A 132,635-nucleotide genomic window follows, 5' to 3' on the forward strand; every position below is an offset into this window, starting at 1 on the left:
AGTTGCTCTTCCTCAGTTGGCCCAAGGACTCCACCAGCGCCACGGAACCAACCAGAACCGCACTCCACCCTGGACCAGCCAGGAAAGCTGGCTCGGGTCCCACCGCTTCCCTCTGCCAGGAGCCGTTCCGGGGACCGTATCCTCGCTCCCCACTCCTGGGCCGGCCCCATCCTCCCGGCCTGTCTTCCCCAACGTGAGGCTGTCGGATGAACACCTCTCTTCTCTGGATAGGGAGCAACTGAGTAGAAATATTCTTTGCATATGGCCCAGGAAAGAACAGTAATAAAGCAGGTTTCTGCCCCGGGCCTGGTGAGACGCCTGACCCAGGGCAGGGGGCAGCCTGGAGAACGTGGGGAGGTGGGCGCTACAGTCCCGACAAGGGCTCGTGGCCAGAGAGGGGCTGGATGGGGCCGGGGGCACAGGAGAACTTGGCCCCATCTAGGACACATTGAGGACGAGGGCTGCGTGCTCTGGGTCTCCCTCCTGCAGCCCCAGCCACGTACTGAGCCCCTGACTCACAGGGGGGCCGTGAAATCTGCAGCTCTTACTGTTGCTAAGCAAAGTCATAGCCACTCAGCCCCTCATTTCATAGTTGTCGATTGAGCCGCACATTGCAAAGTCAAGCAGGCCCTGCTTTGACCCTGAGGACACTGGCAGTGAACAAATAGACACCGACTTTGCCCTCAAGGAGATGCTTTTCTAGTGGGGGCGTCTCAATAAACACACACACGTAGCTATATAGAATGCCGTGAGAGGTTTGATGTAAACAAGGCTGAGAGAGAGGACAGAGTGACGGAAGGGGGTGGGGTGGGCATGAGACTGGCTGGCTGGGGTACGCCTCAGGAGACTCGCATTCCTCCGAGGTGGAACAGCATGGAGGGCAGGGTGGGTAGGGTGGTGAGCAAGGGGGCAGGGCAGGGAAGGGCGGGCAGCACACGTAGGGATCAAGGCCCTGGGAAGGAGTGTGGCTTTGTTGTGAGGATAATGGGGAAAAGCTGAGGAGTTAAAAACAGAGAAGTAATATGATCTGATTTATTATTTTAAAGGATCCTTCTGGCTGCCTGGGAGGCATGAGCTGTAGGGATCAGTGGAAGCAGGCAGCCAGTTGAGAGGCCACCACAACAATCCAGGCAAGAGCCGGTGGTAGTGGTCCCAGAGGAGAAGGCAGAAGCAATCGGGCTCTGGATCTGTCTGGAAGCTAGAACTGATTGGGTTTACTGAAGGATTGGACAGGGGGTGAGAAAGAAAGGAGCCTAGATTCACATTTTTGCTTGTGAATGTCCGGTTGTCCCAACACTGTTGAAAAGACTATCCTTGGGGCGCCTGGGTGGCTCAGTCAGTTGACTTCGGCCCAGGTCATGATCTCATGGCTCATGAGTTCGAGCCCCATGTCAGGCTCTGTGCTGACAGCTTGGAGCCTGGAGCCTGGAGCCTGCTTTGGATTCTGTGTCTCCTTCTCTCTCTGCCCCTCCCCTGCTCGTGCTCTGTTTCCCTCTCTGTCAAAAATAAATAAACATTAAAAAAGAAAAAAAAAAGGAAAGACTATCCTTTCTCCGTTGGATTGCCTTTACTCCTTTGTCAAAGAGGAGTTGCCTATGTTTATATGGGTCTATTTCTGGGCTCTCCATTCTGTTCCATCGGTCTATTTGTCTAGCCTTTCACGGATACCACACTGTCTTGACTAGTGTAGCTTTATATTAGTAAGTCTTGAAGTCAGGGAGCATCAGTCCTCCAACTCCGTTCTTCAATATCGTGTTGATTATTCTGGGTCCATGGAAACTTTAGAATCAGTCTGTCAATATCAACAAAATAATTTGCTGGGATTTTGACTGACATTACATTTAACCTCTAGATCAGGTTGGTGACATCTTACCAATATTGAGTCTTCCTATCCATGGACCTGGAATATCTTCCATCGAGCATGACCTAAAAACAAATTTATTGAATATATTAGACAAATAATATTGTCTAAATTTAAGGCGAACAATGTTACTTTGGTACATTTATATACTGCATTATGAGTGTCTTTGTAACTGTCTCATTACAAACTTATAGTGTGATATTATTGTCTATATTCATTACACTGTGATTAGATAACTGTGGCTTATTTAACACTCGTTTGCCCCCAACTCCCCGTCCGCTGGTAACCACTATCTTACTGTCTTGTTTTGTTTTTTTAGGTTCTGCATTAAGTGATAATATATAGTACTTGTCTTTCTCTGACTTACCTCACTTGGCATAATGTGCTCAAAGTCCATCCATGTCTTTGCAAATGGCCGGATATCCTTCCTCCTCGTGGCTAAACTCCACTGTGTATACGTACCATAACTTTTTTATCCATTTGTCATTTGAGGCGCGCTTAGGTTGTTTCCCTGCACTAGCTACAGTGAATGTGCTGCAGTCAACATGGGAGTGTAGATCTCTCTTCAAAATGTTGTTTTCATTTCCTTTGGGTAAGTGAACTTCTGCGTGCCCCGCTCCTATTTGAAAGCTTCCAATGGCTCTCTAGTGCCTCAAATAAAATCAGGGCTTCTAATGGCTGACATTTGTACAACTGCCCAGGGAAAACTGTCTTGTGAGTTCTCAGCTGCTCTATATTCAACCTCACATCCTATTTGGGGAGGGGGGAGTCTCTTCTCTCAATTTCTTTTTTTTTTTTTTTTTAATAATTTTATTTATTTTTGAGACAGAGACAGAGCATGAGCAGGGGAGGGGCAGAGAGAGAGGGAGACAAAGAATCTGAAGCAGGCTCCAGGCTCTGAGCTATCAGCACAGAGCCCGACGCGGGGCTCGAACTCACAGACTGTGAGATCATGACCTGAGCTGAAGTCGGACGCTCAACGGAATGAGCCACTCAGGCGCCCCTCTTCTCTCAATTTCTAATGACTTATTCTCCTACGCCTAGGTCTTTGTCCAAGCCTCCCAAGTGACATGAAACCAGCTGACTTCATCTATCTATGGCACCCACCCCGCCCCTCCATCGCAGGCCATCATAAGCTCACCTCCTGCAGCCAGAGTCCAAGGATGACCCAGTGGCATCCTCCTCGAGGCCTCACCCCACTTCCAGTCCCCGTTTCGGTACCACTACATTTTGCAATGGATTACCTGTCTTCATTGCTTTGTTGGACAGTAAATCCCCCGAGACTGACTCTTCTGTGAGATGTATCCCCAAGTGCCTTGTCCAGCACTTTGTACCCGGTGAGCCCTTATTGTGAACATGTGAACTAACCAACCGTGGACGGGATGCATATGCCCAGGTTCCACCAGGAGTTTGCTGGGGATAAAGGAAAAAACATGCACAAGAACTTTGTTCCACAAGTCATTTACTGGATGGGGGCAAGCGATTTTGCAACAGATTACGGGGTAAGGCCGGGAGGGCAGAGTTCTTTCTTCCCCTCCCAGGAGCCAGATGTGTCATAGATGCTTGTAAATTTTCCAAAATAGCCATCTGTTGTTGGGCGAGCTGGGTCTGAAGATGGAGATTGGCATACATACGTTCCAGAAGTCCCAGGCATTCCTTGGGCTTGGGGTCGACTCCTGAAGGGAGAGCAACAGAGGTGCAAGGGGCACAGAAGAGATCCTGTAATTGTACGAGGTAGGAAGGGCTCTAGCAGGATGACCATCTAATCTTTCCAGGCACAACTCGACCCACACACACCTTTGCTTGGCTGTCACCTTCTCAGGGCTGGGGGTGGGGGGGGGTGTGTGGCTACCTGGCTACCCTATTTTAATTTGCAGACAATCACAGGACTTTGTTAACCTCCTCCCTTGCCTTATTTTTTCCATAATATTTAGGATCATACAGCATATTTGGTAATTACTTATTTAATTGCTAAGTTCCCCTCTAGAACGTAAGCTCCGGGAAGGCAGGGGTTTTTGTCCTGATTTGCTCACTATTGTATCCCCAGCACCTGGTGCATAAGTATGAAAAAATATTTGATGGGTGAATGAAATGACCTGAGAGTGAGGCCTAACTCCCCTTTCAGCCTCCTTCTCTTGCCTGACACAGCATCTCATCAGCAGTGACCTGCGGTCCTCCGGTGGTATCATTTCCTCCAGCCTTGCTGCATTGGCCCAGTTTTTTCTAATGTTTTCAACTATGTTACATGCAGTCGGCTCCTAGGTAACCTTGGTGGTTATTTACCTATTGTTCATGTATTTATTGGTCTTGACTTCTTTGCTAAACTCTGAGGTCCTCAAAAATTGGTGTCATGACTGTCTAGTGCCCGGGTAGGCTCCCCACAGGCACCCTAAGTACCCACCAATCTCCCCCATGGGAGGATGAATATAACTGAAATTCAAGAAATGGGCGCCTGGGTGGTTCAGTCGGTTGAGTGTCTGACTTTGGCTCAGGTCATGATCTCATGGTTTGTGGGTTCGAGCCCCATGTCAGGCTCTGTGCTGACAGCCTGGATCCTGCATCGGATTCCGTGTCTCCCTCTCTCTCAGCCCCTCCCCTTCTTGTGTATGTGCTCTCTCTCTCTCTCTCTCTCTCACTGTCTCTCAAAAATAAACATTTAAAAAGAGAGAGAGAAAGAAACTGAGCTAATAACTACCATTTCCTTCCCTGGCCCCTTTTGAACGAACATTCCTAGCAAGCAATAACATTTTCCTCTCGGTCCTCCCTAGCCCTAGTAAAGGTGCCCGTATGCAAGGAAACCACACAACTTGTAGAATCGGGAAGAAAATGACACCAGTAGACAAGCTACGGGCGAAAAACCTAGAAGTGGCTTGAGCCAGAGCTGGCACCAGATCCAGGGGAGAAGGCTGGGGCCCCTTCCTCCGTGCAACCCCTCCCGCACTGAGCCCACTTGGGAAGCCTGGCCTGTAGCCTTACCTGAGGGCAGCTTTGCTGTCCGGACGTTCAGGAATGTGGCCAGTGGGGAACTTGCTTGAAGATTAATAAAGCTAGGGGAGGGTTTGGCTCGACAAAGAGGCACAGCATTACTTTCCTCTTTGGCTGAAACAAAATCAGAGGGAACTAATCAGAGCTATTTCCAACAAGGGATGGCCTTTCTAGCTAGATCCCTGCAGTTGGTCTGTGAACACAAGTGCCGAGGCCCTGCCCTGAATAGCTCTGGAGAAAGTCAGGTGAGACAAACAAAAAAGAAACCACAGTGGACTAAGGGAAAGCAAGCAGGGATGGGTTCAGCTAAAATCTAGTTTGCTTCCATTTGACAAGTTCTCATGGCCCCGTGCCGCACGCTTACTAATGTGCTAGGCGACAGGGCATCACGAGATACCTAACACACGGTTTCTCGGGTACTTACTACCTCGTTGGGAGACAACTGGGGCACTGATGAAATGTGACATAACAACCGAAGGACGTAAACAATGCGTCAGACAGTCTGGGTGAAAATGAGGCCTTTCACCTCGTGGCTATACCGAGTGTGTGATTAATGTCGAAATGGATGTTTCTGGAAAAGTGCAAGAGCTCAGTAGGAGCACTGTAGTCAGAGAAAACTCCAGGCAGGTAGAGGATGCTTATTGGACCTTGAACACAGGATGCTTTCGGTGAGTGGAAAAGATGCTTCGAATGGGAAAAAAGAGGGCAGGAGCGCAGGAGCACACGGTGGGCCACAGAAGACCCTTCACAATAGCGAATCTGAGACTTTAGGCTTTCTCTTGAATAGGACAACGCCATTGAGCCTTTTAGGATTAGAAAATTGTATAAAAACTGTATCTTATTTTTTTTTTAAATTTTTTTTTTAACGTTTATTTATTTTTGAGACAGAGACAGAGCATGAACAGGGGACAGGCAGAGAGAGAGGGAGACACAGAATCTGAAACAGGCTCCAGGCTCTGAGCAGTCAGCACAGAGCCCGACGCGGGGCTCGAACTCACAGACCGTGAGATCATGACCTGAGCCGAAGTCGGACGCTTAACCAACCAAGCCACCCAGGCGCCCCAAAACTGTATCTTATTAATGCATAGGTATTAAAATGGGCTGGACGTGAAAGAAGTTTCTGAATGGGAAAATAAATAAATAAGCTTTGGCAAAAACAGTTAAGTTAGAAGGAAAAATTGATTTGTAGGGAGAAGGTAATGAGTCCTATACGGACGGACGTTATCTTTGTCTAGTGAGCAACGCTTCCTCTGGGAAACTATTCCTTCCCCAGACCCCAGGCCACACAGGTGGGACCACATCAGGCCCTGTTGCCCAATGGAAAACGGTGTGACCCAATCCAGGCCAACCACGGTATCTCATCCTCCGTGGCAACTGTGATTGATCCCGGGGGTAAGTGCAATGGGCAAGTTGGGCCAGGCTCATTCTCTGGGGTCGACATATGCATTCTGTAGTCAAAGAAGCTTGCTTTCTTGTGATTTGCTACGCTGGGAAAATGCAACCTGGGGCAGGTGAGAGCTACTGAATTCGGCCAGCATGCCGTAAGGAGCAGACACAAGCAAGACAGGAGAAAAGAGTACAGGAGGGAGGTGGATGGACGGACACCGCTCGGCACAGAATTCCGCAGTTCGGTCCCTGAGGCTCTGGCTTTTACAGGCCGTCTTCCTATTCTGTGACCATCTCGACACCCCTCCCAACTGCACGAGCCTCTGAATTTCCTTTTTTACTCAAGGGAGTCTGAGTTGGGTCCCATCCGACTAACACAACCCACACTGTGGACACACAGTCCAGACAGAAACGCCTGGAGAAACAGTCGGAGGTGGCACCGAGCCCAGGTGAAAGGTGAAACTGCCAAGCTAGCCACAAAGCGGCGATAAAGCAGCTGCAAAACTAAATTAGCTCTCCAAAGTAAAAGACTGAGAGGGAAAACTGGACGCTGGGGAGCCCCTCCTCGGCAGTTTGGGAGATGAGAAGGAAATGGCAAAGCAGAGAAGCCACAGGCGGAGGCGAGCAGCCAGCCCTCCAAAGGAGCCCAGGATTCACCGCCAGACTGAGGTCAAAAAGGACAGAGAAAGTTCACCCACTCGCTCATTTATACTTACGAGACAGCCGAGTGCCTGTGAAGCGCCCACCGCTGACCCCACAGCAAGCTAAACACACACGTGCTCGCGACCCTCACGCAACTGACGGTATTGCAGTGTAGACAGTCACTAAGTGATCGAGCACGCACCTTATCGCATCCCGTAAGGGCTAGAAGGGCGCCTAACCTATAACCTCGTCTGTGCAGCTGGGGAACGTGTTCCCCAGAGGCGATCCTGTCTAGGCTGGGATCCGAAGGAGGAGGGTACGGGACCTCTTCATGGACAACAGGCCTGGGGGCAGAGGTGTGGCAAGCAGGTCGTATGAAGGAAGATGTATTCTTGTCCTGAACTCTGACTGCAACAGAGCAATGGCCTGCTAAGGGGAAGAGGTAGTCACACATGTGGGGGCCGGGCCGAAGCTTTCTATTTGGAAGCTCACTGAGCCTATCGAAATTGAAATCTGTTTTATTCCCGATTACTCCTGGCGAGGGAAATCGGGGTTTGTTTTTGTTTTTGATGCTGGGTTTGTGGATTTTCCAAGCCCCACTGAAGGTCCTCCTTCTCCTTTTTTTTAAGAGAAGTAAAAATATGCAACAATGAATTCATGTGTCATCTCATGCAGGGGCCATGCTAGTCTGTATCATTCCAGCTGTAGTGTATGTGCTGCCTGAGGAGCACGACCCTCCACTTCCTTTTCCCTTGGTCTCCTCAGCCCTTTGACGGCTCATGCAGAACGGTAAGGAGACAGAAGCTGAAATTCAGGTCTCAAAATTATTCTCACCACGGGGCACCTGGTGGCTCAGTCGGGTTAAACGTCTGACTTTGGCTCAGGTCACGATCTCACGGTTCTGAGTTAGAGCCCCGCGTCGGGCTTGTCAGCACAGTGCTCATTTCCGATCCTTTGTCCTCCTCTCTCTCTGCCTGCCCCCTGCTCATGCCCTCAAAAATGAGTAAACATTAAAAAAAAATAGTTTAGGGGTGCCTGGGTGGCTCAGTCGGTTAAGCATCTGACTCTTGACTTTGGCTCAGGTGTTGATTTCACAGTTCACGGGTTTGAGCCCCACATCGGGCTCTGCATTGACAGTGCAGAGCCTGCTTGGGATTCTCTCTCCTCTCTCTCTCTCTCTCAAAATAAATAAATAAAAACTAAAAAAAAAAAAGTTAAAAAAAAGATTATTCTCACCATTGGAAAAATATAACTTCAGCTTCCATGCAAATACACTTCCCAATAATTCAGGCCCTTCCTAGGTACATGAGGACAAATTTTCTACCAGGCTGTGAGGTTTGGAGAGCACTTACAATCCATACCACAGGAACCAGATTTCTGACTACACAGTAACGGAGAATGAGGTTGGGGAGCAGTAAAAGGAAGCAGAACATAGAAAATCATAGTAAAAAGTGTTACCTACATTGTGTCGTTCTCACAATGACCCTAAGAAGTAGGTAGCGTTAGCCACATTTTATTTGAGAAAACCTAAGTTAGGAAATTTGCTTAACATCCCACAACTAGCCGTGTGGCAGTGCTGGGGTTAAATCCAGGCCTGTGGGCTCAAAGTCGTGCTCTTCACCAATGCACAACATACCCTGTGAAAAGAGCTGGTCCGTTACATGTAAGCTATGACGTAGTAGGCCTCTCGGATAGGGTCATCTACTCCACTCACAGCCAAGTGGATGGGCTCTGGAGTCAGATGGCCCCAGGCCATTTCCCTGGCCACTAGTTGGACCGTCCCACTTAAACAGAGTATCTGTTTACTCTAGTTAACACGATGTCTCCTGAGATCCCTGCACTTCAAGTCCTGTTCTAAGTATTAAGAGGGGAAACAAAGGAAGAATAATATATTCATTCAGCATACAGTCACTGACCATCTATTATCTAACAGACCCGGTTCTCGGCACTGGGAACACAGCAATGTTCCCATTTATTTTTTATGCAAGCTCAACCCTGAACATGGGGCTCGAACTCACGACCCTGAGATGGAGAGTCACATGCTCCACCGACTGAGCCAGCCGGGCACCGTCCCAGCAATGTTTCCATTTGATGGGCAAGTGCAGGGCAGATACAAATCTTTTCCAATTAACCGAGAAAAAGGAAAAAAACAAAACAAAACCATACATACAACTAGAATCACTTCCCAAATTTCTGAGTAATTTAGGAGGTCTGCTGTTTAAGGGAAGGGGAGCAAGGGTCCGACACACACCTTTTCTGTTAGGGTGACTAGCACGCTTCTCCATCTGAACAGGTGTGGCGCCTGGGGAAGAATCATAGCGTTACATGATCAACAACCCATGCTATTATGTTACTATTGACGGCACGTCTCCGGCTGTTCCAGTTTGGGGAGGAAAAAGTGTGAAAAAATGTATGGTTCCAGTTCACGGCCCAACATAAGCGCTTGGGTTACAGGTCCCTTCAGTAGTGTGGAAATCAGTTCTATTATTATCACTGCTTTTTTTTTTTTCTGGACAAAATAGTAATTTAACCAAACCCAGACCTTAAAAGAGTCCCGCACTAACGGGCGACTCCTGTCTGCGTCCTCTCCACGGTCTCCTTCGGCAGCATCAGCCCCTATCCTGTCCTACGAGGCAGGTTGGAAACCTGACTCCCGTCACGTCTAAAGGGCCACCGTGGCCTAGACGGAGGGCGGGGACAGAAGTCGCAAGGCTCCACGGGGAGCCCCTGGGACCACGCTTTGGGTGGGAGACCCGGAAGCCGCAGCCTGCCTCAGCAGAAAGCACCTGCGTGAGAAGGGAGAGGGCACGCTCGGCCAGGAGCCCAGGGGCAGCTAAGCACGACTCGCAGTGCGCCCCAAGGAGGGCTCGGCCAGCCGGCCAGCTCCTGGGACCAAGCTCCCGAGTCGGCCCGCGCCGCTATTCCTCCCGCAGCTCAGGCTGGAAAGGGTGGAGACGGTCACGCTTCTCCTGACCTTCGCGGCCCCAGAAGACCCGAGGCGCCGGCCAGCTCAGCGACCTCACCCTCTCTGTTACTCGAACGCCTCCTGGCCGGCACCCACCCGTCTAGTCGATACACATGCGCAGTGGCGGGCCGGCCAACCGCCCCAGCCTCCGCGCTTGCGCCGACGTGCGCGCCGCACGCGGCCGGGAGCGGCCTCTCTACTGCGCAAGCGCCGGCGCCCTCCCATTGCCAACATCGCGCGCTCTCTATCTAGCTTGCCCTGCCGTTCCTGCGTAGGGAGCGGGGCTAAGAATGTCGATTGGCCAGTTTTGGTGCCGGTCACTGAGCTGGGTGCGGTGATTGGCGGCGACCCGGAGGGTAGCGGGTTAAGGTGTCAGCCCTGAGGGGGCAGCGTTTTCTGGGCTTCTCTCTGGTTCTCTCTCTCCAGAAGGTTCTGCCGGTTCCCGCAGCTGTGGGTACCCGGCTCCTCATCGCGCCGCCATGATGGGCCATCGTCCGGTGCTCGTGCTCAGTGAGTTGGGGGGAAGCCGAGGCAGGGGCCCCCTTCTCGCCCCTTCCCTCCACACTTGGCCGTGTTGCCCCAGCCCAGCCCCGTCCTGGTCGGCCGCGGAGGCTTCCAGTCCTCGTCCCTTTCGGAAGCCCCTTCTGCCCCTTTTCTCTGTGCGCCTGAGCCCTTCCCTTGCCCCCGCCGAGCCCCTGGTGTGCGGGGACGCGGCGCCGCCCCGCCCCCTCCTCGCGTGGCTTCAGGGTGCGGAGGAGCAGCTTTTCCGTTTGGCCCGTCGCGGAGCGGTGTGTCCCCGGCCGACGGGGTGGATCGTGGCGCTTCCGTCTTTAGTACCGGGGTTGACAGTGTTCCCCGGAGGATTGGGAGGGTTCAGTGGCCCAAGTAGGTAAGCTGCTGAGACGGGGGCCTGGCGGACAGCCAGTGGGGTCCTTGGTCGCTTTTCAGAAGCAGCCCTCCAGGATTTCCCTTGAGCGACCCCGGTTGGTGAAGCAGCCCCGTTCCCTCGCTGGCCTGGCTTAGATGTAGCGAGCCCCTCCGTGTCCCCCGCGTGGTGGTCTTTCCCACGGAGTTGCCCCTGGTTTCTGGCTAAGGAGTACCACCTCCCGTGTCCTCCCCTGGCTTGTTTCCGTTTTAACTTCTGGACCGCATGTGCGAGCCCGCCCTGGGCGCCTTTCTCCCTCCCTTACCGTTTTCTGTATACGAAATGCAGTGAAGCGATTTGATCCATTTTCTTCATACCTGGGAAATAACTATTACCAAAAAAAAAAAAAAAAAAAAATGCACTTAAGGGAGAAAAGGCGCCGTTCCTTCCGGTGCAGGATTTGAGTTACCACTGCCCGACACAGGAATCTAAATTCCGAGGGTTGTGAGTGTAGACTTGGTGGGACTGCATTGAAAACTTTGCCGATTTAAGTTGTACGGAGTGTGTGATTCAGAGAGAGGAGCGGAATAAGCATCGTGTCGCTTTGGTTATAGCCACTGGCCGGTCTCACCAAGAGGCCCCCAGGGGTGAGTTGTGCACTGTGAAACCCTTTTTAGGTCTGCATTAATCCCTGGCACTGATTGGATGTAACCCATTAGGCCGCGTGTTAAAATACGTGGTCGGCTCTGACCGAGCATTGTTATGATGTCCAAGCATGGAGTGACCGTATCTGGAGAACGGAGACCCTCTGAGAGGATCTTCTCACTGCACAGCACGCTGTGGGGGCGCTGGCAGTAATTCCGCTGGGACTGCCTCCTGTGATTCCCCCTGTCCGAGTAGGAAAATAGGAGCCCAAACTCCTTCCTCGGGTATTTTTTTTGAGGGTCACCAGCCCTCTGAGCATCTGTAGATCCTCTTTCTGGACAGAACTGCAGTATCTCCCATTTTCTCATATAATCTCTGCGAGTTCACCATTCCACCGAGGCCCATTCATGGATCTCAGGTTATGAGTCCCTCTGTAAATACGTGAATGTTTGATTAGTGGGAAAGTGATGACCAGGGATCGTCATGGGTCGTATGTGTATCAAGTTGACGTAAAGAAATAGCTGTAAGTACGTGTACTTTTTTGTGTTAACAGTTTTTTAAGGCATATTGGTATATAATAAGCTACACGTATTTGGAGTGTACAATTTGATGAGGTTTGAAGGTATGTTACATCTGTGAGGTGTGTGTGTGTGTGTGTGTGTGTGTGTGTGTGTGTGTGTGTGGTTTGCTTTCAAAGGTCAGGGGATAAATAGTATCTATACAACGGGCCACTCCTGGTCAATTGCATTTTATTTTCTCTCTTCCAGGCCAGAACACAAAGCGTGAATCTGGAAGAAAAGTTCAATCTGGAAACATCAATGCCGCCAAGGTAGGATATCTTTGTTTAAAATCTCTACACCCAGGGGCGCCTGGGTGGCTTAGTTGGTTAAGCGGACAACTTCAGCTCAGGTCATGATCTCGCGGTTCGTGAGTTCACGCCCCGAGTCAGGCTCTGTGCTAACAGCTCAGAGCCTGGAACCTGCTTCAGATTCTGTGTCTCCCTCTTTCTCTGCCCCTCTGCTGCTCACGCTGTCTTTCAAAAATAAATAAATGTTACAAATTTAAAGAAAAAAAAATCTCCACACCCAATGTGGGGCTCAAACTCATGACCCCAAGATCAAGTGTCTCATGCTCTTCTGACTGAGCCAGCCAGGCGCCCCTAAAGTAGCTTGTCTTTTAAGTAGCTTAGAGTATTATCTTGTCTCTAGCTGCCTTCCTTAGGATTTCTGTATCTATTCGCAAATACGCAGAGGAAATGTTGACTTCCCTTTCAGTACATGTCTCTGATGGTGGTAGGTGGAAGGAAGCCCTCCCTCAATGAGGCAGACCTAACAGTCTTCCCATATTCACTTGTGCATAATTCTGTTATCGTGTATAAGTTTTAGAGTCTTTTTGTGTTTGTCTTGCATGCTAGACTGAGTTACTTGAGGGGAAGGACCGTGTTCCCGTTTGTATTCCTAGTGCCCACTGTAGAGCCTGGTTAGGTAGTCAGTAAATATCTTGGGATGAAGGAACGCAACAGCCCTAGACCTGAGTCAGTGGCGTGGAGGCCAACATCATGGAAAGAAGTATTCACGGGTAGATTTCCAGTTACCTGAGCTACTGAGAAACTGAAATTCTGGAAGGCATGTCCCCCTCTTTTCCTGGGAAAAATTATTTCTGTATACACCATGCTGAAGTCATTTCTTAAGGGGAGAGACAGCAGAATGGAGCCACACGGTGCCCTGTGTCTAATGTGGTTATCAGCCTGGCTTTAGAGGGTTAAACACTGGCTCTGCAGGTTCCTCGTGTCCCTTCTCACACACGTGTTTGCACCATCTCCTGATTGGTGGTTGCATGTTTTATGTTTTCCTGTCGACAGACCATTGCAGATATCATCCGAACATGTCTGGGACCCAAATCCATGATGAAGGTAGGCCTCTCATTGAAACTTTGTGACTACAGATTTTCCTTTTCCGTAATCTGGAACAATTAGGTAAAACTTTTGCTTTTCTCCTAGATGCTTTTGGACCCAATGGGAGGCATTGTGATGACCAACGATGGCAATGCCATCCTTCGAGAGGTTTGACTTTTCGTTTTGCTTTCTGATAATTTTATAAGGGGCCCGTAAGTCATATATACACGATGATTAGTTTCTTAGGGCTGGTATAAGTTACCACAAAGCGGGTGTCCGTGAAGAACAGAAATTTGTTCTCTCGTAAACTGGAGACTAGAAGTCCAAAATCAACTCGTCATCGGGGCCCTACTCCTTCTGAAGGCTCTCGGGAAGAATCTTTGCTGCTCCTGGCATCTGGTGGTTGACCACAACCCCTGGCATTCCTTGGCTCGCTAGACTCTTGTCTCCTCAGTTGTTACATGCCATTGTCCTCTGTGTCTCTTGTTATAAGGACATGGTGGTCAGATATAGGACCTATTTTCATATCCTGTATGATCTAATCTTAACTTGATTATATTTGCAAAGACCCAGTTTCAAAAACATCCATGTTCACAGTTTCAGAGGGTAGGACCAACACATCCTTTTGGAAAACAATCCAGCCACAACAGTGGTGCTCCCGGTAAATAAGCTGAAAGAATACCACTCCGTGTCTTCAAGAAACTTTAATAGTCAAGCTGGCAAATGCGTTTTTCCCCAAAAAGAAAGGGACTTGGGAAGAGGATTTACTTAGATATTTTGGGGGCCACTTGTACTCTTTCAAGCTGTAGTAGATAAAAGATAAGGGAGGAGGTATGGGAGTAAGAAGCCCGAGAGGACCAAGCAAGTGGGTTAAGAGGTCTTTGAATAGTGTTGATTCAGTGGCAACCTACATTTTTATTTTAAGATTCAAGTCCAGCATCCAGCAGCCAAATCCATGATTGAAATCAGCCGGACACAGGATGAAGAGGTTGGAGATGGGACCACATCAGTGATTATTCTTGGTAAGAGGAGAACAGAAGGTTCATAAGGAAAGCTGGAGTGAAACATGAAGATTTTTGCCCAGAATAGTATTTGTGTCCTATTTTAAGGAAACTGGTACCAATCCACTGGTTATAAATATTTAAATAATTTGTTGCTGATTTTCTATGTGTTTTCTCCAATTGAGTGTAAAACACTCATCATAGTATAGGGTGAACTGTAAAGATCTGCTTGAACAAGATACAGAGCAGGTTCTTGTCATTCGCGGTAGGTTGTATTCCATAAAGTCACCACAGACACTGAATTAGCAAATGCCATTACTCCTGGGGGAAACAGGTTAGGCTGCTGTGAGCCTCTGTTCAGATACTCTTCAGTTGATGAATATATCTTGTTATATGAGGTTTTTTGTGTTATTCATTTGTCTTTTTTTAATATATATATTTTTTAACGTTCGTTATTTACTTTTGGGAGAGGGAGACAGCACAAGCAGCGTAGGGGCAGAGAGAGGGAGACACAGAATCCGAAGCAGGCTCCGGGCTCTGAGCTATCAGCACAGAGCCCCATGTGGGACTCAAACCCACGAGCCATGACATCGTGACTTGAGCCAAAGTCGGATGCTTAACCGACTGAGCCGCCCAGGAGCCCCTGTTTTATTCGTTTATTTTTCAAGTAATCTCCACCCCCAGCATGGGGCTGGAATTCATGACCCCGAGATCAGCACTTGCATGCACAATCAGCTGAGCTGTCCAGGTGCCTCTTTTCTGTTTGTTTTAAAGACACCTTATGTGGTACGTGTTGCTGATTCCTTACCGTTGAATTCACAGCAAGTAGCATTATTAACTCCGGCCAGAATGGAGCTTGTCTAATGTGTTTTCTCTGTAAGGCCCATCACAGCCTTCCTGCGCTTAGGAAAACTAGGCTGTACTTCAGTGCCATACCTAGGGGTCATTTTAAACAGTGAAGTCACCAACAAAATGTGTAAAAATGTGAAATTAAATGTACCACATGAAGTATGAGAGCTGAAACAAGGCAGAGCGTTGCCTTGGTTGACCTTAATCTGAAAATTAATGAGTCAGGTGACAAAAATTTTTCACCTGTGCACCTGTGTGTGAGTGACCAGGAAAGTGCCCCAAGTGAGTGCTGATTTGCAGCTTGCAGGTAACATTGTAGCCAGTGGTTAGGTTGACAAATGCAGAACTTTGACAACACGTCTTGACCATACAAGTTGGTAATGGTCAATCTTCACCTTTCTATAGGATTGTAAAAGATCACTTCTGAAAACTTGATATGCTGCCTTTATTTGCCGTGAACACTTTATGTTGATGGTAGAAGTTTCTGATAGAGGTGTTCGGGGCTGCCTGGGTGGCTCAGTCAGTTCAAGCATCCAACTCTTGATTGTGGCCCAGGTCATGGTCTCAAGGTTCATGCATTTGAGCATGGTCTCCCAGTTGGGCTGTGTGCTGACAGCTTGGGATTCTCTTTCTCCCTCTCTCTCTCCCCCTTTCTCTCTCTCTCCCCCTTTCTCTCTCTCTCCCCAAACAAACTTCAAGAAATTTTATAATACAGGCATTTGTTGTGTAAAATCTGATTGCAGCAACACATTGTCAGGAAATGAGAGCTATGTTAAGGGGTGCCAGTTTATACTGTTGGCCCACATGCCTAAAGATGGAGTCCATACAACAAAATTATTATAGGGACTTTTTAAAAAGTGACACTTTGAATTAGTTTTGGAATGTGTTGATGGAGATGGACTTGAGTCATCACCAGCTAAGCACTTCAGACCCGATTCTTTTGAGGATTGAAAAGTACATGTGGCTGGTTCTGTGCTTTGAAGAAAAACTTGGAGGATGAAAGAGAGAGGACAGACGTGGTGGGATTCTGGGATTCTTTGGGTTGTTGAGGAGCACTAGATATCAGGCCAGATTTTCTAGCTAATAATCTTAGTTGAATCTCCTGGTGAGATTAGGCAGGTTAGGTATGTATTAATTTGTGTGTGTACGAAAAAGGAAAGACAAATTTTTAAGTAGGGGGACATTCCACGAATAATCTCTCATCCAGAGGATAAATTTTGTACAGTTTTATGGCTGTGTTTCTAGGTATAAGGAAACGTGTGTTTTTGTTTTTAGTACCAGCAGTTGGACTGTATCCTAGGTGTTTAGATGATGGTAAACAAGTCTGTTTTCCTTTATACGTTTTTCCTTGTTTAGAGACTTTGAAACACAAGTGTTTCCTTTTGTTTAGAAAACTGGTGACAAATATTAGTTAGATCAAGAGAATAAAATAGCTTCAATCTTCGATCATTTGAAATGTGTCTGGCAAGGGTACTTTATGAATCACCTTGTAGAAAGTGTGAAGTTCGGCATGGTTATCAAGAGCCAAATGGCATGGCTTTTGGGAGAGTCTATTTAGGAAAAAAGGTATTTTTAGAAGCTTGACGAAGTTGCCTTGAAGTCTAGGTATTTGTAAGTAACCTCACGGCATCTGTGTCTTTTTCAGCGGGGGAGATGCTGTCTGTGGCCGAGCACTTCCTGGAGCAGCAGATGCACCCGACGGTGGTGATCAGCGCTTACCGCAAGGCCCTGGACGACATGATCAGCACCCTCAAGAAAATCAGGTACTGAGGACACCAGCAGTGGACCATCAGACGTGGGAGGCCTGGAAGAGCCATCTCTTCTGAGGTGACGAAGGCAGGCCAGGCACGTCCCACGGTGGTTTGTTTGTGAGGGAGACACAGAGGAGAGCAAAACGAAGAGAGGGTAAGGGAAGTAAATGTTTTAGAAAATGACACAGGGGACAGGGCAGACAGAAGGAGCTAGTTCAGTGCTTCAGGGTATCTTGTGGCTCCACGCCGTTTGCTTATTTCCGTGTTAGGCACTGCCACGGAAAATGTGTAGCAAAACCTACCCTTCCAGAATTTTAGCTGCTGGTGTGGGGAATAAACTGAAGAGTTAGATGAGTGTAATTATTCAGGACCGAATGTAAAAATGTCCCACCATCAAGTATGATTATAACTAATACCATAACTAGAGATCGCAGTCCGATCTGATAAAGTGCCGCCCTGGTGGCAGCCAGCAGTTTTCCATTCAGATCACAAGGAGTGGGACTGGAGATGCTGTGAGAACCCCGTGTGGGAATCCAGGCACTTGCTGTCCGTGCAGAGCGCCGACAGGGTCTCGAATGCGGTATAGAAACTCAGGCCTTCTAATGTCAGAGGATGTTAGGTCATGACCGTGCAGAATGCAAAATGTCTTCCACGAAAATTTTTTGTTTAAAAAGGAAAAGCTGTGATCGACTCTCCTGTGGTTGGGTCGTTGGGTACGTAGGGATCAAGTAGTTCGGTGAGCTTTGTCCCGTACTGCCTGTCGTCAGGATAAAAAAGCAGCGTGTGTGGCAGTCCGAGGGAATGCCATGTTTGCCTTGAATTGTTTTTACGAAAGAAGCTGTGTAAGAATGTAGGGATAACCAAAGGGTGTATTGAGTTTGTGGAGCTGAATTGCTAGAAAAGTTTGCCTTCTCATCAAGCAGTAATGGTCTAAATCCCTTAGATAATACTTGGGGAGCCCTTGCTTCTCCTCTAAAACCCATAATGCAACTGTGCAACGATTGCAATGTGTGAAAATTTGGGCAAGATGGCATCCAAGGCCTCTTACAACTTCATTTTAGGGTTCTAAGTAGACTTCTGTACAAATTTACGATCTGGTGAGGGAAAACTAAACACACGAACACGGCACTATGGCACAGCATGAAGTAAGATGCTGGATAGAAGAGAATGCGGATGTTCAGGTGGATAGTACAGACTGATGGTGAGTGTCAGATGAGCTCTCAGAATTTGCTGGTTGTGGGATAAGGCTTCAAAGACCAAATGTGTCTTGACCCAAGTTAGACAAGTTGAGTATATTTGGTTGAAGCAGAAGGTAAAGAACAAATTATTTTCTGTAAACTCTGCAGGGTGGTCAGCCGTGGGAACCCATGACACAGGGATTTGAGACAGCTTCCAGGGATGGGTTAGTTATGATCTTGCTGAAAGGCAGAGGGATGGACGGTTCTGACTCGTGGCCCACTATGGTCCCCGAGCTGTAGATCAGGCACTTCCTTAAATATCCAAGGTCTCTGCTGAGCATAGCACCTGTTTTCTTTTCTCCAGTACCCCTGTTGACACCAATAACCGAGATATGATGCTGAACATCATCAACAGTTCTATCACTACCAAAGCAATCAGTCGGTGGTCCTCTCTGGCTTGCAACATTGCCCTAGATGCTGTGAAAACTGTGCAGTTTGAGGAGAACGGTCGCAAGGAGATAGACATCAAGAAATATGCAAGGGTAGAAAAGGTAAACTCTTTCGATGTGTGTTTTTTTTAATGTTATTTTAGAGCGAGTAGGGGAGGGACAGAGGGCGAGACAGGATCTGAGCAGGCCCTGTGCTGACAGCAGAGGGACAGTTGTGGGGCTCAGACTCAACAGACCGTGAGATCGTGACCTGAGCCAAAGTTGGAGGCGTCACTGAGCCTCCCAGGCGCCCTTCGATGTGTATTTAGAAGACGTTATTCCCTAGTAGGAGCCTTCCCACTTGCGGAGGAAATGTGTTTAAATCAGCACAAGATGTCATTGTAGTTAGAACAACACTTATTTGCTGCCTTGAAAACAGAAACTTGAGAGTCCTAGGGAGGTATTCCCAAAATAGTTCTGTTCCCTTCAGTGCTGTTCTGAACGAGGTTTCCAGGGACTAGAGAAGCGCTTAGTGGTGTCTCCTTGTTTGTGCCTTTACATATGTCCGACACTTGGTGGGGATGGGACACAAAGGCTCTGCCCTGTCTAAGCTTCAGAAAGCCTTCTCTACTCCTTTAAGGTCCAAAAGTAGCATGAATAGTGTGGCCTGTAGATGGAGCCCCAAGCCTGGAAATTCTGTGGGAATCTCTTTCAGGAAGTAGGAGAGATCTGAAGCCCTTTAAATCTTCGTCAGTCACTGAATTTCTTTTGAGTCTCAGCTGATCTTGAGAGTGGCTGTCATGGTCCGAGATTGGTATGCTTCCTAGAGGGGAAAAAAATGTGATTGCAACCGTATTTGTTGTTGAGGTTCAAGGAAGAAAGCGATGTTGGAAACCTAGAATAGTGGTCATTTGGGGAAGATAAATGTCTGGGAAGGGAGTTGAGAAATCGTCTCCTCCTGGTCACGGATGGAAGTGGATCTTTTGCTCAGATACCTGGGGGCATCATTGAAGACTCGTGTGTCTTACGGGGAGTCATGATTAACAAAGATGTGACCCATCCACGAATGCGGCGTTATATCAAGAACCCTCGCATTGTGCTGCTGGATTCCTCTCTGGAATACAAGAAAGGAGAAAGCCAGGTAAGGTTCCTGGGCTTTTTCCTTAAAGTCGGTGTAAGAATCTGACTGCTGATAGGGATAAGGGAAATAAAAGATGTGTCTGTTACGTTGTAGACTCTGTCAGTTACTGACCTTTACTCGTGATCTCTGATTTTACAAGAACTTTTTGTTGTTGTTGTTGGTTTTGAGAGAATGAGAGTGCGTCCGTGTGAGCAGGGGGAGGAGCAGAGGGACAGAAAGAGGGAGAATCTTAAGCAGGTTCCATTCCCGGCACAGAGCCTGACAGGGCTCCGTCTCACAACCCTGAGGTATGACCTGAGCTGAAACCAAGAGTCGGATGCTTAGCCCGTTGAGCCACCCAGGCGCCCCTTTTATGAGAACTCTTGGACATAGTTAACGCTGACCCCAGTTTTACAGATGAGGGATCTAAAGCTCAGAGAAGTTTGGGTAATTGTTTGGGGAATACAACTGGTATCGAGCAAGTCAGTATTTGAACCCAGCTCTGTTGGCTCCAGTTCCACGCTACCACACCGCCTCTCCCAGTGCCTGAGTGGAATAGAGAGTGGGAATTAATGGAGCTGGGAAACGCCAAAGAAGAATTTCCAGAGGGCAGGAGGGTCTCGAGGCTCTATCACCCTCGGATAGAATAAAAGTGATTGGAGCTTGTTAACACGAGAATTGGGAAGAAGATTTAGTTTATTGGTGGGAAGAATTAAGACCCAGAGTTACCATGCAGGGTAGATGTGATGTCGTACTGAGCGGTCAGAGACCTTGGGCCAAAATCTCCACTGATGGCCTTTGACTTTGAATCCTAGTTGAGGAGTACTTCAGTGAAGGAGTTCAGCTGGAGTTCTTGAGCTAAACTAGCTTACAGAGGCGTGGGCTCCTGGCTTCAGCAGGACTCTGACTCGCTTCTGGGGTGCATGAGACGACTCGGTAGAGGGGCCTGGTACTGGGCACATCTGAGATTTTAAGTCCGTGACTTTCCTTCACCACGCAGACGGACATCGAGATCACACGAGAGGAAGACTTCACCCGGATCCTCCAAATGGAAGAAGAGTACATCCAGCAGCTGTGTGAGGACATCATCCATCTGAAGCCCGATGTGGTCATCACAGAAAAGGGCATCTCGGGTAGGACTCTGTTCGTTTTTCCAACCTCTTATTGAGGTAGAAGAGGGTGGGCAGGTTGGCAGAGACGGCAGGGCGAGCGTGGTAGTTAGTGTGCATTGAGGATGCAGCCAGGTCGGAGCCCAGGAGTTCTGGCCTCCCTCTTGACCCCTCTGCTCTTGGGTTTACAGATTTAGCTCAGCACTACCTCATGCGGGCCAACATCACGGCAATCCGCAGGGTTCGGAAGACAGACAACAATCGCATTGCTAGGTGAGTAGGCCACGTAAAAATAGGATTCTTCCTTCCCGTGGGTTCGCCTTGTGTAGCTTTATGATGTCGTTGCTGTCTCTGAGAAAGTTTAGCGCCGGATACGGTCAGCCGTGTCAGTTACAGGTGGAACCAACCTGGGTTTTGCTGTGTGGTCCCTGAGAAGTTCTCTAGTCTGGCAATTATCTACTGCAGGAATCTTTTTTATACTGCTGCTAACCAGTAGGGCACAGCTTATGCTTAGACACCTGTGGTCTCTACCTTGGGGTCCGTGACTGTCTTAACTAGCTCAGAATACAGCAGAAACATCAGTTTCCTTGAGGGGATTTTCAGCTGCTGTTAATGCAACTTAAGATTGTGGTTCCTACTTTTGCACTGATGTCTGTGCTCACATATCATTCATTCTTAATATTAATTTATATTTTAAAGAGAGAGGTCTACCCCAATATCACCTACCCAATCCAGATCAAGTTTTATACTTCTGCTAACTCTGAAATGGCTCTGGGCACACATAGTTGACGACGTGCCCAGGAGTGGGTACATGTCAGGTATACCTGAGAACTCCCTTGTCTAAATTTTATTATCACAAAATATACTTAAGTTAAACTGCATCTGGTTATAACAGTTGTCTTAGGTACATACGCTTTTATTTGTAAACCCTCGTTAGTTTAAGGAAACTTTGCCTACATACGTGCGAAAACCAACTTGCTAGGCAGCCAAGACCTCTCTAGTTATATAGCAGCGTTTCCAGCAATCCATGTTTGGCCTTGTCCCCAGCCACAGACCCTAGGGACTAGGAAGATGAGTAAAAAGTACCTGAAATCCCCTCCCCTTCCCATCTAATCACTAGAGCCTGCGGGGCCCGGATAGTCAGCCGGCCAGAGGAGCTGAGAGAAGAAGATGTTGGGACAGGAGCGGGCGTGTTGGAAATCAAGAAAATTGGAGATGAGTATTTTACATTCATCACTGAGTGCAAAGACCCCAAGGCCTGTACTATTCTCCTCCGTGGGGCCAGCAAAGAGATTCTCTCGGTGAGTCCGCCTTCGAGGTCATTCCGTTTCTTGAGAGATTCCTAGAAGGCCTGAAATTTTCCTGTTACCCTTTCATAGCTGTTTAATTTTTGACACGTGGCCAAAACTTTAACTTCTTTTAAAATTAAAGCAATTTTGGGGCGCCTGGGTGGCTCAGTCGGTTGAGCGGCTGACTTCAGCTCAGGTCATGATCTCGCAGTCCGTGAGTTCGAGCCCCGCGTCGGGCTCTGGGCTGACAGCTCAGAGCCTGGAGCCTGCTTCAGATTCTGTGTCTCCCTCTCTCTGACCCTCCCCTGTTCATGCTCTTTCTCTCCCTGTCTCAAAAATAAACGTTAAAAAAAAAAAATTAAAATAAAATTAAATTAAATTAAAGCAATTTTGGGGGCACCTGGCTGGCTTAGTTGGTAGAATGTGTGACTTTTTTTTTTTTTTTAACGTTTATTTACTTTTGAGACAGAGAGAGACAGAGCATGAACAGGGGAGGGGCAGAGAGAGAGAGGGAGACACAGAATCGGAAACAGGCTCCAGGCTCCGAGCTGTCAGCACAGAGCCTGACGCGGGGCTCGAACCCACGAGCCGTGAGATCATGACCTGAGCCGAAGTCGGACGCTTAACCGACTGAGCCACCCAGGTGCCCCTATCTTAACCATTTTTAGGTGTATAGTTCAGTATACATTCACATTCTTGGGCAATAGATTTTCAGAACTTTGTCGTCTTGCAAAACTGAGACATTACATCCATTGAACAATGACTCATCATTTCTCCAGCCCGCAGCAACCACTGCTTCCTTGTTTATAAAAGATTGTTTTTCAGGGTTTTTTTTTGTTTGTTTATTTTTTTTAATTTTTTTTTTAACGTTTATTTATTTTTGAGACAGAGAGACAGAGCATGAACGGGGGAGGGTCAGAGAGAGGGAGACACAGAATCTGAAACAGGCTCCAGGCTCCAAGCTGTCAGCACAGAGCCCGATGTGGGGCTCGAACTCACAGACCGCGAGATCATGACCTGAGCTGAAGTCGGCCGCTCAACCGACTGAGCCACCCAGGCGCCCCATGTTTATTTATTTTTGAGAGAGAGAGAGAGAGACAAAGAGCATGAGCAGAGGAGGGGCAGAGAGAGAGGGAGACTCAGAATCCGAAGAAGGCTTCAGTCCCCGAGCCGTCAGCACAGAGCCTGACGCGGGGCTTGAACTCACAAACTGCAAGATCATGACCCGAGCCGAAGTCAGATGCTTAACCGACTGAGCCACCCAGGCGCCCTGTAAAAGATTTTTTTAATGCTTATTTATTTTTGAGAGAGAGAGAGAGAGAGAGAGAGAGCGAGCGAGCATGGGGGTGGGGGAGGGGCAGAGAGAGGGAGACACTGAATCGGAAGCAGGCTCCAGGCTCCGAGCTGTCAGCACAGAGCCCGACGCGGGGCTCGAACTCAGGAACTGGGAAATAATGACCTGAGCCGAAGTCAGACACTTCACTGACTGAGCCACCCGGGCGCTCCTCCTTAATTTTTAAGTTAAAACGACAATTCTCGCTTTTTTTCCTCAGGTTAAGTAACTCACCCAAAGGTGCACGGCTAGTAACCGCACCACGCAGCCTCCCAGGGACACAGCTAGGGTGGCAGAACGGGCACCGCGCTGGCGAGCGTAGTGGGCGTGGCCCAACGTCGCCGTGACACGCCTACTTCTTGGCTCTCTTGCAGTTGTCATTCATGCGTTTTTCCAAACCAGTGGGTTTTTCCAAACCAGTGGCGGCTGCCCTGCCCAGCAGGGGTTCCGAGGAGCTTTCTTATCTGCCCTGTTAGTGGGAAGCCCTCCAGTGCCTCCTGCGCATTCCTGAGTCCTCGCGCTTTCTACATGCTGTGTGTTCGCTCTCCGCAGGAAGTGGAGCGCAACCTCCAGGACGCCATGCAGGTGTGCCGCAACGTCCTCCTGGATCCCCAGCTGGTCCCCGGGGGCGGGGCCTCTGAGATGGCCGTGGCCCAGGCTTTGACAGAAAAGTCCAAGGCCATGACCGGTGTGGAGCAGTGGCCGTACAGGGCTGTGGCCCAGGCCCTAGAGGTCATTCCTCGTACCCTCATCCAGAACTGTGGGGCCAGCACCATTCGTCTGCTTACCTCCCTTCGGGTGAGTCCCTCCCCTGCTTTCTCCTGACGGGGTAGGGGCACCTGCCTGGCCCGAGAGGCTGGTTCACATCTGTCCACTGGCTTCTCCTGACCTCGGGCTCGTTCCCTTAAAGTGTCCTCTCTCGGCGTTGGACTCGTTTGCCGTCATTGCCGTTTCCGTTTGTCATTTCGGTCTTTTGGGTTTAGTGTTCGGTTGGTTTCGTTTTGTTTCGTTACGTAATGTTCCCTGCCAGCTCGCTTGTTCCTGGTGTTTCCCCTTTAACTGGTGATGCTCCTTCCAACCACAGGCCAAGCACACCCAGGAGGGCTGTGAAACCTGGGGTGTGAACGGGGAGACCGGCACTCTGGTGGACATGAGGGAGCTGGGCATCTGGGAGCCCCTGGCTGTCAAGCTGCAGACCTACAAGACGGCAGTGGAGGTGAGGCGCCCTAAGACCTAGACTGCGCCGTTTCTTTGCAGAGAAGCAGAAGCCACGGTGCTTGGTGCAGTCTGGAAGGGAGGGGTATAGTATGGAAGGCAGAGTATTCTCCAGAGATCAAGGAATTCGCCCCCTGCTTCGCCCATGCGGAAAGCAAGGTGACCTAGCATAAGCCGCCTCCCCTGCCGAGGGGAGCGCATCTTGCAGGCAAGTCTCTGCAAAGGTGGATTTCAGATAAAATGCTAATTACGTAGGAGGAGCTAAGTGTTGCCTTTAGAAGAAAACAGGTGTCTGTCCGCTCTCTGCTGACCTCTGTGGCGCTGTGGTGTTTCTCCTAGACGGCAGTTCTGCTACTGCGGATTGATGACATCGTCTCCGGGCACAAGAAGAAGGGTGACGACCAGAGCCGGCAGGGCGGGGCCCCCGATGGCGGCCAGGAGTGAGTGGTGGGCAAGGCAGCCTCAACGCACAGAGCCAGCAGAGGCTCCCTCTTCCCTGAGCCAGACTGCCAGGGACACTGGATGTCTTTGTTTGGAGGGGATCAGGTTGAGGGGCGGCCCCGGCCCCTTTCTGTCCCAGCTCGGTTCGCAAAAGGCGCTGACACGTAATTCCTCTCTATTGTAAGCTTTCCACTTAGTTTGCTTCCGATGATTAAATCTAAGTCATTTGAGATGGTTGTTATGTGTTTTTCAACCTGGGTCGTATCTCTGCCTCCTGGCAAAGAGGGAGGAGGCAGAAGACTGTCCTGGGGAGGGAGGGGAGGGATGGGAATGAGGTAAGTGCCTCCTTGAAGGTATTTTTCAGACCTTCTCAGAGATGCTGGTTGGGAAGACTCTGGGAGTTCAAGGGATCGTACTTTATTTTAAATTTTTCAATGTTTATTTACTGTCGAGAGAGAGAGCATGAGCGGGGGAGGGGCAGAGAGCGAGGGAGACACGGAATCGGAACCAGGCTCCAGGCTCCGAGCTGTCGGCGCAGAGCCCGACGCGGGGCTCAGACTCACGAACCCTGAGATCACGACCCGAGCTGAAGCCGGACGCTTAACGACTGAGCCCCCCCAGGCGCCCCAGAGGGTCATACGTTAAAGCTTGAAGAAGCACCGCTTTGTGTTCACCACCCCAAGAACAGGAGGAACCTGTCCAGACCGTGGGTGTTGCCCACGTGTGGCTGCGTGTAGAGCAACACCCAGTACGTGCCAGGGCTCAGGCACTTGTCCTAGAAAACAACTTGCGTTTTTTCTATCGTGTCCTATAAGTCTTCAGAATCCCTCCTATCTTACCTGGAATTCTCCTCTGCCGCTGTTCTTTCTGGCGGCAGTCTGTTCTCTGTTCTCCTTGTGTCACAGGAGGGCCTCCGCTTCCCCTGCCGGCAGAAACAGAGGGTTTCGTCTCACTTCGTGCTTTGTTTTTATCCAGGGAAAAAGTGGTGGCCGTGGGATGCTGGAGGCTAGGTGGGGCTAGCCTTTGGTGTCTTCGCTGCCCTTCCTTTTGGCCGCTGGGCCTTCCACATCCCCTTTGTCCTTATGATTCATACAGTCAGCCTTTATCTCCTCCCTGATCGCAGGACTTAGTCACGTTGGGTTGAATACTAGGTAGAATAATGGCACATAGTCCCTCCCGCGTGATAAACGTTCTAGCCAGTTTGCACATACCGGCTGATCCTCACAAGACTAAGACTGGCAACACCCCCAGTTTACAGTGGAGAATCTGCCCGACAAAGCTGGTGAGTGGAAGACGGAATTGCTGTGCGGGGAGTCTGGCTGCAGAGCCGTGTTCTCAGCCGGCTGTGCTCCCCGCGTAGGAGGCGCGATGGGGCTCTGGAGGCCTCTTGTCTTCACACCCGGGTCTGGCTTCCTGCTCAGCCCACTAGGAGGTCGTTGGCTTTTCCTCTCCTCTGAGGGGATCTGAGATAAGCCTGTTTTTTCCTGAAATCCCTGCCTCTTTCTTATTTTTTTTTTTTTTTGAAGTTTTTGTTTAAAATTTTTTTATTTTAGAGGGACAGCCCAAGTAGAGGAGAGGGGTAGAGTGGGGGGGAGAGAGAATCAGAGCCTGCCTGACCTGGGCCTCGATCCCACCTCCCTGGGATGGTGACCCGAACTGAAATCGAGAGTCAGACGCCCAACCAGCTGAGCTACCTGGGCGCCCTCCCTGCCTCTGTACTTGCAGTGCTTGTCATTCTGTCTTAGAGAAAGACAATGGATTAATCTCAAATAAGTGAATAGAAGTTGACAAAGTAGTGCTCACAGGACCTGAGAAGTTACAGAGGAAGGTAGTCACACCGTGAGGATCCCTCCCTCCCATTTGTGATTGGCCCTGACGTCCACTCTGGTTGCAGCTCTGACTTGGGTGACTGCTGGGTAAACGGGGGCTTTCTGGCTGCTGTCGGGGCCTCTCCTCTGGGAGCAGCTGTGCGTCCTGGGCCCGTGGAAATCCCTTCTGGCAAGTTCGATCTGGCAAGTCGGTTCTCCCCTCTGGCTTTCAAAGGCCCTTAGTGCTGCCCGGGCCGAAACTGAACATTGGGATTGCGGGCTGCCCACACCGTGTTCTGTATTGCCTGGCGTGAGTCTCCATCACTAAACTGTTCCGTGAACACAGCTTTGCCGCCTCCTTGACTTTGCGCATGGTCCTTCCTACTGTCAGACTCCTAGACTCCACCAAATCCCGTTCTCCCATAAAGCAACATTTCTTTGGGTGGTGGGGAGGCTTGGATTCCAGACTACTCCGGCCCTCCGTACTCAGCCAGCACTCTTGTTTTCGCTTGCCCTTGTCAGGTCCCGGAGTTGATACTCAGAAGATACAAGTTACTTGTCTCAAAAATGAGTTTTTTGAGAAAACTTGAGTTCATCCTAGAGTAGCCATTTTGGGGGAAAATGAAATTGGATTCCTACTTCATTGTTTGCAAAATTAATTCGAGGCAGCTGAAAGATTTAAATACAAGCAAGTGAAACTAGAAGAAAACAGGAGATTTTTAAACGTATTTATCACAGGGGAAAAATAAGGGCAAAAAAATTGACGTGCTGAGAACAAAGTGTGGGGGGGTGTGATATTTGTACCAATACAAAGCTGAATTTCTTTACAGAATTTTCAGAATGTGGCAGTCAAGACGATTGGGACTACAGAAAAATAGGCAAACAACAGCTCCAGAGTGACTGTAGAACAGGAGGTGTTCCACCTAATTCAGCGGGAAATGCCAAGAAGCCTGGTAAAGACTCAGCGAGGGTGGGGGAAAACAGGCCCTCTGGTCTCAGGCAGAGGTCAGTTCCACCTGGCAGCTCGAACCCTGACTTGATCTTACAGATTTGGGTTCAAATATATATGAAATGCAGTACATACAGGGACATTCATTTCAATGTTCGCCGTAGCCAAATGTTGGAAACGCGAGGTTCTGGTCAAACATATCCATGGGACGTCCCCCTGCAGTGTCACTGAAAGACCAGTGGACAAAGGCAGTGCCAGGTGCATCGATACAGAACAGTCCTCCATGTGCAAGTGAAAATGAAAAAGCAAGCTGCAGAGCGGTGTCTGGATGCCAATGTGTGGTATCGCCTGTATGTATACACATGCAAGATGTGTATATACGTGGCAAGTAAGCTCTAGGCCCAGCCTGGCGCTTGAACTCACAACCCCGAGATCAAGAGTCCTGGCATCCCTGCATAGAATGTCTTCGGAAGGACTCAAAAGTAATAGTGGTTGTTTGAGGGAAAGACCCAAGTCACTGGGGAATAAAGATGATACCTTTTGGTACTTTATGAGTTTTGTGTCCTATGCATTTATTATTAGCCAAAATAATTAGCCAAAATAATTTTAAGCAGAAACACCAACGAACAACAAAAAGCGGGTTTGTTCAGCCAGACAGGAGCTCCTTTGCAAATACTACGTGCTGTTCTCGCATCCTATTTACTGACGTCTCTCTTCTCCACAATAAAACCGTAAGCTCTTCTAGGACAGGAACCGGCGTACCCGGGGGCTCCATAAATATTAATAATTGACAAAAAGAACTATCTGGGGTCTGCCGTCTTCGCCCCGGAAGTCCTTCAAATCCCTCTGCCTTCCTCACTGGACCCAGTTTATTGGGATCCATTCGGATCTTGGATGCAGACACCCTGGCCACTTGTAGGCAAGAGCGGGGCCAGTCGGGTAGGAGAGGCCAGTCGGGTAGGAGAGGAGTGTGGCTGTGCACCTGTGCAGGCTGGGACGCCTCGCAGCCCCAGGGGACGAGTTGCTCAAGCCGGAATCTGGGTGGAAGGAGGCGGTCTCTTTAAGAACTGCTGGCTTGGCCCCGCCCTGCAGAGAGATCAGCTGCATCTGGGAGTCACATGACTGCGGTGTGTCTTCCGCCCTCGGAGGCTGGGGCCGCATGTGCGGCTCTGAGGGGCCCCGCCGGGGCTGGGGGCGCTGTGCCCCCAGCCCCATGCTCCTCCTGAGTTTGCTTGCGTCTGCAGCCCCGCTTGGCCTGCTGGGGGAGGAGACCCGCCAGGTGAGGGGCTAGAGCAGTAGATGTTTCGGGAAACGCAGCCCTGGGAGGGAGCTTGGAATCCGGGGCACCCGAGGCGCAGGGGTGGGGTGGCTGCTTGGAGACGAGTTCTTCGGCCAGGGCTCCTGGGACAGGACTGTGGAGGAGGGCAGGCGTGAGGGTTCCCTGTCTTCCAGTGGAAGCTGGGCCCTGACTCAGCCCTGAGCGACCCAGGTCCAGGCGGGCGTTGGGCCGCTTCTCCCCCTGCCCCTGCCCTGCGCCCTCATCCGTCCGCTGGGGGCGGGCAGTTGTGGCTCTGCCCTCCTCTCCCCCAGCCCTCAACACGCCTCCTGCCTCTCCCCATCACGTCCAAGTTGCTTTGCCCTGTGTCTCTCCCCCGACCCTGTTCCCTGGACCCTCCACTGCTCCGTGTTCTAGGTGTCTCTGGAGGTCATCCCTCCCGGGCTGGACGCCCCCCAGAACCTCCTGCACATCCGGGCGGTGGGAACCAACTCCACGCTGCACTACGTGTGGAGCAGCGTGGGGCCTCCGGCAGTGCTGCTCGTGGCCACCGACACCCCCCACAGCACCCTGAGTGTCAACTGGAGCCTCCTGCTGTCCCCTGAGCCTGACGGGGGCCTGGTGGTGCTCCCCAAGGACAGCATCCAGTTCTCTTCTGCCCTTGTCTTTACCAGGGTGAGGAGGTTGGGGGAGAACCAAGGGGGAGCGTGTGCGGAGCAGAGGGTTCATCCGGATTCGAGGGAGGGACTGAAGACGGGGTACGGGAAGCAGTCAGGTACGGGAGCCTGCGGGTGGGGGCCCATGGGTGGCGGTGGTTCCGGGGACAGCTGGACTCAGGCAAGCCCTGCCCCACCTCACCCCACCCGCCAGCTCTTTGAATTTGATGGCGCCAACACATCCGAGGGGGCCAAGCCTCCGGGAGAACCGTATCCCCCGTATTCCCTGGCCAAGTTCTCCTGGAACAATATCACGGACTCATTGGAGCCTGCCACCCTGAGCGCCACGTTTCGAGGCCGCCCCACTGACGACCCCACCGGGGCTTTTGCCAATGGCAGCCTCGCCTTCAGGGTAAGGGTGTGGGGAAGCAGAGGAACTCAGAAGGCTGGTTTATGAGGGTGGGGGTGCCCTTCAAAGCCAGGCCTGCCCCCCTGCTTCCCGTCCTCCCCCACCTCCCCCATCCCAGGTGCAGGCCTTCTCTGGATCCGGCAGACCAGACCAGCCCCCGCGCCTCCTGCATTCGGCCGACACCTGCCAGCTAGAGGTGGCCCTGGTCGGGGCCTCTCCCCGGGGAAACCGCTCCCTGTTTGGGCTGGAGGTAGCCACCCTGGGCCAGGGCCCCGACTGCCCCTTGATGCAGGAGCAACATTCCATCGACGATGAATATGCACCTGCTGTCTTCCAGGTCAGGCCTTCAGCAGAGAGGCGGGTGGGTGGGGGGATGCGGAGAGAATCATGGAACCGTTTATCTTTTAGCGACATAGTTCAGCTCCTTTAAGTGACGGTCACTGTGCTGACAAATCTCTGCCTTCAGTGGAGAAGACGGAAGGCGGCCCTGGGGGCCTGGGGGTCTGGGGGCAGGAGCTGAGTGCAGGTTTGCAGAGGGTTGGGGCTGGAAAAGGACCCAGTGCCCGTGGCCCAACTCCCCTTCCGACAGAGGAGAGATGAAGGCTCTGTGCCGACAGCCTGTGAGTCCTTGAAGCAGACCCAGGACTCAGGACACCTAGTGACAGTTGGAGGCCGGGAAGGGTGGGGGAACAGAAGGGTTGGGCACAGGCTGGTCCTCCTCAGCCTGTGGCTTGTCTTTCTCCCCAGGTGAACCAGCTGCTGTGGGGCTCCCTCCCATCCGGCTTCGTGCAGTGGCGACCAGTGGCTTTCTCCCAGAGGCAGAGGGGCCGGGAATCAGCCCTGCCCTGCCAAGCTTCCCCTCTTCACCCCTCTTTGGCATACCTCCCCCAGTCACCCATAGTCAGAGCCTTCTTTGAGTCCCACAATAACTTCTGTGCCTTCAATTTGACATTTGGGGCTTCCACAGGCCCTGGCTACTGGGACGCACACTACCTCAGTTGGTGAGGGCCTGGGGCAGGGTGGGGGTGCTGAGCCGGGGCTTTGGGAGGGGACGTGGGGGAGCCTGGCCTCCCAGCGTATTCGTCTAATGTGCTCACCTCTGTTTCTCACTTGTGCTCGCCTCAGGTCGACGCTCCTGGGTGTGGGCACCCCTCCATTGGACACCTTGTCCCCACTAGTCCTAGGCATCATGGCGGTGGCCCTGGGTGCCCCGGGGCTCATGCTGCTGGCTGGAGGCGTGTTTCTGCTGCTGGGCCACAGGCAGTGCTCAGAATACCAGCGCATAAACTGAGGCCCGCTCTCTGGAGGGCTGGACGTTGATCCCCGGACTTGCCCTGCTGGTCTGCCAGACGGGGGGTCGGCTGCTCCCTTCTCCCACCTGGCTTTTCTGCAGAACATCAGGGACACCTCCACCTTTCCGGAGAACCCCCAGATGGGGCTGCCCTCATACTCTGGGGAGGGCCAGGGGCAGGGCGATGGCTGGAGGGAGGGTCCCTTGGCGATGCCTTACTGCCCCTCTTGCCCCATTTCCCTTAAATGGGACTCACAGGCCTAAACGAGAGGCCTTCTGACTGACTGGCTGCCCTGGAGGGCACGAAATAGACTCATTTTCTGCCCTGGGCTCCTCTCTCGGTGTGTGGGTGTCGCGGGCTGCTGTGCGGCCGGTGCTGGGAATGGGGGGCGGTGGGAGGGGCGTGGGAGGCACTGCTCCAGTGCGGCCCCTTCTCACCAGACGTAGCTTCCCTCCCCGCATGGGACCAGGCTGCCTCCAGCCTCACTCCGTCATGTGGGGAGAGTCTGATGCAGCTTGGGTCTGACGAGGAAGGGACGCTCGAGAGCGGGGGGCAACCACAAAGAAGAGCCGGGGAAGCTGTGGCGGCCATTTATTGTCAGACACATGGTCAGACGGCGTCGACGTCGGCCACTGTGTCTTGCAGCTGCTCCCCAGCCAGCACACACGTGGGTGCTGGCACACACATACCCCTGCCCTCTGGGGAGGCAGGCCTCCCCCTCCGCACCTCTTCCCATGGGAGGGGCGTGGCGGCTTCTGGGCAGTTTGGAGGCCGGAGGTTCGAGGGGCCTAAATAGGTTGGAAGACCGGAGGCCGCAGCTCCGGCGGGGGCAGTTTTGATCATCTCGACGGAGGCTAAAGATCCTACAAAGGCCAATCGTGGAGCCCAGGGCCCCAGGGCCCCAGGAAGGTTTTCACCAAACGTGGAAGTCCAGTTTGGTGGGATGCCCAGCCTTTATCTTGGGCACGGGCAACACTTCCAGTCTCCCCGAGGCCCTCTGCTTGGACAGTGGCACAGAAACGGTCAGTTTGGCTGTGGCTCTGCCCACTTGGTGCCTCATGGGAGGCTGGAGGCTGGAGGCCGGGGCGGGGAGGGCGGGTGGCCACTGTGGGCACGTGGGCTAGTGGCAGTGCTGGGGGCTGCTCCTGGCCCTGGGCCCTCAGCTTCCGTAAGGGGCGTAGCTGTCCACTTCGTTCCCTGCCAGAAACCAAAGTCCCTCCCTCACGATTGCCCCAGGCCCCCAAGGTGGAGGGCAATACCGTCGGAGGGCAGAGGACAGTCAGGGCAGTAGTGGGGCTCGGCCTGGGGTGGGGGCGGTGAGAGGGCGGGCACTCAGCCCCAGGGCCGGGGCCTGTGGTCCGAGGCCGAGCGGGCGTGGTCGGGGTAGTCGAGGCGGCTCTCGGCCGAGGTGAGCATGCGCTCGGGCTCCACCACGAACATGTAGTACAGGTTCCACACCAGCATGGACAGCAGGGGCAGGAACGTGAGGCCGTAGCCGAAGCCTCGGAAGGAGCGGCCCACGGCGAAGGTCAGCCAGTATATCAGCCTGGGGGGCGGGGTGGGGGGGGCAAGAGGAAGTCAGGCCCCCGGAGAGGAGTGCACGGGCTAGCTGGCGTACAGGCTGGGGGAGGGGAGCACAGGCAGGGGGGCCCACGCGGGTCGGTGCCTACAACTGACACTTCTCAACCCCTGGCGGATGCGTGCTTACTATGTACTAGGCGCTGCACTGATTCCTCCAGGGGCCTATTTAGACTTCCCCACGTGTCTGAGAGGCCGAGGCGTCATTCCCCTCCCTCTGTCTCCTTTTTAAACTTAAGTGTAAAACTTTGGCGTAGGCACCATACAGCCACATGGTTGGAAACGCCAAGGCTGCGGTGAGCGCGGTAAAATGTCTTCCTGTCCTGACTCGCAGCCACCCTGTTCTCTCCACCTCCACTCCACCCCCTCCTCGGACGTCCAGTGTCACAGTGGCTGGCACATCAAGGGCTGTTGTACGTGTAGATGAGTGAGCAAAAGATTTATGTTTTCCTTTTCTCAAGTTTGGTAGCATGCCGTGTAGACTGCTCTGCACGCTTTTCCCCATTGACCGTGTCTTGAGTGCAGCTCCATCGGTACAGAAACAGCCCCCTCATTCTTTTACGGCTGTAGTATGCTCCACTGTATTTATCTCTCCTTTTGAAGAAGAAACCCAGATTCCAAAGGGGTTGAGTAAAACTGGCCCAACGTCACACATCAGGGAAATAGTAGAACCGTCATTTGAACCCAAGCCCGTTCATCGCCCTCTCTCCCGCCATTTTAGAGGGGCGGGGGGAAAAGAGGGTAAGGAAGCCAGCTTTGAGAGGGCCTGAAGCCCAGAGGCATGGGACCTTCCCCTCTCGGAAGATGTACTCCAAATCCACACCCCTCAGCTTCCTCTCAATACGGGAAGGACCCCTTACTACAGAAGTGACGTGCCTCGCTCTTTTCCCGGAGCAGGGGCAAGTACCTGCTGCTTCTGTACTGCCCTGGGGGGCAGCAAGGCAGAATGAAGGAAAGGTTCCCCTGGTGAGCCCTTATCAGGCCAACTCTGGCAAGCACGTGAATTAACTCGCTAATCCCCACAGCTCCATTTCACAGATGGACAAGTGGAGGCCCGAGCGTGTGAGTGACTTGCCCCGTGGTAGGGAAGAAAGGGCCCTGGTGACAGACGGAAGGGCCTGTATTCCAGGCCCCACCACTGCTGAGCGGCCTGAGCAGCTCCTCTCCCCTGGTCTGCTGTGCCTTCCCCACGGTGAAGTGGGTGAGGCAGGCTGGACAGCCACGGGGGTGCTCTTTAGGCCCCTGACGATTCTTACTGCTCAAGCCGACTTCTGTCTGAGATCAGCACTCCCCAAGACGCACACGGGAGGGTGAGTCACACGGGGAGGAGAAACCAGGCTGCACGCTGGTCAGGAGGCCGGTGGGACAGACAACCACTACACTACAATCAGAAGCGGCAGAGGAGACAGATTCCAGCTCAAGAGAAAGAATGTTCTAGCAGCTAAAGTGACCGGGAATCCCGTATCAAAAGTTAACAACAGGAAATACGTTAGGGGAAAAAATGGGAAGATCTCCGTGTGCCTCCAGAAATTCAGAAGTACTTTCTGGGTCAGCAGCAGTTCACGTGAAAGCAGCCCCAAGGGTTCAGGTGACTTCCAAATGAGAGCAGAGGAGTGGGGCTGCCATGAGAGCCACTGTGGCCTCCCGTCTGTAGGAACAGGAGGCCAATGCCTGTGACAACGGACAAGCAGGAGACCCCCCTGGCCAGAGGGAAGGTCACAGGAGCCCGAGGGACCCTGGGGGAGCAGGGTGTTGCAGTGGGGGGACTGGGAGCTGTGGTCAAGTGTCTGAATGTTCTTAGGCAACTCCAGAGTCAAAGTCAGGGGCGCACTTTTTAGCACAATATAAATAAAAACTTTCTAGTGATGGGACTTGAAAAATGAAACAGACACTCTTACAAAGAACTGGACACTTGGTCACAGGGAGTGTTCAGCTAGAGGCCAGTGGCCAGCTGACCAGAGGGTCACGGAAGAGCGCTCCCAGCAACGAGCAGGAGGTTGATCGAGATGACACCGGAAAGCCCTTCCAGTGTTAGGCTGGTACCTGGGTCTCTGAACTCAACTTCCTTTGGGAAGACACACCTGCTACCAGGTGAGGCAAGGTGCAAGGGGGACAGTGGAGGCACCGATGCAGGACGCACGTGTGGGCTCCCTGCCCCCATCTCCCCAGGCCAGACGCCTGGGCCCCTCCAGCACCATCATCTCTCCCGGGCCCCACCCGCAACCCCACTCACCGGGAGACGGCAAAGAGGCCAGTGAGCAGAGGGAGCAGCTTGAGGGTCTCTTGGGGCAGGTAGGTGGCGAGCACGGCCAGGTTGAAAAAGTACAGGATGAAGAGCTGGACCGACTGGGCCACATAGCGCCGGTGGATCTCCACCTCCCGCCGCGGCTCCCCAAAGGGCCGCAGCGCCGAGAAGCACAAGAGGCTGAGCCCGTACACCAGGAGCCCTGGGGCAGGGGGGAGGGGGGAAGGGCGCACAGGGGGTCAGCGCCCAGCGGCCACGGGAGGCGGGGGAGGGTTCGCGGTGGGGCTCCCACCCCGGCACCGGCTGGGCACACCGGCTGGGCACACCGGGCGGCGCGGGGGAGGCCCAGGGAAGGGGATCTCCGCCCCCGGCCCCGCTCCCTTCTCCCCTGCCCGGCTCACCCAGTACGATGGGGAAGGTGGCAAAGACCCCGCAGCGCAGCGTGTAGATGAGGCGGGAGCTCATGGTAGGCAGCCGCGGGGCGTCGAAGGGCAGGAAGGCGTAGGCCCCGTACAGCAGGCAGGGGAAGAGAACGAGGGCGGCTCCCACCGAGGCCACGGCCCGCACCCCGTCCCGGCCCCCGCAGCCCCCGCAGGCCCCGCAGGAGCGGCCTGGCGGCCTCACCACGGCCTCGGCCCACTTGCGCTCGGGGGGCTCGGGCTGGGTGGCCCGGGCAGGCGGGCGGGTCCGGTGGCGCTCGCCCTCACCCGCCTCGCAGCGCACAACCAGGTCCTCCTGGGGCCGCCGCTCGATGCACTGCAGGTCGATGGGCACAAAGGCCCGGGCCGCCTTCTCGGGCAGCAGGTTGGCATCATCTTCGGACAACTCCTCTAGCTTGGTGGGTGGCTCTGAGCGGAGGGGCTCGGGCTCGATGTCCCGCCATCCGGGGGGGTCTGGGAACGGGGCACTGGGCTGAGGGCCAGTCCCCCAGGGCAGGGTGGCAGCTTCGCTTACCGTGCTGTCGAGAGCATCCTCAGTCCCCTCTTCGGCGGTGGGAGACCCAGCAGAAGACCCCGCCCTGGAGGACTCGGCTCCACAGGACTCAGCCCCACCTTCACCTTCCGGCTGCCGGCCATTGGGGACCAAGGCCTGGGGCGGGCTCTTCTCCGGGGCCTCAGACCCCTTCACTTCCAGCAGGGCCAGGGTCTCGGGTTCTGTCATCCTGGGGCCTCAGTTCTGGGGTGTACCATGAGGTCCTATCACCCTAGAGGGAGCAGAAGAAAGCTCTGTCAAAAGTTCCTGGCTTCTGGCCCTTGGGACAGGGGGATAGACTTGGAACTCTCTGGGGCAGCTGGTCTCACGGGCTTTAGCCCCTTCTGGGGCCTTAGGAAGAACACGGTACCGAGGAAGGTGTTGAAACAGAAGGAGGTGGGAGGGAAGGGAGCGGCTGAAATGGAGACACCCTTTCGACGTCAGACGCCATCCAGCAGGAGAGGGTGAGTCAGGGGGCACAGGCGTTGGCAGTTGTGGCCTCAGCCGGCTCCCGCCCGTGCCTTCTACCAGCCCCCTCCGAAACCCCCGGGGTCACGCCCACCCTAGTGCAGAAACCAGAGGAAGGTGGGGTGTCCAGAACTTTGCCTGGAGCTCCCTTCCCACTAGGGGCCTCTTGTGGCCAGAGGCTGCGCCTTTACCCTCAAACCTCCCCTTCTTGTAGATCCTTGTTTGAAACTCTCCCGGAAACCGATACCAGTGATTTGCTAACAAATCTGTCCCGAGGAGCCCGCAACGGCAGTGCGCCCTGTTCTTTCGTCCACAGTGTGGGTACCTGGGTGGTTTCCATGCTCTTCGCTAGTCTGTGCCCTCCGTCCTCCCTCTGCAGAGGGCCTGGGGCTGTCCATTCTGGCTTCTGGGTCTAATTATGGCCGTTCCCCATGCCTCCCCTCCTGTTTTTCTCCGTTTCCCCCATCTCACTGCTTCTGGATGGGGCAGAGTCCCCTCCCTCCACCTCCTCAAGGGCCTTCTACCCCTTGCCGTGTGAACCCACGACACCCTCTTACTTTCCATCTGCAGAGGTGGAGGGTCCCCAACGTTTGGGAAGGAGCTGCCCAGCTCCCTGCTGGCTCTGCAAGTATCCCTCTCAGTCTCTCTCCCTTTACCTGTGTCTCCAAACCTGTCTGACCAGAGCAGGTGGGGCCCAGATTAAAGGGGCAGGCCCTGCCCTGCTGAATCTGCCGACAGAAAAAGCATTGGAGGACGTCACCCTTTCCGAAAGTGGGGGTGCAGCTGGGCACAAGGGTAAGTGTGTGCTCTAGGCAGATGGGATGTGTAGGAGCTTGAAGCTCAGGAAAGCAGAGGGCACATCAAAGGGTGCTCGGAGTAGGTAGAAAAGGTGGAACTTCTACACGTACTTGTGCAGTATTTGGTGAGCACCTGTTACTGGCTAGGCACTATTCTAGGCACAGACATAGGAGAGGAGAGTGCAGGCAAGGTCCCTGCCCTCGAGTAGCCTGTTCTATTGCGGTAACAGATAATAAAGAGCCTAATCAATAGGACAGTTTGAGTAGAGAAAACTTCTTTGCCAAGACAACATTTGAGCTGAGACCTGACAGGAAATGAGGAGGGCTCCAGAGCAAGTAAAAGACCCACTTAGGCTGGTTCAGGAACAGAAGAAAGGTTGGTGGCTGGAACCAGGAGCACCGAGGTGGAAGGGAATTTATGTTCCTATCACAACTTCCCCAGACTTCCCAAGATACCTTGCTTTTTTAGCCTAGGTTCAATGCCAAGAAAGCAATAGGAATCCAAGGTAATCGTTCCAAGGCAGAAACCTGAGAGAGGGGCTTCTCATCCCTGTGGGACCTCACCCCAAAGTCACTTGAGCTTTGTGAGGGCGGGACAGGGTCTGGATCGCTCTTCGCCCGTGTCTCCAGAACCCAAGGCTGGAAGACAGCAGGCGTTCAATAAATGTTTGCTGGGCTGCTGAGAGACAGCAAGTGGAAGGCTGTGGGGTAGGGGAGCTGAGGGCGAGGCGCCTGCACGAGGGTCACGTCTTGGAGGGGCCTCACTCTTACGGTCCTCCTCTCCCCGGGAAACTCTCACATACACTTTCGTTTGTTCTTTTTTTTTTTTTTTTATTTATTTTTGGGACAGAGAGAGACAGAGCATGAACGGGGGAGGGTCAGAGAGAGAGGGAGACACAGAATCAGAAACAGGCTCCAGGCTCTGAGCCATCAGCCCAGAGCCTGACGCGGGGCTCGAACTCACGGACCGCGAGATCGTGACCTGGCTGAAGTCGGACGCTTAACCGACTGCGCCACCCAGGCGCCCCTCGTTTGTTCTTTTAAGCAACGGGGGAAAGGGAGAACTGGATCACCTGCAACCTGAGAGAGACGCGACTCAAACGGGGGGACAGGTGTAGGGTCGGCAGAGCGGACCAAATGGCCACCGCAGCACAAAACAAAGTCTCGCTCCTGGACGTGGGCCCATCCGCCGCGACCCTTAGTTGAGCCCCAGCCCCTCGCCGGGTCCACTGTCCGTTCTCTGGCAGGTTTGTCAATAAAGTTTTTCGCAAGGACTTGGAGAGGCCGGAAAGAAGCCGCGCTGCCCAGAGTTAGTTCTGGCAACTTCCCGGGAGGGAAAACGAGCCTCGCGAGACTTGGTAGCATGCCCCCCCCCCTTCCCCCCCTTCCCCCCCGCCGCCGCCGCCGCCGCCGGCCCGCCGCTGAGCCGCCACTATCGCGAGATTTGGCAGGCGGAGGAGGAGCTGTCGCGGGCAGCCGCCTCACAGCGATGGCGGCCGAGCAGGGCCGGCGGCGGTGGCGGCTGCGGCTCCGGCCGAACGCGGCAGTGGTGACGGTAGCGGCGGGCGGCGGGGGCCTGTGACCGGGAGCCGCCCCGGACCCGGGCACCATGAGCCAAGGCCCCCCCCCAGGGGAGAGCAGCGAGCCCGAGGCGAAGGTCCTCCACACCAAGCGGCTTTACCGGTGAGGGGCCGGGGCGTGCGTGCGGCCGCCGGGGGAAGTGGGCGCCGCGGGGGCGGGGCCGCGGCGGGCGGGGCCCGGGTGCGGGCCGGGGCGGGGGTGGGCGCCGGGGCCGGGCCGGGGCCGGGGCCGGGCGGCCTGGGGAAGCACGTGGGCTGGGCCCCTGGCCGGGAGCCTCGGGCTGGCCCCGGCTGTGCGGCGGGCGGGCGGCCGGGTCGGGAGGTGAGGGAGGGGCGCAGACGGAGCAAACCCGGAAGGGAGTGGCGCCCCGAACCCCGCAGGACGCGGAGGGGACAGCCCTGGGCTGCGGTCCGCGGGGCCGGGCGCTTCGCCGCTCGCCGTGTGACCTTGGGCCTCCTGAAGAGGACGGGCCGGGGTGGGATGCGCTCTGAAGCCCCTCGTGGCTCTAATTTTGGGGGGAGTTTGAATGAAGAGAGGGGGAGAGACCGAAGGCTCGTTGTGTTGGCTTGGACGGGCCGCGAAAGGCTTTGAGTCCAGAGTGTCCTTAGGTCATGGGAGCCCATCTCAGGGCACCCGGGGACTCCTGATCCTGAGTCCTCTGCTTCCTCCCAGCCTCATGACTACGGTGTCTTGCCAGACAGCTTCCATTCCTGGTTTCTGATTTCCACAGAGCCACTGGCACTGCTCAGGACACCGCCAGCCCCCGTCCCTCTGTTGGGAACAGGCCCGCATGAGGTCTTCCCACCCAGGGTCAAGGATTGGGGGGGGGAGGGGAGGCGGGGCGTTGGTGTGTGTGTTTGGGGGGGGGGGTGCAGCCGGAACATGGGCTCCAGCACTGGGTCAGAACGGGGTGAAGTTTGAGACCAAGTTGAATTTTGTGCTTTCCGCTGGGGAGTAGGGCTTGGGCTGTTGGCTGGGCTCAGGCTCTGTAGAACACGGGTGTTTGCAGAAGACCCCCCTCAGAGCAGGGGGCCCCCTCCTGGCAGTGAAAGAGGCCAGAGCACGTTGTCTTCTCCCTCGAGTGGGCATCCTGCCTGCCGGGGCTTTGTCAGGCAGAGGCACAGGGGAGTATAGGCTGCTCCAAAAATAGAAGAGTGATCCGATCCGGCAGCCCCCGGGGCTCCCACTGCGGGCTGCCCCCCGCCGTCTCAGGGCCAGCGCGGACTTGGCTGGGGCTGGCACGTGTGCCTCGTCATGCTGCCGAATGTCACGCTGCCTGTCAGAGCGTGGGCCCTGCCTGCAAGATTCCTTCCTGGTCTCCAGCTTCGGGTAATAGCTCTGGTCATCCTGATCCTTCTCAGATCTGGTTCTTTTCTCGAGCCGCCACCCTCACAGCTCGGACTGACCGGAGGTGATGCGTTTGCGCAGGCGGCCTACATCTGTGCCCCTGGGTACCCCTGCCTGGGATTGTACGCTTTTGGCTCCGAGCGGGGTGGAAATAAACGTGAGGCAGCAGGTGTCTGTTTTTGTCCTTTATTAAAGCCGCGGTGATGGTTGGAAGGAACTGGGGGAGGAAGGTCTGACTGCCGTGCCCAAGATAAATGTGTTGGTAGACTATGAAACTGTCTCTCTGAGCGTCAGTAAATTTGGGAAATTCCCACAGTCTGCTTACAGAAATGAAATTCTGAAATGCTTTAAAGCCCTTCCGAAGAAAAGGCAGCAGCAGAAGGAATGCTGGAAGGGCCACAAATACCAGTTAATTAGGCCAGTTAACGGACTTTACAAAAGATGTTTTTCGGGGCACCTGGCTGGCTCAGTCAGTAGAGCGTGCAACTCTTGATCTTGGGGTCGGGAGTTGGAGCCCCACGTTGGGCCTAGAGATTACTTTTTAAAAAAGGAATTTGCAATTAGAACTTCCTAAAGTAATGGTTATTAACCTTTTATCTGGATCAAGAATCTAAGGAGAACTCTGAAGCCTGTCCATAAAGACGTATGCGCACACTCCTTATGTTGGTGCACAGCACTGACATGAAAAAGCCCCGCCCTGGGGAACTAGGCTGGCGTAGAGTAAGTCACACCCCTGCCATCAAGGGCCAGGCTAAAAGGGCTCAGCCCCCCTCTCCAGGCCCAGAGGGTGTTTGGACAAATGCTGAGCGCTCAGGTTTGCCTGTGAGAAGGCCTAGATCACCGTGCCGCCCACTCTGGGTGCTGGCGGTCACCGTGCCCTGTACAAGGTAGCCGTGAGTGGTGAGCCACCTGAGCCCGCACAGGGTGCCATCCTGCGGTGGCCCGCTTCCCCTGCCCAGGAGCACATGTTTCAGGATTCCGAAACAACCTTGGATTGTTTGGGGGATCATCACTCTCCCCTTTTTGGTAGCTTTTGTGCCCAGAGCTGTGTCTGATTTCACCTGTTCTCACGGCAGCTGTCCGTCACCCTCTGGGTTTCGCCCTTCTAGAGATGACACCTCCCTTTGGCGCTTCTTAGCCATCCATTGTAGACTTTCCTTTGTCTTCAGGTCTGTAGTCTCCTCCTTAGCCTTATAGCAGGAAAGATGAAAACTAACACTTACTGAACACTTCCCATGTATGAGGCACTGTTCTGAGTGCTTTGTGTAGTAGCTAATTTAAGTCTCACAAAGTAGGTGATGATATTATTTCCATTTTGCAGATGGGAGAACTGGGACATGAGCTAGGTATTTTACCCAGCACCCAGAGCCTACACCCTAATATCAAAGAATTCCTTCAGCAGAATCCAGGAGACCTTACGCCTAAACAGCTCAGTCCCCACCCCCCGCTGCCATTTTCCCATATCCCACTATTTCAAAAACAGAATTTTATGCTACGAATGCATTTCTTTTATGTCAGAGATAATAAACCCTTGCATAATTAATTCATTCCATTGTTTATTGAATGCTTACCATATATCAATGTCCTATATAAATTCTTTCCTTGAATTCTGACAGCCCTCTGAGGTAGCTGCTACTGTTCTCTCCATTTTTATGGATGTGGCAACTAAGACTTAAAGAGGTTAGGTACTTTACCCAAAGTTACTGAGTTAGAAAGACACACAGCCAGGGATCAAACTCTAGATTTTCTGCCTATCACAGTGTAGGCTCTTTGCATTAAGGGGGCCTACCTCCTAGGGCGCCTGGGTGTCTCAGTTGATTAAGCGTCGGACTTCAGCTCAGGTCATGATCTCGAGGTCCATGGGTTCGAGCCCCATGTCAGGCTCTGTGCTGACAGCTGGGAGCCTGGAGCCTGCTTTGGATTCTGTGTCGTCTTCTCTCTCTGCCCCTTCCCCTGCTCACACTCTGTCTCTCTCTGCCTCTCAAAAACGAATAAATGTTAAAAAAAAAAAAAAAGAAGAAGAAGAGTCTACCTTCTTATATCACAGGATTTCTCTACTTTGACGCTGTTGATGTTTGGGGCTGGATAGTTATTGTGGTGGGCTGTCCTGTGCATTGTGGGGTGTCTCGCAGCACCCACTAAATGTCAGTAGCAACTCCTCCCACACCCTCAAACCCCTGCGGCAAGTGGAGACAATAAGAAACGTCTGTTGTTGCCAAACGTCCCCTGGGATGGAGAGCTGTTACATTCGGAGGGAGACTGTGTTCGGCTTGTTTTGCTCAGCCTGCAGCCCGCCCACTTCCCCTAATTCTGTAGCTCCTCCTCCAGGATCGGAGGCCCCCCAGCCTGCGTGAACACGTTCATGGCTCAGGGACTGCGTGCCTGTGTTTCCCTCCAGGGCTGTGGTGGAGGCCGTGCATCGACTTGACCTCATCCTTTGCAACAAAACCGCTTATCAAGAAGTGTTCAAACCAGAGAACATTAGCCTGAGGAACAAGTAAGCTGGAGACTGCAGAACCGCAGATCCTTACGGTTTCTCTACCCCCTCTCCGCCTGAAACTCTGTCGCATATAGACACCTGTTCTCTCTCACCTCCTGGCCTCGTGGTACAATAACGGGCTGTGAACGCTGGCCTTCCTGAGAGAAGAGATGGGGACCCCTCGTTCTCTCTGAAGCTCCTGCATCTAACAGACTGGAGCCATACGAATGGCATTGGAGCTGGGGGGCTGGCCATGCTGCTCCATGACAGGGAAGAAAGATGGGGTAAAGAGGCAGAAAAAAAGGAGAGAAATGTGCAGGGGAAGAAGAAGACTATTACAGTTCTTACTGTTCCTGCCTCTATCCTCTGGGGCTCCCACTGTCCCCCCAGAACTGCTCTTTGTCCTGGGTCGTGCAGACTGACCCTGGACGTCTCTTGGGAGGCACAGGGACTTCTCGGCCGGGTATTGGCAGATGCCTCCTTGCTCCGCTCAGGACGGTCAGTCTCTTGTGCTCCTCTGTACCCGCAGGCTGCGTGAGCTCTGTGTCAAGCTCATGTTCCTGCACCCGGTGGACTATGGGAGGAAGGCTGAGGAGCTGCTGTGGAGAAAGGTGTACTATGAAGTTATTCAGCTTATCAAGACTAACAAAAAGGTAAGGGGAGGTCCTGGGTCCTGAGAAGAAATGCGTCTAAAGAGGGAAGCTAAGAAAGGAGGAGACAGCTAGGAAAGTGGGCCAGGACACGGCTGGAGAAAGGGCAGCCGCGGAAAAGATGGCAGAAAGGAGGGAGGGGGTCAGGGGTACTTCGGATCCGGGCAGGAAAGGAGCCTCATCCCAGATGGGAAGACCAGAGAAGTGGATCTGCGGGTGGGGGGATAACTCGTGAGTGAGAAGAGGTGTGGATGCAGTTCAGAGCCAAGAAGATAAGTTACTTTCCTCCCGAAGGAACGGGGTTAGGGAGGGGGAACCGTCCTCTGAGCATCTTGCTTAGCCAGCCCCTTCCCTTTCCCGACGCCCAGCACATCCACAGCCGCAGCACCTTGGAATGTGCCTACAGGACACATCTGGTGGCTGGGATTGGCTTCTACCAGCACCTGCTTCTCTACATCCAGTCCCACTACCAGCTGGAGCTTCAGTGCTGCATCGACTGGACCCACGTCACCGACCCCCTCATAGGTCAGTGAAATCTGAAAGGTGGGCTTGAGGAGGAAGATTCTGTGCCTCCACATCTGGCCTTCTTATTCTTCTGGGTCGGCGTCGCTTGTGACCCGGCCGGGCCGGAGGATTCTAGCAAGACCTGCACGTGGCTCGTGGCGTATGGTTCATCCAAGCAAGCGCGTGACGTAGGGTGAAGATGTTCAGGAAAGAGAAGGGTTTCTTTTGTTCTGGGACTGTAGACTGAGGTGTAGTCGGAGGGAGGGATGGAATGATCTAGAGCGGGGCTGGCTCTGCAAGACAATATTAATAACATTTATTGGCTTCTCCCAGTTGAGTTTGGCTGGCACTGTTTCTTTTTCTTTGTTTTTTTAAAGTTTGTACTTAAGTAATTACCATGCCCAACATGGGGCTCAAACTCAGGACCCCGATATCAAGAGCTGCACGCTCTACTGACTGAGCCAGCCCGGCACCCCTGGCACTGTTTCTTTTAACTTCAGAGATTGTTTCCCAGTGTTTTTGTAAGTAGCGAAGGTCTTGGAAACGTCCAGGGATTACAGACGCTTCTGCACGGTAGCACGTGTCTCCGTGCACCTGCCCCAGGGTCGGTGGCCGTGCTGTACCTCCGTCTCTCATTGGCGGTTTTCTTTTTAGTCTGGCCACCCTCTGGCACTCCTCCCCTCCACCCCTGAGCCCCTTGCTTCTCACCTCCCTGCCCCTGCCCTGCTGCACCCTCTGGGTCCCGGTTTGTGACCCTGCCACCACATGGTAGCATTCTCCCGTCAGAAGCACAGCACTGCATTTCGTGCATTTACAAAAAATTATTTAAAAACGAAACAAGGGGCACTTGGGTGGCTCAGTTCGTTAAGCGTACAGCTGTTGATTTCAGCTCAGTTCCTGATCTCGTGGTTCATGGGTTCAAACCCTGTGTCAGGCTCCTAGCTGACAGTGTTTGGGATTCTCTCTCTCTCCCTCCTCTCTCTCTGCCCCTCCCTTGCTTGCTCTCTCTCACAGAATAAACTTTTAAAAATAAAAACAAAACAACCTAACCTAAGACCGCCCTCACAGGCCTTGTACCAGATGGCCAGCGGGGTCCACAGTCCAAAAACAGGTGAAGAACCCTTACCTCAAAGAATCAGTTCCCCAAACTCCCGTTTTCCTCCTCATCGATGTTTTCTCATGCAGCCAGCTAAGAGGTGTCTGTAGAAAACACTAGGAAGGGCTTTTCAGAGTGGGAGTCACACAGCCAGCAGAGTGGCTGCAAGGTGGCATGGACAAGGGGACGGGCTCTGGAGCCGGTCTGCCTTTTGAATCCTGGCTCTGCCGCTTACCCGCTGTGTGACAGCTCTCCATGATGAGAGCGGCCACCTCATGGGGTTGCTGGAGGGTCGGTGAAGTTGACACTGAACAGTGCTCGGACTGGTCCCTATCACGTGAGGAAACTGCCTCCCAAAGAGCTCAGGCTCTCTGGACTGAGGTTACACAGCTGCTGGGGGGAGGGGGGATGAGAGCCCGGCACATGGGGCTCTGGCCACGCCTGTCCTCATGCAAGGCAAGCTCACCCGTCTCCCTCGTGGGCGGACTGTCCAGTGGGCGGCCTTCTCGGGGGGGCCTCCGCCCCCAGGTGGAAGCCAGGAGCGCTTACCTTGGCCTCATTCAGGCCATTCTTCTGGGCGGGTCTCGTCTGTACCCAGACCTTTCAGCTTTGGTCCGCCTCACCACTCAGGCAGGACACCCAAGACTGTCCTGACACCGGAGCTTCTCCTCTTCGTCCTTTCTAGAAGCCTTCTGTGATGACCTTTCACATAGCCATTCCCCAGGGCACTGTCCTGGGTCCGGGACCCTAGCCTATCTCCTCTGGTTTGTGGAAGGACTCCTACCTGCGAGCCTCTGTCGACCTGTGTTCCTGGAGGAGTGTCTTCTGTGTCCCGTAACACAGTCTTTTCAAGACTAGCGGTGGATTTCTGATCTCCTTTCTCCACCTAGGAAAGGTGTTTCCCCTCAGGTAGGAGGCAGGGGGATGCACTTCTAGGTTTCTCTGTCTTTTTCAGGATGCAAGAAGCCAGTATCTGCCTCGGGGAAGGAGATGGACTGGGCACAGATGGCGTGCCACCGGTGTCTCATGTACCTGGGGGATTTGTGTAAGAATCTGAACTCTTTGTTTTCTGTTTGGGGCTCCGGGACAGGGGGAAAGCTGCTTCGTTTGTTGGTACCGCCCTTTAGGTGCTGGGAGAGCAGGGGGACGTTTGGCCGCTGTGACTCTTTCCTTCAGTCATTCAATGTTCCCTTCTTTTCGCTGCCTTTCCGTTAGCAGAAAGGTTCAGTGAACACAGAAGAAGGCAAATGAGCTTTGAGAAAGTCTGAGTGGTAACTCGGTTTCAGTGGTGGGTTAGGAAGGTTTTAATTCGGTGCTTTTCTCCTTTGGAGTTTTCTCTTGATGGACTCCTAGAGGAGTAGAAGTTAGACTTCGTGGAGGACCTACCTGCCCAACAGATGTTTCTCAGAGTGAAAAAGTGCTCCCTTGCTTGATGGCCCCCGGGTCTCTAGTCCTGGCAGCCAAAGGTTCCTCATTAGGCTGTTGGGGGGGGGCTGTAGGATTATCTTTTATTTCCTGAGGCTCCTCTCCTTGGCCCCAGCCCACTTCTGGACCTCTGATAAGCAGTATGCACAGGGAGAGGCAAGCTGCTTCGTGTTAGATGGACCAGGTGTCCGTAGTAAGGTCTGGACGTTACAGGACGGTAATGTCCAGTTGCGTTCTGGATCCAAACACCAGAGGTCTTTGCAAGCAGTTACATCTGCCGTGGGTCCCCTTCCTTGGGGAGAGAGAACCAAGAACCTGTTATCAACACCAAATAGTCTCTACATTTCGAAGCTACCCACAAGCAAGAGAGAGTTGAACGATTTGTTCATGGTCACGCAGAGTTAAGATTGTGCCAGAGACCCAAGCAGCCTGCCTCCTAGCTCAGCTATCTTCCTCCCAGGCTCTTACTACAGCTGCACAGAGTGGACTCCCAGACGAGGGGACGTTTTTCTGAAACGCGGCATCACGGAGTTTTCTTCCTCCTCTCTCCTGCAGCACGGTATCAGAATGAATTAGCTGGCGTAGACACCGAGCTGCTAGCTGAGAGATTTTACTATCAAGCCCTGTCAGTAGCCCCCCAGATTGGTAAGTGGCACCCCCGCTTGGGCCTCCCTCCCCAGCCGCATTTTCCAAGAGGAAGACCACGTTGAGACAGCAGGCAGGCCGCGCCGGCTCCCTAGGTCCCCCCGCACTCGGTCCCGCCACACTTCACCTCGGTTGTGCGTTGTCCCCCTCGTAACGCACGCTCGAGAGAAATGCAGTCTTGATCTAAGGAGGGAGGCAGAGGGGAAGGACGAGAAGATGGCTTCCCTGTCCCCGAGGTCTCTGTGGGAGGAGGAAACTCCACTTCAGCTGTTTTTCTCGCAGGAGGCACAGAGAGAAGAGCTAAGGCTCCATTATAGGGAGAGGTGAGGATTATTAGCCCGTAGGCAGGAGAGCTCAGAGGTGAGAAACCGAGCCGGGGTAGAGGAGAAGGCTCCGTGACGTACCATCACCCCTGCGAGAGCCACAGCCACCAGTGAGGGGGTGACACCCCCGGGGGCTGAAATCCCCGGTAGGCCAGGCCGGGCAGGACTAGACTGATAGGAAGGGAGTCTGCGATCGGCGATCCCCTGGAGACGCGGCAGAGTCCACTGCTCGTCACCCGAGGCCCCGTTGTTCTCCCCCCGGGTTCGCCGCCGCTTGGCACCCGTTGGTCCTGGCAGCTCCGGGTGCGTATCGTGTCCGCAGACCGCGTGACGTCTCTCTCTCTCCAGGAATGCCCTTCAACCAGCTGGGCACGCTCGCGGGCAGCAAGTACTACAACGTGGAAGCTATGTACTGCTACCTCCGCTGGTGAGCATTCGCCCGCCCCTTCCCCGGCCCAGCTGTCCCGTCCGTGCTGCTCCTGCTCGGGTTTCTCGCCTCCCTTTTCTAGCTCCTGGCTGAAATAGGGGAAGCGGAGACTGAGGGGTCCCTCCTGTCAGGGGCGCTCTGACACAGCCCTGCTGCTTTTCACAAGTCCACCTGGATGTGTAGGAACTGGGGCGGCCGGGAACACTGCCCACCATCTTGAAAAAAGTAAATTCGATCTAGTCAGTAAAATGTTACCGAAGTAGTGGATGACGAGAACTGCAGAACTGTAGATCTTCAGTGTTTTGAGGTGCCCTGATGACAGGGTGGGCCAGGGTTAGGGTGGCTCGCTGCCTCCCTGGTGCTGACGTTCCGCTCTCAGAATCAGGGACATCGTTTTCGGAGGCCTGGACTCGGGTGGGCAGTCTGCTGAGTCAGCATACCCGAGTGGGGCCGGGTAGGTGGGGGTGCCACCGACCGGGCCGTCGTCGGCATAAACTGGCTGGGACTCACCTGCTGCCGCCTAGTCAGGGCCACCTTAAACTTGAGCAGCCAGTCACGTGCGGGACAGGCTGATATAAACCCGGCTTCAAGGCAGAGGGAATAAGCTGGTCTTCATAACTTTGCTGATCAAATACTAAAGTATAAGGTATGGTCCCGCCTCATAATTCCATGTGCCACGTCCCTTGGTTCACCTGGTCCAGGAAAGCTCTTCCTTGTATCAACAGAGTATTTGCTCTTGAGGTGCCTGTCTCCTTTTCTGAATCCGTGCAGGACACCCCCCAACCCCCACCCCCACGGATGCCACTGTGTTCGTTCTTAAATATAGTTCTCAGGTTTGTAGCCTTCCGTTGTATCTTCTCTATGCCTCACATGCCTTCCAGGGAATGCCCTCTTGTCCTTGGTCCCTCATCACAGTCATGGTTGTGATTTAGGGTGAATCATTTCCAGAGAGCCCAGCACATCCAGGTTTGGAAGGTGCCCGCTAAGGTCCTGCCCTGCTGTGTGTGCTAAGCACATCTCGTCGTTCCTGAGTCAGGCATTTGGGTAGGGCTCAGTTGGGCGGTTCTTTTCCCCTGGTGGCCTTGTCTAGGATCAGTCGCTGGTGTTCAGCTGACCTGGGGGCTGATAGGTCTGAAGCGAGGCTCATCTGCCCCCCCCGCCCCCCAATGTGGTCTTTCTTGCGGAGAGATAGATGTGTTACACGGGAGCTCAGAGCTCCCAACAGTGAAGAATGACCCAAGAGATGTGGAAATAGAATGTCAGTCCTTTATGGCCTGAGCCTGGAAGCTGGCCGAGTCACTTCCACAGTGTTCTGTGGGTCAGAGCACTTGCATTGCGTCGTCCTCTCCCCCTGGCCCTCTATTAAAGGGGAGCAGGCAGAAAACCCACGTGTGGATGGAAGGAGGGTCAAAAAATTTGTGGCTACCTTTTACTCACAAGCAGATATCCTTTTCTGTACCTTGTTCTTTATGACGAAGAGGTTTCTTCCCCCAGGAAAGACATTAGAAACAGTACAGTGCCGGTGTCGTAGACGCCGTAGTGAGACAGGTTTGGGTTGGGGACTCCTCTCCACCATGCGTTAGCCGTGTGGCCTTGGCCGCATTCTTGTCCTTCCAGGCTCCATCTTCTCATGCGTATATGCCGACAGGGTCAGGTGCAGTGCCTGACATGTGGGGGCCACTCCGTACACACTCCTCCTATTCAGAAGAGTGTTGTAAGGACACTTAGTTGTGTGTGTAAATACCCTTGTACGTGGTCGCCCCTTGTTGACTGCTACCTGTTAAGTGCTCTATACTGTAAAAAAGACAAAGGGTATCTTAGGGACGGTGATGAACTTGAGTTTGTGAATATAGAGGAAGCGAAGGCATTAATTACATTTTGATTGATCTAGAAGTCGTGTCTGTATTTTATCTGGAAAGATGGCCTTCACTCTGAGTGTGTCCGTGGGAGGGGAGGCTGGGGGTAGCTTGTACTGCTAGAAGCATTGCTCCCTAAAACAGAGCGGAGCACCGTCCCCCTCCGCCCGCCGCCAAGAGCCCGTAGCTTCCCTCTGCGTCTCCCACAGCATCCAGTCGGAGGTGTCCTTTGAGGGGGCCTACGGGAATCTCAAGCGGTTGTATGACAAGGCTGCCAAAATGTACCACCAGCTAAAGAAGTGTGAGACTCGGAAACTCTCCCCCAGCAGGAAGCGGTGAGTAGGGCCTGTGGGGCGCAGGGGCCCTGCGGCTGCCGGCCTTTTACCTGGGGCTCCTCTCCTTCCAGATGTAAAGACATTAAGAGGTTGCTGGTGAACTTCATGTACCTGCAAAGCCTCCTGCAGCCCAGAAGCAGGTGAGCGGAAGAGGGCCGGCACACGGAGCGCGTCCTGCCAGCCCCCGGCAGGGCGGTTCTCTCCGAAGTCTCCCCTGTGTCCCCAGCTCTTGGTGCCCGCCCCAGGCCGCATCTCTGACCTCCCTGCCGCTCCTGCCCTTCCGCAGCCCGGTGGACGCGGAGCTCACGTCCCTCTGCCAGTCGGTCCTGGAGGACTTCAACCTGTGCCTCTTCTACCTGCCCTCCTCACCCACCCTCAGCCTGGCCAGCGAGGGCGAGGAGGACTACGAGGGCGGCTACGCTTTCCTCCCGGACCTTCTCATCTTCCAGATGCTCATCGTCTGTCTCATGGGTGTGCACAGCTTGAAGAGAGCAGGTGACTCCCTGTGTGCCCTGCCCTCTCCCCCCGGCATCCGGGGTCCTCGGTGCTCTTCCCGTAGCTCCTTATTCCCGAACTTCCTCCCGTGAGCAGTGCCGTCGCCACCTGTGTCACTGCTTGGCTGTGGGAGCGCGAGGGATGAGGAACCCCACCCTGAAGTTGCTCTGGTGAACGAACGAGGGCGACTGCATATCTTCACCCCTTCCAGTCCCACAGACACAGTCTTGGCCGTGACCCAGGCGGACGAGAGGGCAGGATAGTGAGCTGAGGGTGCAGACCGAGTTTAGACCTTGCTATTGGGGGCAGTCAGGCAGTTCTGCGGGCCTTCCCGGCAGAGGTGTGTGTGGGGCCGGCCTGGGAGGGCGGGAGAGGCCGGGCTGGGTGTGCAGGTGCTTGGGCTGCGAGGAGGAGCCGGTGTGAAGGCATCAGAGCCAGGGAGGACGGCGTGGCACGAGAGGGTATGCTTGCCCGAGGAGGCACAGAGCGAGCTGGCACATTCTAGATGCAGAGACCTGAGGAGTCTGTTTTCCTTAGAGGAGGCTTCGAGGGGTAGTTGGATCCTTGGAAGGGTTGAGAACATGAGATGGGATTGGAGCCGCGGGCGCCCGCTCGTCGGAGCCCTGGGCCCTAACGCCTGGCTCCCCTGGCTTTAGGATCCAAGCAGTACAGCGCGGCCATCGCCTTCACCCTGGCCCTCTTCTCCCACCTCGTCAATCACGTCAACATACGGCTACAGGCTGAGCTGGAGGAGGGCGAGAACCCCGTGCCGGCGTTCCAGAGTGATGGCACAGGTGCGGGAATGGGGGCGTGGCTGGGGAAGGGTCGCCTGGGACGCTGCGTCGAGGAGGGGGAACAAGCAGGTGTGCTTAGAGGTGGTACCAGAGAGCGCCTAGAACTTCTGGGCTCTGCTGTGTCCGCACAGATGAGCCCTTGGAGAAGGAGGAGGCGCCAGGCCCTGAGCCCCCTCCCGCAGCACCTCAAGCTGGTGAGGTCAGAAAGAGCCGGAAGTTCTCCCGCCTCTCCTGCCTCCGCCGCCGTCGCCATCCACCCAGAGCTGGGGATGACAGTGACCTGAGTGAAGGTTTTGAGTCGGACTCCAGCCATGACTCGGCCAGGGCCAGCGAGGGCTCGGACAGCGGCTCCGACAAGAGTCTGGAAGGTGGGGGAACGGCCTTTGATGCGGAGACAGACTCGGAAATGAACAGCCAAGAGTCCCGATCAGACCTGGAAGATATTGAGGATGAGGAGGGGACACGGTCCCCAGCCCTGGAGCCCCCTCGGCCCAGGTCAGAGGCTCCCGAGTCTCTCAATGGCCCACTGGGCCCCAGCGAGGCCAGCATTGCCAGCAATCTACAAGCCATGTCCACCCAGATGTTCCAGACCAAGCGCTGCTTCCGACTGGCCCCCACCTTCAGCAACCTGCTCCTCCAGCCCCCTGCCGAAGCCCCCACCGCGGCCAGCCGCAGGCCCTGTGTCAACGGAGATGCGGACAAGCCCTCGGAGCCAGGTACTTGGGCCTCTGGTCCTCGCCCTGCTCGGGTCCACACCTCCCCGCCATCTCCGCCGCAGTGCCTCCATCCCCGCGCTCGCTGCCGTACCTTCGGCCCTCTGCCCGTGGTGCTGTCCGGGAGCGTTTTCCCGGATTCCGCACTCCTGCTGGCTCCTCACTCCCAGCGCCTGTGCCGCCCCGCCTGTTTCGTGGTCTTCCCCTCCTCCCACCCCCCCGCCCTGCGGGTGTGGGGCTTTGCTCCCCGAACGACCGCTGCCATCTCCCCCTGGTGCCAGCCCATGTCCCACCGGGGCAGGTGGCTCCAGGGACCCCGCTCTCCTAGGGTCTTCCCTGCACGGGGGGCACCCATTGGCACAGCGAGTGTTTACTGAGCCTGTTGTCTGCCAGGCACTGGGCTGGACTGTTGTCGGCTGTTGTCTCGTTAAAATTTTTTTATTATTTTATTTATCATTATTATTTTTTTTTAACGTTTATTTACTTTTGAGACAGAGACAGAGCGTGAACGGGGGAGGGTCAGAGAGAGGGAGACACAGAATCCGAAGCAGGCTGTCAGCACAGAGCCCGACGCGGGGTTCAAACTCATGGACCGTGAAATCACAACCTGAGCCGAAGTCGGCTGCTTAACCGACTGAGCCACCCAGGCGCCCCTTAAAATTTTTTTTGAGAGAGAGTGAGCAAGTGTGGGGGAGGGGCAGACAGGGAGGGAGACAGAATCCTAAGCAGGCTCTGGGCTCTGAGCTGTCAGCACAGAGCCCGACGCAGGGCTCGAACCCATGAACCACGATATCACGAACTGAACTGAAGTCTGACGCTTAGCCAACTGGGCCACCCAGGTGCCCTGGGTGTTGTCTTGTTTAATTTTCACAGCAGCCCTTGTGGTGGAGGAGTTGTCCTCCCTGTGCTGTCCCTTGACCCTAGGCATCTGTGGCCCGTGCTCCTTTAGTCTGAAATGTACTTCCCCCCCCCCCCCCACTTGCCCAGAGCCTGTTGCTTGGCTAATTCTTACCTGCCCTCTGGCTTCTCCCTCGAATCGCTTGGTCTGGGATTCTTCCAAGGTTAGGTTAGATTTTCTCCCGTGGGTTCCTGTAGCCTCCGCCCCTCCACGGTTTCCAGGCCTTTAGTACTCAGGTGAGGCCGTCTGTTGACTGGGAGTCTCTGAGGGCAGGGCAGTCTGTGCTTGGACTGTTGTGTCCTCAGAACCTAACGCTGTGCCTGTGTGGTTGGGACTCAGGGAATGAATCCGAGAAGCGAGGAGGCTGATGTGCGGAGGCGAAGGGGCCTGCCCGGGGCTCTGACCTGCACAGGTGGACAGCTGGGGGCTGCGTAGTTCAGTTCTGTGTGCCTTGGCTCCCCCCCAATGGCCCCCTCCCGAGTGTCGGCCCTGCTTTCTGGCACAGAGCAGGTCCTTCATAAGTACCACTCGAGCGACCAGCTACGGACTCTTCACAGATTTGCCGGGATCAGGAAGAAGCATGTTTTAAAAGGCACCAGGGTCCTTGCTTGAAAGCAGCCCGTTAGCGGGTATAGAGAAATGAGGCAGAGCGCGTAGCGAATTCCCCGTCTGTCACATCAGAATTCTTCCAAAGAGTCCGGGCGAGCATGCCCCCACCCCTGGGGCTGAAGCCTGATGCCGCCTGCCTGCGGCTCACCCCATTCTCTGTGCCCGCCACAGCCTCTGAGGACGGCTCCGAGTCGGAGGGCAGCGAGTCCAGCGGGCGCTCCTGTCGGAACGAGCGCAGTGTCCAGGAGAAGCTGCAGGTGCTGGCGGCTGAAGGCCTGCTTCCTGCGGTCAAGGTCTTCCTGGACTGGCTGCGGGCCAACCCGGAGCTCATCGTCGTGTGTGCGCAGGTGCGGCTCCGGGGGAGTTGGGAGGTGGGGGGGAGGGGCCCCCTCACATGGTTCCGGCACGTCAGGCGCCTGCTTTGTGCTGGGCCCTTAGGCTTTTTATGGGGAAAGGGTTAGATGGGACCTCTGCTTCAAGAGCCTGTGGCCTGGGCTGAGACACAAATTCTCTGAACGGGGAAAGCAAGAGCTGCCTATTCTGCTTTGTGTCCATAGCGCTGGGCATTATGCCTGTGGTTGGGATCAGGCTTGATGAATGCGGGACGGGGGCGGGGGGTGGGGGGTGGGGGGTGGTGGCTGGTCTCTGATCCCGGGCCCAGAGTCCAGAGGGAGGAGAGCGCACCGAGTGGGGCCGCGGAGATAGGATCCAGGGGCGGAGGTGTTGGGGCGGGGAAGCAGCAGAGTCAGGTGTCAGGCTGGCGCCGTGGAGGACAGCGGGGCAGCGGCGCCTTCTCAGGTCCGGTCTGTCTTGAGCCTCGATGGCCCTGCGGCCTTGGCCCGGAGGTGTTTTATCACGGCAGCGCTCCGCTCCACCGCGAAGACCCTTGGGTCAAGGCCAGGCACGCCCTTGGGTGTGTGCTTATGTCTGCTGGCAGCTGGTTACTCACCGTCCTTGGTCATCAAGGGAGGTGTGGTAAAGGCGGGGATGCGGGGTCATGTCTCCACACGGGTGCCCCACAATGGGCACGTGGGGGCTCGGAGAGGTGCCTTCCCGGCACTCGAGCTCTTCCCGCTCCCAAGATCCAGAGGGTCCTTCCTGTGGTCTCGCCCCTGCCCACGAAAGCTGCAGCTGCTGATGAAGTTCAGCTGGGCCCATGGGCCCCCTTCATTCCTCATGGGACCAGCTCCCTATTTTGCAAGTCTTCCATGAGCCCGTCCCCGGCCTCTCTCGTAAACTTCCCCGTCAGCTCCCTCTAGGTCTGTGGCCATCGCCCCAGACCCCAGGTGTAGTACTTTCCTCTCGCTCCTGTCCGCTCCCCCCCAGAGCTCTCAGAGCCTGTGGAATCGCCTGTCTGTGTTGCTGAACCTGTTGCCAGCTGCCGGTGAACTCCAGGAGTCTGGTGAGTGAGGCCCTGGCACCACCCTCCCTTCCCCTCTCCCTCCGCAGTGGCCCCACAAAGCCCATCCCCCCTTCCTGGTAACCCAGCCTGGGGGTAAGGAGGTTAATGGGCCTCGCTGCCCAGCCACCCTGACACACAGCGGCCATTGTGGTGTCTGCGTCTCCGGTTTCCCCCGACACTGCCCTGCCGGTCGGCCAGGGAGTGTGCTCCCCGGGGAAGGCAAGGGGATGGGCGGGAGCAGCGAGGGGAGCCTGGGAGCCAGCGCCGGCTGCTGGTGCCCGTGCCTGTCCCTGAGTCAGCCTCTGCCTCCAGAGCTCATTCTCTCCTGCCGCCTTCCAGCTTTCCCCACCTCTGGCCTCGCCTGAGAGACGTGCCCTCCTCGTTTCCACCCTGCTGTCGGGGAGCCTTCCCCATCCGAGCCATTGTTGCCCCTGCCCAACCAGCTCTGGTCTTCCCGAGCCGTGCGGATGGCCCTGTGTGTCCATCTCTGTGTTCTCAAGGGGAAGAAGGGCCGTGTCCTCCGGGGGCTTCCATAGGGCAGGTGGTCTCACGTGTCTTCTTTCTCCCAGGCCTGGCCCTGTGTCCCGAGGTCCAGGACCTTCTCGAAGGTGGTGAACTGCCTGACCTGCCCTCTAGCCTGCTGCTCCCAGAGGACACGGCCCTTCGTAATCTGCCTCCCCTCCGGGCCGCCCATAGACGCTTTAACTTTGACACAGATCGGCCCCTGCTCAGCGCCTTAGAAGAGGTGAGGATGGGCTTTCTCATGCCACAGCTTCCGTTGTTAGTCTCACCTGGCAGCAAAGCAGGTAGCCCTACCGTCCAGGCAGGGAGAGTGTCCTTGGGCTGGGCTGGGCTGGGCGGGCTTCCTCCTGAGAGCCACGCAGCTCGCTTTCCTTCTTGGCAGGATGCTCGTCTACAGGCGAGTTGGTGTAGGACAGGCCTTGCTCCACTGTATCCACCTTTTATAGAGGGCGGAACAGGGACTCTCAGGGCTGGAAGAGACAGTGCTGCTCATCTAGGCCAGTTACTCTTTTTATACACACACGTATGTGTGTTTACTTAATATTAGAGAGAGCGCGCGCGTGTACAGAGGTGGGCAAGCCCGGGGGGGACAGAGAGAGGGAGGCATATAATCCTAGGCAGGCTCCGAGCTGTCCGTGCAGAGCCTGATGAGGGGTTCGAACTCATGAACCGCGAGATCATGACCTAATCTGAAGTCGCACGCTTAAGTGACAGCCACCCAGGTGCCCCAGGCCGGTCACCCGTGAATCTGCGTCACCACAGGGGCCATCTGGGGACAGCTGGGGAAAGCCAGGCGAGCCGGCCTCCCAGCACACACACGAGCCTCTTGGTTGCTTCTCTCCAGCCAGAGAAGCCTGGCTTTAGTCTTTTACGTTTTAGGATCCTAGAGAAGGGTTTTGTCTGAGGGGAAGGAGTCGTCGTGCCCACCAAAAAAATTGATGGGAAATGTCAGTGTAGTTTAATGCCCTCGTGTCACACACGAGGTCCTGAGGAGGGAGGTGGCATTAGTGCCCAGGTTTTCTCGCTCCCAGTGCAGCGCCCTGCCTCCCGTCTTCACCCGAGTTCTGGTTCTCCCAGGAGTCCCTGTTCTGGCACCAGGGGCTCTGGGCCTCGGTGCTCCCCTCTCCTACCCCGCGGAATGCAGGCCCTTCCCAGGAGCCCCTGTGGGCTGAGGGGCTGGGCTGCAGGGGCCGGGGGTGGGGTGGGGCTGGAGAGCCCTGCTCAGCCCCTCCCCCCACCACTGTGTCCCCTCAGTCGGTCGTGCGCGTCTGCTGCATCCGCAGCTTTGGCCACTTCGTCGCCCGCCTGCAAGGCAGCATCCTGCAGTTCAGCGCGGAGGCCGGCATCTTCGTCAGCATCGCCCAGTCTGAGCAGGAGGGCGTGTTGCCGCAGGCCCAGGCCCAGATCCGCATGGTGAGTCGGCCCGCCTCCCTCCCTGCCTGCTCTGCTCCCTGCCAGGCTCACTGAGAAGCCAGCCTGAGGGGCCCAGACAGATGGGGGTGCCCTGGATGGAAGAGCGTGCCGAGTGGGGTTGGGACGCCGAGCCCGGGGAGAGGGGGTGCAGGGAGGGCAGTGGCGGGCGGACCAGGGGGTGGGGAGTGAGAGGTGCCTGTGTCCAGACCGCCTGGGGGTCGAGGGCCGTGTCTGTCTGCTCCGGGTCTGAGCTGGGCACGTCACCTGACCTTGCTAAGCCTGTTTGCCTAGCAGTTACATGGCGTTGGCGGGGTTGACCTGGGGCTGTTGTGTGGACAGGATGGCCGTGTGTCTCAGGCACCCTGCCCACTGCAGGGTGTGTGCCCGGCAGGTGCTCCCAACCCTTCTTCCTCTCTAGGGGATGAAGACTGGGACCTGGGGGCAGGGGGGGGGTCTGGCTACCAGAGGCCGTGTAGGGTCACTCCCACCTCCAGCAGCCCCATAGAGTAGGACAGTCCTGGGGTTACAGCCTCCTCTGCGTTGGGTAGTTCAGTCCCCGAATTCTGACTGAGCGTCTGCGCCGTGCCAGACGTCCTGTCCCAGTCGGTCCTGTAGGCAGTGGGGCTATGGCGGCGAACAAGGTGGTCCTTTCTGTGTGAGGCTGGCTGATGCTCCGCGAGCAACCTTCGGGGTTCTACGGTCAGGCCCGCGTTGCCCCGAGCTGGAGGGGGCCAGGGCCTGGCACTGCAGCCTGGCCCACGCGTCGCGGCCAAAGCCTGGGGGCTCCTGCTTGTCCCAAGCCAGTCCCCTCCCCTGTGCCCTTCCTTTCCCCAGCCCCGGGCCTCCCCGCGTCTCTGAGCACCCCGTTCCTGCAGATGCTCTGCTTGGCTGGGAAGGGGCACAGGCTCCCGGAAACTCCCTTCGCTGTGTTCAAAGCAGGCACGTTCTGTTAAAAACAAACCTTTCGTATTGAGGCTTTTACTGTTCTGTAGAGAAAAACACAGAATTACAAAAATAATTCTGGGGAAATTACACAGCTTTAAAAAAATGTTAGTTTTTGTAGGCATTTCCTTTAGCCTGAAGCTCCCAAAGACTGTTCCGAGGGGAGAGGGCGTTCGCTCGGGTTCCGGACACCAGGTCACATCGCCTGCTGGGGCCGCGCCCGGCCCTGCCTCGGCCGCGGATGTGCGCCCTGAGGGGTGTCTCCCTCGGCACCGTGGTCTGGCCACACTGTTCTCCTCCAGCCGTGGCCAGGGCTGTGCGCAAAGCCCGCTTCGCCTGCGGCCGCTCGGTCAGCCCTTGGCGCGGCTCCGTGAGGCGCGTGCTTGCGCTCTCCTGCCCCGGACGAGGAGGCACCGTGAGCAGAGAGGGAGCGACCGCGGCAGAGCCGGGGCTGGGGGTAGACAGACTGGCTCTGCCCTGAGGCTCCAGCATCGACCCGGCTTAGGGACCCGTGTCTCCCCGAGGGACTCGGAAGCCCGCCTCTCCGAGCTGCCCGGCCCCGGGTGGACCCCCGCCCCCTGCGCTGCGCCTCGGGCGCCCCCAGCCCCCTCTGGAACGTGGCGCGTCCCGATTCCAGTTCCAGCCTGAGCGTTCATTTCCTGCGCTCGACTTCTACGGTGACCGCGTTAGCCGTTCTCGCCAGTCTGCCCACGGGGCCTGTGGGAAGGTGGCCATCACACAGGCTTGCGCGTCTCCCTCGCTTCCGCCACCGGTGTTTCTCCAGGGGGCTGTTCTTTGTTGTGCAGGACTCTGCGGGGGGGTAGGTGCGTACGCGGAACCGTAGTGTGATTGTCAGGCCAGGGTGTTGGGACCGGACAACACCGTTAACGGTAGAGTTCGTTCGTTTTCACTCGTTCTCCCGCTGATGTCTGTTTCCTTTTCTGGGCTCCCACATCACGTTGGGTTCTTACGTGTCCTTGTTCTGCTGCAGTCTGTGACAGTTCCTCAGTCTTCCTTCCAGGACCTTGGTGGTTCTGAAGAGTATCGGTCGCTTATGTTGTAGAATGTTGCTCACTTGACTTTGTCCAGATCCGTGTTAGCCGTGTATTCTGATGGTTGGAGTGGGATTGTGTGTTCCGGGTTAATGTGGTTTTTTTAAATGTTTGTTTTTGAGAGAGAGAGAGAGAGAGAGAGAGAGAGAGAGAGAGAGAGAGCGGGGAAGGGGTAGAGGATCCAAAGCAGGCTCTGCACTGACGGCCCAGTGTGGGACTCGAACTCACAACCTGTGAGATCATCACCTGAGCTGAAGTCAGATGTTTAGCCGACTGAGCCACCCAGCCGTCCCCCCACTGAGGTTAACGTCTTAAAGCACGCTGTGAGGACACCCCTTTGCTCATCAGAGAGCCTTCAGTGGCTCCCCCCACCCCGCCCCAGTATCTTTTAGGATAAGTCTCCATCCTTAACCTCATCTTCTAGACCCCAGTAAGGAATTGGGACATCCTCCGGAAGACCAAGGAAAGCCACCAGAGGGTTTTAGTCAGGACCGCGGTGGGCACCAGACGGCGTCGGCAGCATTGCTTTGGTCGCAGGCAGGGAAAGTGGATTGGGGTGGAGGCGGGGACCGGTGAGGCTGTGCTCGGCAGGGCGGGAGGAACCGGCCTAGACCGCGATCGTGCAGGGGTGACGAAGGAGGTGCGGTCACCGGACTGGAAAGCGGTGACTTCAGGAGCTGAGAGAGGGAAGGAACCGTCACGGCCAGCTCAGCCTCCTGACTTGGGCAGGCGGTGGCCTGTTACCAAGCTGGGGGGGGGGGCGGCAGGTTGTGAGGAGAGGAAGGGGCCGTCTGGGCTGGAGCTGGTGCTTTGGGGAAGTTGGCAGGTGGGCGGTGATGGAGGCAGCCCCGGAGGGGGGGGTCGGGCGGAGCAGAGATGAACAGTCCCGCGCAGCCGGCCGCCGTCCTGCTCCCTCCCGGGGTGTCTGCTCACAAGTTGCCCGTCGGAGAAACCCATTTTCTCCCAAGCCTCCCTTTCCCTCACCACCGGGAGCAAGAGCCGACTCTGTGTGCGGCCCCACCCGTTTCCGACCCTGGCGGTTCCTCTCGGATGATCTCTTAAACCTCTCGATGGCTGCGGAAAGGGTTACGGGCCCGGCTCTTGGCCCCAAGCTCAGCACGTGGTGTTTTGCCTCGTAGGCTCAGGAGGAAGCGCGTCGGAACAGGCTGATGCGGGACATGGCCCAGCTACGACTCCAGGTGAGCGGTCAGGCCTCGGGTGCTCCTGCCCCATCCTCCCGTCCCCCGCACTCCCACCCCGTCCTGCTGTCCCCCCCCACCCGGTCCTGCTGTCCCCCCACCCCGTCCTCCTGTCTCCCCCGCCCCATCCTCCTGTCCCCCGCACTCCTACCCTGTCCTTCTGTCACCCCCCACCCCATCCTTCTGTCACCCCCCACCCCGTCCTGCTGTCCCCCCACCCCGTCCTGCTGTCTCCCCCGCCCCATCCTCCCGTCCCCCGCACTCCCACCCCGTCCTGCTGTCCCCCCCACCCCGTCCTCCTGTCCTCCCCACCCCCACCCCCGCCCCATCCTCCTGTCCCCCGCACTCCCACCCCGTCCTTCTGTCACCCCCCACCCCGTCCTGCTGTCCCCCCCACCCCGTCCTGCTGTCTCCCCCGCCCCATCCTCCCGTCCCCCGCACTCCCACCCCGTCCTGCTGTCCCCCCCACCCCGTCCTCCTGTCCTCCCCACCCCCACCCCCGCCCCATCCTCCTGTCCCCCGCACTCCCACCCCGTCCTTCTGTCACCCCCCACCCCGTCCTGCTGTCCCCCCCACCCCGTCCTGCTGTCTCCCCCGCCCCATCCTCCCGTCCCCCGCACTCCCACCCCGTCCTGCTGTCCCCCCCACCCCGTCCTCCTGTCCTCCCCACCCCCACCCCCGCCCCATCCTCCTGTCCCCCGCACTCCCACCCCGTCCTTCTGTCACCCCCCACCCCGTCCTGCTGTCCCCCCCACCCTGTCCTCCTGTCTCCCCCACCCCCACCCCTGCTCTGATCCATGCCTCCCACCCCCATCCTGCTTTGTTCTGCCTCCCCATTCCGTAGTGGCCTTTACTTTGACCCAGATCACTTCTCAGACCACCTTCCCTTTCTCGTTTCCTGAGTCTTAATGCCCTTTCGGCCTTCGTTGGTCTGTTCCTTGTCTTTCTCTTTACCTTACCCTTCTTTCTGTCTCCTTTTTCTCCAAGGCCCTTGGTACAGGAGTCCCCCCCGTCCGCACAAGAACCCTCTTGGGTTCCATTTCCCCCTGCCTGCCCCAGGCTGCAGGCCCACGCAGCCCCACACTCTGCCTCTCTCCCCAGCTCGAGGTCTCTCAGCTAGAAGGGAGCCTGCAGCAGCCCAAGGCCCAGTCGGCAATGTCTCCCTACCTCGTCCCCGACACCCAGGCCCTCTGCCACCACCTCCCGGTTATCCGCCAGCTGGCCACCAGTGGCCGCTTCATTGTCATCATCCCGAGGACAGGTAGGCATACTGGGCAGGTGGTGGGACAGGGTGTGGCCACGAGAGGCTTTGGGTTTACAGTTGAGGGACCCTCATGGGGGCCCAGGTTACACACAGCGGCCTCAGTCAAGTCCTGCCACCTTTCTAAAGCTCAGTCTCTTCAGCTATGAAGTGTGTGTGACAATCTCTATTTAACTCTTGACTTATGAGACAGTTGGGAGAAACAGAAAAGTCTAAGTGAACTCACTTGGTAAATCGCTAGGTACATTGCTCGCAGGTTGTACTCTGAAAGGCCTCGGGAGCCCCATAGGAGCCACAGTCCCCGCTTTTCCTGCAGCACGTGCTAGAATGGGCTCAGATGGCCTCCTGCAGGGCCCCACGCCACCAAGGCACGGGCTCATGTGTTTTGTCCTTCCCCACCTCCACCTCCCCCACCAGTGATCGACGGCCTGGATTTGCTGAAGAAGGAACACCCAGGGGCCCGGGATGGGATCCGATACCTGGAGGCAGAGTTTAAAAAAGGAAACAGGTGAGTGGGGCCCCGGCAGGGTGACTCCTGAGCCCCGTGTCGGTCTCCCAGTCGACAGACGCATGTTTGCTCTCGCTCCCTTGGGTGAGACACACGCTTGTAATCCTGCTCACTGCGCGGGAAGGCAGGCCGGAGACTGGATGGAGGGTGGTCGGTGGGCCTGGAGCCCCGTGGGGCGTTCTGACCTGCAGTGTGTCTGCCTCTGGGGCAGCCGGGAGAGAGCATCACCAGGGAGATGGGGGCAGACCTCTGACTGCAGGCTGCGGGCTCCTCTGCAGGAGTCGCTCCTGCTCTAGGGTCGGGCCGGTGGCAGAGTTTCCCGGGCTGGGAGCGCCTCCTCTGGCCCGCGCACATCCCGCCGGAGCTGTGCAGGGACGAGCAGGTGGCGGTGGGTCGGCGCTCTGTCCAGTACAGGCCCTTCTTTCTGGGCTTTGGGGCCAGAAGAGCAGCAGGCGGCGGGTGCGGAAGAGGGAGAGGCCGGCCCCTGCTCCCCCCGCCTCTGCCTCTGCCTCTGCCTCTGCCTCTGCCTCTGCCTCTGCCTCTGCCTGCCCAGGAAGCTGCACAAAGCCCGCTTGTCTGGGCCTGGTCTCCAGAAGCCCTGACTTGAAAAGCATCCGCCCGCTTCTCCTCTTCCAGCTCCTCCCCTGGGAGGAACCAAACGCTCCGTGTTATCGGGAGGAAAAGCAAGCTGGGCTCAGCCGCCAGGAAGCCACTTTGAAATGGCTCCGAACAGAGCTGCGAAGGGAGAGAGGCGCCCCTCCCCCTCCCCGGGGCCACAATGAGGTGCTTTGTGTGAGGCGCCCGCCCGCCCTCTCCTCTGACCCCCCACCTCCCTCTGCCGCCTCCTTCCCAGGTATATTCGCTGCCAGAAAGAGGTGGGAAAGAGCTTCGAGAGGCACAAGCTGAAGAGGCAGGATGCGGATGCCTGGTAAGACGTCAGCCCGGCGCTCCTGGGCCTCAGGTCGCTGCTGCCTCGCTGCTCTCTGAGCAGGGCCAGCCCAGGGCCACCTGTTCGTGTCCCCTCAGAGGGAGTAAGAAGTTGCAGCCCCAGACCCCCTGTCGCCCTGAGAGTCTTGGTGTCCTTGCTCAGTGTACGTGGGCCCGCTGGACACCTTCCAGAAACACTGCCCCTGACTGCCTGTTGCCCTCCCTGTCCCCAGCTTCCCCCGTGCCCTGGTGATCATGGAGTCCAGGTTCTAATGCGGGGCTCGACCCTCTTCCTCCTCCTCCTACCAGGACCCTCTATAAGATCCTGGACAGCTGCAAACAGCTGACCCTGGCCCAGGGGGCAGGTGAGGAGGATCCAAGCGGCATGGTGACCATTGTCACGGGCCTCCCACTGGATGACCCCAGTGCGCTGTCAGGCCCTATGCAGGTGGGTCACAGGGGGACCTGGGGGGCGGGGGTGAACGGGGAAGGGGTGCCAGAGTAGAACCCCCCCCCCCCCCCCAGACTACTCTGTACGGGTACTTTTTCCTCCTCTGCCGCCCCTCCCCCCACCCTGCGAATGGTCCTGGAGTTCAGGAGGTCAGGCCCCCACCATCAGCCCCCCTCCCGTTCCTCAGGCAGCCCTGCAGGCCGCTGCACACGCCAGTGTGGACATCAAGAATGTTCTGGATTTCTACAAGCAGTGGAAGGAGATTGGTTGAGATGGACCCCCAGGCCCTGCAGTGGGGCTGACTCCAGATCTCTCCTGCCCTCCCTGGCAGCCAGGACCGCCACCTGTAGTCACCCCACCACACGCAGACTTCACTCACGCACGCACGCAGAAAGGAGGCCGCAGGGAGGGCCCGGGAGCCGCAGGGAGGGCCCGGAGCCGGCCGGGAGGGCGGGTCCCCTTGTTGCCAAGACGTCAGGAAAGCAAGGGAAGTGCTTGGAGCAGGAGAGGCCTGTGGGCCCCCAGCCCGCCCTTCTGCCTCGGCCCCCTGCTGTCCCTGGGGGCAGGCGGCAGGCACGGGGGCGTCTGTGTTCCACGGGAGTGGTCTGTGGACCTCCGAGGGGGAGGGGCGGCAGGGCCCCTCTTCCTCACGGTGCAGGGTGGTCGGGGCCGGGGCGGACCCTCCGGCACTGCGGGAAGAATTGGGTAACACCAGACATCTGACTGGTTCTGTGCGGACCCTTTCCTCCTCAAGGACCTCCCGTTCTCCCTCTGCGCAGGCTGGGCAGCTCTGGAGCCTTGGGGACTCTTCGAGAAGAGGGGCCTGGAGCTGCCCGCACCGTTAGCAGAGCCAGGGCTTGCGACCCTCCTGCCGCCGCAGGGGCCCGCCCACCCGGTTGCCCCGCGTCTGCCTTCTCTCCATCTGTCCGGTTCCAGGGCAGGGAGCAGGCCCGTGTGCCAGTGAGGGCTCCTGGGCCCGCCCGCCCAGTGGGCGTGTGCGGGGCCGAGTGGGATGCCAGTACGAGGAGGGGGTGCGGTGTGAGGCCGCCGGCCCCCTTGCTGTCTTGGCGAGGCCCTTAAAGCTGCCCGGCCAGGGGCCCGCTGTCCTGGAAGGGCTGAGCCGGGGCTCTCGGGGCCAGTGGCAGGTGAAGTGGGGGCTGAGGTCACGAGGAGCTCGGGGCGGCGGCTGGAGCATCGAGTGCAGGTTGTGGGGGGGCCCCGGCCGGGACCCCCTGGGGTCCCTTTCCCTGGGGCTGGCCAAGGGGGCCTGGGGGTCTTGGCTCTGTTGCCGCCTCCCCCAGCACTAGCCTCTCCTCCCAGGCTGTTCTCAGAGGAAAGCGGGTTTCTTGTCTCCTTCCTCTAAGACCGCGTGTCTGGGACAACCAGGGGGAGTGGGGTCACCCCCATTCCCAGTCCCTGGCAGAGACTGAGACTAAGGCATCACTTAATAAAGACCCCTCGAAGCCCACTCCCTGTCTCCTGGTGCCATTCTGTACACTTTCTTTTAATTTAAATACATATTTTTTATTTTTTATTTATTTTTGAGAGAGAGTGGGGGGGGGGAGGGGCAGAGAGAGAGGAGACACAGACTCCGAAGCAGGCTCCAGGCTCCGAGCTGTCAGCACAGAGCCCGATGTGACAGCCCGATGTGGGGCTTGAACTCACAAATGGCGAGATCACGACCTGAGCCGAAATCCGTGGCTTAACTGACTGAGCCACCCAGGCACCCCCGTTCTGCACGGTTGTATTGGGATGTTGGAGGTTTCTTGCTGAAGCGGCTTTTCAAGATGCCGGCACCTCAGGAGAAAGCTCCGGAGATGCTCTTGTGAAGGACGTCGTCCAGTTCGTTGGCCCCGTGAGCTGAGCTGGCGCCTTGGCTGGGGTGCTGGCTGCGTGAAAACCAGTGAGCCCCGCCCCCCCCCCCCCCCGGGGCAATTCGCTGCTCCTGCTGGCCCTTCTGAGTCAGACACATGCTCTTCCTCAAGGGGGACGTGGGGGTGAGCCTGGAGAGCGGCCTCCGGGCCCTCAGTCCCCGACCCTCTGCAGGGACAGGCACCTCAACGTGTGTCTGGGGAGTGAACACGCCGGGCAGTTCCCTTGTGCTTGAACCAGCGTTCGGTAAAGGCTTTTGCTCTGGTCTCTGCCCGGCCCTGGCCGCTGAGAGGTGCTCTCTGAAGTCACAAGTCAGGAGTGGGGTTCCGGTGCCTGGCCTCAGGCAGAGCCACCCGCTCCTGGGAGGACCTGGCACCCGGTGTAGCCTGGTCTGAGAAGATCGCGTCCCCCTGGCGGGGTCCCGGCTGGGGTCCCGGCTGGGGCTCCAGCCGGTTGTGGCCGCTCTGGTCTCAGTGGGCTTGGGTCGAGCTGGAGGGGCTGGCTGTGTGCAGGAGGCCGAGTGAGCTGCCTGCTAATGGGGCGCCCCCCCCCCCCCCCCCGAGCTGCTCCCTGGGGGCTGGACAAGGCTGGGATTGTTCCCTGGCTCCCTTTTGTTTCACTCACCGCCCAGGCCTGGCCCGCCTGCCACTCTCCCTCGCGGCAGCCTGGCTGGCGGAGCCTGGGACTCTGCCGGAGCGGCCCTGGGCCCGTGGACCCACAGGCTTGGGAGCGCCCCCTCCCCCCGAGCTCTGGGTAAGGACGCTCCCCTGAGGCTGTGACACCCGTTCTGGGGACCGGAGCTAAGGCGACTGCTCCCGCCCCTCCTCTGTCTCCACGCCTCCGGTACAAACTACTCCAGAGACCCTAGGCCCTCCCGCAAAGGGGGAAAGGGACTCAGGGGACATAGGCCCCGGCGTGTTCCGTATTCGCTGCCACCCGTCCCCCCGGGGGAGGTGGGGAGGTGGGCGGCGGGCAGGATAGGCCACACCACCCCCATCCCACTCCTGGGGGCGCGGGGGTGCCCTCGGGGGCCTCACCTAAAAGCTCGGCCAGGGCACAGGGATCGGAGACCAGGCACCCGGCTCAGGGGCAGAGGGCCTGGCAGCAGTGGAGGCTGGGCTGGGCGGGGCGGGGACCCGGCAGCGCCGGGGTCCGGCGTGCAGCGCGGCGCAGACACAGCCTGGCCCGGCTGGCGGCAGGAAGACGGGCGGGGCTGGGCCGTATTGTTGCAGGGAAGTTGGGGCCTGGGGAGGGAGGGTCTTACTCTCTCTCCCCCGGGGCGACTCCACCCGCCCGGCTGGCCCAGCCCCTCCACTGGTGCCAAGGAATGTGCCTGGGAGAGGCCGGCGGGGCGGCAGAGCCGCGGCCACCCGGAGGCGGCGCGCAGGTCTGGAGCCGAGGGGTACGGGGCTCAGGAGGGTCGGGGACCCCGGGGTACGAGCGTAGTGTTCAGAAGAGAGCCAGGCATCCCGGTTCCTCGCCCCCTCCCGCGGCCATCCGGCCTCTCCAGGAATTCTCCGCCAGCGCCATAAGTTTCCTCTGTTCAGCCAGGCTCTGCGGGCCGAGGGGCTTTCTGGTGGTGGCACGGGGGTGCCGGGGCCCTCCCGCCCTGACCTCCACGAGTCAGGGTTCTCCGGGGACAAAAAAACTGGCGGCTGGGGGCCTAGATCCAGGGTCTGGGCCCACTCACCGAGGCAGCCTTCCAAATGGGGAGGATCCTGCGCTCGCTCTGTCCTGGGCTGAGGCTGAGCAGCCCCTCTGGGCAACCGAGTGCTCCCGGCTGGGATGGAGAGTCGGGGAAGCGGGGCCGCCCCCCCTCCCCGGCCTGCGGGAAGCAGCTCAGTGGCCAGCTCCCACCCGCACGCGCGTAGGTGCCCACAGCCCACCCCGGGGCCCGGTGACCAGGCCCGGCCTGGATCTGGGTGAGAGGGGCCTGCGGACGCGGAGACCTGATCCCCCTCAACCCGCACTTTGTCTCCAGGTCAGCGTGGAGGTGCCGGGTCACCATGCTCAGTCTCAAGCTGCCCCAACTCCTTCGCATCCACCAGGTCCCTCGGGTGAGGGGCTTGACCCGTCGACTCCCCCTCCCCAGTGCCGACTGGGGCAGAGGCTCTTCTCTTTGAGCCGCTGGGGAAGTCCTTCCTGCTGGCCCGCTCGTCCCTGCCGTCCCCCTGCTGAGGACCTGGCTGGCAACCCCTCCCGGAGCCCAGGACGCTCCTCCCTCCAGAATCCCCTCCTTCCTCAGGGCGCCCAGTCTGTGCCGCCCCCTCCCGCCCCCTCCTATCTGGTCCCGTCCACCGGCTCTACTGTTTCTCATCTGCTTTCTGGGTATCCGCCCGTGGTAAGATGGGGGACGGTCGGTTTGGCTTTGAGGCCTTTGCGACCTCCAGCCCATTCTCTTGAACGCTGCTTCCGAGAGCCCTCGGCGAGAGAAAGGGTCGGACACAATGACGCCCCTCTGTCCCACCCGCCACCGCACAGGTGTTCTGGGAAGACGGCATCATGTCTGGGTACCGCCGCCCCAGCAGCTCCGCCCGGGACTGTGTCCTCAGCTCCTTCCAGATGACCAACGAGACGGTCAACATCTGGACTCACTTCCTGCCCACCTGGTGAGGGGTGGCCCGAGGGGGTGCGGGGCGGGCGGGCCGGCGGGCCGGGCGGCGGCCTGAGCACCTGCCCCGCAGGTACTTCCTGTGGCGCCTGCTGGCGCTGGCGGGGGGCCCGGGCTTCCGCGCGGAGCCCTACCACCGGCCGCTGCTCGTCTTCCTGCTGCCCGCCTGCCTCTACCCCTTCGCGTCGTGCTGCGCGCACACCTTCAGCTCTATGTCGCCGCGCGCGCGCCACATCTGCTACTTCCTGGACTACGGCGCGCTCAGCCTCTACAGCCTGGGTGAGCCCCGCGGGGCCGGGGTCGCTCCGGGGGCGGGGGCGGCGCTCCCGGGGCGCGGCGGGGGGGGGGCCCCCCTTCGGGCCTCAGCTGCCGCCCCTCCCCCTCCCCCTCCTCCCCAGGCTGCGCCTTCCCCTACGCCGCCTACTCCATGCCGGCCTCCTGGCTGCACGGCCGCCTGCACCAGCTCTTCGTGCCCGCCGCCGCGCTCAATTCCTTCCTGTGCACCGGCCTCTCCTGCTACTCCCGGTGGGTCCTCGGCCGGTGCGGAAGGGGAAGGCGGAGGGACGGGACAGGGCACCCCGAACACACCGGGGGCGAGCGACGGGGTACCCGCGCCTCGGGGTGGCCGACGTGAGTAACAGAGCCTGTGCTTGCTGAGGATGCCACGGGGGGGGGGCGGGGCGCAACCCTCGCCAGCGCCGCCCCCTCGAATTCTCGCTACCCCGCCAGAGGAGACAGGCGTCCGTCCCCCCCCGCCGCCCCCCCCACAGGTGTGGCCGGTTCCAGAGGGGTCACGTGCCCTAACAGCACTGACATTCCATCCTGTCCCTCTGTGACCGCCACCCCCGCCCCCGCCCGGAGAAAGGATGGCGACCGCCTCTCCCTCCCGCCCCCCAGGTTCCCCGAGCTGGAAAGCCCGCGGCTCAGTAAGATCCTCCGCACGGCCGCCTTCGCCTACCCCTTCCTGTTCGACAACCTGCCTCTCTTCTACCGGGTAAGCGGGCCTGGGGCCCGGACCTCCCCGGAGCCCCTCCCAAAGGCCGTCCCCACCAGCTCCGCTCTCCCTTTGCCAGCTTGGCCTGTGCTGGGACCGGGGCCACAGCTGCGGGCGGGAGGCGCTGAGCTCCAGCCACACCTACCACCTGCTCTGCGCGCTGCTCACCGGCTTCCTTTTCGCCTCGCACCTGCCCGAGCGGCTGGCCCCCGGGCGCTTCGACTACATCGGTGAGAGGGGCAGCCGCCCCCCCCCCCCCCCCCCCCCGGGAGGGGCGCGGGGACCGAGGGATCGAACCGAGGGGCGAGGGACGGAGGAGTGCTCCTGGAAGGGGCCCTGGTCCCGGCGCTCCCCTCCCCCTCAGGTGGCCCCGGTAGCAAGGACACGAGGGGCCTCGTGCAGACCAGCTCGTTCACTGCTTCCCACTTTGGGGGAGCAGCAGGCCCGGAGGACGAGGTGACGGGTCCCAGGGTGCGTCCGGGCCGCCCTGGGAATGGGCCGTGTGCCCTGACCTGCCCCACCCTCCCCGCAGGCCACAGCCACCAGCTGTTCCACATCTGCGCGGTGCTGGGCACCCACTTCCAGCTGGAGGCGGTGCTGGCGGACATGGGGTCTCGCCGCGCCTGGCTGGCCGCGCAGGAGCCCCCCTTGGGCCTGGTGGGCACGCTGGCCACGCTGGGCCTGGCGGTGGCCGGGAACCTGCTCATCATTGCCGCCTTCACGACCTCCCTATTTCGGGCCCCCAGCACGTGCCCCCTGCTGCAGGGTGGCCCGCCGGAGCGGGGAACGAAGGCCAAACAGCAATGAGCCTGCCCTGGGGAAAGGCAGAGGCCAGGCCCCCCTCCCCTCCCCATGCCGGGGAGGAGCCCGGAAGGGGCACGTCGGAGCCTGGGGCCGAGAGTGACCGAGGGGAGGGGGCGCAGGAGAGGAGGGCAGGGGGCAGGGGGTGCTGGCCGTGAGCAGGAGGGGTCAGTGACGGTGCTCTCAGGGGGCTGGGGCAAGTGCCGAGGGTCTGAGAAGGGCAGTGCAAGCGTCCGGGGCCGGAGCGCCCCGGCTGGAGGCTGGGAGGGGGAGGCGCTGGGCCCCGACACCTGGTCCCTTCCTGCCTGCGAGTCTCTGCTGAGCCCAGGGGGGTCACTAACACGACTAACCTAGGCCTGCCTCGCGTGCTTGTTGCGCCGAGGCCCGCTGGCGCCCTCGCCTCCCAAACGGGCTGTTTGCCCACAGGGATGTGGTCTGTCGGTGCTGGTCACAGCCGTGTGCTCAAGGTGTCCAGGACCTTGGGTCTAAATTTGGGCGTCGTGGCTGGTGCAGGGGCTTGTGGGGGGAGGGGTGCTGGGCTCGAGGGGGGAATCCTAATAAGACTTTTAGGAAGCTGCTTTCGACGCTTCCAGATGAGGCGAGTACAGTACAAATAAATAAGTCAACAGCGGACTTTGGGAAGCACTTTCTGGGACCAAAGAGCTCATACCGCCCCTCCACTCCCGTCCCCGCCCGCACCTTCCCTTCCCTCCCCTCCCTCCCCTCCCACGCCACGGAAGCCACGGACGGAGACTCGCAGCCCCACCAATTCCTCTTCTGGAGTTTATTTTGGAGCAGCGGGGATGCCGGGGGCCCCACACGTGCCGGGCAGGGAGGTCAGGGCGCCGGGAGGGGAGGGGTCCTGGGTGGGGAGCGCCTGCTCTAGACCGTGCCGTAGAAGCGCCTGTAAGCGTCCTGGAAGCCGATGTGGTCAGCCAGCTCGTCACAGTAGGGGTTGAGCTCACATATTTCCCTCTTGGGCTCCAGGGGGTCCGGGTAGGGGGCTGGGGCACTGACGGCCCAAGAGAGTGGCATCAGCCTCCAAGAAACATGCCCACCCCCTCCACCCACGGCCCTGGCAGACCCGGATCCCGGCCTTCGCCCCCCACCCCAGCCCGGATCCACGGCCACGGCCACGGCCACGGCCCAGCACTCACCCCAGCCCAGGGGCCAGGTAGCGCCGGAGCCTCCTCACCACCTCACTGCCCTCCTGCTTGGACACGAAGGCTGTGGAACAGAAAGGCAGAGGTCAGATGGCTCTGGGTCTGGGGGCATGGCGGGCAGCCCCGCAGGCACGGCCCCCCACCAGGCCCTGCCACATACCTGCGCCTCGGCCTGACTCTGCACGGCTGGGCTTTGCATCTGCAAAGGAGAGGGCCCAGTTCACCCCTGCTCACCCCCCCGGGCCTCCCCTCCTCCTCTCCCTGCACTGGGACTGAGCCTGCAGGAGGTGGTTAGACCGGGAGGGCGGCGGGAGGGGAGGCGGGGGCAGAGGTGGGGGCACTCACCTGCCGGGCCAGCTGGGCAGAGGCAGAGCACGGCCAGGGCCAACAGGGCGAGGATCGTCAGGGGCCTCATGGCGTGGCTGTCAGTGGCCGCCCGGGCTGCTGCTGGACTTCGGCTGGTCTGCCTCTCCCGCCAGCACCATTTTATACCCTGGGCTGCGCCATGGAGGCGAGGGTGGGTCAGGGGGAATCTGCCAGGGCTATTTGGGGGTCATCCGCCCCGGCTCTGTAGGCCAAACCCCAAAGGATGTTGTGGTTGGAGCTGAGCTGCCTGGCCAGGCCCCTGGAAGTGATGGAGGAGGGTGTGGGCCTCCAGCCTCTGGACAGGCCGGGCCCCTCCCCACGGGGGTCACCTCAAGTCCCCCAGCCTCAGTTTGAGCACCAGCTGGGTGGAGTAGGAGGGGCAGGAGGGGAGAAAGGGGGGCTCGAGGTCTAAAATAGACTCAAGTAGAGCTGGACTGTCGCTCTAAGACTGTGATTTCCACTGACGGCCTGTGGGCAGGAGCCAAACCCCAGGGAGGGAGGGGCCCAAGGCAGCGATGCCCTCGTTCACCCGGAGGCACCCTGCCCCGGCCAGACACCAGGGGGAGGCCTGGTGTGGGAGCTGCTCGGCTCTGCTCAGGCCTCGTGTGTCGGGACCGGAACCCAAAGCCAAGAGAGGTGGGCCGGGAGTGAGAGCAGGACAGCTCTTCTGTCTGGGGCGGTGGGGACCCTCTCCCCTGCGCCTCTGGCACATGGGGAGGCAGAGCCAGTGAGGAGCAGGGAGAGGGCCCCTCTGCCTGGCCGTACAGCCTCCCCAGTGTTAGCAACTGTGGGGACCTGTCTCCCAAGAGGCAGACGTCCAGCCCGCAAAGGCCCATCCCAGCACACCTGGGAGCCAAGTCCCGCTCGGCCCAGCCTGGAGAGGAGGGAGGGTGTTCTCACGCCCGGCCCACCGCAGGTGGCGACCTGACCAGGCACTCCCCGCCCACCCCACTGCCCCGTGATGTCGGAGTGTTCCCAGTGCTCCCAGACAGACTGCACCTGGCCTCTCTGGGGTGAGGCCCTCTCCGGGGCCCTGCCTTGTACCCGTCCCCTCACCGCCGGCCAGAGGAAGCACCCATCCCGCCCGTGGCCGAGCCCCTCCTGATGCCTGGCTGAGCCCTGGCCGGGGAAGGGGGCAGAGCACCAGCTACTCGGAGGGCCCACCCGCTGGCGCGCATGCTCACCGTGTGCACACCCCGGGGGAGGTGGGGGCGGCACAGAGCCTTTCTCACAATGAACCCAGACAGCAAAGAGGGGTGGAACCCAGGGGTCCAGCCTTCTGGGACAAGGTCTTCGCTGCCCTCCTGCACCTGATGGTCAGGTACGGCCTCCCCCCACCCCCACCCCAGCCAGGGCTCTGAGAGCCAAGAGGGGTCTTGGCCTGGGAGAGGCCCCGCAGAGGAAGCATCCTCACAGATTACAGTGTAGGAAGTGCAGGAAGTTTATTTACGGATGTGGGGAGAACGTGGCACGGGTCCTCAGGCTGGCCAGCAAGGGGGCAATCAGTGGAGAATGGACACAGACTCCCCGAGCGGGGGGCGGGGCGGGGGGAGGGGAGGGGCTCAGGAGCAGGCAGGGAACGACTCCTGGGATTGGAGCTGCCCAACAGTCCTAGTTACAAGAAAACAGGGAAGAATCTGAAGTGTGTGTGTGTGTGTGTGTGTGTGTGTGTGTGTGTGTTGGGGGGGACCCCAGGGGAGCCCCCAAAGCAGGACAGACAAGCCTCATCCTCCAGCTAATTCCATCCCCACTCAGGGACTGGGCACCATGCCAGCGGTTCTCGGAGGCCAGGCCCTCGACCTCGACGGCCCTCTGCTCCTGGTCCGGCCGTCGCCTCCTCACTCGGGCTCCCCCAGCACAGCCACCAGCTCCTTCTGTTCTCTGTGCAGGGCCTGGCAGCGGTAGGAGGGAACAGACAGATGAGAAAATCCAAACCCTCTGCCTCCACTGTGCTGGACTCCGGGCCTATGTCCCCCAGGACAACACAGAGGGGGTCTTGGCTCATGTCACAGGCCCAGCAGGGGCCCCCCTATTCATATTCAGCAGGTGTTCACGGCAGGCTGGGCGCCATGGCCACCGACGCTGGGCCTCCCCAGAGCAGCGCCCATCTTGAATAAGGGTCCCCAAAGTGTCCCTGTGATCCTTTGACCTCCATCAGCGATTTCTAGTGGAGGAACTTTCTTGACCTGACTGTGCTAGTGGCTGGGCCCAGGCTGAGCTCAGGCAGGGACCAGCTTCACACACGCCTCGGGCCCGCAGCGGCACCGGGTGAGGTGGGTTATGAGCAGGGCCCAGAGAGAAGAGTGACTGGCGGCCTCGTGGTGACAGAGGGGGATGGTGGGGCAGCACCTTGCCTGAGGACTCAGCAGGGTGGCCCCAAAGTGCCCCTACACAGTGCCAGGCTGTGGGCCCTGGTCACGAGCACGCTGGGGCCTGCTTCCCCAGGGACCCCGGAGCCAAAGAGGGGGTGATGACAAGAGGGAAAAGGCCAGCTTCTGGCCCTCGTCCTGCTGCGGGCCCTCCAGGGCTCAGGGTCTTGGCAGCCAGGGACCTGGGGACCCGCTGCCCTCCGCCGCAGGAAGGCCCGCCCCAGGAGGGGAGCCATCGGGTGGGAGGGAGGACACAAGGTGGACACCCGGACAGCGGAAGGAGCCCAACAGTGTGGCCACCGCTCAAGCCCTGCTGGCAACCCTTGACCAGAGCCACCTCTCGAGCCGGTAAGAAAACCCATGTTGTCTCTACGGCCGTGCCCGCTCCCTGGATCCTCAGCCAGGTCACCCACTCACCCGCTTAGCCCCAGGGGACGTGGGCCACTCTCAAAGAGTCCCTTCACCCTCAGAGAACACAGTTGTTGCACAGAGCATGTTTTATGTGTGCCGAAGGCTCTAGACGTCATCCTGATGTACATGTTTTAAAGCTACTGGGGAGCAGTTGTGTGGGGAACCCCATGTCACCCCGACTAACACGAGGTCGTGGCCCCCCGGGCCGGGAGCCTGTGCCCGAGGGTAGGGCCGGGCACTCACCTGCCAGGCCTGCTGCCGGGCCTGGCCCCGCCGCTGGAGCTCCTGCACCTGCTGGCGCCCGGCCACCACGGCCTCCGCCAGCCGCCTGTTCTCCGCCTCCTGTTTGCGCACGTGCCGCTGCAAGGCGTCCCGCTGCTGCCGGAAGTAGGGCACCAGGGCACTGCGCAGGTCCGCCTCCGGGTTCCCGCTCGGGCGCCTGCGAGGCCACAGGGGGCACAGGGATGGGGCGAGTGGTGACCCTTTCCCCGGCACGCCACGCCCCACCCCCCCCAACACCCGGCCCCACGGCCGCCTCTGTCCCCAGAACCACGTGCGCCCACTCCCCAGACACAGGGCTGGAGGGTGGCGTGGGCTGGGGCAGGATGACAGGAAAGGCCCCAGCAAGGGTTGGGTAACAGAGGAAGTTGAGGAAGATAGGCCTGGAGGCAAGAGTGAGGGGCGAGGCCTCTGAAGACCCCAAGTGGGGGGTGGGGGCGGGTCTGATGAGCAGCCGGGTGAAAGACACTGCAAGTTCCTCAAAAATGTCTTTTTCAGTTCTATAACGTCATTCTCTTAAGTATTCCGGTCACAAAGCATAAAAAAATTGGAAAGCACAAGAAAGGTGTTTTGTCGCTCTGGCCTAACGTGCTGTTCAGGCGGGGAGGGCGGGGGGAGGCAGGAGCTAAGGGCGCCTCCACCTTGCGCGGGACACCCCGGGAATGCGGCCCCAGGGGCAGGTCTCTTGGGTCCAGTTCACTGCTGATCTCGGGGCGTGTGGTGGGTACTCCCTAAACATTTAAGTGGACGAGCGAATAAAACCCGGATGCCCGGGGCCAGCCGGCCGGAAGATCGCCAATCTGCCCTTCCGCCTCCCGCCGGCTATGTGCCCCGCGGGCCAGAGGGGTCCTGAAACGAGTCCCCCCAGGAAGGCTTTCGTCAGCCCGCCCGCGCCTGCATCGGGGCTCCCCTTCCCGGAGGGCACCACACGGGTGGCTGCGCCCCGAGTCTCAGGCGTGTGAGCTCTTGGCGGAAGCGCCGTCGGGATGCTGGGGGGGCGGCCTCTTCCCGCGTGAGCCTCGCGGACCACCTTCTCACCAGGCCGGCTCCTCCTGGTCCTTGCGGTCTTCCACGATCTTGTCCAAGGCATTCAAGACGGCTTCCAGGTTCCCCTCTGCTTTGATTTCGGAGATTTCCTCCTGAAGAGAGAGCAGCAAAGGGCTGTAAGGACACCACACAAGCCCACAGTGAAAGTACAGGACTCAGTAACATTCTGGCGAATTCCTGTTCTGTGCCTTTGTACCCACACGCCCTCTTCTCTCCAGGGGACTTTAGTAACGAAGAACAGAAAGCGTAAGATGGAAAACATCTGAAAAGAGCCTGCCCATCACCCTGGGTGCCGCAGCCCCAGGCCCAGCGCACCCCGTGCCGGTGGCACAGATGCGTCTGGGTGCTTCCGGGCCCCCCTGGCGCGTGCCGGCAGGGAGACAGAGCCCTCAAGAGGGATCACGGTCACTGAAAGACCTGAATGCAGCGGGCTCTCTTGGGCTCCCTGTCGTATGCGGTTCCGTTGAATTCAACGGTTTGTTAAGTGCCCTGTCCGTGCCAGGCCCTGCACCAGGTGCTGGAGGTACGAAGACGAGACCACCCAGCAGACAGTCATGATGCAGGAGGACAAGAGCGGGGGTGTCGAGGTGCCCGTCCTTGGGAAGGAAGGGACGGCGGCCACCGTGGCCTGACCACTGGGGACCGGCAGGGGCTGAGCGTACGGCCCTTGCCTGCAGGACCCGAACCAGCACTGCCTGCCGGGCTCCCTGCCACTCACCCGGACAGACGTCTGCAACTGGGTGATAAACTTGTCGTAGATTCGTTGCGTCATCTCAGGCTGCAGCTGGTAGAGGCGCTTGTAACAGTCGGTGAATCTCTGGTAGCTGGTGGGAAGGAGAGCCAGCCCTCAGCAGCTGCCGGGGCGCCCCCACCCCCCCCCCCGCCTCCCACGGCAGGGCTCCGGGCCGGGTCAGCCTCACCGCGCTGGTTAAAGGCGGTGGGTGCAAAGCGTCTCGCCTGCACCTCCGGTCACTGCAGACGGCTCAGCCCCACCTGACCACTCACTGCCTCTCCGCAGAGCCGCAGGGGAGCCCAGGGGTTACCCTCAAGGGTGGGTCACGATGGTCCAGCCACTCAAACCACCGGGGTAGAGGGCTTGCTAAGGCTCAGCGCCAGCCGCCTCCCCGGTTTCCAACCAGCTCCCAGGTGACACTGCTGCTGGTGTGGGTAGGGGTCCCGGAGAAACTCTGGTCGCGCCAGGCCCCTTGCTGGGCTGGATTAGGACAGGACATGTGGCCTCTGGGAGAGTTTTCCTGCCTCCTCAAAGGAGCCACAGAGGAAGGACCTGATGCCCTTCCTGGAGGACGTGACCGTATCCAGGTGATGCGTCCGGCTCCCGGCCACCGCAGGGGTCTCTGGCCCGAGGGCAGAGTTTATACCCTAAGGAGGCAGAACGGAAGGAGGGAAAGAACTGGGGTCTCTGAGGACATCGTCAAGCTGCCGAAGACGCCAAGCTAGAGTCCGCGCCTCTCGGGGCTGCTCGCTAGTGACGTGATGGATGCCTCTTGTTGTTCAAGCCATTTCTAATCAGGTCTCCGGCAGCGGCGGCCGAAGCATCTCGCTGCTACAGCCCTTATAGCTGGAAAGACCGGGGTACCCGGGACACTTCTGATGGCTGGCCGTCTTGCACAAAGACATGCCAGTAAGTTAAAGAAGTCTCTTGCCTTTTCTCTCCCCACTCCTTGCTTGCTCGTCTCTCTCTACCTTCCCCCTCAGGCCCTTCCCCTTCTGCCTATGTCCATGCTGGCCACCCACGGGCTACTGGCCACTGGGCGGGAGGGAGGCCACACGGCCCTCCTGGAGCTTCTGGCAGGGAGATGGCAGCAATCACAGACACTCGTGAGAACGTGGTGATGACCACTGTGGAGGGCACTTAGAAGGAAAAGGGCCACGGGCTTCAGAGTGTCACAGGGATCGCCATTAAGCTGGGGGCGGGTGGGGTGGGGGTTCAGTGACAGCCTGTCTGATGAAGCAGTGTTCAAATGACCTGCTGGAAGTGTCCAAGCCAGCGAGCGCTCAACCACACAAAAGCCCACGTCTGTGCTCGGCTGTGGGTCCGGATGTTCCTCAGCTGTGTGGCCAGGCTGGGATCGGGTCCCTGGAAGCCCGTGCGCAGCCTGCCCCCGCCACCCCCCCTGCCACCGGGACTCACTGCTGGCCCTCGGCCGCCCCACCCCCCCGTTCCTGGCCCTGAACAGGGGCTGTGAAACAGGTGACAAGGGAGAGCACACAGAGGCTTGCGAGGGACAGCCGTTACATCTTCAGGAGACACAGCCAGCACGGAACACTAAATTATATAATCTGGCAGTAAGTTATGTTAAAAACAAGGTACTAACTATTCAAAACACACGGCTTCCTAATCCTTCCAGCACATTTTCCTTGCGCGAGGCTGTTGGCGGCGTCCCCGTGGAAGCACTCTGTGACGGTGCCCAACCACCCATCTTTCCGCAGCTCTAGTGAGTATTTACGCCTCGGAAGCTGGCAAACACAGTCAGCCGGGGCTTTGTTTTCGGAGGGCCGGCTGCAAGCCTCTGCCGCCCGGCCCCTCTGCAGGAGGGACAGTCTCTCCCTGCTGGAGGGTACACATCGGACACTGGTGCACCTGGGGGCAAGGAACGGACGACTGGCACCCTTTGCCCTCGGCGGAGCCCTGGGGATCCTGTGGTGCTGCCGGTCCCCCTCGCCACGCAGTCTGTGGCTCACGAGGGATGTGGAGGGACGCAGGACGCCTGGCCAAGCCGGGCTGGAACTGAACCGGGTAATTGTGGCTTGAAACGGGCGCGGCCTGGACACCGGAGATCCTGCTCCTCCTGCCAGCAGCCCGCTGGACGGCAGAGGGTCTGAGCTGAGCCAGAGCCCCTCTCCTGGGGGAGCCTCCAGTGCCGCCGGGGAGGCTTTCCCGAGGCCCCGCTGGGCTCAGAGCTCAGCGAGAGCAAAGCACATTCGCACACATCCCTGGACACGGAGCGCAGGCGGCCACACTGGAGGCCAGCGTCAGGGGACAGGAGGACAGGGATCCTTGCTTTGTATTTTTCCAGCTTGACTGTAGAAGTTGAAGGCTGCGGCACAACGGGGCCTGGCTCACGTGTGCAGTGAAACGATGGCCGCCAGAAGTGCACTAAACATCCATCATCGTCTGGTAGAGACACAAAGTTTTCCCCTCGTGCTGAGGACGCTCCGACCCCCTCCCCACAGAGCAGCGTGAACCGTGGGCACCACGTGGTACACCTCGGGGTACTCCCTCGTCCTCCAGCCGGACCCTCGGGCCTGTGTCCCCCTTCATCCAACCCCTCCCCGCTCTTGAGAGCAGGTGCGGGCCTGGGAATGGTGTGAATGCCCTTGTGAATTTCTGGGAAAAATACTCTCAGGGAGAAGCAGGAAAAGTGATGCATTTCCATGCGGCCCCCTACCGCAAAGTCAAGTTTTGTCTTGTCAGGTAAACTAATATCCCTGTGGGCGGGGACGCCATCTGCAACATCACTGGGATCTCCAGGCTGTCCAGAGCTGTGACCACCCTGCAGACCAGGGGCTGGGGCTGAGGGGAGGCCTGCCCCACCACTCCCAGCCATCTCTCCACCCTGGACCCCAGGCTACTGGGCCCGGGCTACTTGGGCGGAGGAGTACTCCCTCGTGAGCTTCCTCGGTGGCCTCTCTGCCAAGCCCCCCTTTGCCCTCTGCTGGAGTGGTCTCCTGGCCTTGGCCTTCCAAGGGGACACAAGGGGCCACCCAGCTATGGGCTGGGCACTGCACACTGGTTCTGAGGACTCCCGGCCTGTCCTTTTGTCTGGGTCCAAATCCTACCTCTACCACTCATCTGATGAGTGATCTCTGACAAGTTCTTCACCTTTATAAGCCTCAGTTGCTGCCTCTCTCAAATGGGAATAATAACTATATGTACCGCGCCTAGCACATTGAAAAGCTCCATGTTAGCCACAGTTATTATTTTTTTAATTTAAAAAAAATGTTTATTTATTTTTGAGAGAAAGAGAGAGGGTGCGCACGAGCAGGGGAGGGGCAGAGAGAGAGGGAGACACAGAATCCAAAACAGGCTCCAGGTTCTGAGCTGTCAGCACAGAGCCCGACGCGGGGCTCGAACTCACGAACCACGAGATCATGACCTGAGCCGAAGTCGGATGCTCAATTGACTGAGCCACCCGGGCACCCCTAGCCACAGTTGTTACTATTAATTTCAAAAGAACGGCCCCCACTTCCCCCTCAGAAGTGTCCAACAGTAAGTTGGCTTCCCGAGTCAAGACGTCTCCTCCCCCACAGAAGGCAGGCGCTTGGCAAATGCATCCTGGTGGCAACCCTGTGGCAGAACAACACACTGGCCCCACTACAGAGAAAAGGCTAAACTGTGCCCTCCCAAAGGGTTACTTTTGTTATCAATGGAGTTTCTTCTTCAAAACAAACATGACTATATTAACTGGTTTTAATCTATTTTTCTCTTATACTTAAAAAAAATTTTTTAAGCTTTTTTTTCCATTTATTTATTTTTGATAGAGAGAGACAGAGCACAAGTGGGGGAGGGGCAGAGAGAGAAGGAGACGCAGAATCCGAAGCAGGATCCAGGCTCTGAGCTGTCGGCACAGAGCCCAACGCAGGGCTCAAACCCACAAACCGTGAGATCATGACCTGAGCCGAAGTCAGACACTTAGCCGACTGAGCCACCCAGGTGCCCCTAAGTTAATTTTTAAGTAATCTCTATGCCCAACGTGGGTCTTGACCTTACAACCCGAGACCAACAGTTGCTCGTTCCACTGACTGAGCCGGCTGGGCACCCCTCTCTCTTAAATTCTTACTCTGCAACATCTGAGGCACCTTCACTGGTTTTGAAATGCTTCACGGAAAAAGCATTGCACTTACTGCACTAAAAACTCACTGCAAATTGAGTTATCACATAAGTTTAACTTTTAAAAACAATTGACTGCAAAATATTTAAGCCCAGCGTCCAGCCCTCCGTGGTGTGTTAACCTGCCCGCCAGCGCCTGTTCGCGGAGTGGCCAGCAGAGGGCGCTCTGTCCCAGCCCCGCCCCCCCCCACCCCCGCCCTCGGGAGCGCGCGATACGGAGGGAGTGCCCACCCCCTCGCCCAGGTGCTTCTCTGCGTGCTTCTGCACCGCCCTGTCCTTGGTCCCCGGGCTGCCACCCGAGAAAAGCTTCCTGGTGACAGCACCGGTCCATGATTGGTGATAACTGCGGCAGAAAATTATCCTGTAAAAATTAATCTTAAGGCTGCCGCTGGCTCAGTCGGGGGAGCATGCTTCATCTGGACCCTTCATCTCCGGGTGAGTTCGAGGCCCACCTTGGGTGTAAAGATGACTGTAAAAAAATCTTAAAAAAAAAAAAAAAATCCTAATTTTAATTAGGTCTTTAGGCTTTTAGGCCCCTTGGGCTAACCTAACTTTTTATTACTTGGATTCTTTGGCAACTGCTAGAAGCTTAATAGTGAGAATCTGAAATTGGGATACTTTTTCTGAAAAAGACTTTTTTTTCCAATATGATTTTTACTTGTTTATTTTAGACAGAGCATGCACAGAGGGGGAGAGGGGTGGGAAGGGGGGGGCGAGACAGAGAGAGAGAGAGAGAGAGAGAGAGAGAGAGAGAGAGAGAATCTTAAGCAGAATCCACACTCAGTGGGGAGCCCAACCTGGGGTTCCATCCCATGACCCTGAGATCATGACCTGAGCTGAAATCAAGAGCCAGATGCTCAACCCACCAAGTCACCCAGGTGTCCCTGAAAAAGACTTCTGATTTGATAAATATTTGCATGCAGATAAAAATGTCCATCAAGGTAACTCTACAGTAGTCCCCCTTATCCACAGGGGGACATGTTCCAAGGCCCCCAGTGAATTCCTGAGGCTGCAGAGGGTACTGAACCCTACATACACTATGTTCTCCTCCTATGCATACATACATACCTGTGATAAAGTTTAACTTATAAATTAGGCACCATAAGAGATGAACACCAGCACAAAAATAATTGTTCTATATAACATCCCTATAACAGCATACTGTAATAAAAGTTACATGAACGTAGTCTTTCTCTCTCTCTGAATACCTTATTATTATTATTATTATTATTATTATTATTATTGTTATTATTATTATTATTATTTTGGTGGGGCAGAGAGGGATTTATTGGGGTCTCCTGGATGGAGCTGGGATGGCTGGGGTCTGGAACTACTCATCGGATGCCACCCAAGGACTGCATGGACCGTGATAAAGCCAGGAGCAGCATCTGGGGCATGGGGGAGGGTGTTCCCATTGGTGAGGGCGACCTGAGCGGTAAGGCGTGGGTGGAGAGATTATGACCTACTACTGTGGCCAGGACTTTGGTCACCAGATGGAGGTGGGGGGAGTCCTAGGACACACCCGGCACACATCACTTGTCAAGGATCTCAGCCACCCAGAGCCTCAGGGAGCAGGTGCATGCCTCCCTGAGGAGAGAGGACGCTGTCAATGGTGGTGTCGGGGTCACTAGGAGGTCTGTCTCTCAATATGTGACTGTACTATATTCACTTTCCTCCTGTTGATGAGGTCCAGTGATGAAATGCCCACGTGACAGGAGAAGGAGGTGAAGGAGGTGAAGGATGGAGGCATGTGACAAGCTGCTCTCTACTCCTGACAGTGAGCAGATGTCAGAGGGAGGAGCCTCTGCTTCGGGACCGTGGCTGACAGTGAGGAACTGACACTGCGGAACGCAACTCTGGATAAGGGGACTGCTGTATTCGTTCATTCATTCGACAAACACCAAGCACTGAGCACGTGCCAGGCCCAGCCATGGTACAGACCCAAACGTGCCCCAGCGTGGTCCCCGCCCTCAGAGGGGACACTGTTTAAAAGACAGATCAATCCCAAGAAAATGAGGCTGGGGTAGCCGGCGGGTGAGGGGGAAGGGGTGGCTTGCAGGGAGCTCAGGGAAGATTCCCTGGAGGAAGCAGCATCTGAAGCCTAAGAGGGAGGCAGGAGTCGAAGACCCAGGCAGCACAGCTGAAGAGGATGTGCGACAAAGTAGCACCAGGCGACATTTGCTGGGCGTGGGCCGAGCACTCACACGCAGCCACTCTAACCGCCTCGATAACGCTCTGGGGCAGTTTCTGCTCTCACCATCCCCAGTTTTCAGATGAGGGAGGCTGAGACCTGCTGGGGCCACCCGGCTCGGGATCAGGTGCCTCGGGCCCACGGCCGGTGGGGAAGGCAGGGAAGGGCAGACACAGGAGCCAGAAAAGGGTTTAAGCGGGATGCAGTCTACGCTGTAGGCAGCTCCCGCAGGCTGCTGCGGGGCACGGCGGGGTGATGACAAGACACAGGGGGGACAGAGGGCTGTGGGAAGAGCATGGGCTGAAGCCGCAGTCAGAGTCACACGTGCTTCAGGGACAAGTCACTGCCAGCAGCACGGCACGTGCACAAAGAGGGGGAGATAGTCGGGAGGCATTTATTTTGTGGGAACGCTTGATCTGTTAAATCACACTCTTTCCCTCCAGGAGCCGGTTCCTAAGAACAACACTGGGGCCGGCTCCCGCCCAGGGGCAGGCGGTCAGCTCTGCAGAAGTCAGGATCCACAGACCCGACAGGCATAGCACACCACTGGGCCAGCCCGGGGACAGCCAGCACTCAACCACTTTGGGCCCCCGACGGACACCGCCCGTGGCATGGCACCTGCAGCAGACCCCGCTTTCTGCCAAATGGGGCCAACCGGTCTTCCCCCGGGTCCCCCACTGCCTCTAGCCGGTGGCCCCTCTCAGTGCACAGAAGGGGAACGGCCTCATCTGCCTGCTTTAGCTAAACAGGAGAAGGGTGGTTTCTCAGCAGGTCCAGGAACCTGTGAGGACAGAAGAGAACCCTTCCTTTTTGACAACCAGGCACAGGTCACAAATGGTAAGCTCCAACAGAGCCGTGTTTCTGTGTTCTGATGCCCAAGACAGGACAGGTGGGGTCTTTGCCATGGCCGGCCCAAGGAAAGGAAGACAGTGGCAGGGGGTCCGTCTGATCCGATGGCCCAGCGAGGCCCATAACCTTCCAGGCATTCTGGGGTGCATCATGTAACTTGCCTCTTTGTCAAGCTAATACGTACATGAAAAATACGCTGAGTTGTAGGGAAAATCAATCTAGGGCTTAAAATATCCTTTTGGATACCCGACATGTGAATAAACTAGCTTGCACTATGTAGAGACTCCTGTCCCGGGAGAAGTACTTGGTCTTTGAGAACGAGGACTTTTAACTTAACGGCTTGGGAGAGGGTCAAGTATTTGCATACGTGACCTTTGTCTAGCCCTTTCTGTGTGGAAAGCAGCTGCAAGTTTCTATTTAAGCACACAGAGGGATGGAGGTCCTGGCTAGGAGAAGCGGCGGGGGAGAGCGGGTCGAGGCAGAGGAGCTCCTGTGCACGTGTGCCCACAAGAGTGCACGTGCTGCCCTGACTGCGCTGGAGACACAGGGAGGGGCCGAGGGGTGCACGGCCTTGTGTGCTGAGCTAAGGAGCTTATGTTTGATTCTGGAAGCAGCCCTGAGCCAAATAACCTTTTTTTTTGTTTGTTGAATGTTTGTTTATTTTTTTTGAGAGAGAGCGTGAGCTGGGGAGGGGAGGAAAAAGAGGGAGACATAGAATCCGAAGCAGGCTCCAGGCTCTGAGCTGTCAGCACAGAGCCCGATGCGGGACTTGAACTCACTGACTGCGAGATCATGACCTGAGCTGAAGTCCTACACTTAACTGACACTTAACTGAGCCACTCAGGCGCCCCACCAATTAACCCTTTGAAGCAGAAGGACCTCCAGTCTGAGCAGTAAGGGAGGGACAGGACTGAGGCTGGAGGGCCAGGGTGGAGGCTGCCACATCAGTCTAGGCAGGTGGCCCTGAACCTAAGCACTGGTACACAGGTGGAAAAGAGGAGACTGGGGAGGGTGGTGCGAGCCCATGGGGCCGTGGCTGACGGGGACAAGGGACGGGTGAGGACCCTCAAACCTCTGGCCCAGACAATGGGCACACGGTAGTATCTTCAACCCAGTTAGGGAGCAGCCATCCTGTCTCCACCATGCTGAGCTTGATGGCTGTGTGGACACCAAGGGGCCATCTCCAGTGTAGACTGTAGAGACAGAGGTCTGGAGCTTGGCAGAGAGATGCAGCTTGGGAATCCTCGTGCATTCCAAAAGCACCTACTGAGCGTCTCCTATGGGCCAGGCACCGTGATAAGCAATGAGTGGAGAGTGGCCAGTGGAATAGACCAGAACCTGTGCTCAGGACCTTACATTTACTGTGGGGAAGACAGACCCTGGAGCTGTGTCCTGGGGTAAGTGCTGTGAAGAAATAACATCAGGTGTTGTGACCAAGAATAACCGGGGAGAAAGAAGGCTTTAGAGAAGGTCTGGGAAGAAATGGAGGAAACCATCCCCGGGGAGCCTACGTCAAATGCAAATGCCCTGACCTCACAGGGAAGGAGGAGGTCTGATTATGGGTGAGGGGGTGACAAGAGGCAGGCAAGGACCAGAGCGTGCGGGGTCTTGGGAGCGAACGTAAGGAGCAGTGGACACCGAAGCATCTGGACATCAGACGGGACGCAGAGGTGACAGGAGGAAAGTCCAATGCTCACATCTAAGGTCAAGGAGAGGAAGAGGAGCCCAGGAAGGCAGAGGGGCAGAGCCTGGTGTGGAAACCAAGGGACAAATGTCAAGGACAGGGGAGTGGTTAACGGGGTCAACTACTACAAGGAGAGCAAGGAGGATCAGGATGAGAAAATATCCACAGGACTTATCGACAAAGAATTACACACGACCTTGAAAGGAAGTTTCCAGGGAGTGGCGGCAAAGTGCTTCCGAGGGAGACAAACCTGGAGGTGGGACTAGAGCCTGGAAGGTGGATCTGCAGCTGCAGCCTTGGGTGTAAAGGGAGGGACGCTGCTGGCGGGGGCTGGGGGGACGCGCGACCGGGTCTCTGTCAGCCAGATCCACAGTCAGAGCAACTCCTTCTGCTGACCTCAGCTGTCTCTACAAACCGGGTGCCAGGGGTCATTCTCACTGCGAGGGGCCGGGGCGGGAGGGGGGGCGCAGGGGAAGGGCCTGAGGGACGTCATGGAGATTTACAACAGCTGCCCTGAGAAGGCACCAGAACTGGCCGGGGCCCAGCCTGGGCTCCTTGGAGGCTGGCAGTGAGGAGCTTGTTTGGGATTCTCTCTCTCTCTGTCTGCCCCTCCCCAACCTCTCACACTCTCTCGATCAAAATAAAGAAAAACTCAAGAAAAGTTTTTTTAATTAAAAAAAATGGAGTGGGGGCGCCTGGGTGGCGCAGTCGGTTAAGCGTCCGACTTCAGCCAGGTCACGATCTCACGGTCCGTGAGTTCGAGCCCCGCGTCAGGCTCTGGGCTGATGGCTCAGAGCCTGGAGCCTGTTTCCGATTCTGTGTCTCCCTCTCTCTCTGTCCCTCCCCCGTTCATGCTCTGTCTCTCTCTGTCCCAAAAATAAATAAAAACGTTGAAAAAAAAAATTAAAAAAAAAAAAAATGGAGTGGCTTCAAAACGAAAAGTTCAGATTAGCTAATATTGTAATTGTTATTTTTAAATGACTATAAAATGTAACATGTCAACTACTCAACTGCAATTTTTTTAATGCTTATTTTTAAAAAAATTTTTAATGTTTATTTTTATTTTTGAGAGAGAGAGACCGAAAGAGAGAGCGTGAGTGGGGCAGAGAGAGAGGGAGACACAGAATTCCAAGCAGCCTCCAGGCTCCGAGCTGTCAGCCCAGAGCCCCCCTGGGCGCTTCACCTCCTGAACCACCACATCATGACCTGAGCCAAAGTTGGCCTCTTAACCAACTCAACCACCCAGGCGCCCCTAAATGTTTACTTATTTATTTTGAGAGAGAGTGGGGAAGGGGTAGAGAGAGAGGAGAGAGAATCCCAAGCAGGGTCCACACTGTCAGTGCAGAGCCTGATGCGGGGCTCGCTCCGAAAAACCAGGAGATCATGACCCGAGCTGAGATCAAGAGTTGAACACTCAACCGACTGAGCCACCCAGGTGCCCCTATTTATTTAAGATCTTATTCTTATAAGCAAATTCTAAACCTAACATTGGGCTTGAACCTACAACCCCGAGATCAAGAGTCACACACTCGACTGACTGAGCCAGCCAGGCGCCCCTAGTCAACTGCAATTTGAATACAATTAGATAAAAAGTATATTCAATGTGGGATATGGATGCTTCCTCCCATAACCTGATTTTAAAATTTACCATTATAATGTGATAATTTTCCCATGATTCAGTATTATTCAAAATGGAATTTTAAAGCAGCAGAGTACTTTATTCGTCATTCTACTTGAGCGACCACCATTCTTCAAATGTTGGATGTTTTAGGTGGTTTTCAATTAGTTTCCACTGAACACTGTCCTATCCTTTGCAGATAAGCTTTTTTTGAACTCATTATTTTGAAATAGTTAGAGATTTGTAAGAAGTTGCAAAGAAATGGACCTTCCACAATGTGACATCTTGCACAACTATAGCACAGTATCAAACCACAACCCCACACTGGCTCATCCAGACCTCAACAGTTAGGGTACCTTTGCGTGTGTAGACATCTCTGTAACTTTATCACACGTGTAACCTTGTAGACCTACTTACCACCTCAGTCAAGATACTGGACGCTTCTTAAAGACTTGACGTGAGTTGGAGTCTCAAAAAAATCACCCTCGAGGGGCGCCTGGGTGTCACTTAAGCGTCTGGCTCTCGATTCTGGCTCGGGTCGGGATCTCGTGGTTTGTGAGTTTGAGCCCCGCGTCAGGCTCTGCCGGTGTGTGGAGCCTGCTTGAGATTCTCTGCCTCTCTCTCTCTCTGCCCTTCCCGTGACCTCTCTCTCAAAATAAATTAACTTAGGGGCGCCTGGGTGGCTCAGTCGGTTAAGCGTCCGACTTCGGCTCAGGTCACGATCTCGCGGTCCGTGAGTTCGAGCCCCGTGTTGGGCTCTGGGCTGATGGCTTGGAGCCTGGAGCCTGCTTCCGATTCTGTGTCTCCCTCTCTCTCTGACCCTCCCCCGTTCATGCTCTGTCTCAAAAATAAATAAACTTAAAAAAAATAAATAAATAAATTAACTTAAAAAAGTAAACAAATGCATAAATAAGGAAAACGAGTCTGAAAAAAATAATAAAAAAAAAAAAGCTGGAGGAAGTGAGCAGGCTGTTCACAAGAGAAGCCAAAGGCCTCAGGAGGATACGAGGAGACGTCCGCAGCTGTGAGGGAGCAGGGGTGTGCAAACCACGATGGCGAGATGCCCCTCTGACACCTTCAGAACGGCGGGTATTACGATGGAGGACGCTCGGCGCCGCTGAGGATGTAGGCAACGGGACAGCTTTTCTGGAAGGCAGTCTGACGGAACACGGGCAGGTGTGAACCTCGGAATCCAGGGACCCCTCTCCATTAGCTGCCCGCCAGAGCTGCTAGCTAGCGCCAGCACAAGGGCATCGGCCGTGGCCTGACCCGTGGAGGAGGGACCTGGGGGCAAGCAGGTGTCCGCGACGGGCCTGGGTAAGTGCGTGATGCACATCGCGGAACGAAAGGCGGCAAGAGAAGACCCGAACCATACGCCCTCCCAGAACAGGGCTAGGTCTTAAAAAAAAAAAAAGGAAGGAAAGAAGGAAAGGAAAGGAAAGGAAAGGAAAGGAAAGGAAAGGAAAGGAAAGGAAAGGAAAGGAAAGGAAGAAAGAAAGAAAAGAAAGGAAGAAAGAAAGAAAAAGATACAAAGATAGAAAGATAGATTAGATAGATAGATAGATAGATAGATGGATGTTGGCTGAAAAAAGACAGATGTAGCTCAACACCACGCACGGGAACTTCGAACGTGCACGGACAAAACAACGGACTTTACAAGGATACAAACAGACTCAAAAGTCGCTTCCGTGCACTCACGCGAACCCAGGCCCCCCACCCCCATCCCACTGCTCTCTTCCTTCAGCCTGATTTATTTTTCTTTCTGGCACTAGAATGCCTGCCTACTCCATGAGAGCAGGACCTTTCTGTCTCGATCGCCTATCTCCAGCTCCGAGAACAGAGCCTGGGACACTGTCGATGCTCAGTATGCATCTGTACAGGAATAAATGGAGGAAGCGGGGCCTACGGAGAGGGGAGGGGAAGACAAGAATGAGCTGGGGGGCTGGGGGGTATCTAAGCAAACAAACAAGGGAGGAACCCTGCCTGGACATTTCGTGGTGGCGTGTCATGACGGGCCCATAAAAATAATTACAAATTAGGGGCGCCTGGGTGGCTCAGTCGGTGAAACATCTGACTTTGACTCAGGTCATGATCTTGCTGCTGGTGGCTTCAAGCCCCGTGACCGGCTCTGTGCTGACAGCGCAGAGCCTGGAGCCTCTGCCGGGGATTGTGTCTCCCTCTCTCTCTGCCCCTCCCCCACTCGTGCTCTCTCTCAAAAATAAACATTAACTTTTTTTTAACCACAAATCACTTTATCAAATTCATTACTCCATAAACTACATCTGGCATGAACAGGCCCTCACTTGCCCTCCTAGAAGCCCTCTGCCAGCTCCTAGAAGGCCCTGGCCACCTCAGGGCCTTTGCACAAGCTGTCTCCTTTGCCAAGGAGCTTTCCCCCTAGCTCTTCAAGAGCTGGTTCCTTCTCATTCTTCCAGTTTCTGCTCAGCGTCACCTGGTCAGAGCGGGCTCCCTTTCCCCACGCCGCCCTCTGTCACATCACCCTGTTCAGCACCTCCTCAAGCCCAGTGATTATTTTGTTTCCCGCAAGGGGTGCAGGCCCCGAGCCAGGCCCTCGTCTGCTCTGCCGCCTCCCCAGCTCCTGCCACCGTGCCCGGCACACGGCGGGGACCCGAGCGTTCGCTGAGTGAACCGGTGAACTGAGGGGCGATCTCAAGCGCAGGGCCAAGGCGCGGCGCCAGGGGACGAGGCGAGGACGGGGGTCTTGCAGGGATCCGAGCGCGGGCAACCCCCCCCCCCCCCCCGCCCCGAACACCCGCCAGCCTCAGCCCTGTCCGCCCAGGACACCGAGCGAGGTGGGCGGGGGGGCACCACCCGGGGAGGAAGGCAGCGCCCCTCCCGCAGTGACAGCTCCGCACTCCCGCGCCCCCCTTATTTCCGCATCCGGCCGCCCACGGCACCGCGCGAGAAGGGCGCCCCCACCGGGCCGGTTTGAGCGCGCCCGGGACCCCCCCCCCCCCCCCCCCCCCCCCCCGCCACCGGCACCTCCTGCCCGGACCACCGCGCGGTCCCGCCCCAAGGCGGCTGCGCGATCACGCGACTGCCAACGGGGGACGCCAGGCCACGTGAACAGACCGCCGCCGCCGCGCCCTCGGGGTCTCGCGGGGTCGAGACGCGGCCGGCCCGCACGAGCCCTCCCCGGTCGGCCGGTCGTCCGTCGGGCTCCCTCCGCCTTACCTCCCGGCGGCGACCAGCTTCTGGAGGAAGGTATCCACCAGAGTGTCGAGGAGCTTCACCCTGGGCACGGTGGTGCCGGGGGGCACGGATTCCCGGGGCGACCCCTCAGGCCCCTCTCCCTCACAGCCGCCGCCTGCGTCGCTGCTGCGCGCTTCGGCCATGTTGAAGTCGCCGCGCGAAACCAAACTGGCTCGGCCGGCCCGCCCCCCGGGGCCGGCTATTGGCCGGCCCCGGCCGCGGGCGCTCCCGATTGGAAGCGGCGGGCGTCCGTCACCGAGCCGCGCTGGGGCGCGCACCCGCGGGAGCCCGAGGGCGGTGCGGAGCTGGGAAGGGGCGCGCCTCGCACCCGGATCCTGGCCGGGCGGGCGGGCCGCAGAGTCGCAAGGCGAGGCTGAGGGGCTCGACAAAAACTTTTAATTACGGTTCAGAGACCTTGTACAGTGCAACAGGGAGTGTCCGATCTTAATGTCTGTATCTTGGGCCCACTGCGCGCGCGTTCCCGCCCCTTCCACCTCGGGCTGCCGACCGGCCCGCCGGGGACCAGCGGGTGCGGCCGGCCGGCCACGGCCCCTGGGCTCTTCGATGGGAAGGTCACGGCCGAGGTCCCTTCCACCAGATGCGCGTCCTTTCACAACGCGCGCGCGCGCATATGTCGGTGTGTAGGAGACCGTGCGTGTGAATGTCAGTGGGTGTGTGTTGTGTGTTTGCGTGAGTGAAGGTCAGTTGTGCGTGTGTGTGCGGGAGACCGGCGGGCAGATCCGAGGGCGGGAAGGGGGCAGGGGGGCAGGGCCGCCCGCAGACGGGCCACTGGGGAGAAGGTGGGGCGCTGAGCTGAGCCACAAGGGCCTCACTAGGATGGGCTCAAAGAGACGAGGGGTCCCCGGCCTCCATTACGTTGGTGGTTCTTGGGGGATAAATGGATGACTGCGGGGCAGGGAGGTTGAGGGTCATCTGAGGACCCTTGGGGTGACCGTCTGTGGATAGAAACTGGGAGACTCCCGACAAAGGGAAAGGACAAACAAAAGCGGAGAGAGGTGAAAGGGGAAATAACCCTGGGGGGTAAGAGACGGATGGGCGCTGGTGGCGGTGCACGTAGGAACGGGGCCTCCGGGCTCTGACCTGGGCGACAACGTAGGGCAGCCGTGAGAAGCAGCGAGGCTTCAGGGAGCTAGCACCTTTCAGAAGGGCACCAGGGCCTTTCCCAGGGGCGGGACCCAAAAGACGTGTGCAGGGTCATCCCGCCAGCCGTCTCAAGTACAAGGGCAGGGTCTGCCCTGCCTTCTCCTCGCTTGGGGGCTGCACCTGTCTGCCCACCACACAGGTGCGGGGGAGGAGGGCTCGCTGTCCGCCCCTGAAGAGCCTCAACAGAGTCTCGGCAGTATCGGGCTGGTAAACGCAGTGGTCCTGGTATCGGGGGGACTTCCTGACCTGCTCCTTACTCTCCCCCAGGCACCCCTCGGGAGAGCCACGACTGGGATGACTCTTCACGTGGAGGAGGAGAAAACCACAACCAGTCCCACGTCTCAGAGATTCCCACTGGGACACCTCTGTTTCTGTGAGTCCCGGTGATGGGTACGGACACGCACGTCATGACCGCCCCAGGGCGGAGAACCTCCCCCGCCCTCTCCTGGGCCTCACCCGGTCGGCCTGGGGACATGCGCCGGGGCACAGGCACACGCACCCTGTCCTCACTTTCCAACCTGTTCTCTCCACCTCGCTTTGCAGGGTAGTTCTCCCAGTCCAGCCCGGACGGCCTGATCTACTCAGGACTGGGCCCGCCCCTGCAGTCGCCTGGCCGAGGGAGCCAACAGCTCGCATGTCCTGGGGCTGCTGGTTCTGAAGGAACGTGGGGTAGGTAACTGGGATTGAGGGAAAGCTACGTTTTCCACCTGAGGAAGGGGTGGGCTCTGACTGCAGGATTGGCGCTTCAGCAGGACTGACAGTACCTAGTTCACAGATGTTAAAAAAAAATACACACACAAAGTAAAGTATCGACATTTGTCCCCAACCTAATAACTCTCCGAAGAGAGGACACGTGCTCTGGAGAACCAGAGGTTTTCGCTGCTCCTGCTCCCTGTGCAGAAGTACCTGGCACCTGGCCCCCAGTGGCAGGGAAAACAGAACAGTCGGGTGGCGGCTCAGTCCCAAAGCAAAAAGAAGCAAGCCTACGAGATGAAGCAGGAGAGGGCTGACGACAGCTGCTGGAAATCCGGGCTGAGAGGCCGGGGGGAGGACCGGCAGTAGGAAACCAGCGCCCTGTACAGCTCTCGTCAGGGTCTCAGGGGCACAGATGGCGGGGGAGGCCAGGAGAAGGTTCCGCAGGGGGCGGGGGAGGGGGATCGCTGGGGATGGGGGTTCCTTGGATCAGGACGGAGTACCGGGACTGAGCAGAGAGCCCAGGTTGGCAAGAAAATAAAAAATACCAGGGGCAGGGGGTCCAGGTGTGGAGCCTCTTCAGCAAGAGCAGTTCGGAGTCTGTGCCCTGTCCCAGACAGGCCACCTGGCCCCGGGCAGGGCTGTGAGTGTGGCGGGGGCACCTGGAGAGGGTGCTATCCTCCCACGCCACCCCCGCCCCAAAGTAGTGTGGGCAACAGCAGGGTTCTCGCCCTGCCGCCGGTTACCAGTGTCTTGAGTCCACCAGCTCAGGCCGGAGGCTGAGTTTCTTGAGGCTCTCGTAGCCCACCACGATGACAATGCTGGAGGGCGTGGCTGAGATGATTCTGGCAGAGAGGCCCTTCATGAGGCCCCAGGGCCCCTCTTCTGCCATCAGCTGTCTGAAGGTCAGGATGATGGAGCTCTTGCCTTCAACCTGGAAATGCAACATGGCAGAAGGCCATGGGCCACAGTCAGGGCCACTCGGCGCAGCCTTGGGCTACGGTGGAAAGAACTGGACTTGGGGCCTGGGGGCCGGACGGGGCGGCACAGTGGTTCATGTGGGCTCTGGTACCGGCCCGCCTGGGTCGAACTCTGCTCCCCAACTTGCTAACAGGGTAGCCTCAGGTAACGTACCTCAGTTTCCTCAGATGTACGACAGTCACGAAGTAGACCTAAGCCACGCAGTTGCTCTGGGCGCCAGAACCGTAACTGTGATGCTGTTCCTGTCATTAGCTAAGCTCCTGAGCTAGGGCTCCTTGCCGTGGGGGCTCCTCTCTGGCCTCAGGGAGCCCAGGGACTGAAGGCCCTGCTGGTCTGTCATTTCCATTCCCGTGTGTCAGTCCCTCTGAGTCCCCGAGGCTGGGCCCACCCCCGGCCCTGTCGCCCCCACACACCCCGGGACCCGTCCTCCCTACTACACTGGAAATTGGGCTGAGGCAGAAATCTCCTCTCTTCCTTCTCAACAGTCCTGCCCCCTGCCCCGGCCCCCCACACTCTGCCACCCAGGTGCGCGTTTAGACACCACCCCCCTCGGACCCTCAGCCAGCGCAGGACAGATGCACTGCTTGTTGCACACCCCCGTACCGTGCGACAGTCACAGGGTGACCTCTGGCTGAGAATATTGCCCACTCGTCCCCACCCCCACCCTCCTCCACGCTCCCCTCTTCCTCTCCGGTACTCTCCTCTGACCACCTCTGCTCCCCTGCCCTCCCCCGTCCACAGCCGCGTCAAGGGCTGTTCCAGCTCTGCTCTGGTCCTCACACGCGCTTGGTCTCCTCCAGCCTGGGAGCGCTCAGAACAAGGCTCAGGAGAGAACGAGAAGGGAACCTGTGCACTTTGTGGTCTGCACACCAATCAGATGTCAATTTATTCATTTTCAAAAGCGGGGGTGGAAAGGGCATTCTTTCCTACAGACAAATACACCTAGATTTGCCAGCCATCTCCATCCCAACATCCTCGGATCAGGGAAGCCGGCTTCACCCCCAACCTGTTGAGGTTCTTTTCTTTCCCTCTCCTCCTCACCACAGCCGTGACCCCACTCTCCTGCACAGCTGTCCTCTTCAGCTACCCACATCAGATGTTCAAGCCCCCGTTCTCATACAGCAGAACCTGCCATTTGTATGTTACACATCCATTCAGATTCCATTTCCTTGGATTAGGTGCTGGGGAAGCATCTTTGAGCTGAGTGGAGACAGGGACTACGAGCTCTGGACAGCACCACCAAGGGCTCCGTCTCGGTAGAGAAAAGCATCGGCTGTGCTAACGGGATGAGAGGCAGGGAGGAGCCAGTGAGGCATGGCGGGGACAGGTGCGGGGGCGTGCAAGGGGGCACACGTGGTGAGGGGAACGCTCTAGGCGTTTCAGAGCGCTCCGCTGCCTGCTGCACATGGTAAGTCGTAAGCACAAGGAAGGGGCCTGGCTGACCAGGACGAGGCTGGCTGGACTAGGAGGCCGTGACACAGAGAGGTCGGGGGAGCACTGGGGAGCACAGGTGACCCTTCTTACCGGGGGCAGGGAGGCCGGTCTTACCTGCACTCGGGTTCGGATGACGTCCATGGGATTGGTCAGGACGGAAGCGGTGGCCGCGGCCAGGGGCCCCGAGACGGCTTGAAAGACAATGTGCGGGCACTCCTTAGGACAGAGGTACGAGATCTGCTCTGGAAGCGAGGGAGAGACAACGGGAGAGACGTGAGGTGCCGTCCCGTCTGCCCTCACACTGCTTCTGCTCATTGGCCCAACGTGGACGGACCCTCTCCAGCATCAGCCACCTTAGATCCTGTCACTCCCATCCTCTTTTCTTTGCTTCCTTCTGAACCAAGAAAAAATGAGGACCCTCAGGCCCCTTCCGGAAGCCATGTTGGGTACATTACCCGCTGTGAACAGAGGATTCCTCTGGAGAAGGGGTTTCAGAACCTCTCTGCCTGCCAACTCCCCTCCTCTGATGAACAGAAATCCTTCCTGACATAACAACCTTACACGTGTGCTCTACTCCCCCCGACTCCCAGGCCAGGCAAGCACACGCCACAGGTTTTCTCACACGGGCACCCCATCGCTGGTAGGAAACATTAAAGCTGGTCTCGCCCACTGTCTCTAAGGAAGGGAGCAGGGTGACCGTGGTGGGTGAGGAGTCTTTTCACCGCGTCCCTGTCTTTCTTTTTGAATTTTGAGCCGTGAGAAGATTTTTTTAAATTGTAGTTCGTTAGCATACGGTATCGTGTTAGTTTCAGATGTACAGTACAGTGATCCGACACGTCTATACGGCACTCTGTGCTCTCACAGTAAGTGGACTCCTCATCCCCTTCACCTGTTTCCCCCGCCCGCCTCCCCTCTGGTGGCCAGCAGTGTGTTCTCTGTAGTCAAGAGTCTGTTTTTTGGTTTGTCTCTTCTTTTCTTTGTGTGTCCTGTTTCTTAAATTCCACATATGAGTGAGATCAGATGCTATTTGTCTTTCTGTGACTGACCTGTTTCACTTAGCATAATACAGTCTAGATCCAACCATGTTGCAAGTCACAAGTTTTGTTTTTTTTTTTTATGGCTGGGTCACCTTCCACCGTATGTATACGCCCATGTGAATGTTTTTAAAAATAAAAACAATCGCAGCTGAAAGAGGAGGTCGTACCCTGCAGTGAGATGTTTTCTGCAGGCTCTATTAACAAAGAAGAACTCCGTTTCCAAAATGCTAATGAAGACAAGGGCATAGTGCCCAGATTCGCCCACTCCCAGCATCACTGGGAAGCTGACTGCAGTTGAATTTTTTGCTTTAGCCTCCCTAGAAGCGAGAATCAGGAGTTCACTCACTGGTTCGACCAGAGTTGACTCAGTGACTGCCGTGCACCAGCCACCTGGCTCTTGAGGATGGAATGGTGAATAAAAGAGTCTCAAATCCTGCCCTTAGGAAATGGGAACACAGGCAATACATAAATAAAAAGCAAAATCGATAGCTATATCAGAAGGTGACGTGTGCTACCTAGAGATAAAAATAAAGCAGGGAAGGGAGACAGGGAATGCCAGGTGTTGGGAGGGAAGGGGTTGCCTTTTAAACAAGGCGGTCATGGAAGCTCTCTCCCAGGAGGTGAAGTCTGAGCAAAGGCCTGAGGAAGAGTGCACGGATCTGTGGAAAGAACTTTCCAAGGAGAGGTAACATCCAATGCAAAGGACAGGGGCAGCAAGGCCCGTATGAATGAGCGAGGGAAAGAACACTACGCAAGGCCCGAGAGGTAAGTCATTAGGGCCTTGAAGCCACTCTGAGGCTCTGGCTTTCATTCTGAGGGAGGCTGGGTGTAGCGTGGGTCATCTCGAAGACTCCCTCTCCGTCCACTCTCTACAGTCCAGTTCCCATAGTACCTTCGAGAGTTTTTCCCTCATGCCCCTAGTTTTCGTAATCTGTGGCCACCTAAATAAAGATGAGGGGCAGTGGGACGGTGGGGGCTGGCACTGAGCATCTCTTGACGCAACGGCCCGGCGGGACTCCTGAAGCCACAACCCCCGGCCCCCTCCCTCCCCGGGGTCACACGACCCGAGACAGAGCGGCCTGCCGGCACCTCCTCAGCCGTGTCCCGGCTCTCCTGAGAAGGTGGCATCTGGACGGGCGCTGCCAGCCTCCGTGGGCCTGTCGGCACTGGCCCCCAGGTCTGCCAGCCACAGCAGGATTCAGATTCCAATTGTAATCACACACACGTGCCCTTTTCCTGTGACTTAGGGACAGGATGAAAAACCAAAGCCAGGCAGTGGGGGAGAAAGCCCCATGTTTTTGCTCTGTTATTCACTCAGCAAGTGCTTCCTGGGTGCCTGTTATCTGCAAAGCAGAAGATAAACCCAGGCTGACTTGGGTTAAGTCCCTCCTGGCTAAATGTCTGTGGACAGTAATATAAATGCATATTTATTTAATGCTACTGGATGCCACGCACTGTGGTGAGCACAGGACATACAACAGGGGAATGAACGGTGTCTTCTTGGGACTCACAGCCTAATTAAGGAGCTGTGAGTGAGGGATAAAATGATCGCAAATGGTGACAAGCGCTATGAAGGAAACAAGCTGAAAAGAACAGAAAGAGCCCTCTTTCCAACTGGGTGAAGAAGTCTGTGCAAAGGTGGCAATGTCAGCCGAGGCCTGAAGCACGAGAAGGGCAGGGGGTGGGGCGTTTCCAGGCTGAAAGAACATCATCTGCAAAAGCGGAGAGGTGAGGACAGAGCGTGGTGTATTTCAGGAACCGAGAGAAAGACAGGACGGAGCTGAGCGAGGCAAGAGAGGCCGGCAGTGAGGCTGGCCCAGCAGACGGGCCAGATCGCGTGGACTTGCACAGACCAAGAGCACGTTCCGTTTTATTCTAAGTGCCCAGACGGCAGCATGGGTTGATTTTAAGCAAAAGGGAATGACAAGAACCAATCTCCTCATTCAACAAATATTTACTAAGCACACGTGTCACAGAGCCTGGCACATGGTGCATATTCATAAATGGTAGTTTCCTCCCACTTCCAAGAAACTTCCCGATTTTATCTCAATAAAACTAGGAAGAAATGCATTTTAAAAAAGGAACCTTGGGGCACTTGAGTGGCTCCATCAGTAAGTGACTCTTGGCTCGGGTCATGATCTCATGGTTTGTGAGATCGAGCCCTGTGTCGGGCTCTGCGCTAACAAGTGCAGAGCCTGCTTGGGATTCTCTCTCTTCCCCTCGCTCTCTCTCTACTCCTCCCCTGCTAGCTCATGCGCTCTCTCATGTGCACTCTCTCTCTCTCTTAAATAAACTTAAAAAAAAAAAAAAAAAGGAACCTTTCCACGTAGTCGAAAAAATAATAACATCAGGCAAGCAACACAGGTGCCCCCCAAAAGATTCAAGCACTGCCCCAGGGGCTGTAAGGAGGGAAAGATCACCTGTTGAAGGTTAAGGGCTACGTAGGGAGATGTGACAGGGGCAGCAAGGAGCACTTCAGGAAAGTCATGATTTCACCAGGTAAGTGGGCCTAGAGGGCACCCAGGCAGAGGGGTGAGAAGAACAAAGCAGGGGTGAGGGAGACGGTGCACAGTGGAGGCAGTGTGGGTTATCTGGCTGCAGCAGACTGCACGAGGGGAGGCTTCGCTGTGAAGGGAGGCTGAAGAGACAGGGTTGTACTCAGTGAGCAGTGGAGCCCCAGAGCATCACAACCAGGGAGTAAATCGTGAATGTTCGGAGCGTGATAGGTGGGAAGGGAGAGCAGCTAGAGGGCTGGTGCAGCACCCAGCAGAGTGAAAACTGAGGCATGGTTTCCAGGAAAGGCAGGAGGAATGGAGAGAGAGTAGGAAAGACATTCTGGGGTCACCAGGACGAGATGTGGGGACAAGGAAGAGGGGATGGCAAGCACAGTCCCTAGGGCTTTGGTCTCAGTACTGTGGAGAATGATGAGGCCACTAAGGGAAGGAAGAGGGTCAGAAGGGAAAGCCAGCTTGGGATGAAAAACAGTTAACTATGTAACATCTCAGACAGAAATGCACGCATCCAAGTCCAGAGGGTCCGACAGTCAGAGTGTCTGTCCAGAACTCTGAAAGTTAGTCTGGGGATGGAAAGAGATTTTCTGACATGTTAGAAAAGTACAACTCAATTATAAATAAAATCAAGTGAGAAGGGTGAAGGCAGATGCTAGAGAAAATGCTCACGTTTCCTAGAGGTTTGTGGGGGTTTTTTGTTGTTGTTTTTAAGTATTGATTTATTTTGCGAGAGAGAGAGAGAGAGAGAGAGGGAGAGAAGGAGAGAGAAAGAGAGACGGACAATCCCAAGCAGGCTCCATGTTCAGCACAGAGTCCAATGCGAGGCTCAATCTCACAACCACGAGATCATGACCTGAGCCAAAATCAAGAGTCAGATGCTTAACTGACTGAGCCACCTAGGTACCCAGAGTTGTTGTTTTTTCTTTTTTCTTTTTTTTATTTTTTATTTATTTATTTATTTTTTTTTTTTTAAATTTTTTTTTTCAACGTTTTTTATTTATTTTTGGAACAGAGAGAGACAGAGCATGAACGGGGGAGGGGCAGAGAGAGAGGGAGACACAGAATCGGAAACAGGCTCCAGGCTCCGAGCCATCAGCCCAGAGCCTGACGCGGGGCTCGAACTCACGGACCGCGAGATCGTGACCTGGCTGAAGTCGGACGCTTAACCGACTGCGCCACCCAGGCGCCCCTCTTTTTTCTTTTTTTTAACATTAAGATGACCAGGATCCACTCCCAAAGAATCTGATGCAGAATCAGGGGTGAAATCCAGGTATGTGAACTTTACCAAATACTCTAGAAAGACTGTGTTAAACAGAAGAGAGAAACAGAACTAGCAATAAACAAGGTGCAATCAGGAAAGTAGTGGCATAGGGACAGAATGATTTTTTTTTAATGTTTTTTTTTTTTTTTATTTTTTTAATACTTATTTATTTTTGAGAGACAGAACGTGAGCAGGGGAAGGGCAGACACAGAATCCGAAGCATGCTCCAGGCTCTGAGCTGTTAGTACAGAGCCTGACGTAGGGCTCGAACCCACGAACCGTGACATCATGACCTGAGCCGAAGTCGGACACCCAACCGACTGAGCCACCCAGGCGCCCCAGGACAGAATGATTATAAGGGAGGAAGTCATTATGAAATCTGGTTAGAAAGGTCCCAAATGGGTTGGATAGAATGTCCATTGCCAGCAGCAGGGATCAGGGAGGTTACAAGCACAGACTGTCCTCATGGGAGTTTGGTGGCCACCTACAGCTGTGGGTGTCGAGGGTGGCAGGCACACTCAGGTCCTGCTCTGGGCAGTGTGGTCTGACCTTTCAGAAGGAAATCTGGTATTATGTTTATTGAGGGCCTCAAAAATGTCAACCTTGGGCCCAGTAATCCGTTCGGGGAAATACTCAAAAAGAAGTAAAATGTCTTATGAACAAAAATACATCACAGGAGTGGAGAGGTTCAAGGCCCTACACCATCTTGAACTTAACAATGCTGAGGAAAGGCATGCAAGTCAAATGCTCATCTGAAACCTGAAATTTCATGTTCAGATCCCAAGCATCCCATGAGTCTTGTGCTTCCTCGTCTTCCACTTCTCTGCCAATATTCCACTAACCCTTGTTGACTCTGATGCGCCCAGAATGTACTTTATGTCCTACAGTCATCGACTTTACTTGTGTGATTCCCCCACGATGATGTAAGCTCCCGGAAGGAAGAACCAGGTATTATGATCCGCGAACCCTCCCGGAGTCAAACGTTTGCTGGATGAACAGCCCACTCTCCCATTAAATCCTCCACCGCAGCAAGCGCAAAACCTCAGCAGCTCAGCCCCGTCAGCAGGCCCACCCTCTGCGCCGACTCTCCTGGGCCCCACTTACCTGCATAGAAGTGATAGAAGGGCCACCAGACGGCGCTATTTGGGATGTAGGTAAGCAGTGAAGCCACGTAGCCTCGGTAGAAGCCTCGAAGCCCATCAGCCCGCAAGATCTGTCTGATGATGTCCTTGGTCTGGCCGAAGGCAACCACCCCTCGTCCCTCCGGGCTCCCTCGCACTTGGAAGCGGCCCATTCTCTCGCCCTTGCGCTGCATCATCAGGTGCTGGGACACCACATCAACGGGCACCGTGATGCTCTGGGCCACCAGGGAGGCCGAGCCACCGGCCACCAGCGATTTGACCGTGTTGCTCTGGCTGTAGTCGGCGACAAACTTCCGGGTGAGCTCGTACGTGGTGACATAGCACTGGCCAGAGATGAGGGTGAAGGTGTTGACCAGGAACCCCCGGTAGAGGCCAGTCACGCCATCTGCTCGCAGGATCTTGATGAAGGCGTCAAAAGTCCCGTGGTAGAGGCTCTTGCCTTTCTGAACCTGCAGCCGGGTGCGGATGAGGGTAAAGGGGTAGACGCTGACACGGATCATCATCGTCATTGCCACACCAAACACGTAGAACTTCTTCTTGTCCAGGTGTTCCCATTCGATGATCTGGATGTTGCGTTTGTCCTCCATGGTGCCTGAAGACCTGGAGATGTGAGCGGGTGGGTAGATGCGGGAAAGGAGGCCAGAACCTCGCACTCGGTCCTCCTGGCCGGGCTCTGACCGCCCTCCCCCCCAGTTTCACCTCCTGGGGTACTCACGTCCCCAGAGCTTAGATTCCACCCAGTCTAGCTTGGCCAACTCTCGCCTGAGTCTTCCTTCACGGATCAGGGTGCTGCCCCTTCTCTCTCCTTTATCAGCCCTGTCCTCACTTCAGTGACTCCCTAGGCTCCCTGCCCTGGGCTCATCAAACGGCCCATTCCGGTCTCTGCCTCTGCCGGGGCCCCGGTGTCATGGTCCGTTCTCCTCCTTCTCTGCGCACCCAGGCAGAGCTCAGGATGCTGAGGACAAACCACCTGGCCAGATGCAAGGCCTTCAAGTGGGCTAAGGGGACGTCACTGAGTGACACAGCAGGTTCCCAGTGATGAAGGGAAGTGCTCCATTTCAGGTGAGGAGGCAAGGCCTTGACCTTTCACCCTCAGCAGGGTGCCTCTTTTGTCACCATTACTAGCTGCCTCGCCTTAATCTCTGGTCCCCAACACCCCCCCCCATCCTGACCCCACACGCACTACCCTTACATTGCTTCCAGTCCACATTAGAAGAAAGTGTGGCACCCCCCCACCTCTCCCCTCCCTCCGATGAAAGGAGTTAGAAAGTTAGGAACAAGCCAAAGGTCGGAGTCCTCTTTGGTTATTAGATAACTCACTCTAGAGAAAGAAAAAAACCAGCAGAGAGCTGAGTAGTTTCCCTGAAGAGCCTTGAGAACGACACGGTAGAGAACGTGTCTGCCCCTTTCACCCCCAAGCATATAAATAATAACCTCCGTCCTGTATAATGAGGGGGCATTTCAAAGTGACAGGGAAGATACAGATTCTGCCTTCGAGAAACTCACAGTCTATTCGAGATGACACGGTATCCCTCCGGGAATGAATGTAAGATACAGAAAGAAACCAGGGCAAATCACTGCACATGTGGCTCTCATGTCAAGTGTATCCTTCGCCTGAGTTTCCAAATAAAAGTAATACTAATAATCGTATAAAATTAGGAGCCTCCAACTCAAGAACTGTCAAATAAGAGGCCATGATATATTGGACATATTCTTCGTGACAATGCAATGTGTTCCTGCGTAAGAAACTGGACATTTTCAGCCAGAGGGGAAACTGGGAAGTGAAACTGGTAGTGAACAGTCAGGCTGCCCAGGCTTTGAGAGAAATCCCTACAGGCTGGGAACGGAGGTGGCCACCTCAAAGGGACAAGTCTAGAAGCTGAAGTGCTCCCGCAGCCAGTGCCTTGGCAAACCTCATGTCAAGTGTCTAAACAGAATCCATCCTAAACCACCTTCTGCAACCCAAGGTCCCAGCCTAAGGAGCCTCCCGCCTTCCCGTGGAAGTCAGCTGGAATGCACCGAGCTGGACAGTGTGAATGGCGTCACCTTCACTATGTACAGGCTACCTGCGGAGCAAGCTGGCCATGCGTGGGCTGCTGAACAAGCGAGAAGATCCCCTGGAGGACAGAGGTATTTGAATGGAGGCCGAGCAGGTAGACAATGAAACAGGAGAACGATGGCTTAGAACAATGAGGTTGCCAGAATGGAGAGTCTAGGCTGTGGGAAATGAGTGACAGGAACACTACCGTGTCACCTGCTGGGGACAAAAGTGGCCCTTCCTCCCCAGCCTCAGACTGGGACACCCACCAAGTCCAGCAGGGCAGTCTTCTCCTTTGAGGCCTTCAGGAGAAGGTGGTCACCGTCTGCCTTGCCCAGAGTGTGATCCAGGGTCCCAAGGTCATGTTTCCCAAATCACTGAGCAATGAGGAGAGAGAGAGACTCTAGGATTTACCGAATACCTATCACCTCATATAATCCGTACAACCTAGCCTGTGCACAGTTAGACACTTCGGCTAAATGAGAAAACAGAGCATCAGATAAGTTAAAAGGAACAGGCCCAAGGTCACCCAGCTGGTCAGCAGTGAGGGCAGTGATGAGCCAAGATCTTCTACCTACGCTGCCACGCCTTCTACCCCACGGGAACTGAGGCTCCAGCACAAATCACGCTGCTCAGTCTAAAGCCAAGTCACCCCTACCTGTGCGAGGCGGAATTAATGCCCTCATGACTGCCAGTCACCCAAGGGTTCAGCATAAGCTCCTGGCCCTGCAGATGACCAGGGCTTTCTCTCAGCTCTGTTCCAGAGAAACCAAGATCTGCCCATGTTTTCCCAGCGTGCCGGTGGAGAGAGCTGAGTGGCCAGTGGGCACATTGCTGTCACAGGACAAACACGGCCGGGCTCAAGCTGGAGGGCCTCCTGCCGGGCTTGTGCAAGCTGTGTGCTAAGCCGGGCGGAAAGGAGGAGCAGCGAAGGATTCTGTTCCAGGACCTGGTTTTGTGGGCACCTTCTCAACTTGTCAAGCTGAATCACAAAGTACCAGTACCTCCTGCCGAGAAACCCTAAGGCAGGACCCGTGCCCCATTTCTGCTTTCCTCCGTCTCTTACATGAGCCAGTTGATTTTAAATTCCCAAAAGGAAGGAGGACTCTCCCCTCCGAGGCCAAAGCAGATAACTCCTACCATCGCCGTGGTGACAGGAGGAGCCACTAAGGGTCATGCCTCAGAGGAATAAGCCTCTAAGTTGAAGGGGAGAGGGCACTGCACTCACTCCCTCGACCCCTTCCAAAGGTGGGGCTGTTCCGCAAAGGTGGGATCTCAACCTGCTCTTTGTTACATAACTTCCAAACCTCCTGCTGAAATATCAAAACCAGTTCTTCTTGTTTTGCCCTCCGGAAAATCCTCTTTACAGACTCCTGCACGCCTTCCAGCCTTCCCCTCTCCCAACTCAATCCTCCCCGGTTCTTTATGGCCCTTTCCTGGCTATTTGTGCACACAGCTCCAATTCTGAATTTCCTCCCACCTTTCAGCCCTGCTCAGATAACCCAGAGCATCCTGGAATCATCACATGGGATGTCAGAGGCAGAGCCACCAGCGCAAAGGGACAAACTGGTGGTCTCGGTACACCTCCCTTCCTTCCACTTCCGCTCTTCCTGAACCAGAAACATCACGCCAGACTATTCACTAGGTTCGGACAGAAGATTCTGGTTAGAGACAAGGCAGTGTCACCTGGAAGGCCAGGTCACGAGGTGGAAAGAACACTAGCACTCAGGAGATCCAGGTTTGAGTTCTACTTCCGTCACTTACTGGTAGGGTTGGAACCAAGTCGCTTCATTGAAACTCGGTTTCCTCATCGGCGAGAGGGGGCTCGTGAAGCCTGCCACGGCTATATAAAAGTGTGGTGCAACTCATGTGAGGTAATAAGTGTGAAAGCATTTTGTAACAGCAAAGCATTTCTATCATTGCAGAAAGCCCTAGTAGACAATGCTGCACAGACCACATGCACACAGACCACAGCATGGACATTACCTGGGAGCTTGTTAGAAATACAGAATATCAGGATGCATGCGTAGACCTTTTGAGTAAGAGCCAACATTTTAACAAGTTCTCTGGGTGACCACTGTGTGTCAGCGGTTGGACAACAGTGCTTTACGTATAAAGGGCCGTCAGTATTACAACAACGATAAAAACGACTCTAAGGGTCCAGGACCATGATGGCTCCATCCTGACTCGTCACCAGAACTGGGCCCAATGATGACTAGCGGACGCATTCAGATCTTTTCCGCCAACCACCCCACCAAAGCAAAAATCCCGGACACCACACCCGTGCGGTTGGGTCTCGGATTCTCAGCTGGAAACAGGATCTTTGCTTCCCCCTTCTGTTCGTCTGCTCTCCCTCTGCATGTGCATCAGATTCCGCTTCCCGGGAGCGACCCGCGACGTGAACGCGAATATATATACATCCTGGCCCACGTGTCCTAATGAATATGCCTGTCCCTAGGGGAGGTCCCTGGCGTTGCCTCCGACCCCTCCTTTGAGGGAATCTCCTCCCTCGGTCGCCGTGAGTTCCCACCCAGCCCTCCTTTGGTCTTCCACCCACGTGACCCCTCATCCTAGACACCACATGACACCCCTTTATGCAGCCTCTGTCCTGCTCCCCGCACAGCCACCCTCGGCTGGGTCTTCAGACGTGGCCCCCGCCACGCCTCTCGCCCCGCTTCTGTCGCTGGCGGCGAGCCTCACGCCCCTCCGACTGGAAGAGATGCTTCGCTGGAGTCGCCCTGCACCTCCAGAGCTGCGTGGCGGGCTCCCGTGGACCTGCAGGCAGCCCTGCCTCCCTGACAGGTCCAGGTCCTCGGAGACCTTAGTCGCCAGGCACCCCACGCCGGTGCTTTCTTACCTTCTCCGATCACGGCGGTTCCGCCGCGTCCGAGGCGAACTCCAAGCCCGGACCTCTAGGCCACAGCTCCCACTCTAGCCTCCATGCCCGGCGACCGCCGGCCTCCGCTCGCATCTTCCCCCATCTCGACCCGGCTCCTGGTACTGCCGGAACCGGAAATTGGGACACTGTCATGCCCGCCCCCTGGCGGGGATGCCCTGTGAGGCAACTCCACCAATGGAGTACTGAGCCTTGAGCCTCTGCCCCCGCCCCCGAAGAGTGGATGGGCGGGTCCTGTGACCATGTTGATTTCGGGCAGAAGCCACGCCTCCACTGGCTTCGTTCTGCCCTCAGCTCTACGGCGCGTGCGTGTCCTTTCTCCTTCGCCGAAACCGAGTCGCCGGGCGCTTCTGGGAGATACTGATGAAAGTGGGTCACCTTGTGTTTTGGGTCTGTTGGATATCTTAAATTCAATGTAATCTGTAATTTTTGCGTAACTTTTCTCATCTGTAAGGCCAAAATAGTAGAGGCCAGTGTGCAGGAGGAAGGACTCCAATGGGTTAGAATAACCCGTTTTGAGGTTTAAGGACTCAAAACATTGCAGGGATGGGGGACATCCTGGAGGTGCAGTAAATGACATTAGGGTCTCTTCTGGCTCTGACATTATTTGCCCATACTTGGATTTAAAAGGAGAAGAGGGCACCCAGTTGGCTTAGTGTTGAGTGTCTGGCTGTGGCTCAGGTCATGGTCTTGGGGTTCCTGAGGTCCAGCCCCGCATAGGGCACTTAGCTGTCAGCGCAGAGCCTGCTTTGGATCCTCTTTCTCTGCACCTCCCCAGATCGTGCTCTCTCCAGGAAAAAAAAAAAAAAATTTTTTTAAATAAAAGGAGGAGATGAGGGACTGGGGGGCCAGAGTGGAGAATCAGTTCACTTCAAGAGATATTTCTACAAGTCAGCAACAAAGACCAACAACCCAATTTAAAAATAAATAGAAAGCAGGCCGCCTGGGTGGCTCAGTCGGTTAAGTGACCGACTTCGGCTCAGGTTATGATCTCACAGTTTTTGAGTTCCAGCCCGCGTTGGCCTCTGTGCTGACAGCTTGGAGCCTGCTTCAGATTCTGTCTCTCTCTCTCTGCTCCTCCCCAACTCGCTTGCTCTCTGTCTCTCTCTCAAAAGTAAATATTAAAAATATTTTTTAAAAAATAGACAAAGGGGGGCGCCTGGGTGGCGCAGTCGGTTAAGCGTCAGACTTCAGCCAGGTCACGATCTCGCGGTCCGTGAGTTCGAGCCCCGCGTCAGGCTCTGGGCTGATGGCTCGGAGCCTGGAGCCTGTTTCCACTTCTGTGTCTCCCTCTCTCTCTGCCCCTCCCCCGTTCATGCTCTGTCTCTCTCTGTCCCAAAAATAAATAAAAAAACGTTGGAAAAAAAAATTAAAAAAAAAAATAGGCAAAGGGCTTGAATAGACATTCTCTTCCTTACCTCGGTTCATTAATAAGTATATTCTTCCATTTGCCCAGACCAAAAATCTGGGGGCCATCGCTGAATGTTCTCTTTTTCTCACTCATCACATGCACTCTATCATCAGACACCACTGGTTTTATCTTAAAAATATACCCGGGGGACCTGGATGACTCAGTCCCTTAAGCGACTGACTCTTGGTTTTCGCTCAGGTCATGATCTCACATTTGTGAGATGGAACCCCACATCGGACTGTGTGCTGACAGCACGGAGCCTGCTTGGGATCTTCTCTCTCTCTCTCTTTCTCTCTCTCTCAAAATAAACTTAAAAAAATAAACTTTAAATAAATAAATAAATAAATATATTTATAAATATATATATAATATATATATATATATATTCAAAGGCATTTATGATGCCTTTGAATTCTAAGTCAGATCATTTTCCCTCCCCTTTTTGAAACACTCCGGTGGTTCCCCATTTATTCAGAATAAAAACCAACATCTACGTGGCAATGGCCTACAGGGTCCTACAATCTCTCTCATACCCACCCCCAGTATCTTTCTCCTTTCATCTACCTCTATCACTCCTGCCTCAGGACCTTTGCATGGGCTTCTGCTTAAGTCTGGAGGCATTTCCTCTGCCATCCACATAGCCCATGCTTTCATTTACTTCATGTTCCATTGTTCAAACTCTGCCCGATCAGTGAGACCTACTCTGAATCTCCTATTTAAAATTGTACAGGGACGCCTGGGTGGCGCAGTCAGTTAAGCATGCAACTTGGCTCAGGTCATGTTATGGTTTGCGGGTTTGAGCGGGTGATGTGCTGACAGCTCAGAGTCTGGAGCCTGCTTCAGACTCTGTGTCTCCCTCTTTCTCTGCCCCTCCCCCGCTAGCGCTCTGTCTCTTAAAATAATAATAATAAACATTAAAAAATTTTAAGTTGTACACACCCCTTCCACTCAAGCTTCTTTCTGCCACTCGATTCTTTCCTTCATAGCACATCACCATCTAATGTCGGTACCTATTTGACTTATTTCTCTATTATTATCTGTCTCCCACACTAGAGTGTATGTATGCTCTATGATCACAGGACGTGTGTGTTCTGTTCAGTAGTGTGCCCTCGGCACCTGACAGCGCCTGTCACATAAAAAGTGCTCAGTAAATATTTGAGTGAATGAATGACTGGATTTCAGCACCGAGAGTGCTCACCATATGCCAGGCACACAGACACCCGGCGGAGCAGCAGGTAGTACAAGAAGGGATTGCAGGGGCGCCTGGGTGGCTCGGTCGGTTAAGCGGCCGACTTCGGCTCAGGTCATGATCTCACGGTCCGTGGGTTCGAGCCCCGCGTCGGGCTCTGTGCTGACAGCTCAGAGCCTGGAGCCTGTTTCCGATTCTGTGTCTCCCTCTCTCTCTGCCCCTCCCCTGTTCATGCTCTGTCTCTCTCTGTCTCAAAAATAAATAAACGTTAAAAAATAAAAATAAAAATAAATTTAAAAAAAAGAAGGGATTGCAGTGAAGGGGGGGCGGGGGCACTAATTCTGCATGGTAGGTTAGAGAAGAATCTGGAGGGGATGATGTTCTAGGTGGGAGAAGAACCTCACTGTTCGTTCCTTGAGGCAGGATGTCTGTTCATCTCTGTGTTACCAAGACGTGGAATAATGCCAGGCACTCGGGAAAGGTTTCCACAAAACTGCGCAGAGGTGCTCAGAAGCTGTAAGTAGCCCCAGGGCATGTTCGGAGGATCTGGAGGGAAGGCGCGCTGTTCCGAGGTTTTCGTTTCTTTATTCTGGATCTAGCGAAAAGCCATCTCAAGTGTTAGGAAGAATTTTTTTTTTTTCTTTTAAGTGAGCTTCTCTTGACCCTGACCAGAGAATGGAGACTGGAGGAGAGCGGCAGAAAGGTGGAAGAGACTGGTGCGGGGTCGGCTCTGGTTGTCTCGGTGAAGTGGTCGGGACCCGGTGGGACTGCAGAGGTGCCGAGGAGTTCGAGGAGTTCGAGGGCGAGCGAGGAGGGGAGGGGTTGACAAACTGGACCTGGGAGATGGTGCGTTAGAGACGCCTGGGGTTGGTCTAGTTACAGGTAAGCAGTAGCTAGAGGGGCGGGCAATGCCCTGTCCCCCACGATACCTCTTCCCGGTGGCCGGCCCTGTTGCTGCGTAGTGAGCCCTGTGAGGACAGGAAGCAGACCTGACTCCTGTGTCTCCCGCCGTCTAGGCCAAGTTCTGGGCCATAGCAGGTGCTGAGTGCCCGTTCGCGAGATGGATGGGCGGATGCGCGTCCTTGGTTAAGAGGCAGGAGTGGGAGCAGCAGGCCTGGAGACCTCAGAGGGAGGGAACCCCTGTCCGAGGGAACCCCTCGGAGAACCCCTGTCCCTGTCCGAGGGAACCCTCAGAGGGAGAGAACAGAGCTCGCGGGAACGAGATGCAGAGGCAGACGGGGAGGCAGGTGAGCACGAGGGCACCGCAGCCGGAGACCAAAGGACAGGTGTTGCAGGAAAGAATTGTCGCCGAAGTCTGCAGAGAGGTCACATCGGGTGAGACTGACCAAGGCTGTGCTCTCACAAACGGTAAGCACCCCCGAGGCCTCGGTCGCTCTAGCATAGCGCCCCACACTGCAGGCTGTGGACCTTCTTTCTGACAGGTGAGGAGCTGGGGGGGCGGGGGGGGGGCAGACAGGGGAGGCTTCTGCACTCACAGCAGGTGCCGCCCCGGAGGCGTGTCCTGGCCGAGGCCCCACAGCCCCGGGCCTCCAGGCCAGCAGGGGAGCCGCGGGAGAAGGCTTGTGGGTCCTTGGAAGAGTGGAAGCCAGGCCCGGGGTAAAAGTGCACTGGGCGGCGGAGGAAGAGGAGTCAGGAGGGGAGAGAGAAACCCCTAGAGAAGCCACGTAAGGCCAGCAACGAAGACACGGCAGGCGGGATCTAGAGGGGACCCTTGTGCATCGAGTTCACAACAGCCAAGAGGTGCAGCCAACCGGGCGTCCGCCCACAGATGAGCAGGTGAGGACATCGAGGCCAGCGCCCCAGGCGGAGCACGCGTCAGCCCCCAGAGAGGAGGGAACGCATCCTGGGCCTGGGCTACGCCACGGTGACCCTGGAGGATACTGTGGTGAGTGGAAAAAGCCAGTCGCGGAAGGCCAGACGCTGTACAATTCCCCCTGAAGCCCCTGAAGTGGTCAGACTCGTAGCGAGTGGAACGGTGGCTGCCAGGGCTGCAGGGAAGGGGGCTGTAAGACGAAAACGCCCTAGAGATGTTACACAGCAACGTGAATATCATTGACACTACTGAGCTTAAAAGTGGTTAAGAGGGTAAATGTTACGGTATTTGCTTTGTACCACGATTAAAAATAAATACGTAAATAAAAACAGTAAACCATAGGGGAAGAGAGTTATGGGAAAAGGGTGGCCAGGTGTGAAGGTGACACAGGTAGTCTCAGAGAGTCATTTGTGTGGAAAAAGCCAGACCCAGGGCCTCCCTGGGGTGGGGAGGGGCAGCCAGAAAGGCCCCTCTCTGGCGTTTGGTGGGGAGGGTGGGGGGGGCAGCATTCTCGTGTGTTTGGTTCCCACAGAGAACACCTAGCACACCTGGGTGGGGAGGGGGTAGACGGAAGGCAGGGGTCGTGGAGTGAGAGGGCAATGCCGGGGGTCTTGGCAGACAGAGGGAAGGGGCTTGGTTAGCCCGAGGGAGGTGGCACGGGGGTGTGGACAGAGCGCCGCGTGTCAGATTTGGGACATAAATCCAGTCCACGAGAGTTGACACCAACTGGGGCCGTGGGGAAGGGGTGCCAAATCGGCGTCACGGGAAGCTGGGACAGCAGGGAACAGTAGCTGCGGGGATCAGAAGTGGCGGGGGTCAGCGACAGGTGAGGCACGGCCCGGTGGGTCCCGGCTGAGGCTGCCGCCCCCCAGCTGCGCTGGCCTGACAACGGGGTTTGAGCCACTCTCCTGCAGCGCCTGAGCAGAGGAGAGGGCTGGGGGGCAGGTCCCGGGTGGGGAGCCAGCAGCGCAGGAGAGACCAGTCACCCCACAAACCCAGAGCCCCTCCCTGCTGACGTCGTGGGACTGCCTGCTCGCCCCACCCCCAGGGTCCTTGGCTACGGCATGCTGCTCGGACAAAAGCACCACTCATAAACTTTGTCTTTTTAATAAAAAATAAACTGTCTGTGACAAGCAGTTTTCTGAATCCCAAAATAAAGGAGGGGAGAGGACAAAGATCAAGGGGTCAGCCACAGCAAAGGAGTGAACAAGGCTCAGATGACCCCTGTTACTCCAGCCAGGCCAGCAGGGATCACAGTCTCCCCAACCGAAGCAAGAAGGAAGGTGGTCAGACTTCCGGAAAGACTTCCCGGGAGTCAGCGGTGCATGGTTGACAAGGGAGGGGGAGGGCGCGCCTCCCTGCAGATCCCCGGGAGGGGGGCGCTGGTGTCTGAGGTGAGGTGGCGGCTGCGACCAGAGTGGGGTCGCCAGGGGTACGGGCGTGCTGTCCTGTTTGTATGTTGGTGTTTATTACCACAGGGTCCTGGACCACCCCCCCCCCCCCCCCCGCCCCGGAGGGTTCTGGAACAGCCAAGCCGGAGAGCATGTGTGCATGGTGGAAGGAAGGCCCACAGGGGGTCAGGCCGCTGTGTCCAGCCCCGCCGAGGGCTCCTGGTGGCACACAGTGGCAGGAAAAGGTGGTCTTTCGTGGTACTCCCCCACCAAGTCCCAGGTCCCCACAGCCGGCATGGCCAGGCGCCCTGCCCACCCTACAGCCCCGGTCTGTGCCCAGAGTTTAAGCCACCTCGGAACCCAGACGGTTGTTGTCCGCGTCCACCTCGCCGGCCGAGGTCGTGTGGTCCTTGGGAGGTTGGAGGTGCTGCTTTCTGCTCAGGGGGGCCTTCTCCCCGGGAGGCAGGGTCTCACAGCCCCGCACCTTGCCCCGGGCTCGGAGCGCCCCCAACGGGGAGGCAAGGAGAAGGAGGAGGGCTCCAGAAAGCACGAGGGCCAGGAGCACAGTGACCGTGAGGAAGTGAGGCCAGTAGGACCGCTGGGCGGCCAGGGCGGCCCCGCCCCCAACCCTGGTCAACGGGGCCTCCACACGCTCCCGGGGGATGCCCGCCAGTTCGGGGTCCAGGGCCAGGGGCTGATCCTGGCTGTGCACCCAGTAGGAGACCACAGGGTAGGAAAAGTCGTTCTCCGTGGCCCAGCACTGGTACAGGCCCCCCGCCCCGTCCTGCAGCAGCAGCAGCAGGGAGCCGTTGTAGACCGCCGCAGAGGCCTCTGGGACCGCCGCTTTGCCGTGACTCCAGCGGTAAGACGCCAGGGCTGACAGGCGGGGGCAGGGGAGCTCCACGATGGAGTTGGGGACAGACAGGACTTCTTTAACTGGAGGTGAAGGAAGGGCGAGCGGTTCAGGGAGGGGAGAGGAGGGCAGGAAAGCTGTGCCAACATTTGGACCCTGACTCCCCTCTCCCGCTTCCATTTCGACTCCCCAACTCGACTCTGACCCCTCCCCTATCTCCAGTCTGGACCCCAAACTGACCTCAGTCCCTCTGACTCCAGCTCTGCACCAAAAACAGACTGCGGCCTCAATCCTGAACCCCAGTTTAGACCTCCTAACCTTCCTCCCTAAGCCAGGACCCAAATCCGTCCCAAATCTGGGCGTTCAGGTCTCCAGCCGGGCAGGTGCTGGGGGAAGAGACTGAGGCAGAAAGGCCCATCCCTGCCCAGAAGTCCCTGAGCCTCCCCCGCCCTCCCCCCCCCCCCCCCCCCCCCCCCGGTTTCGCACTCACTGATTTCGGGGCGGCTCTGAGGCTGGCGGCTTCTGCCCACGGGGCCAGTGGCACAGGCGAACCGTGGGTTCCCTTGCTCCACGTCCTGCCTCCAGGACTTCCTGAGAAGGTGGGAGAGCACACTCATCCCTTGAAACAGACCAAAGTGGGAAGAGGAGGAGGAAGAGGGGAGGTGAACCCAGGATGGCTTGCTGTGACCCCTCCCCAGGAGGGGCGCTGTTGGAGGGAGTAGCCCCCGGAGAGAGGAAGAACCCCGCACGATGGGGAAGAAGGTCTTGGCGGGCCAGCCTCACTGCCATCCGGGACCGGCACTCACGGGATGGGGGTGGGCAGGAGGCGGCAGGTCCGGGACTCCGGATCCCAGGCACAGTGGGGGTCCCGGGCAAGGACACAGTCCACACAGCTCTCATAGACGCTACAGTTGGCTCGTGGGACCCGCCAGATGCCCCTCGAGGAGCCCGCAAACACTGCACCCTGCAAAAGAGAGGGAGAGTGACGGGGTCACCCTGCCCAGGGAGGACCCGGCACCCAAGCCCCCCACCTCATCGGAGGGCCCCTTGCCACCTGTGCGGGGGCCAGCAGCAGGTTGCGGACAGGTTCAGGTTCAGGGAACAGCTGGATCTCCTCCACCAGATGGACACTGTTGTTCCCACTCCCCACAGCCTTGTGGAGGGACCCCGTGGCTGTGGGGAGAGAGCAGAGACTGTCACGGGTCCACAGACCCTTCTAACTCCAGATGGCCTCCCAGCTGTCAGACCGTTCCTGCTGAGTGCAAAGTGCGCAGACACGGATCTGTCAGGCTGTTGCCTTCGATGCCGCGGAGATCACGTAAGTCCCGTCGTAAGTGGCTCACACCCCCGCCCCTCTGCCCCTCCTGTGCTGGAACCCAGCCCACTTTCCCCACGGACTTGGGGCCGAGGACAGCTGAGTGCTTTCCGGAGAAAACCATGTCACCAGCCACCCTCAGCTCCACCGAGTGTCCCTGCTCCGAGGCACTTCAGTGAAGTCCACCCTGACCACCCTTTTAAAAACTGCCATTTCCTTAACTGGCATTCCTCATCTGCCCTCGTGCTGAATCACTTTCTAATCTCCTAACACGCCGAGTAGTGACTCATGTGCCGTGTTTATCGGCGGTCTCCGTGCATTCCACACGGACCGAGCTCTGGGGGCGTTCTGCTCTCTGCTGGGACCCGGGGTGGGCACAGCTGACAGTGGCTGGAAACATGTCCTAAAAGAAGGAAGGAACCTGCAGGTTTCTTCCACTGAAGCTCAAGGTCACCCCCGCCCGGCCCTCCATAGACGCGCCTGGCAATCTTCCACATTCCCCGCGGGCTCTCTCTCCTCCTTTCCACAACGACTTTTGAATCTACCCCCTTTCTCTCCAAACCCCCCACCTTCTCTACCCCTCACCCCCAGCCCAAGACCCTGCGTCCTCCAGCTGCACGGAGGGGCCTGCACATAACCTGCCAGCCAGCCACCCAATCCTGCCTGTTCTATTCACTCACCACCAACCCAGCACGGGTGTCCCAGGCTCCGGCTTCCTGCTCTCTCTGCAACTGTACCTGCCAGTGACCCCCTGGCCTGCCCCTTTCTTCACCACCTGCCCCTCTCCTGGATCCCACTGACCTTTCCTTCTTTAAAAAAAAGCATGCAAGCTGCCGCCCCCCCCCCCCCCCCGCAGTGTCCCCTCCCTGCTTCCCCTCACAGCAGACTTCCTAAGGAGGGAAGTCTGTCCTGGTTGCTCCCAGTTGCCCTCCACCTGCCCGCTCTTCACCTCTCTCCATGGCTCCTCCATGAGAGAAACAGCTCCTGCGAAGGCCCCCAAAGCCCTCTGTGTTTGTCACCCCCTCCAGCACTAAAGCTCAGAAGGCACGGGTAACCCCGCTGTATTTTTAGAGCCTAGCAGGGCACCAGGCACATAGCCAGTATTGAGAAAGCATTTGTTGAACGAAAGCATGAGCGAGTGAACTCCAGGGCTTCCCTCCTCAGCCTGAAACGCAGCCCCTACGTGGTCGCCGAGGGAGGTCCTGGAGCCCTTTACTCACTGGTGCCCAGGTACATGACCAGATGGCTGTGCCCATCGACGCCCTGGACTGTCTCCACCGCGAGTCTCGTGTACTCCACGCCAGACTTCACCAGCACGGGGGTCCCCACCACCTGCTCGTCCATCAGGAAATGGTCCTTCATGAAGGTCAAGGCTTTGTCAGAGGAGGGGCCCACGGAGCACTAGGGCGGGGAGGAGGAAGATCAGGTCGGCTCTCTCCTTCCCGTGAGCTCACCACTGCCTCTTCCCTCCCTCCCAGCTTCAAGCCTGCTGCGCCTCCCTCCCTCCACGCAGTCCTCATCTTAGGAGGTGGGTAGACTCCGGAGCTGCCTGGCCTTGAATTCCAGCCTCTGAACACCGCGCCGCGTATGTCGCAGGCTTGCGGCGCGCACGAGATGCACGAACACGCGAGAAGTAACTAGAGCACGCGTGACACGGAGAAGGTGCTCAGCAAGTGTCGGCGGTTGTTACTTTCCTCCCCCTCGTCGCCTTCATCCAGGGTGCCCGGCAGGAAGTAGGGTGACAGCTACCTGCTGCGGGGACCACGTCTCACTCATATCGGGAGCCCCAGGCACAGCCAGCGCCCAGCGGTGTTTGCGGAGTCAGTGACTGCATGACGGACGCGACAGAAAGGGGTGGTGCAGCAGGAAGCGCTTGTCACCACGGTGTGGCATGAACTTGCCACGTGAGTCTGGCAGAGCCCCTGCTCCATCCGGGGCCTCCTTTTTCTCACCCATAAAGCGAGGGGGACGGCGGACGCGGTGGGCCGGCTGTTCTCCGGAGGCCCTGCCAACACCGGCACGCTGCGTGTCCCGATCTCAGTCAGGATCCTTGTCCTCCACACCCAAAAGCACTATGTTAGGGCCAGCCCAACTCTGTCCCCTGCAAGCTGTGTCCTCAGGTAGGTCTCCCCACCCCGCCCCGCTATGAGCCCCCATTTCCTTGTCTGTGAGTGAGGTAATAACATCCATGTTTCGTTCTGATGCCAGAATGAGCACACACACCTATTCTCACTTCCTCCCCCGAAAACGTGGGGGGGGTGGGTTAAGGCAGAAAGCTACAGGGACTGGGAGAACAGGAGGGGAAGCGAAGGCAGCCACAGTTTGGAAGCTGGAAAGCAAATGAACAAACAGTAAAAGACTTAGCAGGAAAAAAAGAAAGGACTTTTCTTAAGCCAGCCCTGGGGTAGCCAAAGCTGTCTGATTTACAAGGCAGAATTCCTAAAGGTCATGAGTGAGTGGCCCCAGCCACCTCCAGAAGTGAGGCAAGGGAGGCACGGAGTCAGAAGAGTATTTGGAAGTCTGTCCAGGACGGAGGCTGGTCTCCTGCAGCTCCCGTGGCTGGGGGACTGGCCCTGGCAGGGCCTGGCCCAGGTCTGGAGGCTCACTCTCTGGAGAGGGTAAAGTAGAGGGTCTCTGGGCGGAGGGCACGGGCACACCATGGAAGCAGGGGTGAAGGCAGGGAGGCTCAGTGCATGCTGAGACTCCGCCCTCACCCCCTCTCCCCCAACGCCAGCAGCCAGGCCGTCCCCCTCCGAGCAGAAGGCTAGAAGAGGGCTCCGGAAAACTGACTGGAGGTCAAAGGTAAGACTTGATGATATTCATGTTGAGGGTCCCCAAGAAAACCGCCCAGCCAGGCCACCTCCAGGGGACAACAGTGGAGCCAAGTCCCATCCACCGGTGCAGTTTCCAAACAGCTGCATGGTCCCCACCCTCAAGTACAGCAAAGAGCCCAGGGCTACCGGACCAAAACAAACAAATGGAAAACAAACAAACAACACAGCTAAATGATTCAGAGAAAAGAGACCTTCACGCAAAGTAGTATTACCATTTTCAGAGAGCTAAGTGAAGAGAGTGTATCCACGAAACAAGAACATGATGCTACAAAAGAGGACTCTACTTCAAAGAGGGAGCCAGACACCACGTGTGTCCTGAAGGAAGACACACGACCACGGTGAAGGGATCAAATCAAACTCATGTTACTGAGTCTCTAGACCCAACCTCCAATGAATTTACAGGAATTCCTTAAACTCCACCACAGAGAGACAGGGTCACCAAGATCTAGACAGTGAAAAATTCTACATGACAAGTAAATGGCAAGAGAAAATAAGAAGATGGAAAGGGAATGTATAGATTAAAAGAGACTTAAAAGAACAATGCCTGGGGGCGCCTGGGTGGCTCAGTCAGTTGAGCATCTGACTCTTGATTTCGGCTCAGGTCATGATCTCACAGTTTGTGAGATGGAGCCCTACGTCAGGCTCTGTGCTGACAGTGCAGAGCCTGCTTGGGATTCTCTCTCTCCCTCTCTCTCTGCCCCTCCCCTTCGTGTGTGCTCTCTCTCTCTCTCTGAAAAGAAACATTTCAAAAAAAAAAAAAAAAAGAAGACAAAATTGAGACACTCTCCCAGAACGTAGGGCCAAACCGAAGTCTTGGAAAGCTGGACAGGATTTAAAAATGGAGAGGACCAGTCCAGGAGGGCCAGAAAGAAGCAAGAAAACATTCTAACATGAACGTGTCCACTCCATGAGGGAAGGGACTTCTGTCTGCTCTCTTCACTGGTGTATCCATCCCCTAGTGCTTACAACAGTGGCAGGCGGCCTCAAAAACTGTCTGTTCATTAAAAAGAAAATAGGGGGAAATAGTTCAAGAAAACTTCAAACTGCAGGAACAACTTCCCAGGCTGAAGGGGCAGCCTGAATGTCCAGCGCAATAAATGAACAGAGTCCCGTCAAAGCACAATACTGTGAAATTTCAGAACTGGGGGCAAAGAAAAGACACTACAAGATTCCAGTGAGAAAAAAAACAGGACATTCAGAGACTTAAGAATCAGAATGGCTCTGGGTAGCTCAGTAACCCCCTGGGGAATAACAGGGCAAGCCTTCCAAGTTTTGCAGGAAGCTTAGTTCTAGTCTAGAATTACCTGCACACATCAAACTACCAAATGTGAAAGTCGAATAAAGACATTTTCAGACACTCACAGTCTCAAAAAGTTTACCTCCCCTGTATCCCTTTCCAGGAATCTATGGAGGCCACGTTCATGAAATAAGATAGTAAAACAAGAAAGAAAAGAAAAAAAAAAAAGAGGAAGTCACAGGTTGCAAGAAACATGAGAATGTCACGGACAGATACAAAGGGAAAGCCCAGAATGATGAGCAGGGAAATTCCAGGAGGGCAGCGGTGCCCTGGCCCCGGACGGCCAGCCGCTGGTCCAGGCCACAGTGGATAGGAGCCGTTTCCAGGAACGTGAAACTGTTTGAATGCCTAACGGCTGTGTCTTCAGAAGAAATGCAGATAATTGAGGAAGAGTCTGAGGTTGAATTAATGATAAGAGCTTAGAAAACAAAGCAAGCAAAAAAAAAAAAAAAAAAGTGAGAGAGAGATAATTACTAACCCCAGGGAAAAATTTTAATTATGTAAAAAGGAAAGGTAATCATGGCCTTCTACGTGGCTCAGTGGTGCAGAAGAGTCCGATATAAATATTGATCTAACCAAAATTGTGACAAAACTACCCTGGGAGATGAGGGGTGGGTGCAGTGGTGTGCTGGCAAAGCAGTTCCGGTGTGGGCGTCGGGGATCCCTGTCTCCTGACTCATCGGGTTTGCCAACTGCCGTGACCTATACTCCCCCCGCGGCTGACCTCAAGCTACCAGCGTAATGTCAGTGCCCATGAATTTGGAAAGAGACGCACAAAAACAGTTCTTGCTAGCTGCTGCAGGCCACACACAACTGGGGGGCGGGGGGGGGGTGGCAGGGGGGAGGGGGAGGAACACAGTTAAATCCTCACCATCCAGAACGGGGAATTCAATAGATCCTGCCTGAAACTGAAGCATCAAGAGGCGGCAATAAAAGTATGTTAGAGACGGGGCGGGGCGCCTGGCGGGCTCAGTCGGTTAAGCATCTGACTCTTGATTTCGGCTCCGGTCACGATCTCACGGTTCGTGGGATGGACCCCCGCATCGGGCTCTGCGCTGACGGCACCCAGCCCGCTTGGGATTCTCTCTCTCCCTCTCTCTCTGCCCCTCCCCTGCTCGCACTCTCTCTCTCAAAATAAGTAAGTGAACATTTGAAAATAAAAGTACGTTAGAGATCTGGAGATAAATACACAAAGTATCGGCTAAGAGAGTTGAAGGTGGTTGTCCCTCTAGAGAGGGAAAAGCGTAGGGCAGGGAATAAGGCAGATTTTTACAACCGACCGTGTAGCTCTCTATGATTCTTTAGATGGTGACCGTATAGCACTCGGATCAAAAAACAAGAGTTGAATAACAAACGCAGATGAAGATGCCAGGCAGTCCTTGGCACAGCCCGTGCCCCCTTGTCTGCTCAGTGACGTGCTCAGGTAAGTGGTGTGCACTTGGCGGAGGGGGTGCTTCTCTGTGCGTAGGATGGGGTTGGAACAGCTGGGCCAAGTGTGTATCTGAGCAGACAGGGCCGGTTAGGGCAGGAAGCACCAACGATTGGACACTCGCTGCGCCACGACAGGTCCTCTGACATGGGGGAAGCGTGTGTGTGTGTATCTGTGGAGGGCGGTCGCTCGGTGTTGGGGGTGGTACTCACGCTGCCTGGCCGGGGACTGATCTCGGGAACCCCGTAAGTAGTCCAGCGTGAAGTCTCTTTGTTCAGCTCCTTGTACTTGCCCTCAAAGACACGTCTGAAGTCCTTGAGAGAGAAGGCACAGACGGCAGAGCTCCTGGTCCCACCGATCTGCCTGGGGACAGCCAGAGGGGACACTGTCATCTCCTCTGCTATACCAGGAAGCTCCCCCTGTAGCCCTGGCCCACCCTGGTCAGAAGGCCCAGGAGGGAAGGGGTGTGGAGGGTGGGGCTGGCCTACCGATGCCTAGTCTCCCCGAGCTGTGGTGATAAGGCTGGGGAGTCCCTCGTGGACCGTCTTGGGACCTGAAGTGTGATTATCCTTAAGGAGAAGTGATTGGGGCTCAGGCCGTGGGGGTGGCTGCTGCCTGTCTTGCCCAGGCTGGGCTGTACCCATGGGAGGGGCAGTGTAAACAGCTCCCAACAGGCTCCAGATGAAGCCCTGCTCCTTTTGGTCCTACTGATTCCTGATCCTCAGGGAACCAACCAGAGCCTGACTATGAGAATATTTGTATTCCTTCAGCCCTGGCCTGTGGACAACAGGTTTCTCTTGTTCTCTTTAACCTGATTGTGGCACACATCCTGTTCTCGGTTCTGGACGTCATTGATACCAGCCTCTGCTTACAGCAGGTATTTTTGGTACCGGACACATGGTCAGGAAGTACCTAAACACCGTGTGACCAGATCACAGCAAATCAACTGACTTTTCTCAGCCTCCAAGCAATGACTATTTTAACTTTAGTGATACTGATGGTGTTTCCCTTTTTGCTTTGGCCATTAGGAAGCTCAGAGCTAAATTGTGATCAGCACCTGGCACTGCATAAATGACAAACATCTGTAATGCGTCGCCCCAGTCCCTGCCTTGTCTTATTTTTCTTTTACTCCTGTTTCCTTACAGTTTTTATCGTATCTTGTCTCAATGTTTGCCTTTGGTAAGCTGTCTCCTATTTTTTTTTTTTTTTTTGGAACCAGGCAGGCTATAAACTAGTAAGAACCTGAGTTTTCTTTTTCCATCTACATGAAGGGGGTGGGTCTGATCCGTGGGACGTGGTGGCGATCACACGCCTTCCTAGGTGAGGTGCGCGGAGTGACAGCTCCAACCCGCCGGCCCCACGACCCGCGCGCGCAGCCCCCGCGTTCCCGCCGCTCTGCTCACCACTGGGAGCTGAAGGTGGCGTAGACGCGGGCGTCTGCGGAGGCAGTGGCGGGCAGCAGCACCGCGTGGCGGACGACGTTGAAAGGCAGCTGCCCCGGCTGCGCGCAGAGCAGCTGCGCCTTCAGGAAGGTGGTCCACTTCTTCTGCAGCAGCTTGTCTCCGCCCACGTCGTTCTAGGGCCGCGTGGGCGGAGTCAGTGGCGCCCCGCCCCGCTCCGCGCGAGCCCTGCGCCCCGCCTCCCGCGCGCCCGCCCCGCTCCCATTGGGTCCTGGGCGCTCGGCCCCGCCTCTGCCATCTCCCCACTGGCTGCCCCGCGGCCAGCGCCGCCTCCCGCCCGGGCCGCACACCTTGCAGACTCTGGCCACGCGGGACGTGTGGAGCTTCTCGAAGAACTCGAACTCACTGGCCGTCTCCTCGAAGAAGAAGTAGACGAAGTGGGTCGAGGGGATGGCTGCCACGAAGGAGGCGTCCGCTGCGGGGCGGGGCAGATAGGCTTAAGGCTGGGACTACCCCCGCCCCCACCCCCCCAAGCGCTGGTCCGCAGACTGGATGCCTAAAGGCCGGCCGAGGGTGGCCCTGGGGGGGTGGGGGGGGGACACCTGGTCCCTTTTGTGTTTACTGACGCTTCGCAGGGCTGAGAACTGCACCCCCAGCAACAGTACTGCCTCGCACGGAGGAGGCCCCCTTCAAGAAGGGCACAAGGGGGAACAGCGGGTCTCAGGTTCTCAGGCCTGGCCTCCGCGCTTGCTCTGGGACGGGCCAGACCTGTGCTGGGGACTGGGGTTCTTACGCTGCAGCCAGCGGAGGAAATTGTCGGTCTTGAGGACAGGCTGGGGTCCCAGCGTGCGGATCAGGATGGGCTCGCTGCCCAGGAAGTTGTTCATGGTGCCAGAATACAGCATCCCATCTAGGGCGGGGAGAGGGCGGGAGGCCTCCTGGTTGGAGGGGGTCCCTGCTCTCTTCAGACCTGCCTCTGCCTGGGGCCAGTATTCACATCGGTCTCTGGCCCCCTTCTGTGTTCTACACCTTCCTGTGGTGCCCAGAGCCCAGCTCACAGACCCCGCTGAGCCCCCTTCTTAGGGAATATTGCCTCAGGGGATAGTCATGCCTTGTGTCCCTCTGTGCACTGGCCTTGTCCAGCCTTCCTCTGGCTGCTTCCTCACAGGCCCAGCAGAACCACTTGGCAGGTAGGATCACTCCTGGTTCCCCAAAGGTGGCCGTGTTTTCCGCCTCCACCCCTTGGCCCTGCCCTTCTCTTCCTGGAACATCTTCGTTGCCCATCTACGTATCTTTCAAGGTCCAACTCAAAAGCCAAAGGCCACCTCTTCCAGGAAACCAGGGCGGGGAATCTTATGGTCTGTGTCTGGGAGGGCACAGGCCGTGATTTCTCGTAAACTCCACAGAAAAAATGGCTGAGCCTCAGGACTCTCTTCTGCCCAAGACCCTTCCCGGACCCTCTTGCCTGCGTGAACCTCTCTATACCTACCTCCCTCCACCTCCTTTGGGGCAGCTTCAGCGGGATTGGTTGGGGTGCCCGAGTCTCTCTCTGACCTGGTGCCCTGAGGCTCCTGGCTTCCCCTCCCTCCATCCCCTGCCTTTCAGAAAACTGTCAGATTCCAGATTTCCCAGAGTGACCTGGGAAGGCAGATACTGGAAACCTGATACTCACCTGCCAAGACAGCTGTGTGCTTATGGGCGGGGTCGAAGGGGCTTTGGCCTTTCCCCTCCACAACTTTGTCCTGGGAGATGGGCATCAGGTAGGAATCTTGGAGTTCCTAAAGGTGGGGGAGAGGCTGGGGGCCAGAACGCCAGGGTCTCATGTCTGGGAAATGCAGGGCTTGAGGGAAGGAGAGGAACATGGAGGGAAGGTGGGGCCAGGAAGCTCACGAGGGTCCTGCATCTGGAAGAGCAGAATTTTCCAGAGCTCCAGAGGATGGGCCGGGAGTAGGTGTGGAAGGGATGCTTGGGTCCGAGAGCTGGGTGCCCAATAACTCACGATGAAGGTACAAGCGGGGCTGAAGGCGAAGGTGCCACATGTATATAGGTGGGTGGCGTTGAGAGAGACCAGGACACGGATAAAGTTGAAGCACTGTGTCTGGGGAGACAGAGAATTCAGGCTGCCCCTCCCTTGCTGGGGGGGAGAGGGCGGGGCACCCCCGACGCAGTCTCAGTACGTTTTCACAGAGGGTGATGCAGGCGTCATGGTGGAAACAAGCATCCTCCGCTGCCTGTCCAACCTGAGGTCTTCCGGTGGCGGTCTGGGGGCTCTGCCCAGAGCCCCTGCACCCCCACTTCGGCTTACCTCATTACTCTTCTTCTTAAAGGCACATTCTCTCTTTTTTTGGTCACTGGCCGGCCAGGGTACCTGCGGTGGGGAGTGGGGAGGGAGACGAACGAAAGTGAGGTCTTCGCCTCTAGCTTTGACCTGCTGCCGTCTCCTTGGGCCAGGCGTGAAGTCACCGGAAGGCATGGTGGCCAGTGACATGCTAATGAGCTGTAATAACATCAGCTTGTGACTGTGGCCACTGCTCTGATGATGCTGGCGTTCCTTGGGACGCAGCTCTATGGTAGAACACGGCCTGCAGAATCAGACCTGAGTTTGAATCCAGAATCGGCCGCTTGGTGGTTAAGTGATCTCAGTCAATTGCACAAGCTCCTGGAGGGCACCCACCAGGAACATATGCAAAGTACCCTTAGGGCAATGCCTGGTGTACAGAGCAGCTGTTGTCAAACCACACGTTTCCTGGAGAAATTGTTTAAAATGTCGGTTCCTGTCTGCCACCTCAGAGAAGCTGCATCTTCACCCGGCAACCCATACGCGCAGGTGGCCCACAGGCCACACACCGAGGGGCACAACCGGGAGATGCTCAGAAATTGCTCCCTCTCTCCCTCCTTCCTTCCTTCCCCCTCTCTTCCTCACACCATTCCCGTTAGGAGGCTGACTGCAATTTAATACACAGGCTTCATTGATTTCTCCCAGTGGGTGGATGTCATGTTGCTGATATCATCGGAGTCAATGTTTCTGTCGTATGTCAATGATTTCCATTTCAGCCATTGTAGCAGTTAGTATCGTTCAAGCAGAATGCAGGGTACCAGCAAGTAGTGAGACCACTATGGTATCTCTTCTCTGTTCTGCAGACCGGGTACATCCGACCCGGTAGGATGGGTAGTCGGTCACGCGTAGGCAGACCAGGCACAGGGGTGGGGAGGCACTGTCGGCCCCCTCCCCACCCCCAGCCCATGCCCTTCACCCCTGGCCTGCTCACCATGTTCTTCAGCTTTGGCATCCCCGGATCCTGGATGTTCAAGGCCAGGATGGCCTCCCGAGCCCCCACGTAGAGAGTGCCCCCATCACCACTCAAAAGCAGAGTGTCGAAATCCTGGAGGCCCTTCTGGTGGAAGAGGCTGAGAACCCTGCGTCCGTCCCCTGTTGGGAGTTGAGGAGAAGGGGTGAGTGATGAGGGCTGGCTGGGCACAGAGCTGTCTTCCGAGATTGAGGTGGGGAGGGGAAGTGTTGGCAGAGTGTGCCCCCCAGGCCCTGGCAGCCAGACCTACACTCCACCAGCAGCCGCCCCCCCTTCACCCACCCTGCTGGGAGGGCAGGAGTTTTGTGTTGATCCCACAGTGGAGAGAAGAGGCAGCCAGAGACAGGGTAACGACAGCCCGGGGCTGGGGAAGGGTGGCCTGAACCCAAGAGACACACAAAGGGCCAGCAAATAAAGTGAGCCACAATGGACACGCTTCCAGGCCTGGCGGGGGTGGGGGCTGTGGGGGCAGGGGGAGGAGCAGGGGGAGCAGAAGGCAGACAGACAGATAGGACTGTGTGTCAGGGTGGCTGTGGGCTGTAGGGTCACACTCACCAACCCCCCTTCCCTTCTCTAGCAGGACATTTCTACCACTAGAATCACTACCATGAGCTGAACAGAGAGGAAACGTTCATCCCCAAAGGCCCCTGTGGGCGTGCCTGGCTGGCACCTGTGTGGGGGCAGCGAGCCGGCCACGGGAGGCAAGCGAGGCCCTCATGGTCACCTCGGGGTGGTGGTGGTGCTGGGGGGATGCTCCTGTCCCGCTGGTACATTGGCAAGGGGACAGCCTCCCCCCCACCCCGCAGGGCTGTGTTTGCACGTCAGCCCTAGAGGCCTGTCCTGTCTAGCTGACTGTTCCCTTTGGAAGCTGTGAGAATCTCAGGGCCAAAAGGAGAAGTCGGCAAGGTGCTGGAAGGGGCGGCCTCCCCCAGACCTGCGTGAACCCCTCGGTTACTGGACGCCCCATCCTGCGGCATGACCTCCGGGCCTCGCATCCGCTTCCCGCGCAGAACCCGGAGGGCCGGCTGAGTACCAGCGTCGCTTATGTTGGGGATGCCAGCACCGGACACAGAGGAGTCCTCGCCAACAGCGGCCAGCGTGCGTGTCCTTTACCAGGTTGCCCCAGACAGATACCAGAGACACAGCCGTGCCCAGGAGACCCTGCGCCTACAACTCCTGGCATATCCCTTCCTGAGCCTTCTGCCTGCAGCTGAGAGGGCGGGCGGCAGAGCGTCAGGGCCTGCACCCCAGCGGGCCACCCCGAGTTCTCTTGTTCCTGGCGTCTGGACGTGGCGCGGTCCAGCACCATCTGTGTGGTTGTTGCGGGCCTGGTGTGTGCGGGGCCACCGGGTCCACGGGTGATCTTCTGGCGTGGCTGTGGCCTTGCGGGCACGTGGGGGTGTGAAAGCAGTTAGGGGTTGGAAGTGCCCGGCTTGAGGACAGTGACATGTAAGGAGGGAAAGAAAAACCACCAGCCCTGGAGAACCACCCCGGCCCCTTCCTCTCTTCCCTTGGTCTTCCCCCTTAGTCTTCCGGCCGTGGCACATAGTTTCCTCATCCACCCCTTCCTCTGCCCCTCCCCTCCAGCTCAGCTTGCCGCCCTGCGCTACCTGGCCGTCGGACACTTACCTGCGTGGTATATGACCCTGGGTAGGGGCCCCTGCCCAGCGGCCCCCGCGGTCAGCAGCCGTGGCAGCAGAAACAGCCAGAAGAGGAAAAGGCCCGGGAGGCTCCAGGGGTCCGGGCCCGGGGCTAGGAGGGCCATGCTCAGCCAGAGGCTGTCACCAGATGGCTCTGCGGAAACAGACACCCAGACACCCTCTGGGTGAGCAGGCCTCACCACATCCCCCCCGGGGAGCCAATAGGAGAGCCCCAGGCAGCAGAAGTGCGTATGGGGGTGGGGGGTGCCGGGGAGGGGACAGTTTCCTTTCCAGAGTGCCTTCTGAGTCTCACTTCCATCATCCACGGGCACCAGCCTGCTGCCTCGAGCTCCCCTGTGGGTCGGAGTCCGGCTTCCTGCCTGCCCTTCTGATCTTTGGCCCCCAGCAGCCCTGCTCTGCCCTCTCTCACCTGAGTCTCCGGAAGTCCTTCTTGCTGTCTACCCTTTGCCTTCCCTCCCCGCCGCCCGGAGCCCAGACCTTTCCCTTCCCCGGGCCCAAGCAGGGGACTTTCTGGGGAGCAGCTTCCTACGCTCAAAGTGTAGGTTAATCAGACCCATCTCTGCTGGGACTTTCAGATCTGTGGCCGACCTCTCCCCTGGCCTCAGAGGACCCAGGCAGGCCTGATTCTGCCTATGCTGACCTCTCCCCTTCCCCTGCTGGGTGCAGGTCTTGACACTCTGGCCTACCTGGCCCTCCCTTGTAGGGAGGTAATGAGGGGCCGCGGCCAGGCAGCTCTGCGGCTGCCCCTCCCCCTGCTCTCTGACTCCCTGGGTCGCTGCATCAAGGTCCCCAGGATCATCACCCCCCAGCCGCCCACCTCATCGCACATACCCTCGAGCCAGCCACAGTGCAGAACCCCAGGTGTCCAGAGTCTTGGGTAGGGGTGCATCCAAGGGAAAGAAGAAGGGGCTTCCTAGGCCCCAGAGGCAGGGGACAGGGGATGGAAGGTCAGCCCGGCTGGGCCGGGAGTGCGGCCCGCCAGGTACCCATAGCGCCAGAGCCGGCACTGAGAGCTCTGGAAAACCAGAATTTCCACCTCTGGAGTCGAGTTGTGACAGATCCCTGGCTCAGGCGGAAGTGTGGGGGGGGGGGGAACGCTGGGAGGGCAAGAAAGGAGGCACGCCTCTGCCCCCCCCCCCCTCCGTCTATCCAAAAAGTTTCTGGGCCATGCCAGCCACCCCACTGCCCTCTGTCGTGCCACCTCTAGTCCAACCAGCCCGGGAGTGGCTTCTTCTCTTGCTCAAGATTTCTCAGATAGGACGTGACCCTGTCCTCTCTGTTCCTCTTTTCGCTCACCCACAAGGCGGGGTCTCTCCACGGCTGTGTGCTCAGAAGTGCCTGCGGTGGTCTCCCCTTGGGACCCCCGCTTCAGGGGGGCCGCGGTCTTGAAAGACTAAGAGGGCTGCGTTGGGCTCTCCCCCGTGGCTTGTTCCCTCCCACGGCCTGGCGTCCATCCTTCCCCGGGGCAGCATCAGGCCAGGGGGAGCCCAGAAAACTTCCCATCTGAGCTCACGCCCAACCCCCCAGCGTCTGCTCACCTCTCCCTGGAGGCCCCGGGGCGGGGGGAACCTCCTAATGCAGGGTTAACGAGGCATCTCCAGCCGGGGCGCACAACCTATAAAGTGGGTAGCTTCCGGCCCACTCGGCCCCAGGCCGGCTGGCTGCTGGTTTAAGAGCACGGCCATCCCAGGGCTAACCTGACTCGAGCTGGTGACCCAGCCCCTTCTCACACTGCCGTTGCTCAGGCAGGATGGCCTTCCTGCCGTGTCACTGCCATCCTTCTGGTCGCGGTGCAGCCCGTCATTCCCTAGAATTCCCGGTCAGGGCCCACTCATCTTCCCTCCGTTTCTCTGGGGCTGGTCCCGGCCGGAGCCCTCCTGACAACCGTTTCGTGGCGACCAGCCTAAGACTCTCCCAGACTTTCATGGAGGCTGGTGGCCAAGTCCTGGGGAGAAGCCAGGGGCCACGCCACGCAGAGAAAGTCTTCCAGACTCAGGATCCAGGGAAGGGAAGATCCCTCCCGGACTCCGCCTTCTGCGCCTCCCCAACCCCTAGTCCAGATCTGGGACCTGCTCTGCCCCTTGGCCTCTCTGCTTGAACAGATTGGCTTATCTGGGTCACAGGGAGGGGTTCTGACTGCGGGGGAGACGGGGGAGGCAGCCCAGCTCCAAACTCCCAGCCCGACGCCCTGCGTCTGCCCTCTAGAAGTGCTCAGTTCACCGCCTGGCCCTAGTGCCTCCTGCCCCAGAGACCCGGGGATTCTCCTTCCCCAGCCCCTCCCGCCAATACGAGTAGTTCGCGTTATTAGGCCTTGGTCTCCCCAACAGTTTTAGCAGATGGGCACCACCATAGTCCCATTTCGCAGATGAGGAAAGTGATGTTACGCAGTGAGAAGCCAAGTTAGACTCAGATGGGCCTCGTTCGGAAGCCAACCCCTTGGCCACCCAGTGTGGTCCCTTCTCAGCTCTGAGCCACTTGGATGGGGAAGACACCTCCGAGGGAGGGGGTGGCCAGCTCTGGCTCTTCTGGGCTGAGAAACTGTACCTCAGGGACTCCCGACTCCGGAGGGGACAGAGACCTCTCTGGCCATCAGGTACGGGCACCAGCCCCACACGCAGCAGGGCCATCCGCTTCCGCGGGAGAGCCTGCCGGGGGAGGACACCCTGCCCACCACCGTCCCTCTTGCGTGGGGGGCTCTGGAGTCGGAGGCAAAGTCACACGGCCATCACCCCCGTGCGGCTGGGGAGCCCACGGCCAGGGTGGCTTCGGGGGCACATGGCCCGGGCAGTCACGGGGGCCCCCCATTCGGAAGGGCCCACACGTGACCTAGTGCTCTCCTGCTGCCGTCCTGAAGGTGCCTGATCACTGCCGAACGCGGGACCCCACGTCTTCACTCTGCGTCAGGCCGGCAAGTGACGGAGCAGGTCCTGCCCCGGCGACAAGCAAGCTCGTGACTGCCAGGGCTCCTCAGCTGACCTTCCTCATTGTCCACACAAGAAGCCAAGGCCAGCAGGGAAGTGTCTTGGCGGGGGCTGGGGTCTGCAGGGTTCAGGTGGGGCGGTGGCGAGAAGGGGCCAGGTGTTCAGGGCCCAGCCTTAGGGGCTGTGACATTTCATGGCACCGATGTGGGGGCTCCCCAGCTTCTCTCTCCCCAGCCTGGGGACCCTCCCCCCCCCCCCCCCCCGCAAAACAACAATGTCTAGTTCCACCCTGTCACCCGCTGAGGGTCCACCTCTTCTGGGGACTCCTCCCCTCTGGCCCCTAGACCACATCGAACAGTAGCCCCTTCCTGCCAGGCTTTCTGGCCTTTGGTAGAGATGTAGCTGTGGAGGTTCGAGTGGGGAGGGGAGATGGAGACATCGTCCTCGTTTTCCACCCTACCATGTGCTCACCCCCCTGCGACCCTAACCCATGCTCACCCCCCTGCACCCCTACCCTGTACTCACCCCTCTGACCCTACCCCATGCTCACTCCCTTGCACCCCTACCCTGTCCTCACCCCCTGAACCCTACCCTATGCTTATCCCCCCTGCACACTACCCTATGCTCATCCCCTCTGCACCCCTACCCCATTCTCATCCCCCCTCGACCCCTACCCTATGCTCACGCCCCCTGAACCCTACCCTATGCTTAACCTCCTGCATCCTACCCTATGCTCATCCCCCCTGCACCCCTACCCCATGCTCACTCCCCTGCACTCCTAACCCGTACTCACCCCCCTGCACCCTATCCTATGCTTATCCCCTCTGCACCCTACCCTATGCTCATCCCCCTGCCGCCTACCCTGTGCTCATCCCCCCTGCACCCCTAACCTATGCTCATTCCCCCTCTACCCCTACCCCATGCTCACCCTTCTGCACCCCTACCCTGTACTAACCCCCCTGCACCCTGCCCTATGCTCACGCCCCTGCATCCTACCCTATGCTCACCCCTTGCACCCCTACCCCATGCTCATCCCCCCTCCACCCCTACCCCATGCTCACCCCCCTGCACCATACCCTGTACTCACCCCCTGTACCCTACCCTATGCTTATTCCCCCTGCACCCTACTCTATGCTCATCCCCCTGCCCCCTATCCTATGCTCATCCCCCCTGCATCCTACCCCATGCTCATCCCCCCTCCACCCCTACCCCGTGCTCACCCCCCTGCACCCCTACCCTGTATTCACCCCCTGTACCCTACCCTATGCTCATCCCCCCTGCACCCCTACCCCATTCTCATCCCCCCTCCACCCCTACCCCATGCTCATCCCCCGGACCCCTACCCTATGCTCAGCCCCCTGCACCTCAACACTGTACTCACTCCCCTGTATCCTACCCTATGCTCATCCCCCTGCCCCCTACCCTATGCTCATCCCCCCTGCACCCTTACCCCATGCTCATCCCCCCTGCACCCCTACCCCATGCTCACCCCCCTCCGCCCCTACCCTGTAATCACCCCCCTGCACCCTACCCTATGCTCACCCCCCGGTACCCCTACCCTGTACTCACTCCTCCTGAACCCTACCCTATGCTCACCTCTCTCCACCCCTACCCCATGCTCACTTCCCTACACCCTACTCTGTGCTCTCCCCACCTGCACCCCTACCCTGCACTCACCCACCTCCACCCCTACCCTATGTTCAGTCCCCTGCATCCCTACCCTATGCTCATCCCCCCTCCACCCCTACTCCATGCTCACTCCCCTGCCCCCTACCCTATGCTCACCCCCCACCCCCTACCCTATGCTCATCCCCCCAAACTCTACCCCATGCTCATCCCCCCTCCACCCCTACCCCATGCTCACTCCCCTGCACCCCTACCTTATGCTCATCCCCCCTGCATCCTACCCTATGCTCACCCCACCTGCACCCTACCCCATGCTCACCCCTCTCCACCCCTACCCCATGCTCACACCCCTCCACCCCTACCCTGTGCTCTCCCCACCCGCACCCCTACACCATGCTCACCTCCCTTCATCCCTACCCTGTGTTCACTCCACACACACACCCTACCCTGTGCTCACCCCTCTCTACCCCTACCCTGTGCTCGCCCACAGAACTCTGGGGAACTCTGTCCCTTTGGGGCTCCTGGCAACATGGATACCTCACTGGAAGGGGCTCCAGGAGCTGGGAGAAAAGCCACTCCGGGCTTCATCAATGACCAGGTCCAGCTCCCCTTACCCCCTCTCCCTCCCAGCCTCAGGGTAGCCCTAGAAGAACGCAGTCCTGGGGTACATCTGCTTCCTGGCTCCCCTTCCTCAGCCCTACCTGCCCTGCCCCGTCTTGCCCTGTTTTTATGATCCAATCAACTTATATTTAGGTGCCTACTGTGTGTGAGGCGCTTCCTTAGCCTCTACTCCCCGGGCATCCCCGCACCTCTTCCCACCCACACTGTCTCTCAGCATTCTCACCACCCGCCAAGCCCAATCCCCCCAACCCTTTCCCCAGGGCCTCCTAGGCCTCCTGGATCTGAGCTGGAAGGCTGAGCTGAGTGCCGCACACAATGGCCCGACCCCTCTGTCTGCCCCCTTCTCAAGGCAGAGCCAGCACCAGACAATGGCCCGCCCCCCCGCCCCCTTCAGCCCTCCGGCTCCCTTACCTGGAGCTTGGGGATGCACCGAGCTTCCCTCCCCCTGGAATGCCAGGCAGTTCCTGTCTCCCAGTGCCTTCGTCCGTGCCACACCCCCGCCCCCCATCCCCAACCCCATCCCGCCTCACTGGTCCTCAGTCACCATGGCGACCGCATCTCTAAGTGGGAGGGACTAGAATCTCCCCATATTCTTCCTCCTCCTACCCGTGTCCCCCTGCGCCCCACCTTCTGCTGCTCGTGGATCCACAGTGTGGGGGAGGTGGGACTCCAGATATGGGGGGAGCCCCTGGGGGTCCTTGCTCAGCTCCCTCTCCCCCTGTCAGGCAGGCACCACCTCGTAGATGTCCCCTAGCTGGGTTCAGGGGTCACGTGGGGCCAATTCTCTTTTATGGTCAATTTCTCAGGGTTTCCCTCTTCCCTGGGAACTGTGTATATGCACGGGGACAGGGGTCATAACTGGATGCCAGCTGGCCGGACCCCGTGCACACTGAGTTTGCCAAGGAGGAGGTGAATGCACATACAGAGATCTGTGCAAACAGGCCGAGGGACAGGGGCTCCGTCAAGCAGGCTGAGAGGCCCTCTTCCATCCTTACTATCCTGGCTTCCGGGTTCAGGTTCTGCCATTTCTTCCCAAGCCACTGTGCCAGAAGCCTTCTTTGGCCAACCCCGTGAGACCCGTTAGGAGAAGTCTTAGGCTCTAAGAGGAAGGATGAGGGCAGACTTCAGAAGGGACTTTCCAAAGGTCGAGGCCAGATAGGGATAAAACAGAGCCAGGCTGAGCTATTATTGTTCCCCAGCTATGAAGGAGCAAGCAGGGGCTCTGGGGGCAGTGTTGAAGCTGGGCCTGTGTCCTCTCCCAGCCCTGACCCTGAGCACCTACTCAGCAGAGCGCCCTCCTGTCCCCACTGGACCTCAGCTTTCTCACTGCTAACAGGAGGAGGTGGAAAAGCCCCTTCAGGGTTGGCCCCTCTCTCGGCCTGTGGGAAGACTGGGAAACAGACAGCCCGGGGCCAGGGCGCAGAAGGCCTGGGTCCCAGGCACGGCTGCCTGTAACTTGCTGTGTGACCCTGGGCAGCTTGCTTGTCCTCTCTGATTCCAGCCTACCTGGGAGCAGCTCAGCTCATTTCGAGACTTCATAGTATTTTTAAGAAGGAAGTAAGTGTGCTGGGACCAGCCCCAGGCTCAGGGGTTCAGAGGCCAAACCTGGTTCCCTTTCAGGCCTGGGTCGGGGTGGTGGGTGAGCGTTTCCGTCTGGAGTGGGGTGGCGAGGGCAAGGCCTGGGCCAAAAGCAGAAGTGGACTCTGAGCGGAGCTCTGTCACCACCCCCACCGCCACCATCTCTTCACTGCCGCCAGCACCCAGGCCTCGGGGCTTCGGAGGGCACCCGCAGGCTCCTCTCCCCCTGGACGGGGCTGTGGTAGCGGGGAAGAACCGATTGGAAATCCAGGTGGCCAGGCCCAGAGGGAACTGGGCTAGCGGTGGAACAGGAAGGAAGAAGGTAAGACTATAGAAGGACTTCCCGCCCGCCGGGGAGTGTCCTGGGTCCTTCCCCTCTCCTTCCCTCCTTCCAGGGGAATTGGGTGCAGTCTCTGAACGGAACTGTAAGGGCCACATCTCTGAAATACTCCAAGGGAGCAAGGTAGAGGGAGCCTGCAAGCTTTGCCCGCATCCAGGGTTACCCGGGTGAGCTTCGGGGAGCCTCTCCCAGCCTCGATGTATGGAATCAGGGCTTCCAGGAAGGAGCCCAGACGTCCCGTGAGGCAGCAGGGACCCAGTCTCGGGCAGCGGCTGTGGCTGCGGCTAGAAATGTGCCGGGGTCGAGCTGGACACCCAGTGCCCTGTATCTTCTTGTTCCAGGTGGGGGAGGAGGGAGAGGCTTTCTGCAGCCTAACCTCCACTTCCCCTGCACCTGCTCATACACTTCCCTTTCCTGTGGCTGGCCTGGCCTCAGTTTCCCCACCTGTCAGGGCCCCACGTCTTTAATTGCAGGAAGGGCAGCGAGTGGGTGATGGAGTTGATCAAAGGAGAGTCCCAGGAAGACAAAACAGGGAGTGGAGGGTGAGGAGCCACAGGCGCCCTGCCCCATGGTCCCTGCCCCTCCAGACCCCCGGAGCTGCCCTTCCCCCAGTCCGAGGCCGCGGACCACCCAGAAGGACCCCCTGGGTTGTCCACTGAAATTGGCACAGACACCCGGGGTATGAGGAAACTGGCATCCCCCCCTCCCCTCCCCCTCCCCCGGGGACCACGGTCCCCCTTCCCCACCACTTCTCAGCCTTACCCCCAGCCCAGCAGTGGAGACCCTAACCCAGGCGTCCAAGACTTCCAGCAGAGTCCGGCCAGGGCAGGGGGCGGAGCAGAGGCGGGCTTGGCAGGGGAAGGGGGTGGCCCCCCCCCCCCCCCCCCCCG

At 57.1% G+C, this 132,635-nt stretch overlaps 10 protein-coding genes, 1 long non-coding RNA gene and 1 pseudogene across 26 annotated transcripts; 5 read left to right on the forward strand and 7 right to left on the reverse strand.

The window, feature by feature from the left end:
* Positions 1-3,306: 3,306 nt before the first annotated feature.
* Positions 3,307-9,932, reverse strand: TSACC (TSSK6 activating cochaperone). The gene is made up of 4 exons (XM_042925047.1): positions 9,849-9,932; positions 9,126-9,176; positions 4,838-4,960; positions 3,307-3,537 (listed from the first exon to the last, which is right to left on the reverse strand). Exons 2-4 carry the CDS (start codon positions 9,157-9,159, stop codon positions 3,320-3,322), a joined length of 375 nt encoding a protein of 124 aa, XP_042780981.1. The 5' UTR covers positions 9,160-9,176; positions 9,849-9,932; the 3' UTR covers positions 3,307-3,319.
* On the reverse strand, positions 7,510-7,605 carry LOC122212501 (annotated as a pseudogene).
* A 154-nt stretch (positions 9,933-10,086) lies between the features above and the next one.
* CCT3 (chaperonin containing TCP1 subunit 3) lies at positions 10,087-25,187 on the forward strand. Of its 3 annotated transcripts, XM_042925043.1 has the most exons (15): positions 10,087-10,168; positions 10,266-10,349; positions 12,117-12,178; positions 13,211-13,261; positions 13,349-13,411; positions 14,169-14,265; positions 16,739-16,856; positions 18,387-18,573; positions 19,442-19,591; positions 20,571-20,703; positions 20,871-20,952; positions 21,800-21,980; positions 23,854-24,099; positions 24,386-24,517; positions 24,856-25,187. In XM_042925043.1, exons 2-15 carry the CDS (start codon positions 10,319-10,321, stop codon positions 24,958-24,960), a joined length of 1,638 nt encoding a protein of 545 aa, XP_042780977.1. In that variant the 5' UTR covers positions 10,087-10,168; positions 10,266-10,318; the 3' UTR covers positions 24,961-25,187. The 3 variants fall into 3 exon arrangements, with proteins under 3 accessions (XP_042780977.1, XP_042780979.1, XP_042780978.1); XM_042925044.1 differs by lacking the exons at positions 10,087-10,168; positions 10,266-10,349 and adding an exon at positions 10,593-10,728; XM_042925045.1 differs by lacking the exons at positions 10,087-10,168; positions 19,442-19,591 and having other exon boundaries at positions 10,199-10,349.
* Positions 25,188-28,811: 3,624 nt separating this feature from the next.
* On the forward strand, positions 28,812-31,676 carry LOC122212053 (glycosylated lysosomal membrane protein). 3 transcript variants are annotated; one of them, XM_042925719.1, is made up of 6 exons: positions 28,813-28,993; positions 29,408-29,665; positions 29,861-30,058; positions 30,174-30,392; positions 30,803-31,056; positions 31,181-31,676. In XM_042925719.1, the coding sequence occupies exons 1-6, from the start codon at positions 28,874-28,876 to the stop codon at positions 31,344-31,346; spliced, it is 1,215 nt and encodes a 404-aa protein (XP_042781653.1). In that variant the 5' UTR covers positions 28,813-28,873; the 3' UTR covers positions 31,347-31,676. The 3 variants fall into 3 exon arrangements, with proteins under 3 accessions (XP_042781655.1, XP_042781653.1, XP_042781654.1); XM_042925721.1 differs by lacking the exon at positions 30,803-31,056 and having other exon boundaries at positions 28,812-28,993; XM_042925720.1 differs by lacking the exon at positions 30,174-30,392.
* Positions 31,677-31,924: 248 nt separating this feature from the next.
* On the reverse strand, positions 31,925-38,742 carry TMEM79 (transmembrane protein 79). Of its 3 annotated transcripts, XM_042925724.1 has the most exons (5): positions 38,481-38,742; positions 37,168-37,338; positions 35,572-36,374; positions 35,159-35,372; positions 31,925-32,893 (listed from the first exon to the last, which is right to left on the reverse strand). In XM_042925724.1, exons 3-5 carry the CDS (start codon positions 36,329-36,331, stop codon positions 32,680-32,682), a joined length of 1,188 nt encoding a protein of 395 aa, XP_042781658.1. In that variant the 5' UTR covers positions 36,332-36,374; positions 37,168-37,338; positions 38,481-38,742; the 3' UTR covers positions 31,925-32,679. The 3 variants fall into 3 exon arrangements, with proteins under 3 accessions (XP_042781658.1, XP_042781657.1, XP_042781659.1); XM_042925723.1 differs by lacking the exon at positions 37,168-37,338; XM_042925725.1 differs by lacking the exons at positions 31,925-32,893; positions 37,168-37,338 and adding an exon at positions 34,504-34,573.
* Positions 38,743-38,844: 102 nt separating this feature from the next.
* Positions 38,845-64,729, forward strand: SMG5 (SMG5 nonsense mediated mRNA decay factor). 2 transcript variants are annotated; one of them, XM_042924976.1, is made up of 22 exons: positions 38,845-39,090; positions 42,734-42,832; positions 43,344-43,467; positions 43,833-43,989; positions 46,020-46,109; positions 47,045-47,134; positions 47,806-47,884; positions 49,950-50,075; positions 50,147-50,215; positions 50,362-50,570; positions 51,227-51,364; positions 51,496-52,080; positions 53,756-53,931; positions 54,911-54,986; positions 55,556-55,731; positions 56,763-56,921; positions 60,055-60,114; positions 61,216-61,375; positions 61,793-61,883; positions 62,737-62,811; positions 63,120-63,258; positions 63,449-64,729. In XM_042924976.1, the coding sequence occupies exons 1-22, from the start codon at positions 39,017-39,019 to the stop codon at positions 63,530-63,532; spliced, it is 3,036 nt and encodes a 1,011-aa protein (XP_042780910.1). In that variant the 5' UTR covers positions 38,845-39,016; the 3' UTR covers positions 63,533-64,729. The 2 variants fall into 2 exon arrangements, with proteins under 2 accessions (XP_042780910.1, XP_042780911.1); XM_042924977.1 differs by lacking the exons at positions 38,845-39,090; positions 42,734-42,832 and having other exon boundaries at positions 43,377-43,467; positions 46,950-47,134.
* A 1,033-nt stretch (positions 64,730-65,762) lies between these two features.
* PAQR6 (progestin and adipoQ receptor family member 6) lies at positions 65,763-70,230 on the forward strand. 5 transcript variants are annotated; one of them, XM_042925062.1, is made up of 8 exons: positions 66,461-66,520; positions 67,115-67,190; positions 67,615-67,742; positions 67,818-68,023; positions 68,143-68,269; positions 68,642-68,738; positions 68,818-68,968; positions 69,271-69,641. In XM_042925062.1, the coding sequence occupies exons 2-8, from the start codon at positions 67,140-67,142 to the stop codon at positions 69,543-69,545; spliced, it is 1,035 nt and encodes a 344-aa protein (XP_042780996.1). In that variant the 5' UTR covers positions 66,461-66,520; positions 67,115-67,139; the 3' UTR covers positions 69,546-69,641. The 5 variants fall into 5 exon arrangements, with proteins under 5 accessions (XP_042780995.1, XP_042780996.1, XP_042780993.1 ...); XM_042925061.1 differs by lacking the exon at positions 66,461-66,520 and adding an exon at positions 65,763-65,886 and having other exon boundaries at positions 68,642-68,968; positions 69,271-70,230; XM_042925059.1 differs by having other exon boundaries at positions 68,642-68,968; positions 69,271-70,230.
* An 87-nt stretch (positions 70,231-70,317) lies between these two features.
* On the reverse strand, positions 70,318-71,972 carry LOC122211992 (bone gamma-carboxyglutamate protein). Its single transcript, XM_042925586.1, has 4 exons — positions 71,048-71,972; positions 70,863-70,901; positions 70,697-70,766; positions 70,318-70,551 (listed from the first exon to the last, which is right to left on the reverse strand). The coding sequence occupies exons 1-4, from the start codon at positions 71,115-71,117 to the stop codon at positions 70,422-70,424; spliced, it is 309 nt and encodes a 102-aa protein (XP_042781520.1). The 5' UTR covers positions 71,118-71,972; the 3' UTR covers positions 70,318-70,421.
* A 519-nt stretch (positions 71,973-72,491) lies between these two features.
* On the reverse strand, positions 72,492-89,724 carry PMF1 (polyamine modulated factor 1). Its single transcript, XM_042925585.1, has 5 exons — positions 89,564-89,724; positions 75,893-75,998; positions 75,166-75,266; positions 74,092-74,287; positions 72,492-72,960 (listed from the first exon to the last, which is right to left on the reverse strand). The coding sequence occupies exons 1-5, from the start codon at positions 89,722-89,724 to the stop codon at positions 72,907-72,909; spliced, it is 618 nt and encodes a 205-aa protein (XP_042781519.1). The 3' UTR covers positions 72,492-72,906.
* Positions 89,725-91,547: 1,823 nt separating this feature from the next.
* SLC25A44 (solute carrier family 25 member 44) lies at positions 91,548-104,840 on the reverse strand. Of its 3 annotated transcripts, XM_042925351.1 has the most exons (5): positions 104,699-104,840; positions 102,111-102,218; positions 99,766-100,403; positions 93,968-94,095; positions 91,548-92,372 (listed from the first exon to the last, which is right to left on the reverse strand). In XM_042925351.1, the coding sequence occupies exons 3-5, from the start codon at positions 100,388-100,390 to the stop codon at positions 92,181-92,183; spliced, it is 945 nt and encodes a 314-aa protein (XP_042781285.1). In that variant the 5' UTR covers positions 100,391-100,403; positions 102,111-102,218; positions 104,699-104,840; the 3' UTR covers positions 91,548-92,180. The 3 variants fall into 3 exon arrangements, with proteins under 3 accessions (XP_042781285.1, XP_042781284.1, XP_042781286.1); XM_042925350.1 differs by lacking the exon at positions 102,111-102,218; XM_042925352.1 differs by lacking the exons at positions 91,548-92,372; positions 102,111-102,218 and adding an exon at positions 93,215-93,697.
* A 5,422-nt stretch (positions 104,841-110,262) lies between these two features.
* SEMA4A (semaphorin 4A) lies at positions 110,263-132,548 on the reverse strand. 2 transcript variants are annotated; one of them, XM_042924961.1, is made up of 15 exons: positions 132,508-132,548; positions 124,628-124,792; positions 122,960-123,120; positions 121,996-122,058; positions 121,690-121,788; positions 121,363-121,468; positions 120,484-120,600; positions 120,041-120,165; positions 119,694-119,866; positions 118,503-118,653; positions 113,951-114,131; positions 112,470-112,588; positions 112,222-112,379; positions 111,906-112,006; positions 110,263-111,498 (listed from the first exon to the last, which is right to left on the reverse strand). In XM_042924961.1, exons 2-15 carry the CDS (start codon positions 124,761-124,763, stop codon positions 110,906-110,908), a joined length of 2,283 nt encoding a protein of 760 aa, XP_042780895.1. In that variant the 5' UTR covers positions 124,764-124,792; positions 132,508-132,548; the 3' UTR covers positions 110,263-110,905. The 2 variants fall into 2 exon arrangements, with proteins under 2 accessions (XP_042780895.1, XP_042780894.1); XM_042924960.1 differs by lacking the exon at positions 132,508-132,548 and adding an exon at positions 125,491-125,744.
* LOC122211656 lies at positions 114,141-119,390 on the forward strand. Of its 2 annotated transcripts, XR_006198770.1 has the most exons (3): positions 114,141-115,532; positions 118,167-118,284; positions 119,061-119,390. It is a non-coding gene; the product is annotated as an uncharacterized LOC122211656 (long non-coding RNA). The 2 variants fall into 2 exon arrangements; XR_006198769.1 differs by lacking the exon at positions 114,141-115,532 and having other exon boundaries at positions 117,958-118,284.
* Positions 132,549-132,635: the final 87 nt, after the last annotated feature.

The sequence above is a fragment of the Panthera leo genome, chromosome F3 (assembly GCF_018350215.1).
Source record: "Panthera leo isolate Ple1 chromosome F3, P.leo_Ple1_pat1.1, whole genome shotgun sequence".
Classification (NCBI taxonomy): domain Eukaryota; kingdom Metazoa; phylum Chordata; class Mammalia; order Carnivora; family Felidae; genus Panthera; species Panthera leo.

What these genes read in the sequence shown, in the direction of transcription:
- TSACC (XM_042925047.1), bottom strand. Translation starts at nt 9,159, where the DNA reads ATGGAGAAGCGTGCTAGTCACCCTAACAGAAAAG. An exon ending in TAGTCACCCTAACAGAAAAG is followed by an intron (nt 4,961 to 9,125) that starts GTGTGTGTCGGA and finishes ATTTTGTTTCAG; the next exon opens with CCAAAGAGGAAAGTAATGCT. An exon ending in GACAGCAAAGCTGCCCTCAG is followed by an intron (nt 3,538 to 4,837) that starts GTAAGGCTACAG and finishes CTCTCCCTTCAG; the next exon opens with GAGTCGACCCCAAGCCCAAG.
- CCT3 (XM_042925043.1), top strand. Translation starts at nt 10,319, where the DNA reads ATGATGGGCCATCGTCCGGTGCTCGTGCTCA. An exon ending in CACAGAAAAGGGCATCTCGG is followed by an intron (nt 20,704 to 20,870) that starts GTAGGACTCTGT and finishes TTGGGTTTACAG; the next exon opens with ATTTAGCTCAGCACTACCTC. An exon ending in CCAGCAAAGAGATTCTCTCG is followed by an intron (nt 21,981 to 23,853) that starts GTGAGTCCGCCT and finishes CGCTCTCCGCAG; the next exon opens with GAAGTGGAGCGCAACCTCCA.
- LOC122212053 (XM_042925719.1), top strand. Translation starts at nt 28,874, where the DNA reads ATGTGCGGCTCTGAGGGGCCCCGCCGGGGCTGGGGGCGCTGTGCCCCC. An exon ending in ATGCACCTGCTGTCTTCCAG is followed by an intron (nt 30,393 to 30,802) that starts GTCAGGCCTTCA and finishes CTTTCTCCCCAG; the next exon opens with GTGAACCAGCTGCTGTGGGG. An exon ending in GACGCACACTACCTCAGTTG is followed by an intron (nt 31,057 to 31,180) that starts GTGAGGGCCTGG and finishes TGCTCGCCTCAG; the next exon opens with GTCGACGCTCCTGGGTGTGG.
- TMEM79 (XM_042925723.1), bottom strand. Translation starts at nt 36,331, where the DNA reads ATGACAGAACCCGAGACCCTGGCCCTGCTGGAAGTGAAGGGGTCTGAG. An exon ending in CACCTTCCCCATCGTACTGG is followed by an intron (nt 35,373 to 35,571) that starts GTGAGCCGGGCA and finishes CCCCTGCCCCAG; the next exon opens with GGCTCCTGGTGTACGGGCTC. An exon ending in GGCCTCTTTGCCGTCTCCCG is followed by an intron (nt 32,894 to 35,158) that starts GTGAGTGGGGTT and finishes CCCGCCCCCCAG; the next exon opens with GCTGATATACTGGCTGACCT.
- SMG5 (XM_042924976.1), top strand. Translation starts at nt 39,017, where the DNA reads ATGAGCCAAGGCCCCCCCCCAGGGGAGAGCAGCGAGCCCGAGGCGAAG. An exon ending in CGTCACCGACCCCCTCATAG is followed by an intron (nt 43,990 to 46,019) that starts GTCAGTGAAATC and finishes TGTCTTTTTCAG; the next exon opens with GATGCAAGAAGCCAGTATCT. An exon ending in GAGTTTAAAAAAGGAAACAG is followed by an intron (nt 61,884 to 62,736) that starts GTGAGTGGGGCC and finishes CCTCCTTCCCAG; the next exon opens with GTATATTCGCTGCCAGAAAG.
- PAQR6 (XM_042925061.1), top strand. Translation starts at nt 67,140, where the DNA reads ATGCTCAGTCTCAAGCTGCCCCAACTCCTTCGCATCCACCAGGTCCCT. An exon ending in ACTCACTTCCTGCCCACCTG is followed by an intron (nt 67,743 to 67,817) that starts GTGAGGGGTGGC and finishes CCTGCCCCGCAG; the next exon opens with GTACTTCCTGTGGCGCCTGC. An exon ending in GCTCAGCCTCTACAGCCTGG is followed by an intron (nt 68,024 to 68,142) that starts GTGAGCCCCGCG and finishes CCTCCTCCCCAG; the next exon opens with GCTGCGCCTTCCCCTACGCC.
- LOC122211992 (XM_042925586.1), bottom strand. Translation starts at nt 71,117, where the DNA reads ATGAGGCCCCTGACGATCCTCGCCCTGTTGGCCCTGGCCGTGCTCTGC. An exon ending in CTGCCCAGCTGGCCCGGCAG is followed by an intron (nt 70,902 to 71,047) that starts GTGAGTGCCCCC and finishes TCTCCTTTGCAG; the next exon opens with ATGCAAAGCCCAGCCGTGCA. An exon ending in AGAGTCAGGCCGAGGCGCAG is followed by an intron (nt 70,767 to 70,862) that starts GTATGTGGCAGG and finishes TCTGTTCCACAG; the next exon opens with CCTTCGTGTCCAAGCAGGAG.
- PMF1 (XM_042925585.1), bottom strand. Translation starts at nt 89,724, where the DNA reads ATGGCCGAAGCGCGCAGCAGCGACGCAGGCGGCGGCTGTGAGGGAGAG. An exon ending in GACCAGGAGGAGCCGGCCTG is followed by an intron (nt 74,288 to 75,165) that starts GTGAGAAGGTGG and finishes GTGGCCTCGCAG; the next exon opens with GCGCCCGAGCGGGAACCCGG. An exon ending in CCCGGCAGCAGGCCTGGCAG is followed by an intron (nt 72,961 to 74,091) that starts GTGAGTGCCCGG and finishes TACCGCTGCCAG; the next exon opens with GCCCTGCACAGAGAACAGAA.
- SLC25A44 (XM_042925350.1), bottom strand. Translation starts at nt 100,390, where the DNA reads ATGGAGGACAAACGCAACATCCAGATCATCGAATGGGAACACCTGGAC. An exon ending in CTTCTATCACTTCTATGCAG is followed by an intron (nt 94,096 to 99,765) that starts GTAAGTGGGGCC and finishes CCTCGCTTCCAG; the next exon opens with AGCAGATCTCGTACCTCTGT. An exon ending in TCATCCGAACCCGAGTGCAG is followed by an intron (nt 92,373 to 93,967) that starts GTAAGACCGGCC and finishes TTGCATTTCCAG; the next exon opens with GTTGAAGGCAAGAGCTCCAT.
- SEMA4A (XM_042924960.1), bottom strand. Translation starts at nt 125,548, where the DNA reads ATGCACCCCTACCCAAGACTCTGGACACCTGGGGTTCTGCACTGTGGC. An exon ending in CAGGGTCATATACCACGCAG is followed by an intron (nt 123,121 to 124,627) that starts GTAAGTGTCCGA and finishes AACTCCCAACAG; the next exon opens with GGGACGGACGCAGGGTTCTC. An exon ending in GCCACCTTCAGCTCCCAGTG is followed by an intron (nt 118,654 to 119,693) that starts GTGAGCAGAGCG and finishes GGCTGTCCCCAG; the next exon opens with GCAGATCGGTGGGACCAGGA.